At 42.0% G+C, this 117,193-nt stretch overlaps 4 protein-coding genes across 8 annotated transcripts; 1 reads left to right on the top strand and 3 right to left on the bottom strand.

The window, feature by feature from the left end:
• Positions 1 to 9,447: 9,447 nt before the first annotated feature.
• On the bottom strand, positions 9,448 to 25,363 carry LOC109894205 (pre-mRNA-splicing factor ATP-dependent RNA helicase DHX15). Its single transcript, XM_020487497.2, has 14 exons — positions 25,158 to 25,363; positions 23,559 to 23,895; positions 22,664 to 22,857; positions 21,906 to 22,065; positions 20,569 to 20,787; positions 20,157 to 20,324; positions 19,775 to 19,861; positions 13,667 to 13,816; positions 13,258 to 13,366; positions 12,838 to 13,029; positions 11,037 to 11,159; positions 10,489 to 10,679; positions 10,175 to 10,344; positions 9,448 to 9,964 (listed from the first exon to the last, which is right to left on the bottom strand). The coding sequence occupies exons 1-14, from the start codon at positions 25,217 to 25,219 to the stop codon at positions 9,847 to 9,849; spliced, it is 2,280 nt and encodes a 759-aa protein (XP_020343086.1). The 5' UTR covers positions 25,220 to 25,363; the 3' UTR covers positions 9,448 to 9,846.
• A 7,598-nt stretch (positions 25,364 to 32,961) lies between these two features.
• On the top strand, positions 32,962 to 61,320 carry LOC109894204 (uncharacterized protein C4orf54-like). Of its 2 annotated transcripts, XR_002255853.2 has the most exons (3): positions 32,962 to 37,999; positions 38,179 to 38,216; positions 56,217 to 61,320. XR_002255853.2 is itself a non-coding variant. In XM_020487496.2 (2 exons), the coding sequence occupies exon 1, from the start codon at positions 33,336 to 33,338 to the stop codon at positions 37,977 to 37,979; it is 4,644 nt and encodes a 1,547-aa protein (XP_020343085.1). In that variant the 5' UTR covers positions 32,962 to 33,335; the 3' UTR covers positions 37,980 to 37,999; positions 56,217 to 61,320. The 2 variants fall into 2 exon arrangements, 1 of the variants encoding a protein (XP_020343085.1); XM_020487496.2 differs by lacking the exon at positions 38,179 to 38,216.
• A 2,348-nt stretch (positions 61,321 to 63,668) lies between these two features.
• Positions 63,669 to 103,494, bottom strand: LOC109894203 (microsomal triglyceride transfer protein). 4 transcript variants are annotated; one of them, XM_020487492.2, is made up of 19 exons: positions 103,367 to 103,494; positions 103,084 to 103,187; positions 102,754 to 102,964; positions 100,714 to 100,904; positions 99,386 to 99,529; positions 97,483 to 97,590; positions 95,763 to 96,019; positions 95,280 to 95,430; positions 94,706 to 94,863; positions 94,163 to 94,331; positions 89,102 to 89,209; positions 88,132 to 88,344; positions 81,753 to 81,964; positions 73,288 to 73,385; positions 71,385 to 71,506; positions 67,956 to 68,183; positions 67,523 to 67,647; positions 65,160 to 65,330; positions 63,669 to 65,016 (listed from the first exon to the last, which is right to left on the bottom strand). In XM_020487492.2, the coding sequence occupies exons 3-19, from the start codon at positions 102,812 to 102,814 to the stop codon at positions 64,869 to 64,871; spliced, it is 2,664 nt and encodes an 887-aa protein (XP_020343081.1). In that variant the 5' UTR covers positions 102,815 to 102,964; positions 103,084 to 103,187; positions 103,367 to 103,494; the 3' UTR covers positions 63,669 to 64,868. The 4 variants fall into 4 exon arrangements, with proteins under 4 accessions (XP_020343081.1, XP_031684364.1, XP_020343082.1 ...); XM_031828504.1 differs by lacking the exon at positions 102,754 to 102,964 and having other exon boundaries at positions 103,367 to 103,493; XM_020487493.2 differs by having other exon boundaries at positions 102,754 to 103,476.
• Positions 103,495 to 104,587: 1,093 nt separating this feature from the next.
• LOC109893858 (uncharacterized) lies at positions 104,588 to 112,727 on the bottom strand. Its single transcript, XM_031828231.1, has 9 exons — positions 111,631 to 112,727; positions 109,659 to 109,870; positions 109,185 to 109,406; positions 108,176 to 108,247; positions 107,201 to 107,295; positions 106,777 to 106,858; positions 106,156 to 106,312; positions 105,559 to 105,596; positions 104,588 to 105,432 (listed from the first exon to the last, which is right to left on the bottom strand). Exons 1-9 carry the CDS (start codon positions 112,725 to 112,727, stop codon positions 105,197 to 105,199), a joined length of 2,211 nt encoding a protein of 736 aa, XP_031684091.1. The 3' UTR covers positions 104,588 to 105,196.
• Positions 112,728 to 117,193: the final 4,466 nt, after the last annotated feature.

Here is a 117,193-nt window from a genome sequence, read left to right as displayed (position 1 = left end):
TGCACGTGCAATAACTCAATTCGCCCTTGCACTCCTTCTAAACAATGCCTTTTTTAGATACTTTGGCAAAGGGTAAAGTCTACAAAACCAAAACGTGGTATACTCTGTTTGATACAGATTCTAGTACTGGGAACATTAAATTGTTTGGACATCAAATGTTTCATCTATAAAATAAAATAAATGGCAGAATGTTAGCCAAAATCTATTTTGCTCCATCTTCTCCCACTGCTGGCCACTGGGTTTCCTCTCATCTCCATATTTGTTAGTGAGTGGAAATGCCAACCAGATGCTTCACATTTATACATCTGGTGAAATTTCCGTTGCTCTGATGAGGTCATAACTGACCAAATGTGTTAGCCTATATGGCCGAAAATAAAAAGGTGAAATGAGGGAACATCTTTTTGTCATTTCTTGAACTTGGGATTTCGTTTCTTGAACTTGGGATTTCATTTTAAGTTATTGTCATATATGGCAGAGCGCCCAGCTATTAAAGCGAGAGAGCGCACCTGTTACTCACTCCCTAACCTTAGCCCTTTTAGCTGCTAACCCTAACGACCTAGCCACCTATCTAACGTTAGCCACAACAAATTGGAATTCGTAACATATCATACATTTTGCGAATTCATAATATATCATACGTTTTGCAAATTTGTAACATATTGTACGAATTGCAATTCGTAACATATTGTACTATCTGCAATTCATAACATATTGTACTATCTGCAATTCGTAACATATCATACGATATGTAATTTGTAACATATCATATGAAATGGATGATGGACATCCACAATTAATACAAAATGGAGTGTCTCGGATTTACATACAGAATAATACGAAATGCTCTGATTCCATGTTGGTGTAAGCTATGTAGGCTAGTGATGATGTTTACTTAGTAGGCTAGGCTACTGTAGGCTAGTGATGATGTTTACTTAGTAGGCTAGGCTACTGTAGGCTGGTGATGATGTTTACTTAGTAGGCTAGGCTACTGTAGGCCAGGCTACTGTAGACTTAGTAATTGCTTGCATATTTGAGCAGTTTTGTAGGGCTACACAAGTGAACTAAGGAATAGTAGGCATATTCTTCTTGTGGAATTACAAAACACAACTCAATTATGCAATTAAAAAGCAATTACTCAACTGAGCAAATTGATCAATATTAGTAGTGGCCGGCCATAATTAATAGCAATTTCATCTATCTGGTCTAAAGAAAAAAAGGTCAAGCTAAAATGCTGAAATATCTGCAGCACTACAGAATGAATGCCTTTGTACGTGAAGGAATTTCATTCCTTGAGAGAAAATATTGAAAAATGGAACATATTCAAAAATGGTGTTTGAAAGTAAAGTTGCTTATTTACTTTCAGAGTCCACACCAACCCAGACACTCTCCATTCAAGCAACTGCTTATTCCTGATTCTCTATTGGTTATTGTCCTAGAAATTCTAAACAATATAACAATATTTCACATCATGACCAAAGTTAGAAAGAAGTACTTGCCACTGGCATTCAGGTAGAAAGTATTAAAAAAAATATTCAAGGGGTAGGCTTTATTTCAATAGTTGAGAGTATTTAATACAGTATCTTACAGACAGCATATTTAAAAAGGGATAATTCTTACAAATGCATGAAGTAGCCTCAGGTCACCAGATACGTTTTTAATGAGTTAGGGTTGAAAAAGAAGGAAAGTGTCACTTTGTCCAAAATGTATCACTTCGTTCTAACTTTTTTATGTTAGGTGTGTTCACACATCCCAAGCCTAAGAAATATTATGTCTCACATTGTGTTTAGACAATACTGTGACCACAACAGCTTATTATAACTTGAAAATCAACAATACAATAGCAATATACTGTATAATAATGTTTATGTATTTAGGTGAAACTCATAGATGATACAATTGGATTGCATTGCATTTATATATCACTTTTCACTAAGTTCCAAACCTTTTATTATTGTAAGAGAGGGACTCTCGTAGTGTAGCGGTCTAACGGTGGTCTAACGGTGGTCTAAAAGCGGTCTAACGGTGGTCTAACGGTGGTCTAAAAGCGGTCTAACGGTGGTCTAACGGTGGTCTAAAAGCGGTCTAACGGTGGTCTAACGGTGGTCTAAAAGCGGTCTAACGGTGGTCTAACGGTGGTCTAAAAGCGGTCTAACGGTGGTCTAACGGCCGTTTGAGCAGACACACAGACACCTGCTGGAGGTCATTTTGCAGGGCTCTGGCAGTGCTCCTCCTGCTCCTCGCACAAGGGCGGAGGTAGCGGTCCTGCTGCTGGGTTGTTGCCCTCCTACGGCCTCCTCCACGTCTCCTGATGTACTGGCCTGTCTCCTGGTAGCACCTCTGCACCTCTGGTACACTGACAGACACAGCAAACCTTCTTGCCACATCTCGCATTGATGTGCCATCCTGGATAAGCTGCACTACCTGAGCCACTTGTGTGGGTTGTAGACTCCGTCTCATGCTACCACTAGAGTGAAAGCACCGCCAGCATTCAAAAGTGACCAAAACATCAGCCAGGAAGCATAGGAACTGAGAAGTGGTCTGTGGTCCCCACCTGCAGAACCACTCCTTTATTGGGGGTGTCTTGCTAAATGCCTATAATTTCCACCTGTTGTCTATTCCATTTGCACAACAGCATGTGAAATGTATTGTCAATCAGTGTTGCTTCCTAAGTGGACAGTTTGATTTCACAGAAGTGTGATTGACTTGGAGTTACATTGTGTTGTTTAAGTGTTCCCTTTATTTTTTTGAGCAGTGTATATATATATATATACACTGTACATACTGTATACATACATACCGTTGAAGTCGGAAGTTTACGTACACATAGGTTGGAGTCATTAAAACTCATTTTTCAACCACTCCACAAATTTCTTGTTAAACAAACCATAGTTTTGGCAAGTCGGTTAGGACATCTACTTTGTGCATGACACAATTCATTTTTCCAACAATTATTTACAGACAGATTATTTCACTTATCATTCACTGTATCACAATTCCAATGGGTCAGAAGATTACATACACTAACTTGACTGTGCCTTTAAACAGCTTGGAAAATTCCAGAAAATGATGTCATGGCTTTAGAAGCTTCTGATAGGCTAGTTGGCATCATTTCAGTCAATTGGGGGTGTACCTGTGGATGTATTTCAAGGCCAACCTTCAAACTCAGTGCCTCTTTGCTTTACATCATGGGTAAATCAAAAGAAATCAGCCAAGACTTCAGAAAAAAAATTGTAGACCTCCACAAGTCTGGTTCATCCTTGGGAGCAATTTCCAAAAGCCTGAAGGTACCACGTTCATCTGTACAAACAATAGTACACAAGTATAAACACCATGGGACCACACAGCCGTCATACTGCTCAGGAAAGAGACGCGTTCTGACTCCTAGAGATTAATGTACTTTGGTGCGAAAAGTGCAAATCAATCCCAGAACGACAGCAAAGGACCCTGTGAAGATGCTGGAGGAAACAGGTACAAAATAATCTATATCCACAGTAAAAGAAAGAAAGAAGCCACTGCTCCAAACCGCCATAAAAAATCCAGACTATGGTTTTCAACTGCACATGGGGACAAAGATCGTTATTTTTGGAGAAATGTCCTCTGGTCTGATGAAACAAAAATAGAACTGTTTGGCCATAATGATCATCGTTATGTTTGGAGGAAAAAGGGGGAGGCTTGCAAGCCGAAGAACACCATCCCAACCATGAAGCACAGGGGTGGCAGCATCCTGGTTTGGGGGTGGTCTGCTGCAGGAGGGACTGGTGCACTTAACAAAATAGATGACATCATGAGGATGGACAATTATGTGGATATATTGAAGCAACATCTCAAGACATCAGTCAGGAAAGCTTGGTCTCAAATGGGTCTTCCAAATGGACAATGACCCCAAACATACTTCCAAAGTTGTGGCAAAATGGCTAAAGGACAACAAAGTCAAGGTATTGGAATGTCCATCACAAAGCACTGACCTCAATCCCATAGAGAATTTGTGGGCAGAACTGAAAAAGCGTGTAAGAGCAAGGAGGCCTACAAACCTGACTCAGTTACACCAGCTCTGTCAGGAGGAATGGGCCAAAATTCACTCAACTTATTGTGGGAAGCTGGTGGAAGGCTACAAGAAACGTTTGACACAAGTTAAACAATTTAAAGGAAATGCATGTCAACTTTTGTATGTCAACTTCTGACCCACTTGGAATGTGATGAAAGAAATGAAAGCAGAAATAAAGAATTCTATCTACTATTATTCTGACATTCTACATTCTTAAAATAAAGTGGTGATCCTAACTGATCTAAGACAGGGAATGTTTACTCTGATTAAATGTCAGGAATTGTGAAAAACTGAGTTTAAATGTATTTGGCTAAGGTGTTTGTAAACTTCCAACTTCAACTGTACATACATGTACATACATACAGTGCCTTGCTAAAGTTTTCCTATTTTGTTGCATTACAACCTGTAACTTAAATTGATTTTTGTTCGGATTTCATGTAATGGACATACACAAAATAGTCAAAATTGGTGAAGTGAAATGAAAAAAATAACTTGTTTCATTAAATTCAACAAAAAATACACCGGAAAAGTGGTGCGTGCATATGCATTCGCCCCCTTTGCTATGAAGCCCCCAAATAAGACCTGGTGCAACCAATTACCTTCAGAGGTCACATAATTAGTTAAATAAAATCCACCTTTGTGCAATCTAAGTGTCACATGATCTCAGTATATTAATACCTGTTCTGAAAGGCCCCAGAGTCTGCAACACCACTAAGCAAGGGGAACCACCAATCAAGCGGCACCATGAAGACCAAGGAGCTCTCCAAACAGGTCAGTTGTGGAGAAGTACAGATTCGGGTTGGGTCATAAAAAAATATCAGAAACTTTGAACATCCCACAGAGCACTATTAAATCCATTATTTTTAAAAATCGAACGAATATGGCACCACAACAAACCTGCCAAGAGAGGGCCACCCATCAAAACTCATGGACCAGGCAAGGTGGGCATTAATCAGAGGCAACAAAGAGACCAAAGACAACCCTGAAGGAGCTGTAAAGCTCCACAGCGGAGATGGTAGTATCTGTCCATAGGACCACTTTAAGCCGTACACACCACAGAGCTGGGCTTTACAGAAGTGGCCAGAAAAAAGCCATTGCTTCAAGAGGAAAATAAGCAAATACGTTTGGTGTTTGCCAAAAGGCATGTGGGAGACTCCCCAAACATATGGAAGAAGGTACTTTGGTCAGATGAGACTAAAATTGAGCTTTTTGGCCATCAAGGAAAACGCTATGTCTGGCACAAACCCAACACCTCTCATCAACCTGAGAGCGCCAACAGTGAGGCATGGTGGTGGCTACATCATGCTGTGGGGATGTTTTTCTCTCTGGTCACCCCCAAAGCCAATTCCTCCTTTGGCTGCCTCTCCTTCCAGTTCTCTGCTGCCAATGACTGGAACGAACTACAAAAATCTCTGAAACTGGAAACACATCTCCCTCACTAGCTTTAAGCACCAGCTGTCAGAGCAGCTTACAGATGACTGCACCTGTACATAGCCCATCTATAATTTAGCCCAAACAACTACCTCTTCCCCTACTGTATTTAGTTATTTTGCTCCTTTGCACCCCATTAATTATATTTCTACTTTGCACATTCTTCCACTGCAAATCTACCATTCCAGTGTTTTACTTACTATATTGTATTTACTTTGCCACCAAGGCCTTTTTTTGCCTTTACCTCCCTTATCTCACCTCATTTGCTCACATTGTATATAGACTTATTTTTCTACTGTATTATTGACTGTATTTTTGTTTTACTCCATGTGTAACTCTGTGTTGTTGTATGCGTCAAACTGCTTTGCTTTATCTTGGCCAGATCGCAATTGTAAATGAGAACTTGTTCTCAACTTGCCTACCTGGTTAAATAAAGGTTCAATTTAAAACTAAATATAGGTTAAGAACTTTTGTGAAAGAACACAGTTTGAAAGATATGGCTAATAGAAATCAAACCGGATGGACATCAGAAATAGATGGGAGAGGTTGAGGGTAGAGGAAGGACAGGAGTAAAAACAAACATAATAGAATTATTGTAAAATAGACTGTGACCATAAAATGCATACAATATGTATAAGCTGGAAGTAGAGGCCTAAGCGTTGTTTTTCACTAGTTTACTTCAATTAGGGGAGGGGTGGTAGGGTTAAAAAGTAATAAAGGAAAATATATATCTATTTTTAAATATATGTATGTACATGTATTTATATGTGTGTATGTATGTACATTGGCTTGCGACAGTATTCACCCCCCTTGGCATTTTTCCTATTTTGTTGCCTAACAACCTGGAATTAAAATGGATTTGGGGGGGGGGGGGGGTTGTATCATTTGATTTGCACAACATGCCTACCACTTTGAAGTTGCAAAATATTTTTTTATTGTGAAACAAACAAGAAATAAGACAAAAAAACAGAACTTTAGCATGCATAACTCTTCACCTCCCCGAAGTCAATACTTTGTAGAGCCACCTTTTTCAGCAATTACAGTTGCAAGTCTCTTGGGGTATGTCTCTACAAGCTTGTCACATCTAGCCACTGGGATTTTTGCCCATTCTTCAAGGCAAAACTGCTCCAGCTCCTTTAAATTGGATGGGTTCTGCTGGCGTACAGCAATCTTTAAGTCATACCACAGATTCTCAATTGGATTGGGGTCTGGGCCAAGACATTTAAATGTTTCCCCTTAAACCACTCAAGTGTTGCTTCAGCAGTATTTTTAGGGTCATTGTCCTGCTGGAAGGTGAACCTCTGTCCCAGTCTCAAATCTCTGGAAGACAAACACATTTCCCTCAAGAATTTCCCTGTATTTAGAGCCATCCATCATTCCTTCAATTCTGACCAGTTTCCCAGTCCCTGCCAATAATTATTATTATTTTTAAATGTCACCTTTATTTAACTAGGCAAGTCAGTTAAGAACAAATTCTTATTTACAATGACGGCCTTGGAAAAGGGACTCCCAATCACGGCCAGTTGTGATACAGCCTGGAATCGAACCAGGGTCTGTAGTGACACCTGTAGCACTGAGATGCAGTGCCATAGACCACTGCGCCACTTGGGAGCCAGTTCATCACCTCTAGCGTACCTACACCGTGGAAATACAATACTGCATTGTGCCTGTTCCCAGTGGAAAGAGAACCCCTCAATGGTTTTTAAAAAGGCTCAGCACAGGCTATTATTTTTAAGGAAGCTCCTTTGATGTCTGCTCAAAATGTATTTTAATAGTGTTGTGGCTAGTGTACTGTTTTATTGTGTAATCTGCTGGGGGAGGGGGGGTAACCACTAGAGAGGATGCAAACAGGTTAAACAAAATCATCAAGAAGGCTGGATCTACCATCAGGACCAACCAGGACAAACTAGAGCCCATGCTGGAGAAGCGGATCCTCAAAAAGCTTAGAAGTATAGAGGCCAACACTAGTCACCCCCTCCACAGTAACTGGTTGGAACATCGCAGTGCGATGGCAGGCAGATTTATTTTACCCAAGGCCAAAACAGAACATTTCTACAGATCCTTATTAACATATGCCATGAGGCTTTTTAACACAAACACCTAGTTTTTTAAATATCCATTGATGATGTGCTACTTTTAATGTCTGGTGTGTCCTTGTGTTTTTATGGTGTATTTACTGGTAATGTATGTGTTGGCTGGTACAATTACATTTCCCCTCTGGGGGATTAATAAAGTACTATATCATCAGCTGCTGAAGCCCTATTGGGTTCATCACAGTGATGTCCACTGTGATGTCATAACAGTACAACGTTTCGTAATCCCAGACACTCAACAACCGGAAACGCTAGACAGAGAGCAGATGATGGACACATAGCCATGGAAAAAGGTAGCGGCATATATGTTTTATTGGAAAAAAATGACTTCTCCGCTAGTTGTAGGTTACTATTCAAGATACATTGAAATAGCAAAGACACCCATAACCACATCAATGGATTACAGTACATTTTTGCAAGTGGGCGTTGAGGTCCTGGTTAAAGATAACACTCCCCAGTTCTCCGCAAGATCCATTTGCCGCAGAATGACTTCACACGTGACCAGTAGCCAATACCACACACAAAGCATCATTGAGGCCAAGAGGGCTGTGAAAAACAGTCAAGGGACTGTTGAAAAAGAACAAGGATCCGTACAGGGCTGTTAGCTTACAGGGTCACAGCACTGCATCATGGGACGTTGCCTGCCGAGCTCCCTATATTGCCTGTCTCGCCAGCTCAGCTCAAACCCTAATGGCCTAACTGGAAGGCCTTCGCTAAGAGGGTGAAACAGCTGAAACCAACAGACTGTATACTTTAATCGGAGACACCAGGCTGCGAGAAGGTCAACGTGTGTGGATTACAACCTCAAAGACACGAGCACCAGTGCTGCAGAAAGCAGATGCACCACGCTTCCATGTGGTAGACACAGGCTCAGAGGAGGAACTAGACACACCTCTGAGCCCTTCCAGACTCAGCCAACACAGAGGGGGAAGGAGAGAGAATGCTCAGAGCCACGTGAATAGAATATACTGTTGGGGGGGGACCTATACCCAGCAAAAAGAAAGACTATACAAGAGTTCAAACTGTAATTTCATGCTTTCATACAGTTTCTGGGCATGAAGTAGCATTGTTAAACACTTGTTTTCAAATTGCATTCAAGTTATTTTTCAATGTTATGAATGTTGACTTCTTGTTCATCGGAGGGGGGGGGTGTAGTAGTTATAACATGCACAGACTAAACTAAGTAAACATGCCGAAGCTAGAACCTTGTGGTGACATTTTTTATACACAGGGAGCATCAATGTACAAGTTTAGGATTCAAATGTCATGTTCAGCCATGCTAATGTAAGGTATACTCAGGAGTGAAATTTAGGTGGTATGGTCCGGTGTCCCGGCTAAATAAAGTGGGGGTACACCATACCAGTAAAATATAAGCCTATCACAATAATTAGAGCAAAATGTTGAGAAAACTATAGTCAATTGCTCCATTATTTAACATTACCGCATGTCAGCTGCATGAACATTTATTTATTTAATCTATTTGAAAACGTGCGATAAACTCTCCCAATTGCATGGTGGTTCTACGAGAACACTGAAGTGTTACCAAGGCGGAGATATGGAGACATGTGGCCCAGACAGAGAAGTGGACGCATCAATTCATGCTGTAAGTATAGTGTGCCTAATGACAAATCGCTGAATGTCATTGCACGTTAATGTTTTTCTAACAGATGCCGATTTCCATTCATCAAATTGCGGGTGCACAGTGCACTGTTTGGATGCTGGAATTATTTTGTGAGTGGACAAAGGTACACGGGTAGCCAACAGGAGAGTCTTCTGAAGTGATCCACTTTCACCCCTGGGTATACATAATGTATGTTATTTACAGGTTATTAATTTATAGTTAACAAACAAATATTTTAGACAATCAAAGACATCGTCAACGACCATGAGCTATTATTCATTATTTTATTCAAGTCGAAGCTCCTTTATTGAAGAAACAAGGACAACCTAGGCAAGTACACTTTTTTTCTCAGGGTTCACAATTTCCTAGAGGAACATCAACAATATCCACATGAATGCTCATGCTTAACATGTTAACTGTATTCCTTTTGAAAATCTCTAATCAGAATAGTCTAATATTTCACCATTGATATCAATTTCATAAATGCTTACAGTTATACACATTGCTATTGAATGGACAGAAAAACAACAAAAAGTTATAAAAATCATATCTTGAATCGAGAGAAACATTAAGATAGAAGATAGGATACAAACTTTAAAGTATGAATTGTGCCAAGCTCTTTCAAAGGATGTCTTCCTCTCTCCAGTCGCTGTTAATCAGTACTGGGAATACTCCTTCGTCTGGAGTTTGGCAACAATTCGCTCTAACTGCCTCTTGGCTTCACACTGTGGGAAGTTGCCCATTTCGTAGTACTGAGGAGCAACCTTCACCAGCCTGGGGAGACGAGATCAATTAAATCAAAGTCGCATAATACAATCAAAATATCCAATAAAAGCATTCATTAAAAGTCTATGTTTAATTGTTAACGAGTAAGTCATAAGACATGAGTATTGAAACGTTGACGCTTATCAAAAATCCTTGTTATTCGCTAATCGTTTTATTTGTATGGACATTTGAGTTAAGACTTCAAGACCACAAACGTACCATTCCGGTTTGATATCCGAGCAGGTGCGAATGTAGTTCTTGGTGGTGAGGACAAACTCATTGTAGAGCACCCACTCTGGCTTGTGGTCCAGGACGGTAGACGGGTGTAGCTGGACCACCTGGTTGTCCTTGACTGTGAGGTAATGGCCCGTGCGCTCCAAATGAGCCACCTAAGCAAACAAGAAAATATTATATCATTTCAGAAAACACGCACACAATGTGAAATAAATCGCATTTCTTCACTTAACGATGAATATCAGGATTAGGCTCAATTCAGAGAGTTAATTGAAATGGAACCTGCCCTGCAGACTGACCTGCATGAAAAAGCCTGTGACGAGCGCTCGGCGGATGTTGATGTAGTAGTCTCTGCTGGTGAATTCGGTGCTGCGCCGGGGCAGGTTGAAGCGGTCCATGATCCGGGACAGCTGCGAGCGCACGTTGTCGGCCGACATCAGCGAACGGTAGTTCACAAAGTTGTCGTAGCACCACTGTGTAGACTCGTGGTCTAAGAAACGACAACACCGATCAACCAAAGTTACAGGCAACGGCAAGTAAGCCTCATGTTTCACAAAGTGACTTAAAGGGACATTGCACTTAAAAATCACACTTCAAAAGTGAGCCTTCTGTTGAGAAGTCCATGGCCATATCCGATTACCCATACTTGCGCCATGTTATTTCCAGATTTGTGGTGCTTATCTTTAGACTTATATGCATTAGGGTTGGTCCACACAACCCATGGCGTAGGATGTAGACTTACTTTTGAGGTCTGAAACATTTGACAAACCTTGATTTTGGAGTCTAATCTGTCCCCTTGATTTTTTTTACCCTATCAAAAGAAAATGTTTGTGGCACCCATGCTTACTTTGTTTGAAGGCGTGGTAGACGTTGAGGAGCGTCAGGTGGTCTCCGTCAATGTGGGCGAACCGCATCTTGGACTCGTCCGCCGCCTTCTTAGCCTCGGTGGGGCGGACGAAACACTGCGGGACTAGACAAGGTTGGTATGGGCCCCAACACAGACGCCCATAGGGATAAGTCAAGCATTCACAGAACAGAGGAACAAGGTCTATTGTAGCTAGAAAACTTCACAGAGAGCATAGGGGGGCAGGACCAAGTGGTGTGTTTATGGGGGGGGGGGGGGGGGGGGCTCTTCCGACTGCATGATGACTGGCTACTAGCTTGTCAAGGGGGTCAACACCTAACCACATCTGGAAAACAAAAGAGGTTTCACACACCTGCAGAGTGTTAAAAGAGCATTGAACTTGAGAACAGTGTACTGTATATATAGCATTCAAGAGAATCCAAGTCCATTTCACATTCAAGTCAATGGCTACATAAAACCACCTTGACATTATAAAAGGGAAATAGATGTCCTTATATGATGTCACTACCGGCATACAGATTTATGTGGAAGAGGAACATCAATACGTCCAAATTGGGAGTTTTTGCAACACCACCGGATCATTGCTCATACATGTTTAAAATGTGTATTTGACATTAAAGGTCGTCATTTCACATTCACAGACCAAATTCAACAGGAATTTCAGGAAACGTTACAAGAATCAATTTTTTTGTTGTATTGAACTGGGATTTCTATGAATCTCGTAAATTGATATTGAATTGACCACAACAAAATCACAAATGTGTATGAGTAAAGCACGAGGGGAATGCCAATTTGAAATACTGTGAAAAGTCCAAACACTGAACATTCTATGATAAAAACAGAAATCTTGCCATATTGAACGCAAATAGTTTCCCCCCAGTAGTAAAACCAAAACCAACATTGGCCAAGAAAGCTTAAATATAGCCTAATCAACCACCCACATGCAGATAACAAATAATCCTGTAAAATGTGAAACCTCACTTAAAACAAAAATAAAAACCAGGCCTTGATGAAAAATTATTTTGACGAGTAAGAGCATGACAACATCTTTGACGAACATTGCATCGTGTACTGCCGGTGCATTTGGACCAATAATACATCAAAGAGACACCATTAAAGCAGCCATAGACAAAACACTAAACAAATGCAAAGAGGCAATGTTTTAGACCCATCTGAGAACACAACATTGGAGGTGCCTGTCCTGCACAATTGCACTAAGGATAAACACTCCCAGATTTCAAGCAGTTGGAAGAAACCTGGTCAACTTTTCAATTTGATACGGAATACAATTGGTTTTTAGTTTACTTTTCCATCAACCATTAAATTGCTAATGGTCATTATCAATCAAGGATCTAACCAGTAAGCCATCCAAATCCTTTGTGTAGACCCCCAAAAAAGTGTATTTTTCCCTGGGGCCCGCTAAGGCAGAAGTTTCCCACCATTGGCTTTTTGTCATCTCAAATTTTGATTTGAGAAATACTTACCAAATATTGTGACTCGTTAACTTGATCCCTCCATATAAATCGAATACTTTCTAGCATCTTTGCTAACTAGACCTGCAAGCCCCCTTAACTGGGGGCCACATCTTTACTTTTCAAAAAGAAGAATTAACTCGTCGACCATTAGGAATTAACAAATATCATTAACAAAGCACTGAGGAGACGATAAATCTTAGAGATCTCCATCTTGCATTAAATTGGAACCCACAGTGTTAAGAGGGTGTCAACTGGTGCCAAGGGAGGGCACTGGGCGACTTTGGATGCCAGCCATCCTGGCCCATTACCTGACAGCATGGCGGTGATGGAGAGGATCTCGTTGGAGCAGTTGAACTCGCAGCTGGCGATCACCATCTTGGCCAGCTGGGGGTCCAACGGGAACTCTGCCATCATGGAGCCCAGCTCTGTCAGGTCGCCGTCGTCGTTGAGCGCCGCCAAGTAGTTGAGCAGCTCCAGCGCCCGCATCAGGGTCTCCGGGGCTTGAGAGCACAAGGGAGGAAGCAAGAGGAGCAAGTGATCAGTACCGCATGTCACTTTTACTTTTCTGGCTGTTAAACAATCAATCAACAAATGATATTTTATGATAACCTGGTTGGTCAAGAGGTAAATCAAGAAAGAAGGCTGCCAGTCAGTTTCAATTGAAACAGTTTCAAACTAAAGTAGCACTTCCAACAGGCAGGTATTCCAGCCAACACTTGGCTCCCCACCTGGTGGGTCCATGAAGTCAAAGTGCACCAGGTCATCGATACCCAGCTTCTTCAACTGCAACACGACAGAACCCAAGTTGGACCGGAGAATCTCAGGGTACGTGTTGTCCTGTAGTGGAATGGAAAACAGTCAGATCTGTAGAACATGAAGCCATTCTACTGGTATCATATCATCCGTTGTGTAACAAGGTCGGCTTATTCTGCCAAATCATGTGATTAACAAGAGCTGAGCGTATTGGCCAAAACAGGCTTCTGTAAAATGCCCAGCACCACACGAGATACATTAGACTATAAACATTTCCTTAATAAATCCATTGTCCTCAACATTACCCATACGATAACAATTTATTCAATAGTCCATTCAACCATGTACTTTGCCCCAACATTTCTACAATCCAGGACAGTTCACCTGCATCTCGGTCTTGTAGGCTTTCTCAGTGTATAGACGGAAAGTCTTCCCTGGCCGTGTCCTGCCAGCGCGGCCCGCCCTCTGCTGCGCCGAGGCTTTGCTGATCGCCGTGACCAGGAGAGACTCCACCCTGATACGAGGGTTGTACACCTGTGGGTTACAGAGTAGACAACATTCTCACTCAAGTCTTATTTTATTCAAATTGGTGGATGTGGATTCCACGTTGGTTAATGTTAACTCAAAATGACAACTAGATTCCAGTTTAACAACGTTTACTTCACCGTATGACCACAGTGCATAGTCGCCATCACACTGAAGCCAGGTCCATCTCCAGTGAGACTACTGCGCAGGCGTACTAATAACAGTGATAGGACCGTAATAACAGAAATATAGGGACACCGTTAAGCTCAAGTTTTAAATCTCCCACCTTTTCTTTTAAAAAATGTCATAAGTAGTATTTAAGTTCCCCATTACAAATGGATTGTTTGACAAAGTTTTTATTTTTATTATGCAAGCTGCCACTTTCCATTACTGAGTGCCTTTAGGAGTACAAGACCGGATGCTCCCTTTTTAGTTAGACAGTCAGCAAGCTGTTCCTTTGTGGCAGACCGGGAAAACAGCTTTGAGGTGTGGAATAACAGTTCGCTCTTAGCTTCAGGCGGAGGTCAGATGTGAATGTCCCTTGACAGCTGTTTCCCTGCAAAAATGCAGATTTGATGTCTATGGAATGAAGTTTCTATTTTTTCTGGCAGATCACTGTCAGCAGCAATCTGAGTGACTCTGAGGCGCATGTCGTGAGGCTTTTGGGAGTTCTTTAGCAGCCAGCTCCTCAAAACCTCTAGACGTGCTTTAGGCACTATTCCATCTAAGGATTCTTTAAGGGTACACACCCACCTTGTTGAGACATATTTTTGGCCAATGTCTTTGACTTCCTCAAACACGGCTCCAATTACTGAGCTTATCTAGTTTAGCTGTCAAATGACACATCCTTTGTTTCAAGTACATCATAATTGAAAGTCATTCTGTTTTTCTAAATTTTCTATTGGTTAAATTCTGAGATTATCTACAAGTGCCAGGTCAGCTGACCCTGTTGTACCAGAAAGTGCAGCAGGTTCAGAGTACTCCCATTTGTACCAGTTCTGGTGTTTTCTGTTGGCTTTCCCTGCTCGTCTAATGACTGTTGCTGTGTGTGGAATACCACTTTCTCTGTCCATGTATTTAACAGTTTCCCCAGTTTAAGATTGGAACAACCATGTTGTCGTAACACGTGGCTGTTGAATGTTTTCCTCATTTGAACACAACATTATTACCTGTGTCATGGTTGAAGGTCTCTGCTCCATTTCCTGTGTCAGTTTCAGTGTTCACATCATTGGATGTGACATCTGGTAGGTTTGGGTCTGTTAATGTGTCCTTTTTGTCATTTTCAGTAGGAGGCTGATTCTCAGCAACAGCCCCTCAAGCTTGTTGATCATTTACATTCTGCAATCTTGAGTGATGCACCCTGACGATTGTGCCTCACAAATATCACCACACCATCTTGGCCAATGACTACTCCCGGTCCTTTCTACTCTTGACAGGCAACTTGTTTGTGGTACACTTTGTTTCCAGTCTCTTATTTCTCATCTGTGGGTCGAAGCTGTTTACACAGAGCCCTACGAATTCTATCTGAACTCTGCTTCTGTGACTGCTTTTCTCACTGCATGTGGTGCTGTCCCACCCATGCACTCAAACTGGTCCCTTCTAGTGCTGGTGGCTTGTCAACCTGTACAGAGGGAAGATTAGGGTTTTGCCCCAACACTAGTTGTCATGGGCTGTAAGCCATTAATATTGTGCATTGAGTTTCTTGCCATCAAAAGCCCAATCTAGGGCTGTTTTCCAGTCACATCCATTGTCTTGCTTCACTTTCAGCATAATCTCTGTGAGTGTCTGATTAGGTCTCTCCAGAAGTCAATTTCTCCAGGGACTGTACGCAGCAGTTGTCTTTACTTCCATGTTGAATTTCTCTGCCATTTCATTATTATTGAATTCTCCTCCATTGTCTGTACAATTTCTGGGGCGGGACATGCACACTTATCCTGGAATGAATGAAGTGCTTGACGATTTCACTGGGTTTCTTTGTATTCACAATGCTTCCAGCACTGAAGCGTGTGAAGTGGTCGATTATGTGAAGGTACCACACACTTGGTCCTAGCTCATGTAGATCTACAGTCACCGTTTCATTGTACTTGGAAGCCATTGACAAACCAACAGCTGGTCTGGGCAGCATGTCTCACAAGTGTTAACTATCTACCATTGAATGGAAATACTCTCATCAACATTATTCCCAGAACTGAAATCATTTTTGAAGTCTATCAACTGTAGCATGTCCAAACTATTTGTGAATGTTTAACAATACTTTGTGTTTTCCTCTGTGGTCATGTTCTCTGTGTCCTTCAGAATCTCATGTTTACATGGACTCTGTGTGATGTCTTTGTCTAAAATGTTTACACAATAGTGGCCTGAGGTAGTAAGTTCAAGGGTCACTGGTTGTTTAAACATCACTGCCGTGTCATTTTTTTTACGTCTAGTACAGCCCTTGCCTTCTTGAGGGAAGCTTTGCTTAATAATAAGGGGATATCTGCAGAGACCACCTCAGTTTCAATGTGACACTGGGGTCTGACCAATTTTTGCTGGTATCTTGACTCTTGGTAGAATGGACTCTTCCCATCTCCAAATTTGAAAGCTCCGTTGCTTGGTGTGTCAATCATATTTTGTACTTATTTCATATTTAGTCCACTGACATAGCGATTCAAGCCATTTTGCGCCACAAACGGTGCATGTACATGCAGTATCAAATCACAGCAGATCATAAGAATTCAACCTATAAAGACCTCAGAAGCAGATTCATTTGAAAACAGTGTAATGTTACACTGCTCCATCTCTGTGTTTACATTTTCCTCTGTTAGGTTTAAACTTGTTCATTCTTATGGAGGACAGTCTTTAATCTAATGGTAAGTGCTTTGACAAATAACACATTTTGATCTCCTTCCATATTTGTCCAGTGGATTTGTGCCGGGCTATGGCGCCCTCTTCTGGTCGTCTTGAGAACGTGACAATGTTGGCGCCTTTTTTCTGCTGCTCGGTGTAATACGCCGCGTCACTCACTTACATTCCATCTGTTATTGTCCCAACAGACTTTAGTGCTGACTTCACTGACGCAAAAGCACTGTAGGAGCAGTAAAGCCAACTGTTTCTCCCTACCACCCATACAGACAGTATCTAGAAACTTGAAAGCCAACACTGGATCTGGGAGAACCATATCGTACATGCGCATCCTATTGTACCTCGGTCTCTGGTAACAACTGTCAGTTTGAATATGCCTCGTTGTCACGGTCTTTCTCTTCTTTAGGAAACACAGAACCCAGTGCTCTGATCAAAGTTATCATACCGTCATCCTTGTTCAAATCCTCAACGGATATTTCCAGTGCAGTGTCTCTCGCTACAACCGCAAGTGCTTGCTTTTTCACGTCCAGATTAGAAGTTAATTTTCAACTTTAATATGACCTCTTCTCGCCGAAGCAAAGTGGCGCATTTGAACGTTAGTTATTAGCCCTCCTCTGCTACCAATGTTAACTCAAAAGGTTTCAGTTTAACAACGTTTACTGATCAATCACTTTAAATTTCGAGGAACGATATTTCTTTAGCATGAATTGTCTTCAAAATATTTAAATGCGATTTTTTTTCTGAAAGGATCATAAGGACGATAAAGAACATAACGTAAACAGAGTATTGTGGTTGATATGTACTTTTAAAACAGTATTACCATTTCTAAAATAATAATAATAATAAATAAAAAGATTGTGCTTTCGTGATCCGTATTAAGTTCAAATTGCACTCAGCGCCTTGAGCAGCGCTCTCCATTGACAGACTGGTCGGCACTCTGCTCTCCCCACTCTCTAAAGCCAAGGTTAGCGGAGTAAAAGTTTGAGGAAAACGCCACTCACCTTGATTCTTTCAGCGTTTGCCAGTCTTCCCTGCTACCACTTCAGTCATAGTGATCTGACGCTGCTGTGGGAACTGTCCTAACATTCTCATATGCTTTGCTGATTTGAAGTGACTGTTGATTTTCGACTTTCTCGTGTTCCAGAACAACGTTGCACGGAGTGCAAAACAATTTCCCCCCACTTTCATGTAAAACTTTTGGAAATTGTTTCGCATGGTCTTTAGCTGTTGTTTTTGTTGGCAAAAGAGATGAATCTATGTTCATTGTACTGCCTGCCAGCAACCTGCCAGCAACCTGCCATCAACTTCGCACGTGAAAACGCTGACAGGCCAGTTGGCTTGTGGTTGGATTGGACCATTTTCCACAGTAACAGTGGTCTAAATTACGAACCCCCTTTACTTCGGACCATTTTATGCGCTAAAAGTGCGGGGATTGGTCCAAATTGCGAGCTCTCGCATAATATGCACCAATTGCGAAATTCAATGCAAAAATCAACCAATCGCAGAATCCTGGAGGGACTGGATAATACAGAAAACTTGCCCAATATGGTTTGGGCCATGCTCTACAAACAGTTTGCTGAAATTGGACAGGTAGGTTATATGCTAAAGCCAGAATTTTTATTTGATAATTGGCAGCCAAGCAAACCGGTCACCTTGTCACCAGCATTATTCAAATGATAGCATACCCTTGATATTTAGTGGAAATTTGCATACGTTAATCATAACTTCATAATGTGATCCAATTCATCCAAAAGGTGTTCGATGGAGTTGAGGTCAGGGCTCTGTGCAGGCCAGTCAAGTTCTTCCACACCGATCTCGACATACCATTTCTGTATGGACCTCGCTTTGTGCACGGGGGCATTATGCTGAAACAGGAAAGGGCCTTCCCCAAACCGTTTCCACAAAGATGAAAGAACGGAATTGTCTAGAATGTCATTGTGTATTGTAGTGTTTATATTTCCCTTCACTGGAACTAAGCGGCCTAGCCCGAACCATTAAAATAGCCCTAGACCATTATTCCTCCTCCACCAAACTTTACAGTTATCACTATGCAGTCGGGCAGGTAGCGTTCTGGCCGTCGACAAACCCAGATTTGTCCGCCGGGCTGCCAGATCGTGAAGCGTGATTCCAGAGAACACATTTCCACTGCTACAGAGTCCAATGGCGGCGAGCTTTACACCCCTCCAGCCGACGCTTGGCATTGTGCATGGTGACCTTAGGCTTGTGAGCGGCTGCTCGGCCACGGTAACCCACTTAATGAAGCTCCTGACAAACAGTTCTCGACAAACCGTTCTCATGCTGACGTTGCTTCCAGAGGCAGTTTGGAACACGATCGTAAGTGTTACAACCGAGTGTAACAGTATTGGTTCCGTCCCTCTCCTTTACCCATCGCTCCACAAAAGCCGCAGCCCTTGCAGAGCAAGGGAAACAACTACTTCAAGGTCTCAGAGCGAGTGACGTCACCGATTGAAACGATATTAGCACTCGGCAGTCCCGTTGTCGTTCCTAGACTTTTCCACTTCATAATAACAGCACTTACAGTTGACCAGGGCAGCTCTAGCAGGGCAGAAATTTTACAAACTGAGTTGTTGGAAAGGTGGCATCCTATGACGGTGCCACGTTGAAAGTCAGTGAGCGCTTCAGTACGGGCCATTCTACTGCCAAGGTTCGTCTATGGAGAGTGCATTGCTGTGTGCTCGATTTTAAACACGGGTGTGGCTGAATGGGGTGTCCACATACACTTTTTAAATCAATATTTGCACATAAAAGTATTTCCACTGCAATTGTTGTGAAATCTATTTCAGACAAAAAAAAGATCCCATCTTGTCTTGCGTGTTTTGTTGACATTGGGAAACTTTAATGATAACATTCTGTTTCTCGGAGGTCTGTCATGAGTTGTTTAAAGCGTCAGGTAATTAATCCGCATGAAATGGTTGGATGGAAACCTGGTTACTACTATAATTTTTCTATCTGCATTGTGCTTAGATTGTGGACTACAGAAAGTTCAAGTGTCACTTATTGAAAAAAGTACAAGTTTGTAGTACTGGTGCCAAGTATTCCCTCTGGGTTTGAAATGACGAGGTAAGGTAAAACAATTATAGGAGGGAGAGGAGTATAGCAGCCTACCTTTTGCTTGGCAAAACCGGGATCAATCACAAACACCACTCCGTCAATGGTAAGGGATGTCTCAGCAATGTTTGTGGAAACCACAACCTAGGGAACATGCATTGGGGTTAGCACTAGCAGACAACTGAAAGACTTTCTATACAAACTTACATCATAAGCCATTGGAAATCTTTGGTGACAAATGAGCACCAATGTATGAAATCTGGGTTGTATTCAGTAGGGCACCCCATACCAAAACATTTTGAAATGAAAAACTAAAATCTGTGTTCTGATTGTACAAGTTCAGGAAGTACCTTCCCATTTCACTCAGTTTCAAAACTTTTTCTTCCTACTGAACACAACCCTGTTTTTAATAGTCCGGGCATGTTCTGCTGGTCAGTACCTTTCTTCCTATCGCACCGCTGGGCTTCCTGGGGGGTGCGGCCTCAAAGATTCTTTGTTGCTGCTGGGGAGGCAGTGTGGAATATAGTGGAATGACTTTGATGTCTCCGACTTCAGGTCCCAAGTCGTCGATCTCCCGTTTGATCCGTTTACAGGCCTCGTCAATTTCCTGATAGTTCAGAGTCAGACAATATTCATGTTGAGCAGCAGACAGGTACCCTGAAAGTTAAACCTCCCCCAACCATTCAACTTATATTCAGGTGACAACCTTAGTGTTGTCAGCATCACGCTTCAACACTGAACTGAACCGTCTTGACTGCATATGAGAAGGGGTAGAGGTATAGCCCTTGACTAGTGTCCAGTGAACCAACTCAAACTATCTGGATTGCATTTGAGAAGGAGTGGAAAAATACCTCTTGTCCAGTGAGGAACAGCAGACAGTCCCCCTCCTCTTCCTCACACATGTGGATCTGAACGACCGTGCGGATGGCGGCTTCCAGGTAGTCCCGCTCCGGCTCAGGGGTGTAGAAGATCTCCACAGGGTGTGTGCGTCCGGGAATAGTTAGCAGTGGACAGCTGTCAAAGTACACTTGGAACTTCCCGGCGTCTAACGTAGCGCTCATCACAATCACCTGGCAAAAAACATATTTCTGTTAATGCTTTGTGGTTAAGAATTGTTGCAATGCCACTTTGTGTACAATAGCGAAATCATGACTATGGGACCCAAAGAGGGACACATCTACATTTGAATAGGGATCTAAGATGGACGAGCAAATAACTAGGCTAAATGACATTGGGACTAAGGTAAGTGAAAAGCAATCCAAAAACATAACCCTTAAAGAGCGAATGCCTTTAAAAAGCAAATAAACCCCTTTGAAAACAGCCTGTGACATCGATATGAGTCAGAAACAGTTATTCTAGTGTTGTCTAAAACAGTTCGGATAATCCGTGCATCAATGGGTAAACGAAGGTTGGGTTTTGATTTGACAATGTCCATTTGCCCACTAACATGGGGTGAATAGCTGTGGTGATTGCTCTTGATCCAATAGTATAGACAGTGAGACATACCCAACAGCTCTGATGTTGTTTACATAAAACACAGTGTCAATTTTTTTATTGACAATTACAGCACAAACACCTTAGTTAGATGTAAAATTGCACAACTGAAGGATCCTCTGCAAAAAAAAACTAAATGAATGAAGTTATGAGTTACGGTATCTTAGAGTCATTCTGGGGTCATTCTGGGGATTTTGCGGATATTAAATAGGCTTCGGTGTCTACAGTGTCTCATGGGCGACAAACATTAACCAAACGCAGAATCTGTCAGGAAACATCAAGACAGAAATCTCATTTTTTCTAATGAGCAACAGAAAAGCACATGTGCCAATCCTCATATTCAGTGGCTCTTTAAGGCCTTTTGTACATTCATGGGGACTGGGCTACACCAGGGGTTATTTTTGGACTTGGAAATAGTTAGCAGTAAAGCAACATTTACAATTCATATGTGATATTTTATGTTCATACCATTTTAACTGCATCCAAACACAAGCAAATTTAGATTAAACTAATTAATCTAATTAATCTCCAGAATTGACTAAATGATAAAGATATCAACCTTGGTATATGCCCTCTTTCTCATTTGTCTTTCCTTGATTCCCCACCGCTTTCTCAAAACACAGAAGATTCAAATCAAGGACATGAGGAATCGATGAAAGACATGAGATCCCCCCCCCGGCCTCAGAGGATGTACCTTGAGGTCTGACCTCTGTCGGACCACCTCCTTCAGGACTCCCATTAGGATGTCTGTGGCCAGAGTTCTCTCGTGGGCCTCATCCAGGATGATCACGCCATACCGCTCCAGCAGGGGGTCGTTCATGGCTTCCCGAAGCAACATACCGTCTGTCATATACCTTAAAAGGGGAAAGGATACACATGGTTTGAAATATAGCAGATGCTGACCTAGTGATGGCTTGAACTCCAAAATGTGTGTTCATTGATCTTACGCCTCCTCAAAATGAATACATAAACAAAACAACCTTTGCTCCCTTTTAGTCTGCAGCTATTATACTATACCAAATACTTTTTGACCACAGTAGTCTAAAATAACTTCATTCTTATTAAAGCATGTCCAAAGAAATTTGACTGAAGCCGTGTGTGTTGAATTTAATTAACTGGCTATAACCCAAATGCTTGGATCGTGTATTGTGGGGGTATTCAATTACAGTTCTGAAGGGCCAAAATGCTGCGTTTTTGTTTTACCTATGTTGTGTCCAGTAGGCACAAAACAGGAGAAAACTCTTGAACTGAGTGAAACGGCAATTGGTACCATCTGAAGTTCTCCAATAACAAATGCTCATTTTCTAATTCTGTTGCATAATGTCTTGCAGCGCTTTGCTACAGGTGTGCCCTAATAATGATGATCCTGGTAGTAGGCGAGAATGAAAACCGGAAGTGTTTAGGCCTGGAATTGAATAACCCTGATGTAGCCTCTACTGAGCAGTTGCTTACTTCAGTATGGTCTTGGCGGAGCTGCAGTCCTCAAATCGTATGGAATATCCCACCTCTTGGCCCAGCATGACGTCCATCTCGTCGGCCACCCTCTGGGCCACGCTCATGGCTGCCACCCTCCTGGGCTGGGTACAGGCCACTGCCTTCTTGGGGCCACCCAAGCCCTTCACCATGTCCACACACCACTGGGGGATCTGAGGAGGGGAAAGGGAGGGCATGTTATGTATGGATGGTTCTGTCTGCTGAAACAACAAACATATTCCAAGGTGCATTGGTTTGGAGGGGAGGGGGAGAATTGACTGGAATGCCAAATTACAAAATCGGCCCTATACGCTACCTCTTCTGTGTTTGCAGATCTGAGGGAACAAAGTAGGTGAAAAGACAGTGATGTAATCACTTAGCCTTCAATGGCATGTGGAGGGAGGGGGGGTATTGCTTACTGTACACCTATCTGATTCCATCAGAAAACAGAGGGAACAGGAGATCAAACTAAAAGTCAACCCAAACTGCGTTTTCAGTTTTAAGCGTGAAGATTTTCCAATGCAAAAATGCAAACTAAGCACTTTTGCAAAGTAGAAACACTGAAAAATTTAAGGCTGGGGTTGACATTAAGGGTTTCCCTATTTCCCAGGACAGGTGACCTGAGCAGTCACGCAAGTTTCCCCAATGGGCAGAAGATAGTTTTTTAACCGATAACCAAAATGCTAAGAATTCTAGTAGTTTAGTCTTTCTGATTCCTCCCATGTGTAGGTGAAAATAACTTCATATTTTCAGGGGCAAGTGATCGTAATCTTTCGGCCACCCCCCCAAAAATACTCCTGTCTTGCCCAATGGGCAAGAGCCTTTTAGCCCTTAATGGCAATCCCTGTTTAAGGACCTTCAAACAGAACTGCACCTGTGTGGTTTTCCCGGAGCCCGTCTCTCCGACAAGCACGAAGCTCTGGTGGCGTGCCAGGATGTCGTTGAAGCGCTCCTTGTACTCCCACACAGGCAGCTGCAGCCTCTTCTTCAGGATCTCATAGTAGCGCGGCGTGTGGGGCAGGTTTGTGAATGGGTTGATCTGCTGCTGCATGGCTGTCTGCTTGAGAGGCAGCATGCCTCCCCCGGCCATCATGGTGTTGGGGGGCTGGACAGAGGGCTTCACATCCCTATCTCGGTCCCGGTCCCGATCTCTGTCGCGGTCCCTGTCTTTAGAGCGTTCGTCACGGTCCCTGTCGCGATCTCGGTCTTTCCTAAAAAAAATTGAAGAATATACATAAGTCAACGATTGTATATTACTTGAAATAAAGTACACTTTAATGTAGTGGGACATTTACAAAATGTGCATAATGACAAAAACAAATTCAGTTATATTTTGGGTTATGTCTATAAGAACTATTACTCAAGAATCAGTGGATTTATATTATTCATTGACCATTCTACACCAGGACATTTGACAGATTACCATTTAATGGAATCCAAATATTTAAGTGTTTCTCCTGGTCACCAAAATACTATTGTATGTAGATTAAGTGATAATGCAAGTTTTTGTTATTTGGCTATATTGCAGCTGAGAGGCTAGTTCCTGAACTTGAGAAATAGGCTGGCCAATTAATTGGCAAATAAAACCTAACTCCATGATTAAAGGAATACATTTGTTCTTGTAAATTGCCCACAAGATCCAACCGAAACTCAACCCCTCTGAATCAGAGAAGTGCAGGGGGCTGCCACATTGGGCACCTGTTGTTGTGGGTGATTAATTGCCTTGCTCAAGGGCAGAACGGCAGATTTTCACCTTGTCGGTTCGGGGATTCAAACTGGCAACCTTTCGGTTACCTGCCACCCAACTCGTGTACATAAACGGAGTTGAGCGGGGACGTGGGCTGACTGGAGCTCTTTAACTCGGCAAGTCAGTTAAGAACAAATTCTTTTTTACAATGACGACCTACTCAAGCCAAACCCTTAACCGCTGGGACAATTGTGCGCGCCCTATAGGACTCCCAATCACAGCCGGTTGTGATACAGACTGGAATCGAACCAGTGTCTGTAGTGGCGCCTCTAGCATTGAAATGGGGTGCCTTAGACCGCTGCGCCACTTGGGAGCCCAATTAAGGGCTATTTTTGGGGTGCCATGGTTTTTTATAAAAACTCGATTTTATATAACGTCGGAGCTCCAGTCCGCGCACTCAACTTCCTTGATGTAAAGACATCGTCGAATCGAGTTAACGTTACTTGGCTAGCCAGTTTACTCTGTATAACGTCAGCGCTAGGCCGCAGAACATCAACACGTGTCTTATCAACATGACTATACGAGCGTCACAAGCTGATTAACATAGGAAGCTCGCGGATATGTAGCTAATTGTTCATCATCGCCAAAAAGTAGCCAGCTAATAAATGATAACTAGCAAGAAGAAACATTAGCCGGTTGATAGCTAGCTAAACAAAACAAGCTAGCCGTTCGCTAGCAGCAACTTGCTACCCGAAAGAGAGTAGATGCATGAAACGAGAAGCTTACCCATCAGATCTCTTTTTATTTGAGTAGTCATCTCCTAAATCTAAACGGTGTCTTTTAGACATGATGAATAAACATAGATTAAAAAAAATAAGGGTATATTTAGCTACTTTCCTTTACAACCGGCTAGCTACGGTGATCCGCGCGAGGAAGCAAATTCGGGTAACCCGGAAGCAGTTTGTTTTAGCTCGCTGGTTATGGTTCTGCTGAGGGTAAATCCACAGATAGATGACACAAATATTTCACTGGATGTATAAATTTGAGACATCCGGTTGGCGTTTCCTCTCACTACCATATTTGGTAGTGAGAGGAAACCCAATAGCCGGCAATGGGAGAAGATTGAGCTAAATGGATTTTGGCTGACATTCTGCTGATTTTCTCATAAATTAAACATTTGATCTCCATACAGTTTTCTGTTTCCAAAACTATAATCTATAACAATCAGAGTTAGTTAATCTCATACAGATGTTACTTTAATAAGAGAATACAGATCCTGGAAAATAAGCTGTCAATATCACAACAAAAAAACAGGCAAATGCAAAGTAGGCATGCTGCAAGACTAAAAGCCACCAAAACCAAGTACGTCATCATCTTATAGATTGGAAAAACAAAAATGGAGGACATAATTGACAAAAACCTTAACAGTCTCTGGCAAAAACTGGCATTGCATAAGGACTAAGAGTCCTCTTACTTAGATCTAGTACCTTTGATTGCATCATGGAAGGCCATGTCGAGCGCGCCTACCCCCTCATACAAAAAATGATAAGGAAATGCACCATGTGTAGAATGCGAGCACAGCTTAGAAAAATACATGGTGAAGTTAACGAACCAAAAACCATAGCACAACGAAAACAGAAGGGTTTCACTGGATAGTACTTTTCTTTTGGTGCCTGCAATCTCAACGCTGTGCGTTACAGGGAAGACATCTTCCTCCCTCATGTGGTACCCTTCCTGCAGGTGTAACGGATGTGAAACGGCTAGCTAGTCAGCGGTGGTGTGCGCTAAATAGCGTTTCAATCGGTGACGTCACTTGCTCTGAGACCTTGAAGTAGTTGTTCCCCTTGCTCTGCAAGGGCCGCGGCTTTTGTGGAGCGATGGGTAACGATGCTTCGAGGGTGACTGTTGTTGATGTGTGCAGAGGGTCCCTGGTTCGCGCCCGGGTATGGGCGAGGGAACGGTCTAAGGTTATACTGTTACACAGGCTCATCCTGACATGGCCCTCCAGCATGTCAATGCCACCAGCCATACTGCTCATTCTTTGCGTGATTTCCTGCAAGACAGGAATGTCAGTGTTCTGCCATGGCCAGCGAAGAGCCCGGATCTTAATCCCATTGAGCACGTCTGGGACCTGTTGGATTGGAGGGTGAGGGCTAGGGCTATTCCCCCCAGAAATATCCGGGAACTTGCAGGTGCCTTGGTGGAAGAGTAGGGTAACATCTCACAGCAAGAACTGGCAAATCTGGTGCAGTCCATGAGGAGGAGATGCACTGCAGTACTTAATGCAGCTGGTGGCCACACCAGATACTGACTGTTACTTTTGATTCCCCCTTTGTTCAGGGACACATTATTCTACTTCTGTTAGTCACATGTCTGTAGAACTTGTTCAGTTTATGTCTCAGTTGTTGAATCGTATGTTCATACAAATATTTACACATGTTAAGTTTGCTGAAATTAAACGCAGCTGACAGTGAGAGGATATTTATTTTTTGCTGAGTTTTATATACACTACCATTCAAAACTTTGGTGTCACTTAGAAATGTCCTTGTTTTTGAAAGAAAACCATTTTTTTGTCCATTAAAACTACATAAAATTGATCAGAAATAAGGTTTAGACATTGTTAATGTTGAAAAGGACTATTGTAGCTGGAAACGGCAGATGTTTTATGGAATATCTACATAGGCGTACACAGGCCCATTATCAGCAACCATCACTCCTGTGTTCCAATAGCACGTTGTGTTAGCTAATCCAAGTTTATCATTTTAAAAGGCTAATTGATCATTTGAAAACCCTTTTGCAAATATGTTAGCACAGCTGAATCTGTTGTCCTGATTAAAAAAGCAATAAAACTGTCCTTCTTTAGATTAGTTGAGCATCTGGAGCATCAGCATTTGTGGGTTCGATTACAGGCTCAAAATGGCCAGAAACAAAGCGCTTTTTTCTGAAACTCGTCAGTCTATTCTTGTTCTGAGAAATGAAGGCTATTCCATGCAAGAAATTTCCAAAAAACTGAAGATCTCGTACAACGCTGTGTACTACTCCCTTCACAGAACAGCTCAAACCAGAATACAAAGAGGAGTGGGAGGCCCCGGTGCACAATTGAGCAAGAGAACATTAGAGTACATTAGAGTGTCTAGTTTGAGAAACAGACGCCGCACAAGTCCTCAACTGGAAGTACCATTAAATAGTACCCACATTTCCACAAACTTCAGTGTTACCTTTCAAATGGTACCAAGAATATGCATATCCTTGCTACAGGCATAGATTTGGGTATGTCATTTTAGGCAAAAATTGAAAAAAGGATCTGTCCCTTTTTTTCAATTTGTGGAATTTGTGGAAATGTGAAAGGAATACAGGAGAATATAACACAATAGATCTGGTAAAAGATCATACAAAGAACAAAAACCTTTTTTTTTGTTTTTTTGTATCATCATCTTTGAAATGCAAGAGAAAGACCATAATGTATTATTCCAGCCCAGGTGCAATTTAGATGTTTGCCAGTAGATGGCAGGTTAATGGATAGAGGGCAGGTCGGGGAGAAATGACCCCTTTCTCCACAATAAGAGCAGAGGCCCAGATTCCTCCTTCTCCTACGCCTTGGGCAAATGTGCAGAGCCCACCTCCATCGGCTCTGGCCACGTAGCAGGTGTAGCCATGGGCTCCGGATTTCACGCAGGTTTTCGACAGGACCGCAGGAGGTTGTCCAAACAAATCACCACGCTGATGAGCTGGTCGAGTGACAGGTTGTCATCACGGCAGGCTTTCTCCATCTGTACCTCCTCCCACAGTCCGCTGCGGAACACGGTAACCAGAGCTGACTCGTTTCATCCGGTGGAGGCCTCGATCGTCCAGAACTCCAAAGTGAACTCCGAGGCGGTCCTTGATCCCTGGTCCTATCATCCCTCCACAGGTTGATCAAACACCGAGCAGAAGAGGAGGGTGAAGCGCTCGTAGGACTTGACCTCGGGTCCGCCTGTTTCCCAGACCGCAGCACCCCAGTCCAGGGCCCGTCTGGTCAGTGCCGAGATGGCAACCCTGTCTCTCTTGGAGGCAGCCTCGGCGTAGCTAGTGAGGTACAGGTCACAGTGCAGAAAGAAGCCCTTGCATCTCGCTGGTGCGCCGTCAAAGGGACAGGGGTATTCCGCGGACCGGCTCAGAAGGGATGGAGGCTGGTAGTGGTGTGGGGACTGGTGCCGGAACCGGTGCTGGAGACTGGAGGGACTGCACATTCTCCTCCAAACGCAGAATGGTTGCCAGCACACTGTCCATGGCACTGCCGAGTCTGGAGAGACAGTCACTCTTGATGCTGGACTGTCTCTACGATGGTCGACAGCTCAGTCTTTCCTGCTGTCTTCATTTAGTAGGTTGGTTATTCTGTCACGCTGTAAAATGATAGGAGACAAGCGCAGGAATACGTAATAAGGGTTTTTATTTTCTCCACCCAAACAAAAGAGCAAGGTGTAAACCTCTCAATAATACACGGTACGAGACCCGTAAAACAAGTGCACAATAACATGTAGCATGGACGCCGATACAACAGCACAGGTGCTCACAAGACCAACGGACATGCTAACAATAACAGACAAGGACAATGGGAACAGAGGGCACATATATACACATACTAATCCGTGACAACACCATAGAGACAAACTCAGTCAAGCCCCTACACCTCTCCCTCATGTTATCAAAGCTAGAGGGAAAGGAGGCGGGTGTCAAGATTTTAAATATACCCTATGAGTAACAGGAGCTGTTGTGCTCCCACATGCATAATTTGGCCGTGTTTCGAGAGCATCAAAACCGTGATGTATCATGGGTAAATTGTGACTGACTGATCTACAAATAATAATGAGTTGTTAGTTCTGATGTAAGGTGATTTGTAGATCAGTCAGTCGGCAGTTGCATGCACTGGCGGCTGCCTTCCTTTTGCTTTCCCCCTTCACAGAACTGACCAGACAGTATAGGTGAAACCAAAGCAATATGGTGGAAACTAGGTGGTGCTATTGCATAACACCCACCTAGCTGTATCAAGGTTGTGATGACAAGTGAACGAGAGCAGAGGGGAGTGGGCATAGTTTGGAATGGAATGAGGCCTGTTTCTAACCCCATGCCCCTCAGTTTGATGTCAAGTTAGAGGCACCAGGGGGACAGTCGTTCCTTGTTACAAGGCTGTGCCTGTGCCTCATCTGCATATCCTGTTTACTTTCATTTATTGTGGTGTCATGACGTAACCTGGGGGGAGGATCATAGCCCCCCCCCCTCTCTCGCCACAGTTTTGTGACTTTACGACAGGTCATAAATACCTGGTAGAAACTGCCATGCAAGTATTTAGGGAGAGCGACAACAAAGACCTTATTTTGTTAAAAACTCCTATATCCTCAAAATGGGAGAACTAAACAATATTTATATTTTTGAGAATGTGGGAATGGTCCGTGGACACTTAAGGGACAGTTATGACAAGTGTGTTTCATTTGGTGATCTCATGGAGGACAGGAAACACACATAACTGTATCACTTAAAGTGTACATTTCCCAGCTGTCAGGTTTACATCTAAATATTGTGAAACGTATGTGATTAAAAATTAAACTATTTGTGAAAAGATGTAATGTGATGTTAACCTTCTAAATGAGAGTATGGGTTTTCATATAAAGTTAACCAAATCAATGGCCACGCCCACATGAGCATAGACATTAAATCGGCGTCATGGAACCTCCCTTTTCTACTCCAGAGTATGAGATCCCCCGTGACCAAATTTACATTTCATGCCAAAGAGACCCATGGTAAGCCGGGTTTCTCGATTGGTTAAGAACTCAGAAAAAGCTGGGACATCGTCCCCACGTTGGAATGGCTACAATTCTATAAGCCACGGAGACCATACAGCTGTAGTTTTGGCTACACGGCTGGAAATGGTTCAACTCTGAGACTATTGATCACTAAGAGCAAGGAGTCTGCAGATAGAAATGACGTAAATCTAGAGTGAGAAAACAACAACCGCTGAAGCATCTATTCTGTGACAACATTTCCGAATGGTACTCTGAAGTAACTATTCTAACCACCAACAATCATGAAAGACATTGTGACTTCTGAGAAAGTTAACTAGAGACTCTGATGAACTCTACAAGACGATCGAGTGTTTAACGGAGAGACAACAATGACATACAGGCGTAAATATGTACATTGCAATTTATTCTCGAATGAGCGGCCGTTCATGTGCAAAGGATTAGCATTCAATGAATATAATTTGTGTGTCGTGAATCCATTTTGTCTTTCCCCACCCCTTTCCTTTGTTTATCAAGCCGTCATATTGGCTTAGCCCACTAGGGACTTTTCTATCATTGTTAGTAACCAATATCTACTGTTTGTTTGTTCTGTAATTCTGTGTGATTATTTAGTTAGTTAGTAAATAAATAATTAAGCCAATTTGTATATCGCTGATTCATGATTTTCGCTAGGGTTTGTGTAGATATCCAAGGGTTTGCGCCGTTCAGTAACGCGAATTGAGGTAATAATAATAATTCATTCATAGAACACTAATTGATCAGATATTAACAAATTATAACTTTGTAATCTCAGCGTTTTCTGTGGCGCCCCGACTTCCTAATTAATCAATGTTTACATGATTAGTTTAATGTAATAATTAAACCTAGAGAACTGATTTGATATAAATAAGTCTTCACATTTAATGATAGTCACAGACACGACAGTGGTTTCGGAAAGAAAAATAAGAGGTGTGTGTGTGTGTGTGTTCACAAATTCTTAACAGGGCATTCTTAGCATCTTTTTATGAGCACTACATAAATGCCTCAGAAATCTTGTTTTGGAAAACAGCTGAGGGATGGGGCTGTAGAAATGCAGCCACTCTCAATTCCATAGACAGAGCTATGGATGCAAGCATCGACCATCCTGAGATCCAAATGATAGTTTCATCCTTTTTTTAAAAGTTAAACCATGCTTGATTGCAATTAGGCCTACATTGTTTACAAACAATGGTGTAAAACAAGCTTACATAATAGGGTAGACAGTTAAACTAAAATCATGAGACATTTATAAGCTGTATTCTTCAAGAATCAATGGCTATATAACATGAATTAAAAAGCATCATTAATGTCTTATTTCTCCATTAGGCCTACTGATTCATTACTGACCTCTGGGCACCAGTCAATGATTGAAAAGTCAGAGGAAGACAGATCAACAAAGGAGCTACAACAGTAAAGCATCCATTCAGAAATCGTGCCAGTGAATATCAGTGTTTTATATTTGAATAATGGTTATTCTGCAGAAATGTGTGTTTGATGTCCACTGTCCCAGATAATGGTTTTTGTATTTCGGGTGAAGACGTTTGAATACCACTGTTGTACAAATTGTGAATTTTTTTCAGCAAGTTTATCACCAAGTTAATATACAGTCAGGTCGATCACAAAGTCCATACATACTGTATAAGATGAGAAAAACATTGTTGACGCATTGGATTTGGGTGAGTCTCAGTCCTTGCAGTGAGTTCCACGACAGAACCTATCGGACAACCTTCCTGGTTCTCTCTATTAAGAGTTTGCAGCTGTTGGAAATCGTGGGTGGAGCATTGATAACATTCAGCTGTCAAAAAATATTTTAAGTCCAATGTATTTGCAGCTACCACATAAGGCCGGTTTGGTTTGGGGCCAACTGATCTATTTCATGCTCCTTTTCCAATCAATCATAATGTCTGAAAATAAGAGCAGAAAGATATTGACCTATTCGGGAGTGGTATTTATCAAGCAGCATGTAGCTGTTTCGGCTTCTAGTAGCCTAGCAATTATGTTAATTTGTTAGAGACATTGATGCTATGCATTTCTGATTTAAATCAGCTACCTTGCCCATGAATTAACAAATGCACATCTTCCCTTTCTTTAGAAAATCTTTCCTTCCGAAATGTATTTATTTATTTATTAGGTATTTATTTAGAAAGTATAGAACGAAAGAAAGAAAGATCTGGATAGAAGTTTTCGCTGTTTTCTAGGAAAATTAGCTGTTGTTCTAGGAAAGGTGACGCACATTCCATGTCCTTAACTGCATTTCGGAAGCTACAGTAGCTGATGCGACAATTCTCTTGAAAATACGAGGCAGCGGGCGTTGAACCACTTTAACATACTTCTAAAATAGTTTTTTAATTAGGAGTTAAATTAGGACCTAATATTTTTCCAAAAGAGTACTATGCAGTCATCGAGTGCCTGTGCTGTGCGGCACTGAGGTTTAGTCCCGTGCACGGCTGATAAAAATAGGCGTCTTCCATTCCGTTATCTTTTATTTCCTATTTGTTACATATGCAAGTGTTTAAGGCAACACTATAGAGTTTGATTTTTACGTTTTAGTATCTAATAGACTGCATGGACGCATCAAATATTTACTAGAAAATACGTAACACGTTGTGCGTAAGTAAGTCGCTGTGCGTAATTTATTGTAATTTGGCACAAGAGAGATCCTGTTCACGCGCATTCCATGAGGGTCGTTAAATCCACATAGTCATTCGTCTCTCTCTCTCTCTCTCTCTCTCTCTCTCTCACTCACTCACTCTCTCTCTCTCTCTCTCTCTCTCTCTCTCTCTCTCAACCGCGCAATTGATTGTGCACCGCTACGTTATCAAAGAGAGTAGCATCAAGTAGATTAGCATGTAGACCTAAAATCGCACTCTGTGACGAAGGTTTAACCCCAGCCTTTGCCAATGTAGCTGACATGTCATCCGAAATGTCACTCGAGCGTTAAACAGACAACTGTCGTCGAGTGAAGCGGTGAAGAGCAACAACTCCATGTGCTGATTACGGACGTCGGAATATACAACAGAGAGTGCACTGGGGATTTCGAGGGCGACTAGACTGACCCACTCTCACTCTTCCTCCCTCATTCCAGTCTCTCCCTCGCGCAAAGTTTCCCGTCCTGTGACAGGATAACATCGCTAACAAAGAGCATTTCTGGCAGTAAGAAACCGCACAAATGGAGGCAGTTGAGAAAACTCTCACTTACCGAGACGACACCGGACCTTATAGAAAGCTGCTCCCTGGAAATGAAGACAAAAACCAGTGCAACACTAAGGCAAAAAGTGACGAATCCAATTATGTAGATTTGGATGATTTACTTGATATGAATTCAGAGTGCACAAAAACTGTTAAAGTGACTTTCACCGGTGACGGTAACCAGCTTGCAGTTTTCAAATGCAATAGTGATACGTCCGGAGAGAGGAGCCCCGGGGTTCGCGAGATTGATGACAATGTGGATCAAATCTATGAGGAAACATCGAAGGACAGGTGGGCAGATAGGCCTGTCTCGGAAGATCCCCCCATGGACACTTATTTGACAGAATTTAACAGCAATGTGGACTTGGGGAATGACAATACGACAGAACCCCAGAGCGAAATTGTGCCTCGTGATTATAATGTCCCTAGCGAGTGTGAGGAGTTACAATACACAGACATGTATTTGAACAGTAAAACCGAATCGGACGACGGTGAGAGCGTAGTATTGTCAGACCATTGTGTGCCTGATACGGTGATAGACGAATCGCACTACATTACAACGCACGAAATCCAACTGACAGAGCTTGACCATGATGTTGATTATGATTTTGGACGGGGAAACTGTTGGGATATTGAGGACGATAATCTGGTTTATTCATTTGTGGATTATGCCTCTTTTGAAAGCGATGAAACAACGGAGGAAACTTTGATAGGCCTAGTGGATGGTAGGAGCCAGGCGAAAGTAAAAAGCAGCAAGGCGCAATGTAATGTGCACCAACGTGTTTCTGGTTGTGCAGTTGTCAGCACTGAGAGTGAGTTTTGTGACTCTGACAAATGCCCCAGCTCAGATGAAAGCATTTGTAAAAAACAAAACAGTAGTGGGAATTCGGCGGGGAAAATTCACCTGTCAATCAAGACGTCATCAAGAGCAATAAACGACTCTAACAATATCATTGAGAATGAAAACATTTGTTATAATACCAAGCACATGGGAAACAGGAGTCACTTCTTTTTTACAAGCACTGACGCCAGAGCTGAAGCCTTGTGCGATAGATCCCAATATTTTATCCCAGCCCCGGGACGTCAACACTTTGCAACTAAATTAAGAGGGAAAGATGTTAACGAATATTCCAGCGGTGCGTCAAGTTCGATTAGTGAACTGGACGACGCTGATAAAGAAGTGCGTAATTTAACCGCCAAATCATTTAGGAGTTTAGCATGTCCCTATTTCGATGCTATAAATTTGAGCACTTCAAGTGAGTCTTCAATGTCAGAAAATGGGCTTGGCTTAAACAAGTGGTCAGCTTTCGTTGACCTTAAATATGGTAATATGTCACATGGCAGAGAGCAAAATCTAATCGCCCATAAGAGTGCAACTGCAACTTTTGAAATGAGCAAGAACGCAGACTATAAGAGCATACATGGTATTGCCTTAAGCAATAAGAAAGTACCCCAAACCAAGATGTTTTCTTTGAATACAAAAAGATCTAGTCCACAACATTCATCTTCCTCTACCCAAAACGTAGAGTTTACAGGCCCATTTGAACCAGGCAGTGAGGTTATCACTTTGACAAAGACATTGAATTTTCGCTGTAATGTTGAAGCTGGGTCACCTGAACCCGGGAAGTCTCCCAAATATTCAGAAAATGTGTCAGGAGCACGTTCCATAGATGAATTTACCGGCACCTTGCCAGCCAAGCCAGGATATGAAGAGAGCTACCAACACAGTGACGCGGGTGATAGCATGGAAGGCACACATAAGAATGCAAGTTTCGCATCAAGTCTCTTAAAAAATGTCATTTCCAAAAAAATGCTATTTGAACAGGAGCGTAAGATGGAGAGGGACACGCATCCCACGCACTCCCCATGCTTTCAATGCAAGGATCAAGATGGGATAAGGGAGAGGGATACAGAGAGAGGCGTGCATAGTCAATCCACAAAATCGGGTTCGGGATACACAAGCAATTCTTCGGATGAACAAGGTGGATGGGCGACAGTAGACGCACAGGGCGACAGTAGACCTAATTCTTGTGACCCCAAGGAAGAGCGTACAAGAACATTAGCAAGCTTTCAGCCCATAAATGAGGCACGATTAGATTCTCAAAGGGATGCATGCGAGCCCACAAGAGGATCCCTGAGCCATAGCCAAAACAGCGCATTCAAATCATGGAGGGATGGTGAGCCAGAGCCCCAAGATGAACATGAAATTCGTACCGTTTTAGATGGGACACACTCCATAACAGATAACACGGAGGAAAGGGAGTTAGACACCAGGTCTGTAAGTAGCAAGCTAACTAAATTGTCACACTTGTTTGTTCCAAGTTCCCATCGTCTCCCTAAAGATACGGAATTGAAAGAACAGGTGTCAGACAGTACTTTCCTCGGTGCGCAAAAAGAGCAACAGGGGGACCTAGAGAGAAAGTTTAGACCTGACAACAATGCAGGAATCGTGAAAGGGTCAAAGGCACCCGAGATAAAAATACGCCTGAGGAGCGTAAAAGAAAACAAATGCAATCCGCTAAATATTGACAACTTGTTAACCCCTAATATAAGTTATCCAATAAAGTCAGCAGGTGACTCCAAATGTCAGGTGCTGCCAGCGTCAGACAGAGTGCCACACTTTACGGTTAGGAATATAAGAGACAATAAGTGCAAGTTTCAGACGCCAATTCATCAGGTAAGAGACGTACGTAAATTGGTCAAGAGTTCATATCGTTTAGTCTCAGTGGATAACAGCGAGAGTAAAGGCGCAGTCGCCCCTGCAACTGCCTCATTACGCGAAGATAATAAAGCTTCTAAGAAACTACCCGGTAAAAAATCGCCTCCCTCTTCAATTGTAATAAAATGTCAGTCTGTAAATACAAATAGCAGTACTAAACAAGGTGTGCTTGTAACCGAGGCTCCAAAGCAGAGACAAATTGAGAACGATAGGTCATCCCCCAAACCATCTCCAGACTGTGCCAAAAATGAACCCACGTCGCTGCACAGGGCGACGGGCAGACCTCCAATTGGCTTCGCTAAACACCCCAGCACAGATCAGTCCGAGGCTAAACAGAAGCAGGAAAAAATGGTCGAGGCAGGTGAACGCAAACCGGAGTCGAAAATACCAAAACAGGTGGCGCTAGAGAAACTAAAGGCGGCCGTTAAAACAATGGAACAGCTTTATGTATTTGACAGAAATGAATGGAAGCGCAAGAGCCAGGCTCCCTGGCCTATTACAGACAGTCATGTTCTGTCACTCATTGCTAAAGAGGAGCATGGTGTCCCGGAGGAGCTAGGTTCAGCAGGTGACAGAGAGAGGCTTATTACAGAGACAAACACAGACAGGTTACCAGAAACATGCAACATTCAAGAAGAGAAAGGTTGTCTAAGAATAATCCATGTCCCATTCACAAAGAACACATTTAAAACACAGTCACAACAAAGTAAAATGTTTAGCAACAAAAGTGTGTTTCATTTGGGGAACAGCATTAAGACAGCTGTCAGTAGCAGCAGCTTTGCTAGTAGGAATGGGCCACAACCCTGTTCTCCATCACATGCAACCTCTATGGTGAAAAGCATTAGCACTAAGACCCCGAAAGCTCCACTCTCATTGAAAATATGCCCCCCAAAACGAGCGCTGGTGGACAGGGGAAGGTTCAAAAGCAGCTCCACCACAGAGACAACACCACAGCCCATCAAATCTTACAACCCAGACTCTGAAAACTACTTAACAATACCTATAGATGGCCGGTGTGTCGGTCAAGTGAAACTGCCCATTCAAGAGCAGATATTCCCAAGTAGCCCTGCTGCCTGTCAACCTGGCATCACCGACACCAAGAGATCCGAGCATAATTCTATCCAGTCTCTCAAACGGTCCCCTGTTGTCATGGAGACGCGGCCCTCGGATACCCCCACCATCCCCACTACCGCCACCATCTACCACCACTCTCTACCAGTGGTCAAGCAAGGAGCCCCCCAGCCGCAGGTGTTCTGCTTCTCCCCGTCCATTGCCCCCTTGCCCACAACCCCTTCGGGGGGAGACCCCTTCCAGCCTACCCAGAGGAAGATGCTCTTTGATCCCACCACCGGACAGTACTACCTGGTGGACACTCCGAGTGAGCCAGTCACCCGGCGTCTCTTCGACCCTGAGACGGGCCAGTATGTGGACGTGCCCATGCCTATGCCTATGCCACAGCTGCAGCCAGTGACCCCCATGTCGGTGTCCCCCCTGGCGCTGAACACGGGAGGGGTGTACTCACCCAACTACATGATCTACCCAGGGTTCCTCTCACCCATGCTTCCTGCACAGACGGTGATGACACCCCAGGTCGCATCCTACGTGGCATCCCAATTGGAGGACGAGAGCGGGAATACTGCTCACAGGAAATACACCCTGGTGCGTGGGGGGGGGCAGGAGGGTAACATGACAGGGGCAGAGAGCCCCTACTACAGTGCTACTGGAGGGTCAGTGCCAGCATCAGTGCCCGTCACCTTGGGCCACCACGTCACCACCCGGGGGAGTGCGGCCTTGTCAGAAGGGAAACCACCAGTCATCAGCATCACGTCCCAGCAACGTCCGAGAATCATTGCACCACCCTCCTTCGATGGGACGACCATGAGCTTTGTGGTGGAGCATCGGTAACCACCAAGGGAATATACACAGTGAGTCACCTTGAGTGTTTCCTTCTCACTCATGCTTGTACCATATCTAAGCTGTACAGTCTGTGGCTGGAATACAACCTTAAATTACTTGTATAAATATTGACAACATGCAAAGACCCCAATCTGTAATGGAATAACACCAAGCATGTTTACATAGTGTCTTTGTTTACAATCTACAGCCCCTTTAAAATCCACTTGTTGACAGCATATACAGCACGTGAGTATTCTCTCTGTATGGCCCTGATTCCGACTTAAGGAAATTAAGCCTTTCTTACGCATGCCTTTCCTACGTACTTCTCAGTAGTTGGTATTCAGTTTTACCTTATCGTAACGTGCTTTGCAGGTGTGGTTCCCTTGCGCATGCTGAATAAATGTAATTCAACCGCTGAAAACCCTCCGACTTGCTGGCCAACAGATTTTCTCTTGGAGTTTTCATTCAGTAGGGCTTTCAGGTCATTTATCTTAAACCGTCCCTTTAAATACGGTGTTCCTTGTAGTTCGAATTTTGTCGACACTCAATAGAATATCTAGAGATTACGGGTTCAGAATATGAGGGATCAATGAAAGAACACCATCTAAGTAGGCTATGTGTATTTAGTCTCAGTTTCAGCACCAATTGGTAGATTTAAAAAAGACTCTGATCTTTAGATTATTTAGATTTAGGAAAGTATTTATGAATCATAAAAGGCTTGGAGATTCTTTACTCACGAAATAAAGAAAACGATGGTTTGATTAAAGATGCTCTGCCATTTCCCAACTTCTCAGAGCATTTCTCAGAGCATTGCGTATTATTCTGTATGTAAATCCGAGACACTCCATTCAGTAGGATATGTTAAGTTTGGTATGGTTGCGTAAGATAGATGGTTAGTTTAGGCGAAAACTAAAGTAGGGTTGTTGGTCGGGGTGGATGGGTGGGCGTATAACTCGAATGTTTAGCAACCCAAAGGACAACTTTAGAATTTTAAACTACTTACTACTTTTTAGCTACCTTGCAACTACTTAGCATGTTAGCTAACACTTCCCCTAACCCTAATCGTAACCCTTTTATCTAACCCTTCACCTAACCCCTAACATTTTTAGCTAACCCTATCATTCGTTGTGCAAAGTCGTAACATATTGTACGTTTTGCAATTCGTAACATATAATACAAATTGTAATTTGCAACATATCATATGGAATGGGTGATGGACATCCACAAATTAATACATACCATATGAAACATTACATATCATACATATCATATGAAATGCTCTGAGACCAAGTTGCATTAACTGGTTGTTAAAATTCTAATAGTTCGGCTAATTTAAGTTTATGTGATATAGTGTAGAGAATCATTGTACCATTTAAACCACTTTAAAATATATTTTCCATAACCAAAAATATAGTATTTTCAGCTCTTTGAAACGGGTGTACAAAACCAAAAGAAAAAGACACAAAAACAAAACTTATGAACTGTAAGTATAAGAAATAGCACACATAGAACATATGTACCACTTCTTAGACTTGCTTTCAATGAGAATGACAGATCAATAACACACCTGTTTATGTGAATTTGGTCAGGTTGCCCAAAAAGTTACATATTGCAGCTTTAATTCTAAAAAATTGCCACATTCAGTTTTTCAACCCATGATAATGTTGAAATATTAGTGTACATAGAATTATAATAGGGAGAATAGTGTATAATAGTAGGCTATTGCCTGCAGTAACCATGGAACTGTGCAATGACACGGCGAAGTTGTAACGAGTGCGCTGAGAGTCGGGAAGCAAGTTCAGTGAGTGTTTTAATAAAATAAACGGAAAATAATACAAAACAAGAAACACACAGCACACAGAGATGAAACAGAAACAATAACGCCTGGGGAAGGAACCAAAGGGAGTGACATATATAGGGAATGTAATCAGGGAAGTGATGGAGTCCAGGTGAGTCTGATGACGCGGAGGTGCGCGTAACGATGGTGACAGGTGTGCGCCATAAGGAGCAGCCTGGTGCACACGTGACACAAGTATTGCGCAATGCGTCGAGTTCAAACTGTTACGGCTTGGTCTGTGCTCCATACTATAGTATTTTAATTAGCCTACATGTATTTTTTTTTACATTATGAACTGTGACTAATGATCCTCAGCAACAACCACCCCGCCATGGCGAATGAAGATAAACGAAACAATGGAATTAAATGGAATGATAACGTAGGCTTTACCAACTGAAGGGAACTAACAGTAAATTGGCAGTTGAATATGTGTGGTTATTAGGCCTACTGATGGTTGATACTGACAGTGGCTAAATATTTAACATGATAGAAATAGGAAACAGAGACAGTCAAGGTAGCCTATAATTTAGACATTCAAGGGTGCCCATCCCTGAAAGTTAAAAGGCTGTAAAATTTCAATTCTGCATAATGGCCCAACATTTCATAAACCTTTCTGTGAGAAAGTTGATGTGTTTATATGATTCAGTTTGCTTCCTTATGACTGGTGTCACATTTGTCTCCAACGATTATAAGTTAAAATAGATCTAAAACAAGTGTAATTTATATTTACAATTCCCTTATTCAAACGGATTACTTATTTACCAAGCTATATCAAGTTGTAAATTACAGTGCATGGAGAATGCTGTTATTTCTATTGGAAAAAAATCTAGCAGATGCTATTTACACTTGGAACCATCAGATTCGCTCGACCTTATTCATGGTTTCCGTGCGCGTAAAGGTGGTGTAATTATGAGAGAATTAAGTCAAGGTCAAAATACGATGTATCTGTAGACACAGCTCCGCCACACCTCCATTTCTTAGATCTCCACCCCGAACGAATATCAGGGGAATAGCATTCTATACTCATGCTTAAATTCAAGTTCAGAATATGCATAGAGAGAAATGTGCATAAAAACGGAATTACGGTACATTTATGCGCACTTAACTCGGGTCGGAATCAGGCCCTATGAGATTTGTCTTTTTTTTAATCCACCACCTGAGAAATAATGGTTAAGATTTGGTTTGATATTTGTGTTGTGAAATGAAGAAAATTCATAAGCTTTTAATAATGAGCCAATTTACAATTAGCACCAAGTGGATTAAAGAGATTGAACGAAATATTAAGCACTTACACATTTGTAACATATTGTACGAATTGAAATTCGTAACATATACAAATTGCAGGGGGGGTATTTTTTACTTTTAAATTGTAATTAAAAAATGTTGTAAGTGGGTTTGCGACAATTTTCATAAAGTCTTTCATAAAGAATTGAATTAATGCTCCATTATTGCATTAGTATTAAAAGTGCCACGTACCCCCTCACCCCCTCCCATCTACTTGGAAATGTAAGATGAATGAGGAATGTTAGATTAGGAATTAGTATAATAAATGATGAGACCAGATTGACTTGGCACAAGGAGCATCCTGTTCCCTTGTGATGAATGACGATCTTATGAACCTTTTTTACACTTTTCTTATGATATAAGTCCCCTGAATTGTATTTTTATTTTACGTTTCTGTCTCCAATCAGGCCTTTCAAATATTCGAGTTTGTTTATTGAAATAAGACACAGACAGGTGAGGAAATGTCAATTGTTTTGGATATAACTTTTCCACAGTGAAGTTTATGAAATGCTGGGTTTATTACTGGCAAGGATGACATTTGGAGACCTAAACTATAGGCTTCTGTAGCCACGCATAAATTATATTAAAGGGGCAAACCTACCTAGTTGATTTATGATTTCTAGTATGTTTTAATTATATCCCTGGGCTTTTTACTGTATTTTAAAAAAAAACGGTATCAGGCTAAACAATTAGCCATTTTCGGTAGCCACCATCAGTTATACCCACATACTGTATATTTATAACTGTCACTTGAGTGCTCATTTCCTTTCCTTGTATCATTCCATTACATACTTAGTTTACTTTTCTTTCCTCTGTCACATTTGTGTGGTTGTTCCTGAGGATCCCCGGCAATAGTGGCTCATGTTAGTCTAATGTATTACAAGTTGTGGAGTCATTTAGGACTTGTAGCTCACATATGTAGCAGTTTAAACTTGTAGCCAGCCTGCGCACAGTTCATGACGACTGGACCGTTGTCATCACAGTTCCATGATTAGTGGGTATTATTAGGGTATTATTAGTGCATAAAGGCTTTCCAAACCTGTTTTTTATTATTATTCATGAATATTTTCCTAACGCTAAATATATAACATACAATATCAGAGTATTTGAATATGCATGTATTTAGGCCTACATGGCTTTCTTTCATTGATTTGATTTATTATTTATTTAACTAGGCAAGTCAGTTAAGAACAAATTCTTATTTACAATGACGGCCTACCCCGGCCAAACCCGGACGATGCTGTGTCACCCTATGGGACTCCCTTTCACGGCCAGTTGTGATACAAATCAAATTTGATTGGTCACATACACATGGTTAGCAGATGTTATTAATGCGAGTGTAGCGAAATGCTTGTGCTTCTAGTTCCTACAGTACAGTAATATCTAACATGTAATCTAACAATTCCCCAAGAACTACCTAATACACACATATCTAAAGAGGTGAATGAGAATATGTACATATAAATATATGGATGAGCGAGATGGCTGAGCAGCATAGGCACGGTGCAGTAGATGGTATAAAATACAGTATATACATGTGATATGAGTAATATAAGATATGTAAAACATATTAAAGTGACATTATTTAAAGTGTCCAGTGATTGGGTCTCAATGTAGGCAGCAGCCTCTCTGAGTTAGTGATTGCTGTTTAGCAGTCTGATGGCCTTGAAATAGAAGCTGTTTTTCAGTCTCTCTGTCCCTGCTTCGATGGACCTGTACTGACCTCACCTTCTGGATGATAGTGGTGTGAACAGGCAGTGGCTCAGGTGGTTGTTGTCTTTGATGATCTTTATGGCCTTCCTGTGACATCGGATGCTGTATGTGTCCTGGAGGGCAGGTAGTTTGCCCCCGGTGATGCGTTGTGCAGACTTCACTACCCTCTGGAGAGCCTTACGGTTGTGGGCGGAGCAGTTGCCGTACCAGGCTGTGATACAGCCTGACAGGATGCTCTCGATTGTGCATCTGTAAAAGTTTGTCAGGGTTTTGGGTGACAAGTCAGATTTCTTCAGGCTCCTGAGGTTGAAGAGGCGTTGTTTGCGCCTTCCTCACCACACTGTCTGTGTGGGTGGACCATTTCAGTACATGTGTATGTCCAGGAACTTAAAACTTTCCAAATTTTCCACTACTGTCCCTTCAATGTGAATAGGGGAGTGCTCCCTCTGCTGTTTCCTGAAGTCCACGATCATCTCCTTTGTTTTGTTGACTTTGAGTGAGTGGTTGTTTTCCTGACACCCCACTCCGAATGCCCTCACCTCCTCCTTGATGATGGGCTTGGATGGTACTATGATGTTGAATGCTGAGCTGTAGTCAATGAACAGCATTACATAGGTATTAGTTTTTGTCCAGATGGGATAGCGCAGTGTGCAGTGTGATGGCGATTGCGTCATCTGTGGACCTGTTGGGGCGGTATGCAAACTGAAGTGGTTCTAGGGTGGCGGTGATATGATCCTTGCCTAGTGCCTTAGACTGCTGCACCACTTGGGATCCCTAATATTCTGAACCGTTTTCTCCATATATTGTAGTATCGTCCGCGGAGAAAATTCTAATTAAAGGCACACCTAATTTAAAGGGATGGCTTTAGATAAATGTACTGAAAACCCTATAGGTTCAAAACGTTGGTTGAAAATACACTTGCACTTACGAGCTTAGATGGTTCTCGAATTAATCAGGTCTCTGCATATAAATACTTAAGGACATGTTTGGATGATAAACTGTCTTTTAAAATGCATGTTGATGAACTTTGTAAACGGCTAAAAATCAAACTAGAATTCCTCTATAGAAACAGGACATGTTTGTCCTCTACAAATAGAAGACAAGTTGTGCAAGCTACTTTTATGTCTGTTACAGATTATGGGGATATTATTTACATGCATGCTACGGCATCAACACTTAAATCGCTGGATGCTACTTATCATTGCGCACTTAGGTTTATTACGGGTGCTAGCTACAGAACTCACCACTGTGTTTTATATCAAAATGTGGGTTGGACTTCGCTGTCCGTGAGACGAGAACAACATGCTCTCGTGTTTGTCTATAAAGCACTTCTGAATAAACTACCTTCTTATTTATCATCACTCATCAATATTAGAATTAGAATTCCTAAAACCAGGTCTCAAGCATGGATTACACTTGAGGCCCATGCGATTTCTACAGAGTTGGGTATGGCTGCCTTTTCCTGTTAAGCTCCTTGCCTATGGAATAGCTTGCAGACTAAACTTAAACTTGCCCATTTTAAATATTTATTGAAGGATTGTTATTGTGGTATTGTAACTGTTTTGTGTAATGCAAGTTCTTGTGCTGTTAGGGTAATAACTTTTGTGTTATCTGTGATCGTTTTGTTTGTGTTATTTAGTTTCTTAATCATTGTACCTAAACTGTATGTGTAAACATGTATACGCAGGGCCCAGCTGTAAAAGAGACCTTGGTCTCAGTCTGTGTTCCTTGTTGAAATAAAGGTATAATAATAATACTGAATGAATCCTCCACGAGAAAATCTGTTGACCAGCAAGTGGGAGGGTTTTCAGCAGTTGAATTACATTTATTCAGCAAGCACAGGGGAACCACGCATGCAAAGCCTGTTACTCACCTACATAGGGTAAGTCTGAATACCAACTACTAAGAAGTACGTAGGAATGGTGTGCGTAGGGAAGGTGTACATTTCCTACAGTAAGTCTGAATCAGGCCCCAAATGAGTTATCTGGTATTATAGTTTATCAGTGCTTCTAAGTAATCAGTCACAGACTGTACTTTATGGTAGTATTTCGAGTAGTTTCCTAGTGTTTACTAGAAGAATATGTGGTAACAATACTTTCTCGTACTTTAAATAATTATACACAATTGGAAGGCCTACTTGATGTTGCTTGTTTTAGTGAATTCTAAAGAAAGAAAAATTGTATTTCTGTGTGATGTTTTCAGTTTGCCCTATACTTTCGAAGTAACGTATTCAGAAAGCATCTCAGAGTAGGAGTGCTGATGTACAATCAGTTTCTAATTTAGATTTAAAAATTACATTGACTGGGAGGACCTGATCCTAGATCAGCACTCCTACTCTGAGACACATTGTGAATAAAGGCCAATGTCTGTACCGTTAGATACAGTGCCTTACTACTGTCTCGTTGATGGTAGGTAATGAGTGATAACAGAGATTCCTAAAGGGATAGTTCACCCAAATTACAAAATGACATATTGGTTTCCTTACCATGTAAGCAGTCTATGGACAAGGCATGACCACCATGCTTTGTTTTTGTTTTTACCATGTAAGCAGTCTATGGACAAGGTATGACCACCATGCTTTGGTTTTGTTTTGACCATGTAAGCAGTCTATGGACAAGGTATGACCACCATGCTTTGGTTTTGTTTTGACCATGTAAGCAGTCTATGGACAAGGTATGACCACCATGCTTTGGTTTTGTTTACCTGATCACTGTTTCAAATGCTAACTTTTTTGCATTTGTGGCCCAAATCCAATGCAAGTCAATAATATCACATTATCATTTTCGCTCTTCATATCCAATCAAGTATAAAAAAAAATGTATTGTGGAACTCAATTAAGTTACATATAGTTTCAACTGTTTCAACAGAAACTGAACTGATAAATAATCATACAGGATTGCACATTGTATGTCCAATGGTGGCCCGAAATGATTGACACCCTTGATAAATATGAGCAAAATTGACTGTATAAAATAAAGAATTAAATTATGGTATACTCCAAAAAATTGTACAATTATATTATTTTATACTAATACAATTTCTCTGGCACTTACAGAGGGTAGTGCGTACTGCCCAGTACATCACTGGGTCCAAGCTTCCTGCCATCCAGGACCTCTATACCATGCGGTGTCAGAGGAAGGCCCTAAAAATTGTCAGACTCCAGCCACCCTAGTCATAGACTGTTCTCTCTGCTACCGCACGGCAAGCGGTATCAGAGTGCCAAGTCTAGGTCCAAGAGGCTTCTAAACAGCTTCTACCCCCAAGATTCCTGAACATCTAATCAAATAGCTACCCAGACTATTTGCATTTACCCACCCCCTCTTTTACGCCGCTGCTACTCTCTGTTATCACCTATGCATAGTCTCTTTAATAACTCTACCTACATGTACATATTACCTAAATTACCTCGACTAACCGGTGCCCCCACACATTGAATCTGTACCGGTACCTCCTGTAAATGGTCTCGCTATTGTTATTTTACTGCTGCTCTTTAATTACTTGTTCCTTTTATTTCTTATTCTTATTCATATTTTTAAACTGCATTGTTGGTTATGGGCTTGTAAGTAAGAATTTGACTGTAAGGTCTGTTGTATTCAGCGCATGTGACTAATACAATTTGATACAATTTGATTTGATTTAATTTGAATTTGAGTATTTTTTGTGAGCACACACCTTTGATAAATGAGGCCCCAGGTGTTAACATTTGTTTGATGACATGGAAATAAATATCTTTGGCCATGCATCCCAGTGATGGGTTTGGCATCAAAATGAGAATGCATGAGCAGAAAATAACCCATTCCTAATATGGTGGTGGTTCTTTGATGTTATGGGGCTATTTTGCTTCCACTAGTTCTGGGGCACTTGTTAAGGTCAATGGCATCATGCACTTTACCCAGTACCAGGACACTTTAGCCAAAAACCTGGCTGAAACTTGGCCGCAAGTGGATCTTCCAGCAATACAATAACCCTATGCCACAGGAAGTACAGTAGGGGTGCTGAGGGTACTGCAGCACCCCCCAATCTTAAAAAAAAAAGTTATATATTTTTTAATACAAGAAAAAAAATCTCACACTAGTCCTGTATTAGCGGACCGATATAGCCGTCTGTAGTTCTGGCTAAAACACATTTTCAGTGCAGTTATCCTGAAAAGGTATTGAAAACAGGGGTGTCAATCATTTTGACCCCTACCTTTTTGAGAAAAAAATTACTTGTTAAACAATCTCTTTCTCTGTGTAACGGCTCTCTTCTATCTCCTCCTCTGACGAAGAGGTAGAACAAGGATCGGACCAAAATGCAGCGTGATGATGATTCATGATATATTTTAATGAAGGAAAACCTATACATACAGAAACTACAAAACTAACGAAATGAAATAATGAAAACCGAAACAGCCCTATCTGGTGCAAACACAAAGACAGGAACAATCACCCACGAAAACACTCACAGAATATGGCTGCCTAAATATGGTTCCCAATCAGAGACAACGATAATCACCTGACTCTGATTGAGAACCGCCTCAGGCAGCCATAGATTACGTAGACACCCCACAAAACCCCTAAGACAAAAACACACCACAATAACCCAGGTCACACCCTGGCCTGACCAAATAATTAAAGAAAACACAAAATACCAAGACCAAGGCGTGACAGAACCCCCCCCCCCCTAAGGTGCGGACTCCCGGACGCACCTCAAAACCATAGGGAGGGTCCGGGTGGGCGTCTGTCCATGGTGGCGGCTCCGGCTCGGGACGTGGACCCCACTCCATAAATGTCATAGTTCCTCCCCCTCGCGTCCTGGGATAATCCACCCTCGCCGCCGACCATGGCCTAATAGTCCTCACCCAGAACCCCACTGGACTGAGGGGCAGCTTGTGACTGAGGGGCAGCTCGGGACTGAGGGGCAGCTCGGGACTGAGGCAGCTCGGGACTGAGGGGTAGCTCGGGACTGAAGGGAAGCTCGGGACTGAGGGGAAGCTCGGGACTGAGGGGAAGCTCGGGCCTGAGGGGAAGCTCGGGCCTGAGGGGAAGCTCGGGACTGAGGGGAAGCCCGGCACTGAGGGGAAGCCCGGCACTGAGGGGAAGCCCAGCACTGAGAGGAAGCCCAGCACTGAGAGGAAGCCCAGCACTGAGAGGAAGCTCAGCACTGAGAGGAAGCTCAGGCAGGTAGTTGGCTTTGGCAGATCCTGGCTGGCTGGCGGATCTGGAAGAGTCTGGTTGACTGGCAGATCTGGAAGAGTCTGGTTGACTGGCAGATCTGGAAGAGTCTGGTTGACTGGCAGATCTGGAAGAGTCTGGTTGACTGGCAGATCTGGAAGAGTCTGGTTGACTGGCGGATCTAGCTGCTCTGGCTGCTCCATGCAGCCTGGCAGCTCTGGCTGCTCCATGCAGCCTGGCAGCTCTGGCTGCTCCATGCAGACTGGCAGCTCTGGCTGCTCCATGCAGACTGGTAGCTCTGGCTTCTCTATGCAGACTGGCAGCTCCATGCAGACTGGCAGCTCTGGCTGCTCTATGCAGACTGGCAGCTCTATGCAGACTGGCAGCTCTGGCTGCTCCATGCAACCTGGCAGCTCTGGCTGCTCCATGCAGACTGGCAGCTCTGGCTGCTCCATGCAGACTGGCAGCTCTGGCTGCTCCATGCAGACTGGCAGCTCTGGCTGCTCCATGCAGACTGGCAGCTCTGGCTGCTCCATGCAGACTGACTGCTCAGGCTGCTCCTTGCAGACTGGCAGCACAGGCTGCGCTGAACAGGCAGGAGACTCCGGCAGCGCTGGAGAGAAGGAAGGCTCTGGCTGCGCTAAACAGGCGGGAGACTCCGCCAGCGCAGGAGAGGAGAAAGGCTCCGACAGCGCTGAACAGGAGAGGAGAAAGGCTCCGACAGCGCTGAACAGGCGGGAGACTCCGGCAGCGCAGGAGAGGAGAAAGGCTCCGACAGCGCTGAACAGGCGGTAGGCTCCGGCAGCGCTGGAGAGGCGAGGCGCACTGTAGGCCTGATGCGTGGTGCTGGCACTGGTGGAACTGGATAGAGAACACGCACAGAAAGCCTGGTGCGGGGAGCTGCCACCGGAGGACTGGTGTGTAGAGGTGGCTCTGGATAGACCGGACCTTGCAGGCGCACTGGAGCTCTTGAGCACCAAGCCTGCCCAACCTTATCTGGCTCGATGCCCACTCTAGCCCGGCCAATACGAAGAGCTGGTATGAACCGCACCGGGCTATGCACCCGCACTGGAAACACCATGCGCTCCATAGCATAACACGGTGCCTGCCCGGTCTCTCTAGCCCAGCTCTCTGCGCAGCTCTCCTACCTGGCATAGCCATACTCCCTGTGAGCCCCCCCCCCCCCAATACATTTTTGGGGCCGACTCTCAGGCTTCCATCCGCGTCGCCGTGCTGCCTCCGCATACCAGCGCCTCTCCGCTTTCACCGCCTCCAGTTCTTCCTTGGGGCGGCGATATTCTCCAGGCTGAGCCCAAGGTCCTTCACCGTCCAGTTCGTCCTCCCATGTCCAGTCCCTCTCTCGCTGCACCTTGGTGCGGCTACACTCCCCTGGTTTAGCCCAGGGTCCTCTCCCGTCGAGGATTTCCTCCCAAGTCCAGAAATTCTTGTCGCGCTGCTCCTGCTGCCGCTGTTGCCTGTTACCACGCCACTTGGTCCGGGTGTGGTGGGTGATTCTGTAACGGCTCTCTTCTATCTCCTCCTCTGACGAAGAGGTAGAACAAGGATCGGACCAAAATGCAGTGTGATGATGATTCATGATATATTTTAATGAAGGAAAACCTATACATACAGAAACTACAAAACTAACGAAATGAAATAATGAAAACCGAAACAGCCCTATCTGGTGCAAACACAAAGACAGGAACAATCACCCACGAAAACACTCACAGAATATGGCTGCCTAAATATGGTTCCCAATCAGAGACAACGATAATCACCTGACTCTGATTGAGAACCGCCTCAGGCAGCCATAGACTACGTAGACACCCCACAAAACCCCTAAGACAAAAACACACCATAATAACCCATGTCACACCCTGGCCTGACCAAATAATTAAAGAAAACACAAAATACTAAGACCAAGGCGTGACACTCTGAGCAATTGTATTCGTATAAAATAATATCATTTCCCAAATATTTTAAGCATACTTTATAGCTCAGTATCTGAATAGCCAGATTGCTAAATAGTCAATGAATGGTACCCGAACTATCTCCACTGACTCTATCTTGCACTGACCCTACGTACACTCACTATTTTGACACTCCCACTTAAAGCCAACACACATTCAAATAGACTACGCACACACACATAACACAACACATACACACATACATACACATTGCACACACACTTTTAAAGTCATCATTTGCTGCTGCTACTCTGTTCTTTATTTTACTCTTATTATTATCTATCCTGAGTCGCTTTACCCTGCCTTCATGTACGTATCTACCTCAAATACCTCGTACCTCTGCACATTGATCTGGTACTGGTACTCCCTGTTTTTAGCTCCAAGTATTTTACTGTTATTCCTCGTGTTTGAATTAAAATACTATTTGAATAATTATTTTTAAACTGTGCGTCATTGAGAAGGGCTCGTAAGAAAGCTTCTTCTTTTTTTTAACCTTTAACTAGGCAAGTCCGTTAAGAACAAATTCTTATTTTCAATGACGGCCTAGGAACAGTGGGTTAACTTCCTTGTTCAGGGGTAGAATGACAGATTTGTACCTTTTCAGCTCGGGGATTCGATCTTGCGATCTTGAAATTGAAATCTTGAAATTGCGATCTTGCAATTTAACGGTAAAGTCTACACCAGTTGTATTTGGCACAAATAACATTTCGTTTGAATTATTTATTTTATAAAGTCATCTTTATCAATTGTGTCAATCATTTTGGAACACACTGTATGTCCACATACAATCCACTAATGAAAGTCACAGTTCACTCCAATGTTTGTCGAAAGTGGTCTTATGTTATTTACAGAATCCAGCCACATTCCTTGCCCAAATGAACTGTATAACATCAGAGTTCTATAATTACCATGGCGCCTAGTGGCAGCCTAGGCAAAGAGCTCATGTACATTTTTTACATATTTAATTGTTTTTATGTAAATACTTTTTACAAACTTCATTTTTCAACAGCTAAAAGCATGCAGATCAAGTATTGATATCATGAATTGGAATCCTGCCTGTATCTTGATGAAAATCAGCAAGGCCAATAAGCTAGCTAATGCTAGCTCGCAGGTGTATGTTCCATTACAACACCTTTGGGTTGTTTTTCAACAATGGTGACCCAAGAGGAGGCTATGCATGCAGAGTTGACAGGGGGCCAGCCTTTTCATTGCTTAGGGGGTACTTCTGAAGTAAGGAGTGGGCTGTACTCTGTGAGGAGCTCATCACAGAGTCCCAGTAAAGAAGAGCTGCAAAAAGGCTGAGACGCCCTGCCACCAACTCTGGTCCCCACCTCTGCTGACTATCAGATCATCAGATCCTTCCAGATCATCAGATCCTCTCATGACTGCGGCTGTCCATCTTCTGAAGGCTTCAAGAAGCACTCAAACAGACTGGATCTAGCTACTGTTGTATATTTATTTTTAAATTGCTCGTTTATTTTGCTTAACAAGCGTTTTGAGATTCTGTCTGTAATGAAAAGAGTGAGATTATTTTCATTTGTCAAACAGCAGCCAAGCATCAATCATCATGTCACCAGATTTGTTTTTACATTTTATTTTATTTCACCATTATTTAACCAGGTAGGCCAGTTGAGAACAAGTTCTCATTTACAACTCTGACCTGGCCAAGATAAAGCAAAGCATTGCGACAAAAACAACAACACAGAGTTACACATAAACAAACGTACAGTCAATAACACAATATAAAAATGTATGTACAGTGTGTGCAAATGTAGAAGATTAGGGAGGTAAGGCAATAAATAGGCCATAGAGGCGAAATAATTACAATTGAGCATTAACACTGGAGTGATAGATGTGCAGATGATGATGTGCAAGTAGAGATACAAAAGAGCAAGAAGATAAATAACAATATGGGGATGAGGAAGTTGGGTGTGCTATTTACAGATTGGCTGTGTACAGGTACAGAGATCGGTAAGCTGCTCTGACAGCAGATGCTTAAACGTAGAGAGGGAGATATAAGTCTCCAGCTTCAGTGATTTTTGCAATTCGTTCCAGTCATTGGCAGCAGAGAACTGGATCCTCGATATTTATTGGAAAGGAGCATCAAGATCATCACCATGCACTTTCACCACCCTGTGAAGTTCATCATCATTTATTTACATCTGTAGCCTAATAAACATTCCCCGAGTCGTAGTCGGAGGACCACACAACATGTCATCGTGTGACTTCAAGTTTACTTCAATATGATGGTTATTATATCAATATTTGCACATAAGAGCGTTTTCATAATTAATTTTAGAGACAAAAAAATCCTACCTTGTCTAGCGTATTTTGTTTTGTCGACATTTGGAAAGTTTATGACAAATTTGCTGTTTCCATCAGGCCTGTCATACATTTTTGTTTATCCGGCATGTACTTTACGTGCATAAAAAGGTTGGATTGGAAACCTGGTTATTGTGACAAAATACAGCTTAAATGTTGAAAATGTATTTCACACAATTTTATCACTTACATCTACATTTAACTTAATGACATTTTCGTGGGGGAAATATACTCAATAAATAAATAAACTCAAGTTTGGGTTCCTCAACACTAAATGTATCATACAGTGCCTTGCGAAAGTATTCGGCCCCCTTGAACTTTGCGACCTTTTGCCACATTTCAGGCTTCAAACATAAAGATATAAAACTGTATTTTTTTTGTGAAGAATCAACAACAAGTGGGACACAATCATGAAGTGGAACGACATTTATTGGATATTTCAAACATTTTTAACAAATCAAAAATGGAAAAATTGGGCGTGCAAAATTATTCAGCAGCTTTACTTTCAGTGCAGCAAACTCTCTCCAGAAGTTCAGTGAGGATCTCTGAATGATCCAATGTTGACCTAAATGACTAATGATGATAAATACAATCCACCTGTGTGTAATCAAGTCTCCGTATAAATGCACCTGCACTGTGATAGTCTCAGAGGTCCGTTAAAAGCGCAGAGAGCATCATGAAGAACAAGGAACACACCAGGCAGGTCCGAGATACTGTTGTGAAGAAGTTTAAAGCCGGATTTGGATACAAAAAGATTTCCCAAGCTTTAAACATCCCAAGGAGCACTGTGCAAGCGATAATATTGAAATGGAAGGAGTATCAGACCACTGCCTGGTGTGTTCCTTGTTCTTCATGATGCTCTCTGCGCTTTTAATGGACCTCTGAGACTATCACAGTGCAGGTGCATTTATACGGAGACTTGATTACACACAGGTGGATTGTATTTATCATCATTAGTCATTTAGGTCAACATTGGATCATTCAGAGATCCTCACTGAACTTCTGGAGAGAGTTTGCTGCACTGAAAGTAAAGGGGGCTGAATAATTTGGCACGCCCAATTTTTCAGTTTTTGATTTGTTAAAAAAGTTTGAAATATCCAATAAATGTCGTTCCACTTCATGATTGTGTCCCACTTGTTGTTGTTTCTTCACAAAAAAAAAATACAGTTTTATATCTTTATGTTTGAAGCCTGAAATGTGGAAAAAGGTCGCAAAGTTCAAGGGGGCCGAATACTTTCGCAAGGCACTGTATATGTGAAGGGAGATTTCCATTGGCACTATCCTTTCTGTATTGACGTTTGTGGATATATTGAAACTCAAAATCAATTCCTCAACCCTACGCACCCTCCCCTACCCCTTCTGTCCTCATCCTCTCTTTCACACACACACACACACACACACACACACACACACACACACACACACACACACACACACACACACACACACACACACACACACACACACACACACACACACGTGTCGGTGTACTGGGACGATTGCATGAGGGATACATGTCAGCTGGGTCAATGGCTAGGGAGTCAGATGGGGTTGAGTGGTAGCATTGGGCACGGCTGTGATAGCGACGGGAGAGAAAAGGTCAGGCAATGTAAAGTATTTGTTGTGCTGATGCAGGAGGGGGACAGCTGCTGGGAGAGATCAGATGCTGGAGGGGGGCAGGGGGGGGGGTAGATTGGTGAGCGAGGCTGCAGCAGGTTCAACTTTTTATAGGTCGCCCCTCTCTCCTAAAAGTGGAGGAGGTGGAGCGGTGCTGACCTCCAGCTCTTACGTAAAGGGGTTACATACTTTTACTACGTTTCACTGTGTCTTTTAAGGGTCCCACTTTACATTAAGTTGCTCTTATTCCTGTATAATAACACCACACTGAACCTCACACCCAATATTTTGACCATGTCCACTTTCGCAATGATGGTGCTGTGAATTAAAGGTTAACACTTTATATGAAATGTTAGACCTATTTAATAACGATGTAATTACTCAAGTAATAACATTGTGTTATCTTATATTATAACTTAATATAGTAGTTGCTTTGTAATTGCATGGTCATGAAGTTAAATGGCTATTGATAATGAATGATAAAAGTTGCTGAACTTGCTATCAGAAGGCAACTACTAAATAACTTTCATATGGGTGGGTGGGTCTAATCTGATTGGTTAAAACCACATTCCAGCCAGTGTCTATTCCACAAGTTACCACCAGCTAAATCTATGACGTTAAAATGCCTTTATTTAACCTTTATTTATCTAGGCAAGTCAGTTAAGAACAAATTTGTATAAAACTTGCTGTCTGTCTCTCTGACATTTGCAACATTCTATCAAAATTCAAATTCGATCTACAGCTGTCCCATAGTAATGAACTTGTCGGAAGTCGTGACGAGACAGACAGGCAGGCAGCTTTTCTCAGCCAGTCGAAATCATGAATCAGTATCATTTTTATGGATATATACAAAGAACAGTCAATAGAAAACAGGTCAAACAAAATGAAGTGTAGCTAGTTTGCAGTCTTTTCAGCGAACCGAAGTGATTGTGCTTGCTGTGTTGTTGGCTAGCTCCTCTGAACAGTGTCCTGACGAGAGAGCATTTTGTTCTATGCCAGGTGAATTCGTGCATCATTAGCTCATTGTTATGGATGTATCCAAACAAATGTCACTAGAAAACAGCTTAAACAAATGCAAATGCAGCCACCTTGTTGTTATTCTGGCCACACTGTTTGACATGACTGCAAGTCAGCTGTAGTTGCCTAGCTAGCAAGCAAGGAATAAGAACGTTGCCAGCCAGTATGGCAATAGAACTTTTAGAACGAACGACTGGGTCGCGTCTATAGTTACAGAACAAAAAGACTTAATGACTGGGTCGTGTCTCCGGCAACCGAACTGATAGAAAAACGACCAGCCCGCTTGGGAATCAACCCTAGATATGTGTTGGCACAATATCTTGTGGAAGGATGAAATAGTATGAATTAAATGAATCAGAATAACTTTTAAAATGAAAATATGTAAATAAATGTTTTGAATATGTTGGTAACCTGTTGTTTAAAAGTGATAATTCCCACAAAGACTTTGTCTCGGGCCTAACAACACCCGTGCCAATATAGCCTCCAAACACTGGCTACGAGGGCATTATCACTTAAATAACAGCATGCTAGTACGATGTTATTGCTGTAGCATGATGTACTACAGCAGTGGATCCCAACCTTTTTCGGTTACTGTACCACCAACTTAATTTTGCTCTGCGGGGAGTACCCTAGAAGTACCCCCTCTTGTGCATTTTACCAGTAGGCCTATGGTCTCCTGAGTCTTCTCAAGTACCCACTGTGGTTAGTCCAAATGCCCCCGGGCTTCCTAGTACCCCTGGTTGGGAACCACTGTACTACAGCATGCTCTGTGTTACATATCCAGTTTTATCTTCATAAAGGGCATCCCTAAAGCTAACATCGTGGTGTCCTGTCTCTTTATCAATACAATTAAATAATTAACCTTGTCCAAGCCAGAAAAGCCCATAGGACAGGAGCCTATCTCCTGTTCTGTAGTGTGAGGTAGCTTGGTGTACACCTGGACAGGATGCCAGTATATCACCGGGCCTCACCCCCAATCCATCTACTTAATGCCGAGTGCCAAGCATCAGGTCCCAGTCTTTGCTATGACTCACCGGGATTGAACCCCCAACCTTCCAATGTCAGGGAAGACACTCTAAACACAAGGCCACTGAATTAGCCTCTGAACACAATTTATTGAGTAATTAGTATCACACAGGTATAATAGTTAATGTGAGTGTTTAATTTACTGCACCATTGTTGCAAAAGTGGATGTGGTCAAAATATATAATATTGGGTGTGAGGTTCGCCAAGAAAATAAAAACAAACTCAAGCCTTTTCAAATGAACCCTTATCATGATTAAGTTTTATTGCATGTGTCCTGACCACCATCCTTTGTTGTTTTTCTACACAGGAGTGCTTCTTGAGGAGCCTGTCCTGTGATAAGTAGATGTTTCATGGTAATCTTCTCACACCCTTCTTCGCACCCAGTCCACCAAATTCCACCTGAACCCACAATGTTTCCAAGCCCAACCACCTGCCACCATCACCGCCCCATCCAACCCTATCCTGCCGGTGGTCTTTGCAGCACGTCTGTATCTGTAAAGCTATGCTTCATGCCTACTACTTGTTTGTAAGGTAGCTAATTGCTTTGTAAAAGTGCTTTCAGATCTATATTTAGATTACAGAACATTCCTTTTGTTCAAAAGCAATTGGATTCAGGCACTGCAATATTGTGATTCAAAAGGAAATAATGTAAACTGTTTTCCAATTAAGATTCTATAAAAGTTACACACGTGCGTGTCTGCGTGCGCGAGTGTGATTGTCCTCAACAAAAATATTTAATCAGTAGACGTACAATAGACCCTATTACACCATACATTGGAAAACATTTGCATTTGCAGGGGGGTTAATTCTAGTTCAGTGCATCATATAGATTGAAAATCCAATCCAGGAATTATTTTTAATGAGGGAGTTTTTTATTCTCTAAACTGAGGTGTTTCCTTTTTCTCTTGGCTCTTTGGTGACCTGGAGAAGTAGTAACAAGATCACACTTCTAGCTGCACCCTTTGTTTCCTCCTTTTGCAGCTAATAGCCACACAGTTATTGGATTGTATGATTTGATGTGCTTTTATATGACATTCGTATGGCACTCTCCTTGTATGCAAAGACTTAAGAGAAACACACTAAGTGTGTTGCTGAGAAAAGCTGGAGCCCTGGTACCTGCCACATATTTAGTGGTTGTTTAGAGTCAGAGGTTGGCTATATCGTATATTTGGGGCAAATGTTTCCCAAGTAGCTTTACTGTAGGCTTAGGGGAGCCAGCTATAGTTGAGACATTTTATGGGATAACCTCCTCTATAGGTTTTGGCTAACTTTTACACTCACGTGTAAAAGAACAATGACATGGGTTAGGGTTAGTGTGTGTATGTACTGTATGTGTTTAGTAATTGTGAGGTATTATGCATTATGTGAACAGACAACAGGCTAGCGTGTTACAGAAGAACTCAGATAAATTAGAAATGCATCAGTCGATCATTCATTCATACATAAGCATTTTTTATTTAAGATTTCACAATGTTTTGGGTGGTTACCTACTTGTAAACAGGAACAGGAACGGGGAAAGGAATTGTCTTTCACTTTTTAAATGGCAAATGTTAAAAAAATTGTGGATACTGCTAATTCATGCCCATTCTGAATACCAATTGTAAAAAATGCTTATATTCATATTCAATCAGGACCAGGGTTGGGGTGAATTCAAATTTGAATTCAGTCATTTCAGGTTATGATTTGAAATCAAATGAATTCATTGAAAATTGCTCATTATTAAAACAAATTGGTATGTGGACTTTTACATTTATTAATACAATTTCAGCTCACACCCAGGGATGAATGAGCTAACATGAAATTGACTCCAAATGTAAAAAATATACTAATCTTTCCTTTTGAACAATTTTGCAGTGCAACAATAGACACTCACGCTTAGAGCAATGGTGCTTTCTTCAGTTTTTATTTGATTTTTTAAGTTCCATGTTTGAATATGCATATTGTAGGTTGCTGTTTTTCTTGTTTTACACATTAGAAAATGCATTAAAAGGTATTTTCAGCTGCTGGTCAGTATTTGAACCTGAAAAATATATTTGAGTTTTCTGTCTGTGACAACGTACTGTATAAAAAAGTACCCTGTGAGTTGATTCCACTGTGGAAGAAAGTATAGTCACAGTACAACCCACTGGGCCATGGATCTATAACATTTTAAAAATGTTCACCTGTTACAAAAGGGTGGATTAAATTGACTAACGGTATTTCACCTTTATCATGCAAACATTTGGATTCAAACGTCAAACATGATAACTTTCAAAATGTCAAACCAGAGAAGACAATTTATTTGTATTTTTATTTTACATATCATTTCTTGTGTTGTTGGTTTTTATGAAATGGTTCATATACTGTGGTATGTAAACTGAATTTCCTTCTTAAGGGTGTGTAATTGCTGTTGGGCACATTCGTGCACTTGGCAGGCTAGATAAATGATTTTATTTACCAACCAAAAGCAGTGCATACTGTAACAGTTGAAGATTGGTTGATGATGTTTCTTGTCCTTCAAAAGGAAATTTGTTACGCATTAATCCTGATGAATTATTGAATAGTAGAATGAAGTCTAATTGAATCCTGACACAAAGTAGCACATTCTACTGAACAGTACATTCACACTACTTACAGTGCCTTCAGAAAGAATTGACTTTTCCAAAATGTTTGTTGTGTTACAGCCTGCATTTAAAATAGATTAATTTGAGGTTTTGTGTCACACACAATAGCCCATAATGTCAAAGTGGAATTATGTTTTTAGAAATGTTTTATTTTATTTTATTATTGTCAATTACATGGCTCACTGTGTGCAATAATAGTGTTTAACATGATTTTTTGAATGACTACATCCTCTCTGTACCCCACACATAAACATCTGTAAGGTCCCTCAGTCGAGCAGTGAATTTCAAACACAGACCATGGAGTTTTTTCAATGCCTCTCAAAGAAGGGCACCTATTGGTAGATGGGTAAAAAAAAAAGCAGACATTGAATATCCCTTTGAGCATGGTGAAGTTATTAATTACACTTTGGATGGTGTATCAATACACTAAGTCACTACAAAGATACAGGCTACAAAGATTCCTTCGTAACTATGTTGCGTCTAAGGAAGGAAACCGCTCAGGGATTTCACCATGAGGCCAATGGTGACTTTAAAACAGTTACAGAGTTGAATGGCTGTGATAGGAGAAAACTTAGGACAGATAAACAACATTGTAGTTACTCCACAATACTAACCTAATTGACAAGAGTGAAAATAAGGAAGCCAGTACAAAATACAACTTTTCCAACAAGGTACTAAAGTAATACTGCAAAAAATGTGGCAAAGCAATGCCCTTTTTGTCCTGAATACAAAGTGTTATGTTTGGGGCAAATCCAATACATCACATTACTAAGTACCACTTTCCATATTTTCAAGCATAGTGGTGGCTGCATCATGTTATGGGTATGCTTGTAATTGTTAAGGACTGGGGAGTTTTTTAGGATAAAAAATAAACGGAACTGAGCTAAGCACAGGCTTAGCTCAATTTTCTCAAAAGTGGGGTTACAGGTTTTTCAACTTTCAAAGCAGAATTACTTTTCCATTTGTTCCTCAACTGCAGTGTATGATATACAGTTTTTCTAGCTGTGAGTCTAGGGAGTCAACGTTTATCTAATGTAATTTTTTTTTTACTAAAACAATGTTACAAAAGACCAAATCGAGGCGGTCAGTCACAAATATACTTTCTTTACATGAGGCTCAGATCTCACTGTCCCCCTCCTAGAGGTTCAATCTGCTTTCCACCAGACACTGGGCAGATGAATTCACCTTTCAGCAGGACAATAACCTAAAACATAAAGCCATATCTACACTGGAGTTGCTTACCAAGAAGACAGTGAATGTTCCTGAGTGGCCGAGTTACGTTTTGACTTAAATCTACTTGAAAATCTATGGCAAAGTCCTCAAAATGGTTGTCTAGCAATGCTTAACAACCAATTTGACAGAGCTTGAATAATTTTTGTAAGAATAATGGGAAAATGTTGCACAATCCAGATGTGGAAAGCTCTTAGAGACTTAAATAGAAAGACTCACAGCTGTAATCGCCGCCAAAAGGGTGTCTACAAAGTATTTACTCAGGGGTGTGAATACTTATGTGAATGAGACATTTCTGTATTTAATTTTCAATAAGTTAGCAAACATTTCAAAAACATGTTTTCACTTTGTCATTATGTGGTATCGTGTGTAGATGGGTGAGAATTTTTTATTTATTGAATACATTTTGAATTCCGGCTGTTAAGGCACTGTGTAAATATGTGTATTTCATTTTGAAATGTTAGATGTTCTTGTCTAGCTGACTACAACAGAAATATGTGTAACAGTGTCATTAACATGTCATTACCTTTAACTCTGTTCATTGTATTTCCATTTCTGAAAAATGACAACCTGTCAGTAGCTCAACTTAGCGGATGTTAGAATTTCAGAACTTACTGAGTTATAATTTGTCACTAACATGAACAATATGTGGACTAATAAAGCTTAGTCAAAGTGATGACATAATTTAGTAAAGAGCTACCCAATCACAATGTAGCATAAATTATGAGTAATTGAATAAGCAATCTCAGTTTACAACTTCACCTAAGCACAATATCCCTCCCCAAGCCCATGAATCTAACAGCTTTCGGGTTCCCCGATGCCCAATGAAAGAAACATTCAGTATATATGCTTGCTTTTTGAAAGATGTTGAAAGATGGATGGGGAAGTAATGTTGAGATGGGAGCAATGTACGTGAACGAACGAGAGAGAAAGAATGGCGCTATTAAGATTGATTGGCTACATTAGCCTTGGAGTCTGCAAGACAGTCACACAAAAGAGACATTATGTATATGTTGCGTAGGTTTTGTGCTTTATGGACTTAAGATGGCGGCCTAAGAAGGAGCACGAGACTGGGAGGTCAATGCAGAGTTTGTTTGTTAGATGAAGCAGTGCCGTGTTTGCACTTGCAAGGTGACAGTGATGAAATATAACAAGTTGACTGAGGTGAAAAAAATGCACTGTAGGCCCAAAAGCCTACAAGTGTTTGGAATAAATCAAATTGCAAGCTAATTAACATTGTCCGTTGCGTATGTTGCTCATCATGGTTGTCTTGCTTGTGCCCATTTTCTTTGCTATGTTACTTCCATAACATATTGACAGTGATCAAAACATTGGGAATCACAGATATCTTTAAACACACAAAGTGGTGTCCCAACCAGTGTTTTTCTGGTCAATTTGTATAATTTCTGTTGCTGGTAATATGATTTCCCCCCCCCAATCCTTTCCAGCAACTTTCTGCTCCACTGAATGAGCAACATGAGCTTTCTGCTCCACTGAATGAGCAACATGAGCTTTCTGCTCCTAGAAAAAAATGTATCCTGCCCTTGGGCGGCAGGTAGCCTAGTGGTTTGAGCGTTGGACTAGTAACCGAAAGGTTGCAAGATTGAATCCCCGAGCTGACAAGGTAAAATCTGTCGTTCTGCCCCTGAACAAGGCAGTTAACCCACTGTTCCTAGGCCGTCATTGAAATTAAGAATTTGTTCTTAACTGACTTGCCTAGTTAAATAAAGGTAAATTAAATAAATAAAAAACAAGAAGAGCAAATAGATTTTCTTCAGAGAGACACATAAAAATGTTTGTTGTCTGCTGAAGGGTGCAAGGTTAGCTTTCTGACGACCCTGAAACCTCACCCGGCCCGGGCTTAAGTTCAACCTGACAGTTTGCTGGTGTGTTTACATTGTTGCCATGGAGGCAGTGAGACTGGCAGACAGCCCTTTGCACCCAGCTGCTCTCTGCACTTCCTAAAGAATCTCCATTAAGCCCCAGTTGTTGTGCTTGGATGCCAACCGGGGGCTCTGATGTCACAACTGCGACACAAGGCCAGACACGATTTATTGCCTCACCCGGGTCAGCAAATGGGTGCACGACTCACTCAGTGATCCTTCACACACACACTTACTCACTCTCATGTCATGCTGAATTCCAAATCAACCCATGGCCCTTAATCCCTAGCCACTCCGTAGATCTGAGAGGATTGGATAGGTGGAGGCGATATGGTAACATTTCCACACAGCCAATCATAAGGCAAGATGAAGCGATTTCCATGACGCTGATATCTCAGATCAACAGGACCGCCTGCAGTTTAGGGGTTAGGGGTCAATTTGGGATTCAGAATCAATGCTCTCCCCTATATTTGTAACCATATCCTGTAAATATACATTGCTTTCAGAAATTATTCATACCCCTTAACTTATTCCACATTTTGTTGTGTTAAAGCCTGAATTTCTCCCATTCTTCCTTGCAGATTTCTCAAGTTCTGTTAGAAGGGGAGCAGAGGTGAACAGCAATTTTAAAATCTTTCCAATGGGAATCAAGTCTGGGCACTGGCTGGGCCACTCAAGGACTTTCACATTCTTGTTCTGAAGCCATTCCAGCATTGCTTTTTCTATATGCTTGGGGTCATTGTCCTGTTGGAAAGTACATCTTCCTTTGCACTCTGAAGCAGGTTCTCATTAAGGATTTGCCTGTATTTGGCTCCATTAAATTGTTCCCTCTAACCTTACCAATCTCTGCCAATGAAAAGCATCCCCATAGCATGATGCTGCCACCACAATGCTTCACGTTAGGGATGGTGTCAGATGGGCGATGAGCTGTGCCTGGTTTTCTCCAGAAATAGTGCTTTGCATTTAGGCTTCAGAGTAAAATTTGTCTCATCGGACCACAGAATCTTTTTCCCTATGCTCGGAGTCTTTCACTTGCCTTTTTGCAAACTCCAGGTGTGTTGTCATATTCCTTTTTCACAGGAGTGGCTTCCGTCTGGCCACTCTCCCATAAAGACTAGATTGGTGAAGTGCTGTAGAGACTGTTGTCCTTCTGGCAGTTTCTCCAATCTCAGCCAAGGAACTCCGTAGTTCTGTCAGTGGTCATAGGGTTCTTGGTCACCTCCCTGACTAAGGTCCTTCTTGCCCGGTTGCTCAGCTTGGTCGGATGGCCAGCTCAAGGCAGAGTCTGGGTAGTTCCATACTTTTTCAATTTCCCAATGACGGAGACCACTGTGCTTTTGGAAACTCTAGAAATGGTTTTCTACCCAAGCTATATGCCTCTTCACAATTCTATCATCTTGCAGATCTACAGACAGTTCCTTGGACTTCATGGTACGGTTTCTGCTCTGACATGCACTGTCAATTGTTATAGACAGATGTGTTTCTTTCTAAATAATGTCCAAACAACTGAATTGGCCAAAGGTGGGCTCCAATCAAGTTGTGGAGTCATATCAAGGATGATCAAAAGGAAATTGGATGCACCTGAGCTCAATTTGAAGTGTTATAACAAAGGGGCATGAATACATACATAAATAATCCTGTATTTAATTTTCAATACATTTGCAAAAAAAAAATTGAAACATGTTTTCACTTTGTCATTATGGGGTATTGTCTATAGATGGTTGAGAAAACAAATTATTTAATATATTCTTAATTCAGGCTGTAACACAACAAAATGTGGAATACATCTAGGGGTATGAATACTTTCTGAAGGCACTATCTGTAAATATCCCTTATATGTACTGTACTTCTTCCCATACCTTTCTACTATGATTGACATGCGTTAAAATGGTCAAACTGAACAAGCCACACAGGAAATCTATTATTATTATCATCTAAAGAAATTTCAGGTAAACCAGTGTTCTGATAGCTTAACCAAGTAGGCAGAATGGCCATGTACAGGTCAGTAATGTTAGTGGGAAAGGTCAAAAGACAACCAGAATGGAAATTGTATTTCATAGCTTTATTGAAAATAATCTTACACATGCACACTAGTGTAATGCCAGAAAAGCACTGCAATGGAGCATAGTGGTTCCAGTACACGCTTTGTTGTTGGTCAAGTACAAACCCTAACAAACTGATCTCAAACTATGGTACAAAAAAAAATACATCAAAGGCTTAATGTACTAATTATAATATCAAGTCACATTTCATATGGGACACAATTATCTAAATAGGATCAATTACAAATGTGTAAATAAATTAATCAGACACTTTCCTATTGATATACATGTTTAACATCCAGAAGTTAAAATCATAGAAATGAATTCAATAAATTAACCCTGCGTTATCTGGTCTCATGTAACAGCTCCTTCAAGCTAGCTACAGAGTGAATCAAGTACTGTAAACATTATTTTATATTGTTACGCAATGACTTAACTGTAATTCAACCTTTGCAGTCTTGGAAACCACATCCATGTCTTCAATTAAACAAACAATCTAGAAACTGTGTAATGTGAGCATTTATGTAAATGCCAGTAAATTCAACCATAGCATCAGCAAACCCAATGATATGTACCATATTTACATAGGTGAATATTGTGTTGTATCACTTAGCTATATTGAGTATATGACTCATATACCCATATAAATAGATATGCAAACAAATTCATAAAAAAGGCACCACAGAAATTCCTGATTTGAAATAAAACGTTGAATTAAGAATGTAAACATGCATGTGGTGTGATACAGTAGGTGTTCCTGGAAAGCTTTAACATTTAAAACATAATAATAATAATAAATAACTCTTCAGATAGAATGTCAAGTAGGACTCATCGGAAGAATAACAACCCTATTACACGATTGTCACACTGTAAATAATGCATTGTGGAGATCGAAAGGGAGATAAATAGTAGTAAACAGCTAGCCTCTAGTTAGCGATTTTGCAGTAAACAGAACTCTGATGTAAGCGATTAAATAAATGCATGCAATTTCCAATCAGATCAACAAAAAAAGGCACAAGACAGTTCACTTTTGCCATTTTACAAATGGTCATATCTTAGCTAGCTAGCATCCATTTATCCGCCTCATACAAAATACTGTTTACACTATGACGTAATAACAAAATAGGATTGTTGGGCCATAACTCTCTACACTCTGCAAAATATCTTCCATCTTCTTACCGATGGATAAACACGGAGAAGACTACCAGTCTGAGTCAAACACCCTCTTGCACATGTTGGAATTCTCCTGGTGGAGAGGGAACTCCGAGCCAGGCAACAGCTGCTTGTGGCCCCTGCGCGACACGTAGCGCTTCCCTGATGGCAGGCTCTCGTATTTTGTTAGGGACTCACTGCAATAATGGACAATGTCAATTCATGAGCTATGTAATCAGAGACTGTACAGGTGGAATTATGAGCCATTTTCTCATTCCTAATTCACTGAAAATACAATGTAGAATTCACTAGGCTGCAATTGGTCTTAGCCCCGACCTACCTGAAGGGGAAGGTGGTCTTGTCCATCTGCATGCACACCAGGAAGGGGTACTCCGAGAACTGGACCGTGGTGATAAAGTCTAGCGACGCCTCTGTCTCAAAGCTCACTTCCATCCCAGTGCGCACAAAGTCCATGTCCACGGTCACATTCCCGGTCACCACCATGGCTCCCCTGCAAATAGACACAATTACAGATGACAAATAAAAATGGGTAGATGAGAATAATTTGTGTTTTTTCTCAAATAAAAGATTCATTTGCATTTGGCTAGCCTTTGACCAGTAAAATGCCTTTTAACTCAACAGACAATTAACAGGTGGTGACTGGTGATGGACACAGAGGTGTGACAAAAATCTTTTACAAACTTGAGAATGTCTGAATATGAAACCGCTATCGTCATATTTCTATGCTTGAAAATCTTAAAATGGCCACTGCCAAGCCATCTGAAAGTCTGTCTGTGGAAGCATGCCTTTTGCCTAGATGTCACATGGGTTTGTTCTGCTCACTTGGGTTTGTTCTGCTCCTATAGATAGCCTGCTGGTCTATTATCAGAGGAGAGGATCCATACACCTGCCTCTGCCATTCCCCTTGTTGACTTTGAGCCAACACAGAATGCCACCTAAAATGCCATCGCGAAACAAAGACCAAGAAAGTCTATCTACAGTATCCAGATCAGCGTTCCAACTCTAGGAAGTCATGAATCGAGCAAATTTCATTTCTTCAACTAGTATATTTGGAGGAACAATCCCAATGGCACTAAGATCAGACCAACCAAATCACTTCTTGGATAACATTTTTGACAAGACAAAACAACTTGACATTGTCAAGACCACTACCCTCAAATAGGTGATACAAGCACTGGAATTAAATGTTTCATAGTAGGATTGCTGATCTAGGATCAGTTTAGCCTTTTTGAATAAGATTACAGCATGGACAGGAGAAACCTGGTCCTAGTCTGAGACGCTTTGGGGGAATAGCATGCTATTCACCCGCCAGTAGTTTGGGGTGGAGATCAAAGAAATGAAGATGGTGTGGTGGAGGTGTGTCTACAGATACACTATTCTGACCTTCACTCCCTCATAATTCCACCACCTTTATGTGCAATGAAATGATGAATAAGGTCCAGGAATCTGTCGGTTCCATGTGGAACATCTACTTTGTTTTTTTAAAACAAAAGTAGCAACACCATTCTCTATGCACTGTAATTTACAAAAAATTGTAAGTGCTAGGTAAATGAGTAAACCTTATGGATAAGGGAATTGTAAATATCAATCGATCACAATAGTTTTAGATCTATTTTACCTTATGAACGCTGGAGACAAATACAAAACAAGTCATATGGCAGCAAACTGAAGTATACCAACATATCACCTTTTCCACAGTGATGTTGATGAAATGCTGGGCTTAAACTTGAAGGCTTCTGCGCAAATGACAGTATAGCTCCAAACCTACAGAGTCGATTTATATTTCATTGATCCCTAATATTCTGAATCGTTGTCTCCATACATTCTACTGAGTCTGTAGAGAAAAGACTAATTTTAAAAAGGTACACCTAATTTAAAGGAATGGCTTTAGATAAATGTACTGAAAACCCTATAGAATGAAATCTCCATGAGAAAATCTGTTGGCCAGCAAGTGGGAGGGTTTTCAGCAGTTGAAGTGAAATGTATTCAGAGCTCAAAAGGGAACCACGCCTGCAAAGCCCGCTACGCACCTGCATAAGGTAAGTCTGAATACAAACTTCGCGTAGGAAAGGCGTGTATGTACTAAATCTGAAATCGGGCCCCTTATGAATATAGTCCCTGATTCCTGTAAAGTCTTAGAATCTAGATAGGCGCTTTACAGTTCCATCACTGGATTATGTCATATATTTATCTACTGGACCGATGATGTTTTCTGGCCATTGTGTTTGCATTGACAGCAAGTGTCAGTCAACTACTCTAATCTAATGCTGAATGAAATGACGTCACCTTCACATATATCGGATGGAGACAAGAATAGTCACGTAGCCACTCGCGAGCTTGCTCTATGAATCAGTGGATGAAATGAATCAGGTGTCATTTTTAGATTGTGCAGTTAACGTCAATCATTTATTACCAATTGAGTTTGTAAATGCTGCACATGTAGACTTAAGCATAACATATCACTTTAAAAGTCAAGTATAGTGACCTATTCCATAAAAACGCATTGGATTGAATCTTGGCCTTTTTCTCTAATCTGTGCCCACCAAAAGATGATTATTCCAAATGATCCAACAATAAGCATGACTAAGTACATTCAGTTGGCAACATATGAGAAGAATGCTCCAACTGAAAAAGTGTTTTTGTTTGCATTCTGCCCATCACTATTGAACCCAGGTTCCCTACTTGTTGTTGACGCTGGTCTTTGACTCCCTGTACCACAGGCTGACCTCCATGCCTCCTGAGATGTCGATGGCCAAACCACCCTGGAACTCGGCATTGGCCTTCAGCCCAGACTGAAGCTGGATGACCTGAAATGATGTAGGAGAAGAGAGAAAACAGGAGTGAAAACACACCAGTGAGTGCTAGTGTCAGAGAGGTTTGAAACCAAGTGGCTGAACAAGGCAGACAACTAAAATGTGGCCTAGGCAGATACCAACACCTATAATAGTCTATATGAAGATTATTTTTTTTTTTTAATGTCAGGAGGTATCAGTGACTTTATATGATACAGAGGAACAAGTTGAATGAACGCAAAGTTAATTTGTGTGTTGTGATTTATTAAAATACATTTGAAATAAAGTTTGATTGACTGATTCATTGATTTAAGAGTGCCAACCTGGGAGTGGTCAGTGAGCAGGATCAGGCCCTTTACCACGTTCATGGGCTCGCCGGACATGGAGAACATTTTGGACATGAGGTCACTGTAACCCTTGAAGAAGGTCACAGGCCGCAGCTGGACGTCGAAGAGTAGGGCCGACATCCCAGCGAAGGACTCCAGGTCCTCCTCGCCTTCGTCCGGCTTGGCCGCAATCAGGGACTCCATGCCTTGCGCCTCAATCGCCACCTGGACAGCGAGAGATAAAATAAGGCAATCAGAATCTAAGTGTCAACAAGTCGGCACTGTTGGTTGGTCCACCTTCCTTAGTTGAGTGCAGCAAGTCAGTGTGAGGTGAAGTTGCCCCTAAACACTGATCTTCAGTCAGTTTGGCATTTTTCCCAATAAAATAAGCTGTACCTAGGGCAAACTTAACCCAAGAGCATGCAAGATCTTCGCTTCTGCTCTTCTACATGACTACATATACAGTGGGTATAATAAGTATTCACCACCCTTGGATTTCTTCACATTTTATTGTGTTACAAAGGATTTCATTGTCATTTTTGGGTCAATGATCTACAGAAAACAGTAACATGTGTTACCGATTATTTGAAAATTAAAACACTTATGTTCCATGATTAGAAAAAGATTCACCCCCGAGTCACTACATGTTATAATCACTCCTTTGACAGCAATGACAGCTGTGAGGTCTCTAAGAGCTTTGTACACCAATATTCGCCCATTATTCTTTTAACAATTATTCAAGCTCTGTCAAGATGTTGGGGATCATGGCTAGACAGCAATTTTCAAGTCTTGCCAAAGATTTTCAAGCAGATTCAAGTCAAAACTGTAACTTGGCCACTCAGGAACATTCACTGTCTTCTTAGTAAGCAACTCCAATGTAGATTTGGCCTTGTGTTGTAGGTTATTGTCCTGCTGAAAGGCAAATTCCTTATGCAGTGTCTGGTGTAAAGCAGACTGAAGCAGGTTTTCCTCTATGCTTTTGCCTGTCCTTAGCTCGATCTATTTTCATTTTATCCTGAAAAACTCCCCAGTCTTTGCCGATGTCAAGCATACCATTATGCAGCCACCACCGTGCTTGAAAATAAGGAGGCAGTTACTCAGTGATGTGTTGTGTTGGATTTTCCCCATACATTAAAGCTTTGCATTTAGGCCAAAAAGTGTATTCCTTTGCATTTTTCCTTTCAGTATTACTTTAGTGCCTTGCTGCATACAGGATGCATGTTTGGGAATATTTTTATTCTGTATCTTTTTAATCTTCTTTTCATTCATTTAGGTCATTATTGTGGAGTCACTTCAATGTTGTTGATCCATCCTACATTTCCCCCCCCCCAATCACATTCATTGAACTCCGTAGCTATTCTAAAATCGCCAATGGCTTCATGGGGACACCCCTGAGCAGTTTCCTTCCCATCCTGCAGCTCAGTTCAGAAGGATGACTATCTCTGATATGTCTGGGTGGTTTAATACATCATCCACAGCATAATTATTAACTTGACCATGCTTAAAGAGATATTTAATGTCTGATTTGACATTGTTACCCCTCTACCGATTACTGCCCTTGTTTATTAGGCTTTCGAAAAGCTCGCTGGTCTTTGTAATCTGTGCTTGAAATTCAATACTTTACTGAAGGACCTTACAGGTGCTGTAAAAATGTCAACCGCTATTATTTCACACAAGTGATTCAGTGTAACTTTTTGTGATTTGTTAAGACAAATTTGACTCCTGAGCTAATTTAGGCTTGCATAAAAAGTGGGTGAATACTTATGCAACGACTATTGTTCATTATAACATTTGTATAATAATAAAAAAATATTATTTTGACTTCGACAGAGAATTTAACTTCGATCAATGACAAAAAAAGACCACCTTGTAACGCAACAAAATTTGAATACTTTTGATACCCACTGTATAATATTAAAATGATCGAGGTAAAACCCTATAACAGAAAATCGCTTTGGATAAAAGTTTCCTATAAATGACATGGAATATAATAACACAATGATAGTGACATAGTACCTTCAAAGTATTCACACATCTTGACTTTTTCCACATTTTGTTGTGTTAAATCCTGATTTAAAAAACAAATATATATCTTTTTACAAATTAAAAGCAGAAATATCTTGCGTCAATAAGTTTTCAATCCCTTTGTTATGGTGGGCCTAAATAAGTTCAGGAGTAAAAATTTGTTTAACAAGTCATAATAAGTTATATGGATCTACCCTGAGCGCAATAATAGTGTTAAACATGATTTTTGAATGACTACCTCATCGCTGTACCCCACACATACAGATAATTGTAAGGTCCCTCAGTTGAGCAGTGCATTTCAAACACAGATTAAACCACAAAGACCAGGGAGGTTTGGAGGTTTTCCAATGCCTCACAGAGTAGAGCACCTATTGGTAGAAGTAGACATTAAATATCCCTTTGAGAATGTAGTGAAGTTATTAATTACACTTTAGATGGTGTATCAATGCACCCAGTCACTACAAATATACAGGAGTCCTTCCTAACTATGTTGCCAGAGAGGAAGGAAACCGCTCAGGGATTTCCCCATGAGGCCAACAGTGACTTTAAAACAGTTGCAAAGATTAAATGGCTGTGATAGGAGAAAACTGTGGATGGATCACCAATATTGTAGTTACTCCATAATACTAACCTAATTGACAAGAAGGAAGCCTGTACAGAATAAAATATTACAAAACATGCATACTGTTTGAAACAAGGCACTAAAGCAATAATGCAAAAAAAATGTGGCAAAGCAATGCCCTTTTGGTTCTGAATACAAAGTGTTACGTGTTGTATTGGATTAGCCCCAAACATAACAGAGTACCACTCCTCATATTTTCAAGCATAGTGGAGGCTGCATCATGTTATGGGAATGCTAAGGACTGGGGAGTTTTTCAGGATAGAAAAGAAACAGAATGGAGCTAAGCACATGTGAAATCCTAGAGGAAAACTTGGTTCAGTCTGATTTCCACCAGACAGATGAAGATAAATTCACCTTTCAGCTGGACAATAACCTAAAACACCTAAAAGGTCGGAGTATTTTGTGTAGATCGTTGACAAAAAAAGACAATTAAATAAATATTAATCCCACTTAGTAACAAAACATTTGGAAAAAGTCAAGGGGTGTGAATACCAGGGTAATACCACAATTAACCACGCCATCCCAGGACCTCCAGATTTCTGTCTGTAATAAAGCCATTTTCTGGGAAAAAAACATTCTTATTGGCTGTGCACCTGCACACTCATGTGAAATCTAGATTAGAGCCTAAGGAATGCATTCCTAAGGAATCTGGCAAACAGAGCACGAAATACATGAGGAAATAAAATAGGCCTTGAAATTCAATCACATTTTCATAATATTTTTCATATTGACATATTTGTTCATTCTTCATTATCAATTCACCAATTCATTCTCTTTACCTGGAGGCCATGTAGCATGGCGCCGTTACTGGCTGCGTAGATGTTCATGTTGCTCCTCCTGAGGACCCCCGAGCCAGAGTACAGAATGTCCAGACTGTAGGTGGTAGTGGCATCAGCGGTACCTGCAGGAAGTTGATTTAGTTATAAACATAATTATTCAGTAATTAAAACAGAGCCTGTGACGGTGACTCATGGCAGCAATGACTAATCAACAAGAGAATGAATTTCATCCATCTCTGATTATATGACATACAGTGGTTACTCCTTTAAAAGTTGCTGCATACTGCAGCACAGCTTACGTGGTGCCACAGAATTCTATGGCACGTTATTTAAGTGCCAACCACGGGTACCATTAATGATAGTTAGTGCTAGTTTGACCACCAGAGGGCATCTTTGAGAAGCATTTGATAGCCTTCAATAGTGGCTGTACTAGAGAAATTAAAACCTGTTTTTGTAATAACATAGTATATGGGACTGATTAAGACATTTTGCTTAATTAATTTGCTTAATATTATGGTGTTTCTATTCCAAGAAAAAAAAAAGAAAAAAACCTGAGTTTCTATTAGGATGGAACAGAAAATATGGCGTTGTACAACGTGACGGTTGGGAGTAGGCTACAGTATGAGCAGGCTGTCCTTGTAAATAAGAATGTTCTTAACTGACTTGCCTAGTTAAATAAAGGTTACACTAAGAGCATAACATTTCTACACCCTAATTGTTGTCTAACTAATACCCAAACGGAGATTCAGTCAAAATAAAAACCTCAAGATCAGTCCCCATGCTTGTCTCAGAGCAGCGCGAAATAGTGCTAAAATAGTTGTAGGCTTTTGCTTCAAATCCTATTGCTTCTAACTTCAATATTCTCTTAAAAAACAAGGCCTACACCACTTAACAGCACATTAATCAACACTAGTGAGACTCATGTCGCCTACGGTAGGCCTACAGTATATCGAAAAACATGACGTGACTCTCCGCCAATAATTACATAGAGGATGGGAGGAGTCTAAATTGAAACCAAAGCCACATCATGAGACTCCCGGTAGCAGCTGGCACGGGTCTCAAACCTGCATCTGAAGCAAGGCTTTTTGCACTGCGGGAGCACCCATCCACAAAGTATTTTATATTTACAGTGCCTTCAGAAAGTTAATAGTTCATTTGCATGGCATAGAGGGACTTTGCAATTAATCTGATCACTCTTCATAACATTCTGGTGTATATGCAAATTGCCATCATACAAACTGAGGCAGCAGACTTTGTGAAAATTAATATTTGTGTCATTCTCTAAAATTCTGGCCACCCCCAATTGACTCCAATTATGCCTATCAGAAGCTTCTAATGCCATGACATTTTCCAAGCTGGAAGCATAAATATACCATTATTAGTTACATCGTTTTAGTTTGAACGTGCAGACTGGCACTAAGAACAGTGGGAACGTTTCCCTAGTCAGCGCCATTAATAGTGCAATGCCCCTTAAAAAGTGTTGCTCTGTGCTACCCAGTGTGGTGGGGTGGGGGTCCACCCCCAATCCTCCTTCCTCCTTACCCATGGGCTAGGTCAGTCTTCTGTGCACAGCTCTGCAGGCACATTCCGTGCCCCCCTGTCCTTGAACCTTCTATTTAGGTTTGTCGCCCATTCATTGTCAGGGACACAGTAGGACCCAAAAGCATAATCAGTGTTCTAACTCTCCCTTGCGCTGGTCTGGAGTAATGAAGTGGTGGCACAGGGTACCATACTAAACCACAAATTACCTCTAAGTACCGCAGCATAAATCCCAAAACTTTTAGTGGAGCAACCGCTGTAGCTGTATCGATTATTCTTTCAAATGTACTCAAAAATTCCTTAATGTGGAAATAGTTTTTCATTTAAATTGAACAGGAGAAATGTGTGTGGGGGGGCTACTTACGTGCCATGAAGCCAGAGAAAGCAGAGGATGACCCAACCTTGGAGAAGCGGTCATAGTTGTGGGAGATCATGTCCTTCATGGCTTGCCGTAGAATTTTGCTGGAAATTGTAGCGACCAATAGAAACAAAATGGTAAATAATGAAGTATTTCAATTTGGAGTCACTTTTATTGTAAATAAGAATTGAATGTTTTTAAAACACTTCTACATTAATGTGGATGCTACCATGATTACGGTTCATCCTGAATGAATTATAATGAGTGAGAAAGTTAGAGGCATAAATATCATACCCTCTCAAATGCTAACCTCCCCTGTTATTGTAATGGTGAGAGGTTGTCTTGGGGGTATGATAGGTGTCTATAACTTTCTAACTCACTCATCATATTCACGATTCATTCAGAATTATCCATAATCATGCTAGAATCTACATTCATGTAGACCTGTTTAGAAACATATTCTATTCTTATTTAAAAGTGACTTCAAAATGACAAAATACATTATTTACCAATCATTTCTATTGGGCACAAAATAATATGAAACACAACCAAAACAAACAGCAAATGCATCCTACATGTTTGTAGAGTCACTACCTTGATTAAATCATTGTGTGCTAGGAATATGGGACCAAATACTGGCCATGTTGACTCCAATGCCTCCCATAGTTGTGTCAAGTTGGCTGGATGTCCTTTGGGTGGTGAACCATTTGTGCTAGGAATACAGGATCAAATACTCAACTTTTGACAGCTTCAATACACATATACAGAGTGTACAAAACATGATGAACACCTGCTCTTTTCATGACAGACGGACCAGGTGAATCCAGGGTAAAGCTATGATCCTTTATTGATGTCACTTGTTAAATCCACTTCAAAAATCGGTGTAGATGAAGGAGAGACAGGTTAAATAATATTTTTTTAAGCCTTGAGGCATGGATTGTGTATATGTGTCATTCAGAGGGTGTATAGGCAAATGATTTAAGTGTCTTTGAATGGGGTATGGTAGGCAGTGTTATATTCGAGACCACCTAAAGCGAGAATGATTCAAGACCAATTCCGGAGCAAATCGAGTCCGAGTCAAGACTGGGGGGAGACAGACAGACAGACAATACCGAGAGAGGGACAAGGGGTCTGAGACAAGGTCAAGACCATGATTGTAATTTTGTCAAATCATCACCATAAGGGTTCAAAATGTCCAGTATTTGTGTGTTCCTATTTCAGAACAACATATGGATTCTTTAGACATTCAGAATAGTGGAAAAATGCATGCTGAGGGAAAATAGAGCCACTCTACAAATTATTACTAAACCAAACATTGCAGGGAACAATAGGCCTTCTACGCCTTCAGAGAAGGGCTAAGGATTTTAAAATAATGACTATAATAATATAATAACGATAATTATATTATTTTCAATTGATGTTCTGATTGAATGTTTTCAGTTGTTGTTGGAAAGGGTCTACACTGAAGAGAAAAAAAGATCCAATCAGTATTTGCGCTGGTCTCTGGGGAGATAACGCTAGCTAGCTAAGTCAGCCATTGGCTATGCCATCAGAGGAATTGGATCCTTTTTTGTACCCCCCAGGGCTATTGAACTTATCCCAGAGTCCGCTCCAAGATAGCTATGATAGCTTAAACCAAGTTTATTCTTCTCAGAGGATGAATACAGCTGCATTAGACAAAGACACTGTTCACACAAGCGCTGATATTTAACCCTTTATCCGAGGCGGAGTCTCCTCCAACACATCTGAACAAACATTGTATCTTTACTACTAGGCAGGAAACTAAGTAATGCGTCAAAAAAATATTATTTCCAACTTAACGTGACCGCAACTCTCTTCATCAGTAATCCATGTCTCTCTCCCCTTATCAAAGCCTGCCACGTGATTGCTTTCCCTGCACTCAGCACATTCCAAGCTTAATTGCACACACTATTTACTTTCCTCCTACAGATTCATTAACTTCTGGTGTAGACCCTCTAAACCTAAGAACTCAATATTTCAATAGGATACCTGATAATTAACCCTATCCCAAGTTTATGAGTTAGTACCCAGAATCAATCATCTTCCAAATAAATTATTTTAGGTTAGGTTTGCTCCTCCCTTCCTATAAGGCAGAAAAACGCAGGTCTGACCAATCGGAATCCATTCATCAAGATTGTTTTGATCACGCGGACTGGGATATGTTCCACGTAGCCTCAGAGAATAACATTGACGTTTACACAGACACAGTGACTGAGTTCATCAGGAAGTGTATAGGGGATGTTGTTCCCAGTGTCTATTAAAACCAAAACCCATGGATAAAATGGCAGCATTAGCACAAAACTGAAAGCGCAAACCACCGCATTTAACCATGGCACGGTGACTGGGAATATGGTTGAAAACAAAGTGTAGTTATTCCCTCCCTAAGGCAATCAAACAGGCAAAACGTCAGTACAGAGACTGAAGTGGAGTCGCAATGAAGTGGAGTCGCAATTCAACGGCTCAGACACGAGACGTATGTGGCAGGGTCTACAGACAATCACGGATTACAAAGGGAAAACCGGCCACGTCGCAGACACCCCGACGTCATGCTCCCAGACAAGCTGATCACCCTCTTCGCTGTTTTGAGGATAATACAGTGCCACTGACGCAGGACGGTGGGCTCTTGCTTTCCGTGGCCGACGTGAGTAAGACATTTAAGCGTTTTAACCCTCGCAGGGCTGCCGGCCCAGATGGCCTCCCTAGCCACGTCCTCAGAGCATGCACAGACCAGCTGGCTGGAGTGTTTACGGACATATTTCATCTCTCCCTATCCCAGTCTGCGGTCCCCACTTGCTTCAAGATTTCCACCATTGTTCCTGTACCCAAGAACGCAAAGGTAACTGAAAATAAATGACTATCGCCCTGTAGCACTCACTTCTGTCATCATGAAGTTCTTTGAGAGGCTAGAGGGATCATATCACATCACCTCTACCGTACCAGACACCCTTGAACAACTTCAATTTGCTTAGCGCTCCAATAGATCCATAGACGCAAATCACCATCACACTGCCCTATCCCATCTGGACAAGACTAATACCTACGTCAGAATGCTGTTCATTGACTATAGCTCAGCATTCAACACCATAGTACCCTCCAAGCTCATCATTAAGCTCGGGTCCCTGGGTCTGAACCCCGCCCTGTGCAACTGGGTCCTGGACCTCCTGATGGGCCACCCCCCCAGGTGGTGAAGGTAGGAAACAACTCCACCTTGCTGATCCTCAATACACAAGGGTGCATGCTCAGCTCACTCCTGTACTCCTTGTTCACCCATGACTGCGTGGTCACGCACGCCTCCAACTCAATCATCAAGTTTGCAGACGACAACAGTAGTAGGCCTGATTACCATCAATGCCGAGACAGCCTACAGGGAGGAGGTGCGGGCCCTGGCGGAGTGGTGCCAGGAAAATAACCTCTCCTGACTGTCAGCAAAATGAAAGAGCTGATCGTGGACTTCAGGAAACAGCAGAGGGAGCACGCCCGAACCCGCGTCGATGGGACCGCAGTAGAGAAGGAGGAAAGCTTCAAGTTCCTCATCGCACACGTCGCTGTGCTCGCGATGTTACTTTGTACATTTGTCATTGAGTAAAAGTACGTTGATTACTCATATTTGCTGTTCTGCACCTGACTCTCTACACCAGCTACACACAGGATCCTTACAGCTTCTCCTTTTTCAAGAACAAGACGTTTCAAATTATCATCATATGGTGAGAGTTTTATTGAAGCACACTTGCAGTTCGAAAATAACTTGTGTGAATGAAACATTGTTGCATTTAAAATGGAACTGACAGCATTTTAGCAATATGAAATCTTAAAATATGTTTATACACACCCCCAGGAATAATTAAACTTTTAGTTTGACATTTTCTAACAAGCAACCACTTAGATATGGTCCTTTTCACGTTCTCATAAATTCTTAGAACATAAGGTATTTGTGAAAATTCTATAGAAAACTAGAGTGGGAAAATGGCCGTGGGTTAGGACAATTAAGACACTGCAGTAAATAAAACATCTATGTTGTCCAGGACCAGGGTCTACACAGACCATTGCGCTATAGCCAAATCAGAGCTGACTCAATCATGGACACTCTTATTGACAGTGGTGGCTGCTTTGTGTGATGTATTGTGGTCTCTACCTTCTTTGCCCTTTGTGCTGTTGTCTGTGCCGAAATGTTTGTACCATGTTTTGTTCTGCTACCATGTTGTGTGGCTACCATTCTGTTGTCATGTGTTGCTGGTATGCTATGTTGTGGTCTTAGGTCTCTTTATGTAGTGTTGTGTTGTCTCTCTTGTCGTGACATGTGTTGTCCTATATTTACATTTTATAAAAAAATGTATAATTCATCCCAGCCCCCATCCCCGCAGGAGGCCTTCATTGTAAATAATAATTTGTTCTTATCTGACTTTCCTAGTTAAATAAAAGTTTAAAAAGAGCTATAGTTGAAGTCAGAAGTTTACATACACCTTAGCCAAATATATTTAAACTCAGTTTCACAATTCCTGACATAAAATCCTTGTAAGAATTCCCTGTCTTAGGTCAGTTAGGATCACCACTTTTATTTTAACAATGTGAAATAATAGTAGAGAATGATTTATTTCAGCTTTTATTTCTTTCATCACGTTCCCAGTGGGTCAGAAGTTTACATACACTCAATTAGTATTTGGTGGCATTGCCTTTAAATTGTTTCACTTGGGTCAAACGTTTCAGGTAGCCTTCCACAAGCTACCCACAATAAGTATTGTGAATTTTGGCCCATTCCTCCTGACAGAGCTGGTCACAAAAAAATCTATGCATTTTCTTCCAGCTGAGGATGGTCGCTACAGAGATGCTCTCCCAATCCTTCCTGAGTCAGGTTTGCAGGCCTCCTTGCTCACACATGCTTTTTCTGTTCTGCCCACAAATGTTCTATAGGATTGAGGTCAGGGCTTTGTGATGGCTACTCCAATACCTTGACTTTGTTGTCCTTAAGCCATTTTGCTACAACTTTGGAAGTATGCTTGGGGTCATTGTCCATTGGATAGACCCATTTGCGACCAAGCTTTAACTTCCTGACTGATGTCTTGAGATGTTGCTTCAATATATCTACATAATTTTCCTCCATCATGATGCAATCTATTTTGAGAAGAGCACCAGTCCCTCCTGCAGCAAAGTACCCCCACGATTCACAGTTGGGATGGTGTTCTTCAGCTTGCAAGCTTGAAGTTTGAAGGTAGGCCTTGAAATACATCCACAGGTACACCTCCAATTGCCTCAAATGATGTCAAATGATGTCAATTAGCCTATCAGAAGCTTCTAAACCCATCACAATTTTGTGGAATTTCCAAAGCTGTTTAAAAAGGCACATTCATCTTAGTGTGTGTAAACTTCTGACCCACTGGAATTGTGATACAGTGAATTAAAAGTGAAATAATCTGTCTTAACAATTGTTGTAAAAATGACGTGTGTCATGCACAAAGTAGATGTCCTTACAGACTTGCCAGAACTATAGTTTGTTAACAAGAAATTTGTGGAGTGGTTGAAAAACGAGTTTTAAATGACACCAACCTAAGTGTATGTAAACTTCTGACTTCAACTGTACATATACCTTTATACAAACAAGTCATTTACCACACCGGCCTGCCATCATTCACTTTGTGTGTTTACAGGCAGTTGCAACAGCGCAAGTTTAGATCGTTGGAATGCATTCGCCAAAAGCCACAAAATACAACGGAATGGACTTCTGCAAATATTTTAACACCACGGGAGTCCTCGTACATTTAGAAACTTCACAGTCCTATTGATCAAACAACCATGAAATGGAAGGCTCTCAGTTATGCACATCAACAAGATCAACAACTAATACTAGCGAGAACAAGATGAGCTAAAATCTAACAAAGCAACATTAAATAAACCCTCTCAAACTTTTTCAGCTAGTTGGCCATCAAAATTGCACTGATAAACGATGGGGAATTATAGCATCCTCGTCCTTCTGCAGCTTGGCTGCCAATGCATGCTTGTCCCAACCAAGCTAACTGGCTAAAGTTGGCTCACTACTTAAAAGGCACAAATGAGAGAACACATCACTCTGACCATAAACTGTTTAAATGTTGTTATCTAGACTGTTCTTGGCTAACTATATATATATTTTTTGCCTAACTATATATTTTTTTGACTAGGTTTACTGACACCGGTCATATTCAGAGGGTGTTGCGCATTGGTAAATTAAAATCAGCATTTCTGCGCTCTGGCACACTCAGACAAGTGCTTGGAAATCGGATAGCTAGAGTGAATTTGCTAATTGGATAACAGTCGCTTAAGTTCTTGCAAGCTAAGCAAATAACACCTGCATCTCTAGCCGTATATAGCCACCAAAAAATTTACATGAGTGCCTTCAAGGCAGAGTTCCTCTGTCCAGTGTGTGTTCTTTGGCCCATCTTAAATCTTTGCTTTTTATTGGCCAGTCTGCGAAATGGCTTTTGCTTTGCAACTCTGCCTAGAAGGCCAGCATCCCGGAGTCACCTCTTCACTGTTGACGTTGAGACAGGTGTTTTGCGGGTACTATTTAATGAAGTTGCAAGTTGAGGACTTGTGAGGCATCTGTTTCTCAAACTAGACACTAATGTACTTGTACTCTTGCTCAGTTGTACACCAGGGCCTCCCACTCCTCTTTCTATTCTGGTTAGAGACAGTTTGTGCTGTTCTGTGAAGGGAGTAGTACACAGCTGTGTCCGAGATCTTCAGTTTCTTGGCAATTTCTCACATGGAATAGCTTTCATTTCTCAGGGCAAGAATAGACTGACGAGTTTCAGAAGAAAGTGCTTTGTTTCTGGCCATTTTGAGCTTGTAAATCAAACCCACAAATGCTGATGCTCCAGATACTCAACTAGTCTAAAGAAGGCGAGTTTTATTGATTCTTTAAAATCAGCACAACCGTTTTCAGCTGTGCTAACATAATTGCAAAAGGGTTTTCTAATGATCAATTAGTCTTTTAAAATGATAAACTTGGATTATCTAACACAACGTGCCATTGGAACACAGGAGTGATGGTTGCTGATAATGGGCCTCTGGAATATCTACATGGGCGTACATTCAAAATCTGCCGTTTCCAGCTACAATAGTCCTTTTCAACATTAACAATGTCTACACTGCATTTCTGATCAATTTGATGTTATTGCAATGGACAAAAAATGTGATTCTCTTTCAAAAACAACAACATTTCTAAGTGACCCCAAACTTTTGAACGGTAGTGTATATAGGGCATCAGCCTCTAAGGTGCAGGGTTGAGTAACCGGGTGGTAGCCGGCTAGTGATGGCTGTTTAACAGTCTGATGGCCTTAAGATAGAAGCTGTTTTTCAGTCTCTCGTTCCCAACTTTAATGCACCTGAACTGACCTCGCCTTCTGGATGATAGCGTGGTGAACAGGCCGTGGCTCGGGTGGTTGATGTCCTTGATTATCTTTTTGGCCTTCTTGTGATATTGGGTGCTGTAGGTGTGCCCCCGGTGATGCGTTGGGCAGCCCGCATCACCCTCCGGACCATCACAGAAGCTCCTTTGGGCATAATTTCTCGATTGTACTACATAATTGATCAATCGTATACCTCCACTACACTACTTTGATACGCATCAGTAGGGATTCAGAAGTAGGGATACACCACTGGCCCTTTGAGTTTTACAAAAAGTGCACTCTCCTACATGAGCAAGCTGGTATTACGTTTGCGGTCCTTTCAGAATAACAAACTTGTCACACACTTAAGGCCTATATGTTCACCACTGCGCAAACATGTCTATAATAGATGTAAAGGCTGTTAAGATAATGTTACAAGAAAGCTGTTTCATGCGCTGACTACATTAAAGCTGATAATTATTAGTTTTTTTTACTCTGCTGGTCTCGGCAAGAAATGACTAGTCCTCACTGTCTGAGACCGAGTCAAGACCAAGTACAAATGTATCCGACACAAGACCGAGACACTCAATATGTGGCCTCGAGACCGGACTGTTAGTAGGTGCCAGGCGCACCGGTTTGTGTTAAGAACTGCAACGCTGCTGGGTTTTTCACACTCAACAGTTTCCCCATGTGTATCAAGAATGGTCCACCACTCAAAGGACATCCAGCCAACTTGAAGCAACTGTGGGAAGCATTGGAGTCCAACATGGGCCAGCAAACCAGTGGGACGCTTTTGACACCTTGTAAAGACAATGCTGGAGTACCGAGCCAAAACAACAACAAAATGTGTCACTGTCCCAATACTTTTGGAGCTCACTTTAAGTAACGTCTGCCTTCGATTTAGGTTGGCAAAGCAGTGCCTGCTGGTCTAGCAGGTAACGCCACTGCCTGCACCACATATAAACCACCCCAGTGTGGGTACAAATCCCAGCCCACCTCTAGTCTCACACTCATTTAGTGCTGTTTCTGTCTGACTAAAATGAAAACACCAAAGAAATTACAAATCAAAATGTAAATCCCATCACCCACCTGGCAGGCATTTCAAAGTGGAGGATGTCATTGACCTTGGAAAGCATGTACTTGTTCAACTCTCTGGGCAGGTTTCCGATGGACAGGAGCATGTTCTTCACCTCCATGTAAGAGGGGTTGCTGCTGAAGACCACATCCGCAGCTGCTGCCCTCACATTCTTCTCATAGACCCGGCGGTTCTGGTGGTACACTCGGTTCACCGTCTGCTTCACCTGAAATATATATACACACACACAGTTGAAGTCGGAACTTTACATATACTTAGGTTGGAGTCATTAAAACTCGGTTTTCAACCACTCCACAAATTTCTTATTTTTCGTGTTTCGGCAAGTTGGTTAGGACACCTACTTTGTGCATGACACAATACATTTTTCCAGCAATTGTGTACAGAGAGATTTTTTCACTTATAATTCACTGTATCACAATTCCAGTGGGTCAAGTTTACATACACTAAGTTGACTGTGCCTTTAAACAGCTTGGAAAATTCCAGAGAATGATGCCATGGCTTTAGAAGGTTCTGATAGGCTAATTGACATCATTTGAGTCAATTGGAGGTGTACCTGTGGATGTATTTCAAGGCCTACCTTCAAACTCAGTGCCTTTTTGCTTGACATCATGGGAAAATCAAAAGAATTCAGCAAAGACCTCAGAAATAAATGTAGACCTCCACAAGTCTGATTCATCCTTGGGAGCAAGTTCCAAACGCCTGAAGGTACCACGTTCATCTGTATAAACAATAGTACGCAAGTATAAACACCATGGGACCACGCGGCCGTCAAATCGCTCAGGAAGGAGACGTGTTCTGTCTCCTAGAGATGAACATATTTTGGTGTGAAAAGTGCAAATCAATCCCAGAACAACAGCAAAGGACCTTGTGAAGAAGCTGGAGGAAACATGTACAAAAGTATCTATATCCACAGTCAAACGACTCCTATATCGACATAACCTGAAAGGCCGCTCAGCAAGGAAGAAGCCACTGCTCCAAAACTCCCATAAAAAAGCCAGACTACAGTTTGCAACTGCACATGGGGACAAAGATCGTATATTTGGAGAAATGTCCTCTGGTCTGATGGAACAAAAATAGAACTGTTTGGCCATAATGACCATTGTTATATTCTCTTCGATTATAATCACAGCCGTATATATATCCCCCCCCAAGCAGACACATCGATGGCTCTGAACGATCTTTATTTGACTCTTTGCAAACTGGAATCCATTTATCCGGAGGCTGCATTCATTGTAGCTGGAGATTTTAACAAGGCTAATCTGAAAACAAGACTCCCTAAATTTTATAAGCATATCAATTGCGCAACCAGGGGTGGAAAAACCTTGGATCATTGTTAATCAAACTTCCGCGACGCGTATAAGGCCTTGTCCCACCCTCCTTTCGGAAAAGCTGACCACGACTCCATTTTGTTGATCCCTGCCTACAGACAGAAACTAAAACAAGAGGCTCCCACGCTGAGGTCTGTCCAACGCTGGTCCGACCAAGCTGACTCCACACTCCAAGACTGCTTCCATCACGTGGACTGGGATATGTTTCGTATTGCGTCAGATAGCAATATTGACGAATACGCTGATTCGGTGTGCAAGTTCATTAGAACGTGCGTTGAAGATGTCGTTCCCATAGCAACGATTAAAACATTCCCTAACCAGAAACCGTGGATTGATGGCAGCATTCGCGTGAAACTGAAAGCGCAAACTACTGCTTTTAAATCAGGGCAAGGTGACTGGTAACATGACAGAATACAAACAGTGCAGCTATTCCCTCCGCAAGGCTATCAAACAAGCTAAGCGTAAGTACAGAGACAAAGTAGAATCTCAATTCAGCGGCCCAGACACAAGAGGCATGTGGCAGGGTCTACAGTCAATCACGGACTACAAGAAGAAATCCAGCCCAGTCACGGACCAGGATGTCTTGCTCCCAGGCAGACTAAATAACTTTTTTGCCCGCTTTGAGGACAATACAGTGCCACTGACACGGCCTGCAACGAAAACATGCGGACTCTCCTTCACTGCAGCCGAGGTGAGTAAGACATTTAAACGTGTTAACCCTCGCAAGGCTGCAGGCCCAGACGGCATCCCCAGCCGCGCCCTCAGAGCATGCGCAGACCAGCTGGCCGGTGTGTTTACGGACATATTCAATCAATCCCTATACCAGTCTGCTGTTCCCACATGCTTCAAGAGGGCCACCATTGTTCCTGTTCCCAAGAAAGCTAAGGTAACTGAGCTAAACGACTACCGCCCCGTAGCACTCACTTCCGTCATCATGAAGTGCTTTGAGAGACTAGTCAAGGACCATATCACCTCCACCCTAGACCCACTCCAATTTGCTTACCGCCCAAATAGGTCCACAGACGATGCAATCTCAACCACACTGCACACTGCCCTAACCCATCTGGACAATAGGAATAACTATGTGAGAATGCTGTACATCGACTACAGCTCGGCATTCAACACCATAGTACCCTCCAAGCTCGTCATCAAGCTCGAGACCCTGGGTCTCGACTCCGCCCTGTGCAACTGGGTATTGGACTTCCTGACGGGCCACCCCCAGGTGGTGAGGGTAGGCAACAACATCTCCACCCCGCTGATCCTCAACACTGGGGCCCCACAAGGGTGCGTTCTGAGCCCTCTCCTGTACTCCCTGTTCACCCACGACTGCGTGGCCACGCACGCCTCCAACTCAATCATCAAGTTTGCGGACGACACAACTGGTAGGCTTGATTACCAACAATGACGAGACGGCCTACAGGGAGGAGGTGAGGGCCCTCGGAGTGTGGTGTCAGGAAAATAACCTCACACTCAACGTCAACAAAACTAAGGAGATGATTGTGGACTTCAGGAAACAGCAGAGGGAACACCCCCCTATCCACATCGATGGAACAGTAGTGGAGAGGGTAGCAAGTTAAGTTCCTCGGCATACACATCACAGACAAACTGAATTGGTCCACCCACACAGACAGCATCGTGAAGAAGGCGCAGCAGCGCCTCTTCAACCTCAGGAGGCTGAAGAAATTCGGCTTGTCACCAAAAGCACACAAACTTCTACAGATGCACAATCGAGAGCATCCTGGCGGGCTGTATCACCGCCTGGTACGGCAACTGCTCCGCCCACAACCGTAAGGCTCTCCAGAGGGTAGTGAGGTCTGCACAACGCATCACCGGGGCAAACTACCTGCCCTCCAGGACACCTACACCACCCGATGTTACAGGAAGGCCATAAAGATCATCAAGGACATCAACCACCTGAGCCACTGCCTGTTCACCCCGCTATCATCCAGAAGGCGAGGTCAGTACAGGTACATCAAAGCTGGGACTGAGAGACTGAAAAACAGCTTCTATCTCAAGGCCATCAGACTGTTAAACAGTCACCACTAACATTGAGTGGCTGCTGCCAACACACTGACACAACTCCAGCCACTTTAATAATGGGAATTGATGGGAAATGGCAATATATCACCAACCACTTTAAACAATGCTACCTTATATAATGTTACTTACCCTACATTATTCATCTCATATGCATACGTATATACTGTACTCTATATCATCGACTGCATCCTTATGTAATACATGTATCACTAGCCACTTTAACTATGCCACTTTGTTTACATACTCATCTCATATGTATATACTGTACTCGATACCATCTACTGTATCTTGCCTATGCTGCTCTGTACCATCACTCATTCATATATCCTTATGTACATATTCTTTATCCCCTTACACTGTGTATAAGACAGTAGTTTTGGAATTGTTAGTTAGATTACTGCATTGTCGGAACTAGAAGCACAAGCATTTCGCTACACTCGCATTAACATCTGCTAACCATGTGTATGTGACAAATAAAATTTGATTTGATTTATGTTTGGAGGAAAAAGGCAGAGGCTTGCAAGCCGAAGAACACCATCCCAACCGTGAATCACGGGGGTGGCAGCAACATGTTGTGGGGGTGCTTTGCTGCAGGAGGGACTGGTGCACTTCACAAAATAGATGGTATCATGAGGGAGGAAGATTATGTGGATATATTGAAGCAACATCAGAGACATCAGTCAGGAAGTTAAAGTTTGGTCGCAAATGTGTCTTCCAAATGGACAATGACCCCAAGCATACTTCCAAAGTTGTGTAAAAATGGCTTAAGGACAACAAAGGCAAGTTATTGGAGTGTCCATCACAAAGCCCTGACCTCAGGGTGTGCGAGCAAGGAGGCCTACAAACCTGACTCCGTTACACCAGCTCTGTCAGGAGGAATGGGCCAAAATTCACCCAACTTATTGTGGGTAGCTTGTGGAAAGCTACCTGAAACGTTTGACCCAAGTGAAACAATTTAAAAGGCAACGCTACCAAATACTAATTGAGTGTATGTAAACTTCTGACCCACAGGGAATGTGAATAAATAAATAAAAGCTGAAATAAATCACTCTACTATTATTCTGACATTACACATTCTTAAAGTGGTGATCTTAATTTACCTAAACAGGGAATTTTTACTAGGATTAAATGTCAGGAATTGTGAAAAAATGAGTTTAAATGTATTCGGCTAAGGTGTCTAAACTTACGACTTCAACTGTGTGTGTTTCTCTAACACGGAAATACATGGACAACACACACACTGAAAGTATTCAGACCCCTTGACTTTTCCACATTTTGTTACGTTACAGCCTTATTCTAAAATGGATTAAAAAAATAAAAATAAAAATCTACACACAATACCCCATAAAAAAACAGAAATACCTTATTTACCTTAAGTATTCAGACCCTTTGGTATGAGACACGAAATTGAGCTCAGGTGCATCCTGTTTCCATTGATTTCCATGTTAGAGAAACACACACAGTTGAGATGCTTCTACAACTTTATTAGAGTCCACCTGTGGTAAATTCAGTTGATTGGACATGATTTGGAAAGGCACACACCTGTCTATATAAAGGGCCCACAGTTGACAGTGCATGTCAGAGCAAAAACCAAGCCATGCGGATGAAGGAATTGTCCATAGAGCTCCGAGACAGGATTATGTTGAGACACAGATCTGGGGAAGGGTACCAAAAAATGTCTGCAGCATTCAAGGTCCCCAAGAACCCAGTGGCCTCCATCATTCTTAAATGGCAGAAGATTGGAACCACCAAGACTCTTCCTAGAGCTGGCTGCCTGGCCAAACTGATCAATCGGGGGAGAAGGGCCTTGGTCAGGGAGGTGACCAAGAACTCGATGGTCACTCTGATATAGCTCTAGAGTTCCTCTGTGGAGATGGTTGTCCTCCTGGAAGGTTCTCCCATCTCTGCAACTCTCCGCCAATCAGGCCTTTATGGTAGTGGCCAGACGGAAGCCAATCCTCAGTAAAAGGCACACGACAGCCCGCTTGTAGTTTGAAAAAAGGCACCTAAAGGACTTTCTGGTCTGATGAAACCAAGAATGAACTCTTTGGCCTGAATGCCAAGTGTCACGTCTGGAGACAACCAGGCACAGCTCATCACCCATCTAACACCACCCCTAAACGTGAAGCATGGTGGTGGCAGCATCATGCTGTGGGGATGTTTTTCAGCGGCAGGGACTGGGAGACTAGTCAGGATCGAGGTAAAGATGAATGGAGCAAAGTACAGAGAGATCCTTGGTGAAAACCTGCTCCAGAGCACTCAGGAACTCAGACTGGGGGTGAAGGTTCACATTCCAACAGGACAACCACCCTAAGCACACAGCTAAGACAACGCTGGAGTGGCTTCAGGATAAGTCTCTGAATGTCCTTGAGTGGCCCTGCCAGAGCTCGGACTTGAACATCTCTGGAGAGACCTGAAAATAGCTGTGCAATGACGCTCCCCATCCAAGCTGACAGAGCTTGAGAGGATCTGCAGAGAAGAATGGGAGAAACTCTCCAAATACAGGTGTGCCAAGCTTGTAGCGTCACACCCAAGAAGACTCGAGGCTGTAATCACTGCCAAAGGTGCTTCAACAAAGTACTGAGTAAAGGGTCTGAATACTTACACAAATGTTATATTTAAAATAAAATACAAATTAGCTAACATTTCTAAAAACCTGTTTTTGCTTTGTCATCATGAGGTATTGTGTGTAGATTGGTGAGGGGGAAAAACAATTGAATCCATTTTAGAATAAGGCTGTCAAGTAACAAAACGTGGAAAAAGTCAAGGGGTCTGAATACTTCCAGAATGCACTGTACATACAACAGCATATACAGTGCACTTGGAAAGTATTCAGACCCCTTGACTTTTTCCACGTTTTGTTACTTTACAGCAGGTGTCCACATACATTTCTCTTATTTCGATATACCCTTAGTATGTATCTAAATATATGGCTCTGGGAATGGCAATCCAGCTTCCCGCATCCGGCACTTCCCCTGTGAACTTAGACGTCAAATGGCCTCACCTCGTCTGTGATGAGGGCGACGTCGTATCTCTGCAGGGCTGTGAGGGAGATGGTGCAGTAGGCTCCGACCTCCGACTCAGCATATTTGGAAAACAGGGGAATGGCCTCGGGCAGCAGGGAGTTCTTCAGCGCTAGCAGGTACATCTGAACGTCTGACTCAACCTGCGTACTGTCGGGACCTTCCAAAATCATCTTCTTCACCTCAACCACAGTCTGGGTTGTACATGAGACAAACAAACACAATAAGTCAGCCATTGTATAGTTACTTTTAAGAAATTGTGACTTTCTTTGGTGCATTTCACAACAGGATCATATTTATTTTATTTAACTAGGCAAGTCAGTTAAAAACATATTCTTATTTACAATGACGGCCTACCCCGGCCAAACCCTAACCCGGATGACGCTGTGCCAATTGTGCGCAACCCTATGGGACTCCCAATCACGGACAGTTGTTATACAGCCTGGAATTGAACCAGGGTCTGTAGTGATGCCTCTAGCACAGAGATGCAGTTCCTTAGACAGCTGTGCCACTCAGAGCCCAAATCCATCAGAGGGATCATTTCTGTATCTTTTCGAAACCATCAGACACAGCTACGTCTCACTACTATATTCCAGTCTGGCATTCCAATAGTTGTACTTGGTTCAGTTAAAAAAGTCCAATCAGTATTCTCTTGGTTGAAGATTATTCAATTGCTTAAAAGGGACATTTAAACTAATTTCTACTTCACATTCATCGAGACAATGCCTACGCATAGTTGGTTAAAATTACATGCACAACAGATGATGTTATCAGAAACTGTTATTTTCCTCCATCTTTTGAACTATGAAACACACCATTTTCACATACGTTGATGTTGGGGTGGTGCTGGAGATGAATATTAAGTAAACAGAATGTGTGAATCCCTTTAAGAAAGAGTTTTGTACATCTCCCCTCATTACAGACATAGGGTCAAACATATTCGATACTCACTGGTAGCTCACAACCCCCTTTCTGGCAGAGCTTGTGCACAAGGGCACCCATGATGATCACCACCGACTCTTTGATGTCATTACTGACAATCTTGCCCTTTGAAATGTCCTGAAAAAACAATGCGTGTAATTAAAAATCACCATATGTTTTATCATACAGTACACACACAAAAAAAACCATTTTAAATATAATTGTAATTTTGAAAGTCGTATGTGGAAAATCGAAGAGAAAGAAACAACTGCACCACAAATTATTTGTCTACACACTATTGGTCAAAAGTTTTAGAGCACCTATTCATTCAACAAGGGTTCTTCTTTATTTTTACAGTTTTCTACATTGCAGAATAATAGTGACATCAAAACTGAAATAACACATGGAATCATGTAGCAACCAAAAAGAATTGTTAAACAAATCAAAATATATTTTATATTTGAGATTCTTCAAAATAGCCAGCTTTTGCCTCTGATGACATCTTTGCACACTCATGGCACTCTCAACCAGCTTCGCCTGGAATGCTTTTCCAACAGTTTTGAAGAACTTCCCCACATATGCTGAGCACTTGTTGGCTGCTTTTCCTTCACACTGCGGTCCAACTCATCCCAAACCATCTCAATTGTGTTGAGGTCAGGTGATTGTGGAGACCAGCTTATCTGAAGCAGCACTCCATCACTCTCCTTCTTGGTCAAGTAGCCCTTACACAGCCAGGAGGTGGTGTGTTGGGTCATTGTCCTGTTGAAAAACAAATGATAGCGCAAACCAGATGGGATGGCGTATCGCTGCAGATTGCTGTGGTAGCCATGCTGGTTAAGTGTGCCTTGAATTCTAAATAAATCAGACAGTGTCACCAGCAACGCACCATCACACCTCCTCCGCCATGGTTCACGGTGGGACCTACACATGCGGAGATCATCCGTTCCCCTACTCTGCGTCTCACAAAGTAACACGGCGGTTGGAACTAAAAATCTCAATTTGGACTCATCAGACCAAAGGACAGATTTCCACCGGTCTAAATGCCCAGTGCTCATGTTTCTTGGCCCAAGCAAGTCTCTTCTTCGTGTCCTTTAGTTGTGGTTTCTTTGAAGCAACTCAACCATGAAGGCCTGATTCACACAGTCTCCTCTGAACAGTTGATGTTGAGATGTGTCTGTTACATGAACTCTGAAGTATTTATTTGGGCTGCAATTTCTGAGGCTGGTAAGGCTAATGAACTTATCCTCTGCAGCAGAGGTAACTCTGGGACTTCCTTTCCTGTGACGGTCCTCATGAGAGCCAGTTTCATCATAGCGCTGGATGGTTTTTGCGACTGCACTTGAAGACATTTTCAAAGTTCTTTCAATTTTCCGTATTGACTGACTGCAGGCAAGATGGCGTACTGAACACACCGGTGCAAAATCGCCTCAAATTCATAATATTTCAATATTAGTAAGTTAGACCAAATATTAGCACTTAATATATTGAGGTAATTACATTGAATCTGGATAATAACAAAAACAAGAAGGCTAGAGAAAAGTTGACAAATATTCCAAAAACAAGCAACACTCAAACATGCCTTCTTTAGACTAGTTGGGAACAGCGCAAACTGGCTCTAACCGGAATAGAAAGAGGAGTGGGAGGCAGAGTTGCAAAGAAAAAGCCACATCTCAGATTGGCCAATAAAAATAAAATATTAAGATGGGCAAAAGAACACAGGCAGGCCAGCATCCCGGAGTTGCCTCTTCACTGTTGACGTTAAGACTGGTGTTTTGCAGGTACTAAACTCAGCAAAAAAAGAAACCTCCTCTCACTGTCAACTGCGTTTATTTTCAACAACTGTAAACAAAAGTAACAGTCAGCATCTGGTGTGGCCACCAGCTGCATTAAGTACCGCAGTGCATCTCCTCCTCATGGACTGCACCAGATTTGCCAGTTCTTGCTGTGAGATGTTACCCCACTCTTCCACCAAGGCACCTGCAAGTTCCCGGACATTTCTGGGGGGGGGGGGGGGATGGCCCCAGCCCTCACCCTCCGATCCAACAGGTCCCAGAAGTGCTCAATGGGATTGCTGGCCATGGCAGAACACTGACATTCCTGTCTTGCAGGAAATCACACACAGACAAGCAGTTTGGCTGGTGGCATTGTCATGCTGGAGGGTCATGTCAGGATGAGCCTGCAGGAAGGGTACCACATGAGGGAAGAGGATGTCTTCCCTGTAACGCATAGCGTTGAGATTGCCTTCAATGACAACAAGCTCAGTCCGATGATGCTGTGACACACCGCCCCAGACCATGACGGACCCTCCACCTCCAAATTGATCCCGCTCCAGAGGACAGGCCTCGGTGTAACGCTCATTCATTCGATGATAAATACGGATCCGACCATCACCCCTGGTGAGACAAAACCGTGACTCGTCAGTGAAGAGCACTTTTTGCCAGTCCTGTCTGGTCCAGCGATGGTGGGTTTGTGCCCATAGGCAACGTCGTTGCCGGTGATGTCTGCCTTAAAACGGACCTACAAGCCCTCAGTCCAGCCTCTCTCAGCCTATTGTGGACAGTCTGAGCATTGATGGAGGGAGTGTGCGTTCCTGGTGTAACTCGGGCAGTTGTTGTTGCCATCCTGTACCTGTCCCGCAAGTGTGATGTTCAGATGTACCGATCCTGTGCAGATGTTGCTACACGTGCTCTGCCACTGCGAGGACGATCAGCTGTCCATCCTGTCTCCCTGTGTAGCGCTGTCTTAGGCGTCTCACAGTACGGACATTGCAATTTATTGCCCTGGCCACATCCGCTATCCTTATGTCTCCTTGCAGCATGCCTAAGGCACGTTCACGAAGATGAGCAGGGATACTCTTTAGTGTCCTAAGTTTTCATAACTGTGACCTTAATTGCCTACTGTCTGTAAGCTGATAGTGTCTTAACCGTTCGATAGGTGCATGTTCATTAATTATTTATGGTTCATTGAACAAGCATGAGAAAGTGTTTAAGCCCTTCACAATGAAGATCTGTGAAGTTATAGGGATGTTTACAAATTATCTTTGAAAGACAGGGTCCTGAAAAAGGGACGTTTATTTTTTTGCTGAGTTTATTTAATGAAGCTGCCAGTTGAGGACTTGTGAGGTGTCTGTTTCTCAAACTAGACACTAATGTACTTGTGCACAACTGAGCAAGTGGACCAGGGCCTCCCACACCTCTTTCTATTCTGGTTAGGGCCAGTTTGCACTCTTCTGTGGAGTTGTACCAGATCTTCAGTTTTTTGGCAATTTCTCACATGGAATAGCATTCATATCTCAGAACATGAATAGACTGATGAGTTTCAGAAGAAAGTGCTTTGTTTCTGGCCATTTTGAGCTTGTAATCAAACCCACAAATGCTGATGCTCCACATACTCAACTTGTCTAAAGGCCAGTTTTATTGCTTCTTTAAATCAGAATAAGTTTTCAACTGTGCTAACTTCATGCAAAAGGGTTTTCAAATGATCAATTAGCCTTTTAAAGTGATAAACTTGGATTAGCTAACACAACGTGCCATTGGAACACACGAGTAATGGTTGCTCATAATGGGCCTCTGTACGCCTATGTAGATATACCATTAATTTATTAATTATTGTTTACAGGAAACTCAATCAACAATTTTAGATGAAGGTGAGTAGAAAATGGACTGTGGGTGAAAAATACTTCTCCCATGGGCAAAGAAACTCAAAAGGGATGATGATATTAGCAGTAATTTTGATCCGAATGTGCAAATTGTCCAAACAGATCCACAAGGTAGATGGATGATTTTAAATATGTTGTTATTGGACCATAAACAGATATGGCTCATTAACCTTTACGGACCAAATAATGATGATCCACGCTTCTTTGAAAATATATATATAATAAAGTAGCAACCCTGCAAGCAATACAATATCATCATGGTGGGAGATTATAATACTGTTTGGTTATCATGGTGGGCGATTATAATACGGTTTTAAATACCTCAATGGACCGTAAAGGAATCACACTATCACCCTCATGCTCTTAAGGAAATCACAAATATCATGGATATATTGGAACTAGTGGATATATGGAGGCTTAAATATCCTGACCTAGTGAGATATACATGGCGGAGGCTTAATCACGCTAGTCGTCTTGACTTCTTTCTTATGTCAGTCTTGTTGGCACCGAAAGTGAAAAAAAGTGTTGATAGGGGACAGAATGCGGGTCGGACCATCAGATAATTGGCATATATATTACTCTAACGGAATTTCCACGTTGGCGAGGATATTGGAAATTTAATCAATCATATTGGATGATAACTTGTTTTTAATTAGGACAGAGGAATATATAACTGCTTGTTTCGGGCATAACATAGGTACAGCAAATCTGCTTATTGTACAGGACACTTAAATGTGCCTTTAGAGGTCATGCAATTCAGTACTCATCTCTAAAACAAAAGCAATTTAGATCAAGAGTCCATATTAACAAAGGAAATTGAAGGACTAACAGTACAGTTAGATAGCAATACAACCTGTATCATAGAGGCACAGAATAATTTAGAGGAAAAACAAAAAGAAATGGAGGAACTTATTCAAGAAAGATCCAATGTAATATACTATATTAATAAAGCAAACTGGATGGAAAATGGGGAAAAAAATGCACCAAATGATTGTTTAATCTTCAACATAGAAATGCTACAAAAAAATAATTTTATGAAACTTGTTGCAAATCTAAACCTATGATTCACCAAATTATATTTGAAAGAGGAAGCAAAGTACGTTAAGGATATGTTTTCGTTTCAGTCTCCTCCATCTCCTCTAACCGGAGCTAATTGTATGGATGTTTGCCCTGATGATGAGCATAAGGGTACTTAACAGATAGTTTTTTACCTAAGTAATTCAATGATTTTCACTGGGAGCAGAGCACTGGGGGAGGGTCTAGTGTTGTGTTGCGGTGCCCGTCAGAAGTCACAATGACATATCTGTCTAACCAACTGAAAACGTTGAACGGACTTTCACCGAATAATTTCTCCCCATCCCGCTGTGTTGGACATGCATTTCATTCATTTTGGTTTGCAGAATTTAAGCAAGTGGCAGCCATTGGCCACTCACCACCAAAGCCTGGAGCATTCTTTCGTTGGGGTGCGAGGAGAAGCCGCAGGCGTACAGGAACCTTTCCTGCAGAACCAGGCCTTTGGGGTCGGCAAAGTTGAGGAACTGCAGCATGGCGTCCAGGGAGGCGGGCGTCTGGGACGAGGTCACGGCGTCCACCACCTGAGGTCTGCAGACCCCGACAGAGTTGGAGAGAGGCAGTGAGTCAGAAGTGTAAAATGTCGCAATATTCCCTATATAGTTAACTATGTGGCTCTGGCCAAAAAGACCCACAGGGCGAGAGACAGACAGCAAGGAAATGGAGTGACGAGTCACTACATGTCATAAGAAAGCATCACAGCCTGAGAGAGAGAGAAAAAGACAAACATACATAAAAAGAGGAGAAAACAAGAGATTGAGAAGAGAGCGATAGAAGTGAAAATAGAGAGAAGAGAAGGAGTGAAACGGGAAAGACAAAAAGAGAAAAAAGAGGAGAGTGAGAGAAAGAGGCAGACAAAGAGAAAGGGAGAGAGAGAGAGAGGTGGGTAAAGTGCTAGGCCTTACAGAGCAGTCTTGGTGGAGCTCTTCAGCACTTGGAGGATCTCGTCCTTGGAGGCTTTCCTTATGCTCTGGATGAGAGCCAGGAAGCGTCGGGGAGCGATGGCCTTTGACAAGCTATCTGGTTCAAACTGCTTCTGGACCTCTTGCCAGTGCTCAAACAGCTAGCGGGATGAGCAGAGAAGAGGAAAAGAAAGGGAAAAAATGCTAATTTCTTAATGACATGTTTGGTCAGCAAGGACATGCATCGATAGTGTGGTATAGCGTTGGTAAATTCAGCCTTCACAAGGGCTTTTCACACCATTGTAACACCCTGTACTGTGTTGGTTCTGATTATTTCATTCTAGCACCATTCCAGCAATCAACCAGGCCAGCATCGTACAGTTTTCCTCTGGCCTTTTTAATTATTCCATAGCAAATAGTCATTTTTGAAGCATTTAGTTTGAGAGTCAACACCGTCAATGTAAAAGCTGAATTGAAGATTATATTGAAGGTTATATTGGAATCTTTCAGACGAAAAAGTCAGTGTCCAAGGTTGAAAACGACGTGAAGCACTTTATTGTTTCTCACAACCACTCACCGATTGACAGCCCTTGCATTGGGATTTGACCTTCTCAGCTGTCACACCAACCGCATACAATTTCTCATCAAGTGATTTGACAACACTGGCGACATTCTTCCCCGCCGCCTCAAATGGCCCAGTCTCAATTGCTACCAGCGTCAAGTTTTGCCTGAGGACAACATAAATTAACAAATCCAAATCAATCAGTTTCTGTTCCTTGCAATTGATGCACTCAGAAAGCCTACTCAAATCAGTAAGTGAAAAAAGAACATTACTTTTACAATGAAAGAACACATGTGTTGGATTAATGTAGTAAACAAAAAGAAGAAATACAACTATTGCCTCAATGTTTACAGCAGAATTTCACCATTAAAATTCCATTTGACTCCCTTGTGTCATATTTTTCTTAAAGCCGCATTGTTGGTTAAGGGCTTGTAAGTAAGTATTCCTGTTGTATTTGGCGCATGTGACAAATCAAATTTGATTTGTGTCACACCTTACCTGGACACTATTTTAGCGGCAGTGGTGCGGCGTGCGTTGACTGCTAAGATGTGAGTCTCCTTGGCTGTGGCTGACTTAATGAAGCCATCCTCCAGGGTGAAAACAGTGACAGAGCTGGAATCCCCACTCACGCCAAGGACCTGAATGTAGGTGGTGAAGCCGGTCTCTGCGGTCTTGCAGGTCTCCAAAGCCTTGGTCCTTGTCACCTGGCCTTGGGCAGCCTTGTACTCTACCGTACACCTCCCTGACACATCATTCTGTTCCCAGAAAGATCAGTCAGCCAACCAAAAGTACTCACACAGAAAACCATAGAAAAACAATTAAGCATTTGATCGAATGATTTACATTGAGAATTCATTGCAAACTTACAACTGTGTTTATGGTAAAATTTTATTTTATAGTGCATTATTATTATTATTTTTTTTTTTTAATTGATGACATGACACCTGCTCATTCAAGGGGTTTTCTTATTTTTACATTTTAGAATAATAGTAAAGACATCAAAACTATGAAATAACACATGGAATCATGGAGTAACCAAAAGTGTTAAACAAATCAAAATACATTTTAAATTTGAGATTCTTCAAATATCAAGGCAAAGGGTGGCTGACAGCTTTGCACACTCATGGTATTCTCTCAACCAGCTTCACCTGGAATGCTTTTCCAACAGGAGTTCAAACATATGCTGAGCACTTGTTGGCTGCTTTTCCTTCACCCTGCGGTTCAACTCATCCCAAACCCTCTCAATTGGGTTGAGGTCAGGTGATTGTGGAGGCCAGATCATCTGAAGCAGCACTCCATCACTCTCCTTCTTGGTTAAATATCCCTTACACAGCCCAGAGGTGTGTTGGGTCATCGTCCTGTTTAAATACAAATGATAGAGCAAACCAGATAGGATGGCGTATCGCTGCAGAATGCTGTGGCAGCCATGCTGGTTAAGTGTGCCTTGAATTCTAAATAAATCACAGACAGTGTCACCAGCAACGCACCTCTACACCATCACACTTCCTCCTCCATGCTTCACGGTGGGAAATACAGATGCGGAGATCATCCGTTCACCAGCAACGCGTCTCACAAAGTTTGGAACACAAAATCTAAAATTTGGACTCATCAGATGAAAGGACACATTTCCACCTGGCTAATGTCAGGTGGGGTGATTACCTCATGAAGCTGCTTGAGAGAATGCCATGAGCGTTCAAAGCTGTCATCAAGGCAAAGGGTGGCTATTTGAAGAATCTCAAATATATTTAGATTTGTTTAATACTTTTTTGGTTACTACATGATTATGTGTGTTATTTCATAGTTTTGATGTCTTCACTATTATTCTACAATGTATAAAATAGTAAAAATAAAGAAAAACCCTTGTTGAATGAGTAGGTGCTCTAAAACTTTTGACCAGTAGTGTTTGTGTGTGTGTATATATATTGCTGACTGTTTCCTAAGTACTTTGTTTAGGACCTGGGATTTGATACCTTTAAAGTTTGTCCAATCGCGGTGTCATCAATTCACTTTTAATTCCACAAACAGACGATTTGTGTGTGTGTGTGTGTGTGTATATATATATATATATGGCGGTGGTTACCAATTGAGTTAGTTAAAAGTGTATCAAAAGTACTCATTGTTACCACATCATCTCTTAGTAAGTGCCTGCTAAAATAGGACTGCAGATTAAATGTTTCCACAATTTCATGTAACTGTATATGCATTGGGTCTCATTTACCTCTATGACCTTCCCAGATCTGGATTGCACCTGCAGCAAGCTAGCCACACCCCTTTTCAAGTTCTTAATGGAAGCAGGCTCTGCCTTATAGCAGTAAAAGCTGCTCACCTGAAACAGAGGCATGGAACAAACAAGTCAATATGATACGAAACAGTGCACTAGAGTCAAGTGACAGAACAGCGAAATTAGCAGTACTTCTCTCTGATTAATATTATCAAAGTGCCTCAGATAATGATGAGATGTCAACAAATGGAAAAGGGTCTGACTACGAAATGCATCTTGAGGGAGTTCCTTTTCTCTTGGCAAGGTATGTGTCACACCCTGATCTGTTTCAGCTGTCTATGTGCTTGTCTCCATCCCCCTCCAGGTGTCATCCATCTTGCTCATTATCCTGTGTATTTATACCTTTGTTCTCTGTTGCCAATTCATTTTGTTTTGTGAAACCTAGCAGCCCTGTTCCTGCTTTCTAGTCCGTCCCAGTTTTGACCATTCTGCCTGCCCTGACCCGGAGTCTGCCTGCTGTTCTATACCTTGGGGCAGCAGCGTGGCCTAGTGGTTAGAGCGTTGGACACGGCCAAAAGGTTGCAAGATCAAATCCACCGAGCTGACAAGGTACAAATCTGTCATTCTGCCCCTGAACAAGGCAGTTAACCCACTGTTCCTATGCTATCATTGAAAATAAGAATTTGTTCTTAACTGACTTGCCCCACGTCACTGGATTATTGACCCCTGCCTGCCCTGACCCCCCTTGTACCCTCTCTGGATTACTGACCTGTTGTTTGCCTGCCCCTGTACTAGAAATAAATGTTTGTTTCTTTGACACGGTCTGCATCTGGGTCTTACCTGAAACCTGACCGTATGGCCATGGCGTGGCACAGGGGCCAATAAGAGTCACTTTCTTGGCAAGGAATGCCCATGGCCCAAGACACATTCTGCAGTCAGACACTATCAAACAAATGTCTTATTCACCTTCACAGCGTATTCCACTCAACTCAAGGCATCACACTGTAAAAATCACACTGAGGTTTAGATTAAACCACTAGATTTATTAGGTTTTACTTATTATACAATTATTCTTCTTCATTCTTCAACCTTATTTTGTCCATACTCAGCCATTATCAACTCAGAGATAGAAAGCTTAATTTGAAAAACCATGTCTAACATTGCAGAGACTACAGCATAAAAAGTCCAAAATACAATACAAAAGTACAAAGGTTGCAGACAATAAATCACATTGTAGTAAAAACAAACAGTCACCCCTTTGCCACGCCGATGCCCCCACACTTCTCTCGTGAGATCTGATAACCGGCCGGCCAGCAATCTGAAGGATTGACCCTTGCCCTGTACTCACCATATGTCTGGTATTTCCCCTTCCAGCGTCACCACACCAACATATTGCCAATTACGGTTCCATTAATAGTCCCCAGCAATACAGATGTCATCAATGATGCTCCAGAAATGGCTCCCATACTAGACTTAGTATTTATTTATTTTTTATCTTAACTGATTGTAGTAAAATTGATGGTTGATATAAAATGTACAATACTTTTATGACTATTGACCTATGAAGATATAACAGCAATAGTACTACAATGATAGAAAAACAGCTATTTGTAGTATATTTAGTATACTTCTGGTAACAATTAAACATCCTACGACATCTACCTATGGCAGATAATCTCCACTACAGTATACCCAAAGCACATTCATGTTCCTAGTAACTGCCTTAAGTTAAAGCAATCATTTTGCATTATGCATCAATAAAAACATACAGTAACACTTTACTTAGCTGCAAGTATAATGCATGATGATGCAGTAATAATTTGTAAGACCTGTTATGAGTTTGAATGGGCCCCTTAATAATGTCTTACAATAGAAACAAACAAACATCCACAGCTCTTACCTTTCCGTTTTTCAGGTGCACCATGAACGGCCTTTCCAGTGCTGCCAGCTTATTCTCTCCGAGAAGGCTTTGCGTTGTGGCGCCCAGGAATATGTTCTTCTTGGCTGAGCGTTGGGCCACACTTTTTATCTTCACGTTTGAGATCTGCGGATGGGAATGGAGGAGCTTGTTAGATGAGTAGGACATTTCAAGCAGCTCAATATCAATATTCTCCATAGAATACAACCAGAGTGGAAGTTATAGACTTTGAATTATTTCAAATACTATTTGAACCTATTCAAAAACCATCAGTATTTAGTTTAGCCTGTCTGGAATTCCAGGCAGGCATGTTGGCACTTTTGAGATGACTGCTTTTGGGCCAGGCACACACAATTAAGCACAACTTAAGTAGTTAACAGAATTCAAATACTATTTGAACCCAGGACTTTTTAAATACAATTTTTTTAAACTCCCTGAGGGGCCTGTCTAAGAATTTAAGTACTATTTTTACACAATCAGACCATGCTTATTTTTCTATTCTTTCCAATTACAGGAGACATTAAGAACCTCTTCCCCAGGATCATATCAATATGTGGTTGAGTTTCCTTTCACATTGTAAAGACAGCATACACACGATAGCATACACACGTACACATGGATTTTGTACTATATATGTGGTAGTGGTGGAGCAGGGGCCTGAGGGCACACAATCTGAATGTATGGTAATGTTTTTAAAAGTGTATAAACTGCCTTAATTTTGGAAGAGCAGCAGCTACTGGGGATCCATAATAAATATACAATATTTGGCATGTATAAACTCCAACATGTATCCTCCCAAAACAAGAGGTGTTTTTATTTTATTTTATTCAATATCCCAGGGAAACATGTAACCAGGTTTGACAAAAACTGTCTCTCAGTCTGTCCCTGAATGAATCCTAAATCAATCCCTACCCCCTACTCACTGCATTTGTGTAGATCGGAAAAGACTGGATAGGTCTAAGCAATATGGCAAAAATTCCAGCTAGGCTATCATATGGTGAGGTAGGGTTATTGCCATAAAACAGTTACACCTATCCAATCCTCTCAGACCTACAGAAGAGCATAGGGGTCTAGGGGCTGGGGTTCTAGGGGCTTGGGGTTTGGGATTCAGGTACATCCAGCCAACATACATTTACATTGGAGTCAATTAGAAGACACTCTTATCCAGAGCGACTTACAGTTAGTGCATTCATCTTAAGATAGCTAGGTGGGATGACCACATATTACAGCCATAGCTACATTTATTGAGGAAAAATTTACTTACTATCGGCAAAGTCAGGGTGAGGAGATGGTGCTGTGGGATTACTTACCACCAGTTGGATGAGCTGGTCGTCCTTGCTGCTGGGGTCTCTCCACACTAAGTTGACATCCACGTCACTGGAGATCCTATAGCCGACACTGCCATCCTTTGACCCCTTGGCCCTGTCCACCAGCACCTCGGTGGTGTAGCTGAATTTGTACAACTGGTCATTGTTCAGCCTGGGTCCAGCAGCGCCAGCACCTGAAACAAGAGGGGGCATGCAGGAATCGCAGAGTGAGATCAAAAGTTACAGTGATGAGTGACTTAGAGCAGGGGTTCTCAAATCAGTTCTCTTGCTGAGCCCCGCTAGGCCTTTTCAAACTGCATTCTCTTAGCCTAGGGCTATCTTTAACCCTGGGTTGAAATTAGCCCCGGGCCAGTTTAATGTCCTTTTACACAAGCATTTGTTAACCCTGGCTAATTGGAACCAACTGTCACTTTTCTGGAGTAAAATATTCCTGTGTCACTTTTCCAGATTCAATTGGGTGACAACCAAGGGTATTTGCACTGGGCTTACGCGCAGTTTGAACATGGCTACTGAGACCCTGACAACTCACGGAGGACCCCAAATGGTTGGGATTCACTTAGACCCGTGTTTCTCTATATAAATATCAGTCTTTCATCAGAACAATGTCAACAAGCTGGTTAACACCAAATGGCCCTCACTGCTGAGTGAGATGTCTGTCAAAACATCTCCTAAACGAAATAGTTGGTATATACCATTAAGCCGTGATTGAATTAAGGTATTTCCCTCAAATCATCTGCTTTACGGCAGTCAAATACTTCCCCTTTGTATGTCAATCATAACAAAAAGGCTTGAGTTCAGATTGGATTCATTTATTACTCTGTTAGATTTGTAATGTTTTGGCTAGGCAAACATTTATTGTTTAACCATTACACACGTTACCTGGTCCCCTGGCTAATTGCTACTGGTTCGACAGAGAATGATCAGGCAGGTGGATGAGACTGACACTTGTAAAACCATGTGTAGCTTTATGCAAAATACTTCCAAACATCTTATCCTCTGTAGCAGATGATTTAAAAACAGACAGTAATATTTATACATTCATACTGTCAGGCATTCTGGATTCAGAAGGTGAGCCCTTCATCGTGGTCCAATTGCAACTTGTAATAATGTGTCATTATTACGAGAACCCTTGTAAGCTAAACCTACTATGGTCTACATTTCTGATGGACACAATCAACACTGGAGACAGAACGTTGTGGGTGGACTATTAAAGTCCTTGATTGCTCTAATACAGTGTAGCATTACAAAATAATTGACATTAGGCCATGAGTCAAGACTGACGTGTCACTTTCAGGTTGCATCATCACCAATCACAAAGTGCTGAATCAAACATACAAAATCTGCCACAGACAGCTGTATTCAACCATTTTGTCAACTGCCTTAGCTTCTACTGACCAAGTTGAACAGGAAATCATTTCATTCATATCACCTATGATTAATAGAATTGACACCCAAAAAAACTACTTTTACCACCAGCTACAGTAATATCCACAATATCTACCCTGCAGGTTGCCTAAATGTTCAGGGGATTAATTACTATTGGTAGTGTACTTTATTATTATTTAACTAGGCAAGTCCGTTAAGAACAAATTCATATTTACAAGGATTGCCTACCCCAGGCCAACCCTAATGACGCTGGGCCAATTGGGCACTGCCCTATGGGACTCCCAATCACGGCCGGGTGTGATACAGCCTCGAATCAAACCAGAGTGTATAGTGACGCCGCTATCACTGAGATGCAGTGCTTTAGACCGCTGTACCACTCGGGAGCCCACCTTACATCACCAGGAAACTATTTGACTGTTGAATTTAGGAACAAACATGTGCTATGAAATTATGAATCTCCAGTGAAAGTGATTTGTTGGTTGTTGCAAGACCATTCAAAAGGTTGACAGAAGTTCCAAGGTCACGGACTGTAAGCATAGAACCCAACTGCTAACATACTCTAAGCAAATCACACACCAACACAATATACAATAACATATTCATCACACATATCCGTACATGAAAAAAATAACTCACCTCTAGTAGAAGCAGAAAATGAAGATGTTATGCAGAGCAAAAGCACAAAGAGAGCTAACATTTTGAAATCTATTAGGAGCAAGAAGGTGGCCGCAGGTAAAAGTTGACTGGATCGGCGCTCACAGGCCAGAAAGAAAGGCTCGGCTACCCGAAACTATTCGAATTATGGTCATCGGCGTGGAGGGCAGAATCCAAACTCCACGCTCAAGTACTAAGTAAAGAGCAAATCATTAACTTGTAGAGCTGAGATTTGACAATCCCTTCGCAATGCCCACTGTTGGCGGGAGATGATACTTTGTACGCGAGCAGTTCATTTATGTTACGACATACCTAATGGTCATGACGATCAATCGGATGAGAAGAGGACGATAGCCTTATCAACAGCGCATGCACAAGTGCGAATTGACATCAAGGTTTCGTCCTCAAGTAGTAGCCTATCATGATAAAAATCAGTGAGACAATTACATATAGGATAAAACAGTAACGTTAGTTTCACAGCTGTAGCGATACTGCCGAATTCTGCCCAACTTTCAGCAACAAGTTCAAAACAATAAAATACTCTTAAACATTTTCAACGTACGACTAAAAGGTTGAAAACAATGGTGACATTTACCCCTCGGTAGTGAGACGACGTCATTTTGAGATTGAACCTTTCACCTAATTTAGCAATAAACACTGACATTGCTGCACACACCGTTGAAGGAAACGGAATATATACGTCACTCTATAACAGACAGCATATGAGCCAATGGTAGGTGCTTGGCGTTCTGCCGTGTTTGTGTGGAGGAATTTGTAAGCACCGATTTGAGGTCAGTTTTGCGTTTCCCACTCTAATGGTAAGGATGGATGTGGGGATATGTGGGAGGGGACGCTGACTAATCCTTGACCTGTGACCCCTATCTGCATCAAGGACAAAATTGATCTGGGTTTACATTATGGATGATTCTTATCTTTGACTACATTGCGAGGAAAAGGGAAATAACAGTTCTAGAATTTATCAAGCAGTGAAGTAATTTCCTTGACATTGAAGTCGTTTTTTCCTCATAGTCTTTACTGGAGAATCCTATTTATATACACTTCAGTTCAAAGGTTTGGGGTCACTTAGAAATGTCCTTGTTTTTGAAAGAAAAGCACATTTTCTGTCCATTAAAATAACATCAAATTGATCAGAAATACAGTGTAGACATTGTTAATGTTGTAAATGACTATTGTGGCTGGAAACGGCTGATTTATTTTATGGAATATCTACATAGGCGTACACAGGCCCATTATCAGCAACCATCACTCCTGTGTTCCAATGGCACGTTGTGTTAGCTAATTCAAATGTATCATTTTAAAAGACTAATTGATCATTACAAAATCCTTTTGCAATTATGTTAGTGTAACAGTATAGACTTTAAGTCCGTCCCCTCGCCCCGACCTGGGCGCGAACCAGGGATGCTCTGCACACGTCAACAGTCACCCTCAAAGCATCGTTACCCATTGCTCCACAAAAGCCGCAGCTCCTTGCAGAGCAAGGGGAACCACTACTTCAAGGTCTCAGAGCGAGTGACGTAGAAAGAGTAGTGGGAAGCCCCGGTGCACAACTGAGCAAGAGAACAAGTACATTAGAGTGTCTAGTTTGAGAAACAGATGCACAAGTCCTCAATTGGCAGATTCATTAAATAGTACCCGCAAAACACCAGTCTCAACATCAACAGTGAAGAGGCGACTCCGGGATGCTGAGGACTTGTGAAGCATCTGTTTCTCAAACTAGACACTCTAATGTACTTGTTCTCTTGCTTAGTTGTGCACCGGGGCCTCCCACTCCTCTTTCTATTCTGGTTAGGGCCAGTTTGCACTGTTCTGTGAAGGGAGTAGTACACAGTCTATTGTATTCATTAATAAGCATTCATTGATTCACTTAATTTTTTCATGCATTCGGGAAATGAGTGAGATAAATATACAGATACATTGACTACGGATCCTATTGTCTTTATAGTCTTTCAGATGATGTTATTCTATTTGTGTGAACCATTGTCAGTCTAGAAATACTAGTAGTGGTGCAGTATGTGGTAACACTTACGTTACATTGCCATTATTACTGTGTAACTACTTATGTAATTACAGTGTAAAAAGTATTGTTGTAACTAATGATTGTACTCAAATCCCATTTTTAACTCCCTTTCCACCAAAATCTAATTCAAACCAAATCAGAACAAAATGACTACCAAAATGACCGATTGCTGAATAAGAGGTCTATTGAGATGCACAGGAGGGGTTCATTCATTAGGGCGCAACGTTCAGAGTGTTGCAGATATGAATAGAATCACTAGAGCTGATACAATAACCTATTCAACATGACAGACAATGGTATCTATTCTACATCATACATTTCTATCTGAACGTTCAGTAACGTTGCAACTTCCTGAACCAGCCCCAGGTGTATTGCCAGAGTTGTGTTTTATGTCACGAGTGAGCCAGGTGCCTGCTGGGTATAGTTGGGCCATTCGGCCTGGAACACTTCAGGTGGTGTGTGAGGCATCAGGGCCCGCTTGGTGTAACGTAGGACCACCTTTTGGTTGAGGTGGCACACGGTGGGGCTACACAGGGTCCTCTGGGTACTCAGGGGTCTGGCAATGTGTCTCTGCCTGTGGGTCTTGGACTCTGCCCTCTCTGTGCCTGCATCCTCCAGTTTACCTGGGAATGGTGTATCATAAATAGACAGACAGACAGACCTCCAGAAATTGAGTGAATCAATCAACATATTAATTACTTAGGTCAACGAATTATATTATTTGTCAGGACTTAACCTTGGAGACTCACCTAAGTCACAGTTTGGCATAATTTCTAGGGAATGATCTCTGTGAAGAGTAAACATAATATATTTTGTAAATACATTACAGGCTGTCCTTTTTGAATAGGTTAAATGTATTGGCCAGTGGGTAGCAGTATTTCTATACAGCACCTAGTGCAGGGGTGCACAACTTCCAGTTTTTGTCCAGGGGGGAAGTAGCAGCCAGATATCGACAATGATTAAAGTGGCCAGAAGATTGTTATAGCGGGATGTACTATTTCTTGGCAGCATGGCAATTTCATGCTCCATGACATTGCATCATCATTCATCCAATTTCAAATAGATTTCCTTAAGAACTAGGATTTCCTCCCCCTACATGATCAATTTCTTTTTAGGCTTTCTTTTTCTTTTTTGGTTCTGGGGCTGTATACTGTGAAGTGTGCAGCCAACTTCCAATGTGCAATGATTCCAAAACATCTTTTTTTTTGCTGTGATCCACTAAAAGCTTTTTCCATCTTCCAGTGACCCAAAAACAACCAAAATGTTTCAACAATCGATACTCCCAGTAGACAACATTTGGCATAGGTGTCTTACAATGCCGTCAATTTCTGGTTGGAAACACTAACCTGGCGGTATCCTCCTCACTGATCGAAGCCATTCTGGAGGCAGGAGGGAGGTTTTGAACCTCCTTCACTGTCAGCTGCTCTCTTCCTGGAGCCTCATAGGCTGAGACAGGGTCCTTTGCCAGGGCGGAAGACAGCAGACTTAGAATCTGGTCCTTTTCTGGACAAAAGTAAATACCACCGCAGGTTAACGCCATGACAGATCAATGTTTACATCCTGATGGATCGTAGTAGGGACTTGGGATTATGGTCCCGAATAACACTATTTTGGGGACTTTTAAAGTCTTTGTGTGAGTGTATCATATACTTTGTGTGAGGGTGTCTTGCATCTCACTCCTCTGCAATATTATTGGTTCATTCTGCCTGTGGCAATGCTCATTGCTGAGTCTCACTTTAATGTTGTGATAAAAATGTTTCTTGGTAATGTACCCTTTTGTTACTGTTCATTTGGATGGTGCTATCAAATCTCCTTTGGGGTATGAATAAAGAGCTATCTTATCTATCTAATCTTGTCTTTCCCTCTCTATGCTCTGCAGCTGGATTTCAACAACTAGAAAAGGGCTCTAGATAACAGTGACAGCATGCTAAATGGATTGGTGTATATGTGCAGTCCAGTGCACTTACCTCTTTGACCAGCTGTCAGAATCCATTGCTGGACATCTCCTATAGACTCAGTTTGCAGTATCTGACACAACATATCAATCACCTACAACATATAAGAGTATTCAAACTATGTCATAACGTGTTACAAGCTGTAACTCGAAGGCCATCATGAAGGCACCCTATAACTGAAACATGCAAGTTGCAATTGTTTTTAACATTCCTTGCAGTATGTTATACAGTATGCCAATGTAATAAAGACATTCAAATGATAATTTACTCTATCTGACAACCCACTGGGCACACACTGGTTGTATAAACGTTGTTTCCATGTCTTGTCAATGAAATGATGTTGAACCAAGATGGAATAGACGTTAAATTGATGTCGTTACCCAGTGGGAAGTGCCTTGGAATTTTTTTTCCAAACATGAATATCACTCGTGCTCACCATCAGCTGTAGTTTAAGGTTCCCTTCTCTGTCATCTCTAGACCCCCCGAGGGCTGACACACAGCTGGACTGGGGAAAGAAGGCGACACCACTGCCTGGAGGTCAGAGGGCAATGGGGTTACAACCAACAACCCTAATTCTAATATTAACCCTAAATCTTACCTAAACCTCAAACCAAAAATGTTTTTCACCAGACACAGAATGTACATCTATAACAATACTTACAAATGTTATAATTTTTTATTATTTTTTATAATGTGGGTATTTTACACCCAATTTCGATCTTGTCTCATTACTGTAACTCCCTAACGTGCTCAGGAGGTGAAGGTCGACTCATGCATCCTCGCTCCTTAACACCCGCCCCAACCACACTCCTTAACACCCGCCCATTTAACCCGGGAGTCAGCCGCATCAATGTGTCAGAGGAAATACCATTCACCTGACGACCAAGGTCAGCCTGCAGGTGTCCGGCCTGCCACAAGGAGTTGCTAGAGCACGATGAGTCAAGTAAAGCCCCCCTGGCCAAAGCCCCCCTTAACCTGGACGACACTGGGCCAATTGTGCGCCGCCCAAAGGGACTCCCGATCACGGCCGGATGTGATACAGCCCAGGATCAAAGCCAGGTCTGCAGTGATGCCTCTAGCACTGCAATGCTTTGCCTTATACCGCTGCGCCACTCAGGAGGCCCCAAAATGATTTTGACTGAGATGGTTTCCTCTTAAGTGTTAGGATTACATTATTAAACAACATTTTATATTTTGCAGCAGTATGCAGCAGTTGGGGTTGGGGTCAATACAATTTCAATTCAATCCCACTCCATCTTTCTCTCATCGATGGCATCATCTGGAGTTAAGAGCTCTCCAGTTAGGATTCAGCCTTTCTTGTGGTGGAGTTGAAGTGGAATTTACCTAGACCTGGCTGGGCAGTATATAATAATAACATTTCATCTTCTGAAAAAATTATATTCCATCTCACCTCTTCCACCTGCTCCCAAAAGCCCTGCCCTCTCTGTCAACTCTCGCAACTCTTCACGCCAGGCCTCGGTCACTTGGAAGAGAACAAAAAAGCAGCAAATGAATTCTCTGCTAGCACTGAGGACAGGAGATGCTCATGTTCATAAGCCTGCAATAAGGCCTACATATGCCTTATTCAAGATCTGACAAACACGTGTGACACCTGCATACATGTGATTTCGATGTTTACACTGTACAGTACTGTGATTATTTTGTATTTTTTCCTGTACAATTATTTTCATTATGCAACTTAATTTCCCAAATACAATGTCGAATACAACACATGCACACACACATATACAGCACACACACACAAATACATACATACATTTTGAGTGTCTTTAGGGCACCATCATGAACATAGTTTTAAATAATTGTTGTTTTCCATTCATCTTCCCTACCATTTTATCATTTGTATTGAATAGGCTGCTTTGTGCAGCAGTTGTAACATGATAGGGTAGATGGATACAATGAAGTGCTTAACCGCCACACTGATATCTGGTTACCTGTAGCCTGTAGCAGAATGCCCTAGAGTCTAGTAGGGGCTAGAGTTTCATTCTCACTCTACATGCCTCTTTTTACTTTCAGAAACACTATAATATCCAAGGCATAACATGCAGCTAAAATACAAGATCAAAATAACGCCATCGTAACTTAGTTTACCAGTACGTAGGTACATTATAGTTGTAAACGCAAAATAATGTACAACAGGCTACTCCACGGGAATACAGCTGGATGCAGCAGGGCAAGAACCAAAGCACATCCATTTGACAAGAGAACTACTTTGTTACAACACCATATCACAGGATCAATAGGGCTGGTTTTGTACATAAATGACATCACCATAAAAAAAGAGAGAAAGGTTCATATTTACAGAGACTTGCTGTATTGAAGGAGTCTTGCCAACTCCTATGGCCATTGACATGACACAAACAGATCTGGGGCCAGACTGCCAGACTGTCTGAACGTACATAACCTCAGAGAGGGGGAATCCGTCTGCTTCAGGGGGAAGAACTGGAGGCCCGTGAGGACGTCAATAGGCAGGTAGGTGCTGTTGGTGCCGATGGCCGCTGTCGGTATGTTTGACTGCAACACCAGATTCTTCTCAAGGGTCAAGACCCTGCCCAAGCAGTACTGGGGAAACTGGCCAAAGGTGACATCATTGACAGCACAGATTTGTTTGTCATTGATACCTGTGCAAACAACAGACATGGATTAAAAATGTGTTATATGAAGGATGGAGTCATTGTTGAATTATCTGTAAATTCAATAATATTGAGGCACTGTACCAATGCTACTCATCATCTGCTAGGTGGGAATGTGACTCAACTATCAGTAAATGAATAGACACTGTGTGTGTGTGCATGCGTGTGTGTGTGTGTGCGCGTGTTTGAATGTGTACAAATGTGCATGCCTCTTTGTGTTTCTGGGTGTATCAAACTAACCCTTGATGTGCCTGACCCTCTGTGGGTGGGGGTTGTTCCTACAGAAGAAAGGGCTGTGGCTGGGCACTCCGAAGCGGGCACTGCTGCGGATCACTCTGGGCTTGTGGCATAGCGGGCTATCCTCTGCCACTTTCAGGGACACAGTGGTGAGCTCACGATTACCCAGGGAGAAGGGCGAGGTGTGGGGATGGCTGGACACACTGGGCTCTGGCCTGGTAGAAAGGTCTCACAGTTAAGGTGTAGTGGTAAGGTAGGCTAACTGTGTGTGTGTGTGTGTGTGTGTGTGTGTGTGTGTGTGTCCTAGGCTACCTGGCTAAAATGCTTGCTCGCTAGCCTAACTTCCTTTCATGGGCAACGTTAGCTAGTTAACATGAGTGTTCTACATCTAGATAAATATTGAACTTCTATCTTCTCAGGCTAGGGGCACAATGTATAAATTAATGGTTGGTTCATCTTGATAATCATTGGCCGGTACGGAGAATTAAGTAAAACCACAAGTCCAAATCCCTTTCTCCATCAATGGCTAATTTAGGAAAGGGTCCGTTTTAGCTAGCTAGCCACCGGAGGACAACAACACAACAAGATGTGAAAATTCAAGTTGTTTCTGTCAATTAAGTATACTCTCAATGAGATTTGATAGGAGTGACCATTCACAGTTGAGCTCACTCAGTTTAGCTTAACGCTGATTGGCTATTATTTTATACTTTTTTTTATCAAGGGAGGCCAAATGCTCGCTGGTTGCCCCAAGGGCGCCCCCCTCCTATTTACAGTGAAATGGTTCGGTCCTGCCCCCTAACCAGGCGCGAACAGTACTTGCTAGCAGTGAGTTGCGAGTGAGGAGTGCCGGTGGAGCATCATGTCTCAGCTTCCTAAAGAAAAATCTGGCTTCCAAAAATGATCAGAAAGAAAAGAAAGACAGGACAGAGAAAAGAAAAGAAAGGGCGACAGTATGTCACCCAATTTTTCACAAAGAAAGGTGTAGTCCGTGAGTGGTGGAAATGAACCTGTTAGCTTAGCCCATAGTGAAATAGGCTACTTTTGCTCCCGTAGCAGTAGTTACTTAATATCTTAATCGATCTTAATCAATGCAGGCAAACTTTTAGCAAGCTATTCATACTAAATCAGTTGTCCCTGAACCTGCCTGGTGCCAAGGCCAACAGATGCAGCTTCAGGCTCCGCAGCCCGGTCTCCCCATACCTCTAAACCAGCCCTACTCCCACCTGAAGTGTTTTCTACTGCTATGGACAGCATCATAAGGACACTAGGTTCCACACCACTGCAAAAATTGTACGATCATTTTCTGTTGTTCTGAAAGTTGGGCAGATTAGTGAGGATAAAGTCCCTTCTGTGTGCCAACCACTGATCATGAAGTGTTCCACCTGAACACTGTATATGCTGCCCTCTTGGTCTCCTGAAAGTGTGCATTGCTTTACGTATATTTTGCACACTGCCCGTGACTGTTGCTCGTGGCGAGAGAGCTTTCAGTAAGCTAAAACAGATTTTAAAAACTATTTAAGGTCCACTATGTCCCAGGACAGGCTTTGCATGGCAGGCTTTAAGTTATTCATTAATGTTAGGATAATTTTACCATTAAAATCACATTTAGACTGTACAAGATGGCCTTTAGCACTTTTCTTATAGAGGGTATCAGTCTTGCATCAAATAGTGAATTCCACTGTATGCAGAATGTTGCGTGCATGTCTGCACAGTGTTATATTTTCACAGCTCACTGTCTGTAGTATGATCTAAAATAAGGACGCGCGACAACGAGGTTCTAGCCCTCGCATGTCCTACATAGGTACGGATACCCCCAAGGGACATCCTACTAAATCTTCCTCTCCCATGAACAAGAACTCAACATGCATAACCACTGAAGCATAACTGACATGCAATTTGGAAACCAGTATTATTCTCTAACATGCTACTTCCCATCCTGAAACAGTATGAAAGCATTAAATCACACAGTATGTACATTAACTTAGGTACAGTCTCTTTTTGCTGGGTATGGTCCCCATCAGTATGTTTTCTCTTCACGTAACATAGTCTTTCAGCCACTCTGGTGGCTTCACATCCCTTTTTGCACTGCTGCACTATCTGTTGGCAGATGTGGTATCGTTGTTGCTCCTCTGCAATCTGCTGCAGTTTGGTCTGAGATGCAGGTAGACTGTCCCTTATTGCATTAATGGACACCTGTACCTCACCTACTAGACATTGCTCCTCCTCGGATAATGGACGTTTAATTGGGGCCCTGGAGAGTGCATCTGCTGTGATCAGTGCCTTCCCTGGCACATACACCATCTTGTAGGTGAACCTCAGTAATCTGAGGCGGAAGCGCAGAACTCTGGGAGGCAAGTCGTCCAGTGCTTTTGTCCCTAACAGAGCCAACAGTGGTTTGTGATCAGTCTCTGCTGTAAACTGCAGGCCAATAAGGTATTGGCTGAGCCTTTCACATGCCCATGTGATAGCCAACGCCTCCTTCTCCACTTGAGCATATCTTTGCTCTGTGTCGGATAAGCTTCGGGAGATGTATGCTATTGGATGCCACTCCATGTTGTCCTGCATCTGTGTGAGTACCGCCCCTAGCCCAAAGGATGATGCATCTGCTGATACTTTTGTCTTAGCGTGGGGACGGTACTGGGCCAGCACTCTCTGTGAGGCCAGATCTCCTTTGATTTTGTCAAATGCTACCTGTTGCATGTGACCCCATGACCAGTCATTCTCTTTGGCTAGTAAGTCTCTCAGAGGTTTGGTTGTATCTGAGAACTGTGGGAGGAATTTACCCACATATGTGGCCATGCCTAAGAAGGTCCTGACTTCAGCCACATTCTGGGGTCTGGGCATATCTGTGATGGCGCTGATCTTCTCTGGGTCCGGCTCTATTCCAGCTGCAATGATTTTGTGTCCCAAGAACAAGACCTCTGATTGTGCAAAAGTGCATTTTTCATTGAGTGTCAGGCCAGTCTCCTGGAGTCGGGTCAGAACTGCTGTGAGCCTTACATCAAGTTCTGCTCTGTCCCTTCCACACACGAGCACATCGTCCGCGTGGACTATGACGCCACGCTGGGACATGCGTCTTTGGAAATGCTCAGGACCGGGAGCGATTCCAAATGGAAAAACATTACAACAGTAACGGCCCAACAGTGTTATAAACGTTGTGAGTGCCCTACTCTCTGATGACAGCGGTATCTGCCAGAAACCTGAGTGGGTATCCAGCTTTGTGAAGATTTGTGACCCATCCAACTGAGCCAGTGACTGCTCAACTGATGGTAAGATGTGTCACTCTCTGCAGAGTGCCTCATTCAATTTAGTCATGTCCACACAGATCCTTATTTCCCCATTGGTTTTTGGGACCAATACCATCCCTGCACACCAGTCTGTGGGACTCTCTATTTTAGACACCGCCCCAATTTCTTCCATCCTCCCCAACTCTTCCTTTACTCTGGCCAATAAAGGGATAGGTACCCGGCAGGAGGTGGTAAGGGCATAGGGGACAGCATCCTCTTTCAGGCAGATTTTATAGTCACCTTCTATCCTTCCTAGACCAGAAAACACTTTGGGGAATTTATTTTTGAAAATCTCACCTGCGTCCTCCAGTTCGCTCACTCTCTCAATGAGTTGCAATGCTTCAATTGCTGGCAGCCCCAGCAACGGTCTGGCTAGAGAGTCAATGACGAAGACAGGCTGGATGGCACTTTTGTCTTTACTCTCCAGTTTAATCACCAAGTGCCCTACCACTGGTAAAATGTTATTACTGGGCCCGTACAGTTTTTTGTTTGTAGAGAGCAAAGGGCCATCTCTGCTATAGCTATACAGCCTAGTTGGGATAGCTTTCACTGCTGCCCCAGTGTCTAGTTTAAATGACACAACCTCCCCATTGAGTTTAATGTCTGAATGCCAGCCAGCATTGTTTTCCTTTACTTCTCCCAGAAAGATGCTGTCCTGCTGTACCTCCTCTGAAACCTCATGCATTTGCTTTAATCGACAGAGCTGAAAAGTGTCCTCTCCTGTGACATTTCCTGCATTCCGCATCCTTTGGAAAGGGGATTTCCCACATTTGCGACAAACACTTGAACTAGTTACTGGTGCTGTCTGTGATTGTTTTCTCCACGTCTGTTCTGTGTTCCCCTCCGTTTTTTTTTATCTCTGTATGAAAATGCATGTATTTCCCCACTCTCTTCGTTCTGCAAGGAGCTGCTGTCGCCCAGTATCGTCTGCTGTCTTTTCACTGTCTCACTCTGCCTAACCTGGTTTACAGTTTTGGACAAGGTAAACTGGGAATCCAACTGTAACTTTTCAGAAAGTGATATATTTCTTATGTGTAATATAAGCAATGTGTTATATAGGCTACTGACAACTGATGGGATTGACTGATTAAATGGGCAGTAAAGCAACAAGAGAAGAGGGTGGGTTATTGTTTTTCTACCAACGTATTATGCAATACAGTAGGCCTACCATCTACATTATTTGAATTTGATCTCGAGTGTGACAGGAAATTATTGTGTTACTGTAAAGTGGCCATGAGATCAGGTTTTAAATATTCATAACAACCATGAGCCTTAAAAAGCTCAAATTAACAAAATGTTGTGAGGAAAAATACCATTTTTAAAGTACGTCAGTAAAAATCCAGTAGGTTATATGAATGACAGATAAACAGAAGACTCACGTATTTTCCCTGAAATGTTCGAAAAATGGTCTCTCTGACATTTTGAAGAATCAAAAGATCTAATGGGAAGTATAAAATATTGTCTAAATGAGTTTCAACAGAAATTCGCACATTGAGCCTATAGCCTTTAAGATGACAATCACAATCAAAGAAAAAGCCACTACATGCAACAAGCGGGGCTCACTTGCACTTGCCTTTGTGCCTTATTAATGTGGCCTAGCTGATAATATGTATTGTGTAAAGCCAGCACACATTGACAACCTACAGCCCCAATGCAACTCGATCACAAAATACAACCCATCATAACCTAATTAATCAGTATCCCCATTGTTTTATACGTGTGGAATAGGTAATTTACGTAATTCATCAGTGAAAATACCTTTTCGAAGTCAAAGGAATGTTCCATCTACTTCCGCTCTTCAGATGTGGAGTGCTCCATAAATCCTTGGACTACTTCGGATCCATTGGAATTGACGCCATGGAAACGTGGCGCGCGCGAAATAAAGACTTGATGTTAATAAAGGCTTGATGACGTTGAACAGATCTGCTCTATCAGAGTCCTCTCTCACGCTGGGCTGCACCCAGCTGTCACTGTATGCATGCTATTCCATTTTAACGTCAGCCCATCTCTAAAACACTGCTAACGTTAGCTAACCTTACAAGACAGGATATTTAATTTATTTGATTATTTATTAATGTATTATTGTGTATATGTTGATCTTACACGACAGTAAAAAAAATGTTTTGGAAGTAAATGTGCACTTTTAAATTGGGTTGACTACATCTATGAAAAACATTGCCATAGCCTATAGTAAAATCGAATTATTGTATAGCATGAGAGATTCTCTGAATAAGGGACCATCTATCATAGAATATTTAGGACTGCAGAGACTGTCACAAACTTTAGCTTGCAAATGATCTAGCAAATTCGATGACTTGGAGGTTTAATCTCAACCCTACCCGCAACCTTACCCAGGCCAGGTAGCATTTGAAAACAGACCCTCAAGCCTTCAGCTCTCTTGTTCGGAAATTACATTGTTTTGATAAAAAGCAGTAGTGTAGCTTAATGAACACTTTAAATTTAATTTGACTTCTGAAGAGAAAAAAAGTTTATGATACTGCAGTACAGTTTAATTGATTTGAATACTATTACAAAGCGTCACTTTGACATCACTGTCATATCTTTACACACGCAAACCGTTCAGAACTCCATAAAAAGAATGAACCTATCCAAGGGCCTAGAGTCAACTCACCCCTATTTCAAAAAGCACCAGCGCTGGCCACCAGTTCAAGACATAATATACTTTGAATAAACAGCGACTGCCTTTCAAAAGCAATGAATCCCTTTGAAAACGGACTATTTGTCATCGATATAAGTCAGAAACAGTTATGTTAGTGTCAAAATTGACTACAAAGTGTAAAAAGGAGAATTTTGGTCATAAAGTCGGTCTAGTCTAAAACGGAGTTTGGAAAATCCATGTGTCAACGGGTAAATAAATGAAGGTTGAGGAAGTGTCTCATACATAATTGGTCAGGAAACACACCTCCGAGACTGAAAACTAGTTTTTCTGATGAGCAACAGAAAAACACACGTGCCAATCAGCTTTTTCTGTGGCTCTTTAAATACTTCTACCGGCATTCATTACTCACTGTGGTCTTATTCCAAATGACAAGGTAGTTCAAAGTCATAATGCAAAAAGTAACATACTGTATTCCCAATATGGCAGATAGAAAGGTACTGTACCAGAGATAGATGATCACCTTTTGGCCAGTTGCGACAAACTCGTTACAGCCAGAGTTCCAAATGTGATGCAAACAAACAACTTAGATTTGTCTGCTACAAATCGTTGCAGTTATCGTCACTGTAGAATAGTCCCACTGTAGAATACTCACTCCTGACATTTCAACCATTCGCCAGTCATCCTCACTTCATGCAAGAAAGAACTTGTGTCCTATATGGCTCAGTTGGTAGAGCATGTGCCTTAAAACGCCAGGGTTATGGCTTCAATTCCCATGCGGGAACAGCATTAACCAATATATAAATCTATGCACTCACTACTATAAGTCTGCGCATCTGATAAATAATATAAATGTAGCCACACTAGGTAAGGTTGGCTACCTAATGGACTGTTTGTGTATGGTGTTTAAGTCTTCTGGGGGCAGTGTAAGGAAATTTGGATGAATGATGTGCCCTAAATAAACTGCCTGTTACTCAGGTTCAGAAGGTAAGGATATCCTTATAATTAGCATTAAATTAATTTAGCTCCCGGCCATTCCTATGTTGGCCTATTGAATTTCCAACCAAAAAGGACCCAGATTGCAGTACCTATGGCTTCCACTTGAGGTCAACAGTCTTTATAAAATGTTTCAGGCTTGTTTATTGAAAAATGAGCAAGAAGTTGTAGTTTTTCCAAGGTGTACCTAATTAGAAAATTTGTCTTGATGCACGCGTGAATGAGGTGCGCGCTCTTCGTTATTTATCTTCTCTATTGAACATACTATTCTCCATCTTAAATTTTAGCATTTATTTAGATGTTCGAGTAACTGAGGATTAATTAGAAACATCGTTTGACTTGTTTGGACAAACTTTACCAGTAACTTTTTGGATTCGTTTGCAAGCACGTTGAACGAGTGGATTAGTGAAGTCAATGGTGCCAACTAAACATACTTTTTTGGATATAAAGAAGGACTTTATCAAACAAAACAACCATTCATTGTGTAGCTGGGACCCTTGGGATTGCAAACAGAGGAAGATCTTCTAAGTGTTTTATTTATTTTGATGTGGGGCGCTGTCCTCAGATAATCGCATGGTATGCTTTTGCCGTAAAACCTTTATGAAATCTGACAACGGGTTTGGATTAACAAGAAGTTA

This window comes from Oncorhynchus kisutch, linkage group LG7, assembly GCF_002021735.2.
Source record: "Oncorhynchus kisutch isolate 150728-3 linkage group LG7, Okis_V2, whole genome shotgun sequence".
Taxonomy (NCBI): Eukaryota; Metazoa; Chordata; class Actinopteri; order Salmoniformes; family Salmonidae; genus Oncorhynchus; species Oncorhynchus kisutch.
Note: the sequence above shows the minus strand (reverse complement) of the source record. Positions and strands in the feature narration are given on the sequence as shown.

Excerpts from the sequence above, each read along its gene's own strand:
- LOC109894205 (XM_020487497.2), bottom strand. The coding sequence starts at position 25,219 with ATGTCTAAAAGACACCGTTTAGATTTAGGAGATGACTACTCAAATAAA. Across the intron at positions 22,066-22,663 it reads TCCGCCAAGACCATACTGAA|GTATATGACAGACGGTATGT; the intron begins GTAAGCAACTGC and ends TCCCCTTTTAAG. Across the intron at positions 20,325-20,568 it reads TGTTCCTCACTGGACAAGAG|GAAATTGACGAGGCCTGTAA; the intron begins GTATTTTTCCAC and ends CTGAACTATCAG.
- LOC109894203 (XM_020487492.2), bottom strand. The coding sequence starts at position 102,814 with ATGTTAGCTCTCTTTGTGCTTTTGCTCTGCATAACATCTTCATTTTCT. Across the intron at positions 88,345-89,101 it reads AAGGGGGTTGTGAGCTACCA|ACTGTGGTTGAGGTGAAGAA; the intron begins GTGAGTATCGAA and ends TGTACAACCCAG. Across the intron at positions 71,507-73,287 it reads TTTCTCTGGCTTCATGGCAC|GTACCGCTGATGCCACTACC; the intron begins GTAAGTAGCCCC and ends AACTTCCTGCAG.
- LOC109893858 (XM_031828231.1), bottom strand. The coding sequence starts at position 112,727 with ATGTCCCAGCGTGGCGTCATAGTCCACGCGGACGATGTGCTCGTGTGT. Across the intron at positions 108,248-109,184 it reads TTCCCCCTCTCTGAGGTTAT|TGACCGAGGCCTGGCGTGAA; the intron begins GTACGTTCAGAC and ends TTCTCTTCCAAG. Across the intron at positions 106,859-107,200 it reads ACCTTAAACTACAGCTGATG|GTGATTGATATGTTGTGTCA; the intron begins GTGAGCACGAGT and ends TATATGTTGTAG.
- LOC109894204 (XM_020487496.2), top strand. The coding sequence starts at position 33,336 with ATGGAGGCAGTTGAGAAAACTCTCACTTACCGAGACGACACCGGACCT.